General features: G+C 37.3%; 1 pseudogene; it reads right to left on the reverse strand.

Annotated features, from left to right (window-relative positions):
• Positions 1–69,611: 69,611 nt before the first annotated feature.
• On the reverse strand, positions 69,612–70,089 carry LOC123391950 (annotated as a pseudogene).
• Positions 70,090–144,179: the final 74,090 nt, after the last annotated feature.

Below are 144,179 nucleotides of genomic sequence, written 5' to 3' on the forward strand. Positions count from 1 at the left end.
AGGCATCCTTCAGGTTTTTGCCATTTGGGCCTCTCCATTAGAGTAGCCTATAACATGGCAACTTGCCAGAGAGAACCTACAGAGAGAGTCTGCTAACAAAACTATTGATCAAAAGCCAAGTCATTATGTCCAGTCCATAAACAGGGAGAGGGGACTACACAAAGGCATGAATAGAAGGAGGTATGAATCATTGGGAACCATGTTAGGATCTGCCCACCAAAAGATTATAGACACATCTGGAGAGAACTACTGAATTGGAAAGTCAGAATAAAATACTCGTACTAAATGTTGTCATCATAAGCTTTGTTACTCTGCCATTGCCTGTAAGGTGGGGGTTGGTATTTACCCATGCCCAGAAACAATGGCAGCAGTTGTGTGGAGAGATGATAAATAAGTTCATTAAATGTAGGAGTTCAAAGGTAAGGAGACTAGGGACACTTGGCTGGCTCAGTTGGTAGAGCATGAGGCCCTTGGATCTCAGGCTCATGAGTTTAAGATCCCTGTTGGGCGTGGCGCCTACCTTAAAAAATATATATATACAAAAAAAAAAAAAAAGTAGTAGAGAGACTATTGGGAAAATAAATGAGGGATCAATTTAGGCATTTAGGAATCCCATTTGTTCTTGTTCTGGATACCAGTGGATATCCAATCTATAGTACTCTTTATAATGAGTTTTACATAATTTGCAATTTAGCTGATTTTTTTTTTAAAGATTTTATTTATTTGACAGAAATCACAAGTAGGCAGAGAGGCAGGCAGAGAGAGAGGGGGAAGCAGGCTCCCTGCTGAACAGAGAACCCGATGCAGGGCTCGATCCCAAGACCCTGGGATTATGACCTGGACCAAAGGCAGAGGCTTTAACCCACTGAGCCACCCAGGCACCCTTAGCTGATGTTTTTGATATTGATTAATAATATGCAAGTACATAATCAGTGGAAATATGTGTCTATAAACTACTAGCTATTGCACATGATTTTTTCTCTTCCTTAGTTTTTTTTTTGCACATGATTTTCAAGGTGCACACGTATTTATTTCTGAGAGGTATATGGTCCTCACGGGAAGATAATATTTGCAAATATATTTTAAATTAGCATACATTTCAGTGAATTGTTTAAATGTCAGGAAAAAAAAAAAACCCCACCTTGAAACAACTGCCAGTCAAGAGCTAGTTTCAGTTTATCTCATATGTGTTCTTTCTTTGTTTAGTTTCATTATAATGGAAAATCTCTTTAATGTTGATAGGATTTCTTTAGAATAAACCATTACTATGTCTGAAAGGCCAATTACAACTGACAAAATTGGATGAGAAACAGTGCTATGGAAAACCAAATTACCTATAACCATTGATAAACAAAGACCTCTAAGTCATTATGATTATTTTTAAAGAATTTATAAATTCAATGTTCCTATCAGTTGCATATTAATTTGAAAATGATCTCCAGCTGGATTCGTGCTGAATAAGATCCAGAAACTTTCTTCATCATCCGAATAGATGCACAGGAAGCTAAGGAGGAAAAGGAAAGCATGTGGTGAGCGAATTTGTTAATGCCAGGTACTGCATTAACATGAAAGCTTTCTGCATTCAGCATTCCTATTCATTTGAAACTTGATGAGATTGTTCAGTTACTTATCATGAACTACTCAAGACTCCATATAGACAAATACTTATTTACAACAACCCTCTGTAGAAGTATTCTAAGATTTAAAAGCGTATTTGAAGGGGCACCTGGGTAGCTCAGGCAGTGAAGCCTCTGCCTTCAGCTCAGTTCCTGATCCCAGGGTCCTGGGATCCAGGCTTGCATCTGGCTCCTTGCTCGGCGGGGGGTCTGCTTCTCCCTCTGCTCCCAGCCCATGCTCTCTCTCGCCATTGTCACGGTCTCTGTCTCTCTCAAGTAAATAAACAAAATCATTTTTAAAAACTTAAAAATAAAAAATGTATGTGTATATAGCAAATCATATCTTATGTATTAATGAATTTTATCCCTTTAGGTGGAGTATAGGTGCGCTTTATGATTTAGTTTAGAAATCAGATTTTCATACTGTCTTGTTTTTTAGGTTCATTTTAATCTGTAGCATATGTTATTTTTATTATTGCTGTGAAGTATGTGATCATTATAGAAAATTTGAAAAACACAGAGGAGGGGATAACCTCATGCTGTTAGTGTTTTGATTTACTGCCGTATATCCATGCATTTTTTTATGTTTTGAGATCATGCATGTTGTCACATATTTACTTCATAATCACTTTCCCAAATTACTATAAGTTTCTACATTATATAAATAGTCTTTTGGGGTATTTTGGAGGTGGTTGAATAATAGCAGTATTATGTACTAAAAGAGAAATAAACATGACATTTCCATAATATTCACTTCACACTCATTTACAAGGGGAAAAAGTATCGCACTTTTTTTTATTATAAAAACTTCAACATGATAATTATATAAGATTAGCTAATGTGGGTGTAAATATGTTTAATGTTGGAATAGTTCACAAGCACGCAGATGATTAAATTCTGACTTTCAACATATTTGCAAGATTTCTGTATCTCACCACCTGGGTGTGATTCATAATTGGAAAATAAAGGTTCTGTGTATTTGGAAAGCCGTAAAAGAAGTGAAAATATCTATACAGTTATCATCTGGTAGAGTGTAATTTGTTACAACCTTTGGAACCTAAAGTTTTAAATGTCAGTTGAAAGAACAATTCTTTCAGGCTAATTCTGTCACCTGCAAATGTAAAGAAGTTTTAAAATCAGTTTGGCAGTGGATCTGAAAGTCTAGATTAAAGTCTTGCTTCTGTCCTTAGCTAAGTGATTTAGGACCAATCACTTCTCTCCTCTCCTGTTCTCTTCTGTTCTGTTCTGTTCTCTTCTTTGAGATTTATTTATTCATTTGAAAGAGAGAGTGTGGGCAAGCTCCCGAGTGAGGGAGAGAGGAAAGGATGGAGGGAGAGAGAGAGGCAGAGAGGCAGACTCCTTGCAGAGAGGACAGACCCCTTGCCCCCTCCATCCCACGATCCTGAGATCATGACCTGAGCCAAAATCAAGAATCTGATATTTAACTAACTGAGCCACCTAGGCACCCCACCCCCCAATCACTTTTTCTTGAGTTGAGTTTCTGCATCTCATACATTGAGGGTATTGGATGAGACGGTCTGCAAAATCCCCCCCTAGATTGATGCATGATGAATCAGTCTTTCTAAGCCTGTCATGGCAGATTAATTTGTCATTAACATTATTTTTTTAAATTTCTTTTTTAAACCTCCTGTTTCTAAATGACAGAGTGGTCATGTTCTTACGTGCTAGAGAGGTGTGTGGGGTTTGCCTTGTTCTTTCAATGGATTTTCTCCATTGTAATATTACTCTTTCCTGTTGTTGTTTTTTTTTTTCCCCCACACAGCACTGCTCCTGAAGCTAGACTCATAAACTTTCGGAATAAAAGGAAATTTAATGGTCATCAAGTTCAACTCACTATTTAGAGGCCTTCATAGCCTCTAAAACTCACACCAAAATAGTCACTCCTCTGCCTAAAAGATGAAGATATATCCTCTCTTCCAAGGCTGCCATTTTCCAGTTTGAATGGTACTGATTACTAAACAATGTTTATTTTGAGTTGAAATTTGTTCTTGTAGCTTCTTCCCATCCATCTCAGTTCCAGCTCATGGTTATCTGGGTATCTCCTCCATTCTTTTCAGCAGGTTCAAGTACATTTTTTAGCTTCTTGCTAAAAATGTTCTTATTTTTTCCCCATTGAAGGGTTGATGCCAATATTTTCTCTGAAATTTTGGATATTTAATTCTCAAAGTCTAAAATGTTAGACTCAGTTTTCCCCAGCTTGGCTAACTTCCCAATCAACTTTGAGATCATGTGGTCATTGTTTTACCAAGGAATTTGTCAGTTTTATTATGATGGTTATTTCCTTCTTACCAATTACAATCAGGCCTTTTTTAGCTGTGCCTTATTTCCTCTATCTTGTTAAAAAGAAGAGAGCCACTACCATTCACTGAGTAACTACCATATGCAAAGTACTTAATCCCATGCAGTAATGTCATTTATTCTTCCAAAGAGCTCTTCTTCTTCAAAGGAAATGTCACTGTCCCTGTTTTTTGCTTCTCAAATGCAGAGTTCTTTGTAATAATAAATACTATCAAATCGCAAACAATACTAAGTAAATACTTTTCAAGAAGTAAGGTGAATGTTTTTATTGACTTATTTTATAAGTTATTAAAGAAAATCATGCTGTTTATTCTTCTTTTTTGCTGTATCTTCATGAATTAGTTATTTGTATGAATGCATCTGTTTTAGTCTACATATGAAAATTCATGTTATTTAAATTTATAAGTTTAATTTGTTTAAATTTATTTGTTATTCAAATTATTAAAATTCCCAGGAATTTTAAGCAGTTTATGAAATAGGTTTTTCCCCCCTGTGGAGGAAATACCCTACCATATATGGACGTGAGCCCATGCCCTGCCTTGGTCCGATAAAAGACCCCCGCCGACTCCCTCCCGGTGCGACTTCCCCTACTCCTCTTTCCAGAGTCGTGGAACCTCGCCCAAGGGTGCCCACCTCCTCCCGGCATGACTTTCCTGGCTCCCCTTCTCCTGAGCCCTGAAACTTCGCTGGAGAGTGCCTTTAATAAATCTTGCCTTGTGCCTACCTCGCCTGGTGTCGTGTTTATCTTGTGTATAAAACCTTACAGTATGAACCCAAACAAACACACATTCCCTGTGTGAGACAAGGAAACTGAAGGACTCCTTAAAAATCTGTTTTTTGTTTTTTTGGGTTTTTTTTAGAAGATTTTATTTATTTATTTGAGAGACGGGGAGAGCAGGAGCTGGGGGAAGGGGCGGGTCTCCATTGATCTCAGGACTCTGAGCCAGAGGCAGGGTGCTTAGCCCACTGAGCCACCCAGGTGCCCCTTAAAAATCTGCTTTTTAAACCTTTTCCTGCTTCTATTCTTTGCTAGGACCTGCACCCCTATCCCAGTTCTTTACACATGGCTTGTAATGCAAATAGCGTATGTCTTCCTTGTAAGGGACAAGGAGTTGATTTCTCTAGGCCATATCTAAGGACGTGATGAAGGAGCAGAAGACAAGCTGAGGACGTAGTACAAGCTGACACCCGATAACTCCCCCCACCTCATGGAATATGTGTGACATTTCTCCGGCACTTCCAGCTGTCCAAAATCAGGGAATGGAAAAACAAGTGGTTAACTGATCGAGATCACAGTCCTGCAGGACAGGAGTATCCATCACTTTACCAATGTCCTAGACATTTACTAGGAAAAACCATTCTTATCAAAAGCCTAACTTTCAGAGACCCCTAATCAATTTCCTGAAGCCCTAATGTCACCCTTACCTCCACAGAGATATGGGAAACAAAGTCAGAAGGAAATGTAAATAAAATTTCTTAATAACTTGCAGCCCAGCCCGTTGACAAATAAAGGCAGAGTACAACCTTCCTCCAGGAAACTCCCAACTGCCTTAATGTTGATGATTTTCCAGAGGGAAAACAACATTAGCTTGACAATAGCAAGGCCTCAGTTACCCTGGGAGCCTCCTTTAGCGTATCAAAGCCCTTTTGGACACCTCCCTTTTTCCTTACGGCCCCAGCTCCCAGGTGTATCATCAGGCACCATTTACAACCCTGGGGCAGCAGCTCTTTCTAACCATGGGTACTGCCCCCATGCTTTAATAAAATCGCCTTTTTGCAGCAAAGACCTCTCAAGAATTCTTTCCTGGCCATTGGCTCTGGACCTCATCAATAGGCCAAAACCACCTCAGAAGGACTGAGTGAGAATGACTGGATGAAGCCATCATATGTACATTCCAGACCAATGGCGCTAGACATCTCCAAGCTAAGACCCCCACCCCCTCCACCCCGCCCCAACTCCAAGAACTAACACCTGGGCCCTCATCTTTGTTTAGTTCCTGGATACCCAAGAGATGTCATACACCAGACCACTGTCCTCAACTCAAACAGATTCTCATTCACTGGGTCAAGGCCCTGAACAAAGGAGGGACTCCCTCCTTTCCTTCCTGAGTCTGCCGGACAACATCTGTGTTGTATGCTCTCTCTATATCTTCAATAGACTCTGCTTTCAACACCCCCCCCCCCCTCTGCAACTGGCTTGTGTTTGATTTTCCATCTTTCACACCAGCAGGGACTCTCTTGGCTGGTCCTGCGGGGGGACCCCTTCTGGGTGCCTGGAGCCCTCCTGCCTGCACTGGGTCCACATGGAACATGAATTTTGTCACTCTTGTTGAGAATGAAATATCACAATTTCCACAATGGTTTTCCTTCTGACTTAACCCCTTGCCCCTTCAAGTCATGAAAGGCTTAGATTATTAATCCCAGCACTCTTCACCTCTTTAAACCCTTTGGTCCCTATACTGCGTTTTCCACTTCTGGGTCTCCTTGGTCCTGAAGGTCTGTGCTCTCTTTCTTCTTCTCCTGTATCTTCTTCTCATTACCTTTCTACCTTTTTGATTATTCCTCACACACTCCCTCCTTGGTTCTTTTTCCTGGACTATGTTAAGTGTTGTTAGCTCTTAGCTCTTTGGTGTTTTGTTCGGGTCTATAGCTTCGCTTCCCTATAAAAGTGTATCTCACAAAGAACCACAACCCTCTATCAGTACCTCTGGGATCACCTGAGGAAGACGAAGACTCCTAGCCCTCACCCCTGGCCCAGTGAATGAAAATCTCTGTGTGTGGAGCCTGTATTTTTTTTTCTTTTAAATCTAGATCTCCAAATGATTATTGATGTGCAATTAAGTTTGAGAACTCTTGCTTGATATCTTTTCCTTGGGAAATTATGTCCACTGTTGTGATTTTAATAATCACATTCTTAATCAAGATCCTTGAGGTCTGATTGCCAGCCCTGAACTTAACCCTGCAAGTCACAATCATACACTTTGATGCTTAACGAGTATTTTTGCTTATAGGCACGTCAAGATAATTACATTCAGAATGAAATCTTATCTTTCTTCCCCAAAACTCATTTTAATAGGTAATAACATTACCATTTATTCAACTGCTTATGTAAAAAAAGCAAAACAAAGTGAAAAACTTCATGTTCATCCTAGATGTTTCTCTTTCTTTATTCGCCTTGCCTCCCACACATCCAATTAAGCAAGACGCCTTGCTGATTTTACTCCATAAATATTTCTAAAATCTATCCTTTCTTTCTGTCCTATGACTACTTCCCTAATTTAGGCCTTCATCATATGAACCATTGCAAAATACTCCCAACTGTTCCTCTTGTCTCCTCTATTTCTCCCCTTTGATCTATTCTCCCAACATAATATAAAACTACAAGTTAAAAAAAGACATTTGAGTGACATGAGAATAGATATTCTATAGAATATAATAGAAAGTCCATTAATCGATCTGATTACATATATGATAATAGTATATAAGAAAGGATCTTTTCAAGTTAATGGGAAAAGGATTACAGCAAATAATATTGTCACATTGGCCATCTAATAGAAAAAAAAGTAAAATTTGATATATAACATACAAGTTATAGCAGAGTAAAATACCTTGATTAAAATGTAAAAATAAAATTATAATAACATAAGAATGAGGTAATAGAATTTATAAAAGCTTGAGATAGGTAAAGAACTCTGATCCCATAAGCAGAAATTAAAACTATCCAGGGGGTTTAGAAGATACTCCTAAGCAACATCTAAAGGTAATCAATAAATTGGAAAATAATTTTTATAATATATATGACTTTAGTGAATAGAATAATGACTTAAATGTATAAATAGGCAATTCACCTGGGGAGGACTGAAAATGGTGAAGGAATGTATAAAAAATAATCAATATTTTTGAAGATAAAGAATATACTAGTTAAAACTATGATTAAAAAATTTTCCACCCCCTGCAAAGATGAAAAATAGTAATATCGAGTATCATGGGAATGACAAAAGAGATACTTTTGGATATTCTAGAAATATGCATTGCTGTAGCCTTTTGTGGAGAGTACCTTTGCTAAACATAAAAGTCTGAAAATCCTTTGAACAACAATTCCGTGGATAGAAATTTATCCTCAGTGAAACTTCTAGATACACAAAGATAAGATAAGATAAACTTCAAGATGCACAAAAAAGTATGTACTGTATTCACGTCGTTGTTGTTTATCACAGCGAAAAGAAAAAACCCACACGAAAATCAGAAAAACTAATTGTTCTTTTCTAATTGGAAACAACCTGATTGTTCACCAGTAAGGGGTTGGTGAGCTAAACTTTTCTCAATCTATATAGAAAGAATACTGCATTCGTTTCCTAGAGGTGCCATAACAAATTACTACATACTTGGTGGCTTCAAATGACAGAAATTTATTCTTGCACACTTCTGGAGGCCAGAAGTCTGAAATCAAAGTTCCAGCAGAGTTGTGAACCTTCTGAAGGTCCTAGGAGAGAATCTTTCCTTGTCTCTTTGATCTCCTGGTGGCTCCTGGCATTCCTTGTTCTTTTGCCGGCGTAGCTCCAATTTTTGCTTTGTCTTCCCTGGCCTCCTTTCTTGTATCTGTGTGTGTTCTCTGTTTCTTTTACGATATGCTAGTGATTGGATTTAAGGTCAGCCCTTAATCCAGAATGATTTCATCTCAAAATCCTTAACTAATTACATCTGCAAGGACCCTATTTCCAAATAAGGTCATATTCTGATGTTCCAGGTGGACCTGAATTTTGGAGTGATACTATTCCACCCATAACAAATATTTATATAAAACTACTTAAAATGATGAAATGCATAAATACCCATTTGTCATATAATGTCTTGTAGGAGCAGACACTAGTTCTCACTGATAGTTTGGGAAAATTCTATTTTAACAAGGCTATCACCATTATCACCATTTCTTGCAAATTATCAAGATTGTGTTGTATTATATTTGGAATTGAGTCCCCAAAAGATATGTCCTAATTCCCAGTACCTCAGTATCTGACTTTATTTGGAAACAGAGTCACTATAGATATAATCAGTTAAGATCACGTCATATTGGAGTAGGGTAGCCTCTGAATCTACTATGACTGGTGTCCTTATAAGAAAAAGAGACTTGGAAACAGGAGGGAGAACACCATGTGACAGCAAGGCAGATATCAAGGAGTTGTAGCTAAGGCCAAAGAATGCCAAAGATTGCTCATAAACCACCAAGAGACCAGAAAGAAGCAAGGAAGGATTCTCCTTTATAGGTTTCAGAGATCATGGCTTTGCCTATACCTCAAATTTGAACTTCCAGCTTCTAGACCATGAAATAATAAACTGTTATTTTAAGCATCTAGTCTGTGGTATTTTGTTAATATAGGTAGTTTAAAAAAAAAAAAAGTCAAAAAGCTCTAAGTTAGGAAACAGAATATCTGAACTCTGAAAGCATCCAGCATTAACAAGTTTTTTTGAACCATGATGACTGCTTTTATCGATGTTCACTTTTTCCTTGATCCCTGAGGTAATTTTCAGCCCAGAAGTACTGTGGTTTTAAACTGAAGTTTGCTGGGGCACCTGGGTAGCTCAGTGGATTAAAGTCTCTGCCTTCAGCTTGGGTCACGATCCCAGGGTCCTGGGATTGAACACCCCACCCTACCCCCACCCCACCCCCGCTGCCTCCCTCAGCCATTACTGGGCTCTCTGCTCAGCAGGGAGCCTGCTTTGCACACCAGCCCCCTCCCTATCTGCCTCTCTGCCTATTTGTGATCTCTGTCTGTCAAATAAGTAAATAAAATTTTTAAAAAATAATAAAATAAAAAGAAATAAAACTGAAGTTTGCCTAAGGATACAGTAGAATGTCTTGGGATTCCATTACCAAAATAGGGATTTGGGGGAGGACTAAGATTTTCCTAGGTTGTGCCTAGTGCCAACTGGAATCTTTCCTGATCTGAAATTTCGGTAACTTGATCAAGAAGACTAAACATTACACTAAGAGCAATCCACAGCTTGTGGCCAAATAGAATTAGTCTTACTCTATGTCTAGAAAGGGCTCAATTATCAATACAGGTAAGATTTAAAGATCCATCTTTCTCTGTCCCACTGTATCTCTCATAATCTCTTCCACCATTTTTTCCCATTTCATTAAAATTAGTGCCTTTACATAGTTGTTAGTTGATCAACTAGTAGTTTTCTATAATGTCCAGAAAACCAGGATACAGATGTTTTGAAATGTAGGGATTTTCCATGGCTATCTTGGAGAGAAAAAGGAAATCAGGCAAAACAATAGGTAGAGATACTGGCTTGAAATGAAATAAAAGTGTCAGGGATTTCTAGTTCAAGCAACATGGTGGGCTAAGGTATCAACCATTTTCTTCCTCTATTACAGATTCATTATGCAAATATGTGGCACAAAAGAAGTTAAAAGTGTGACTAAGCTGGAAGGAGGGAAGGAAGGAGGGGAAGAGGAATCATCTATAAGTGGGAACCAGTCAAAGCTAGCAAGCACTGGGTGGTGCTTCAGCAGCCTGGGCGATAGCATAACTGGAAATGGACTGTGGAGGTTAAGTACTTAAACACTCAGTTGGGGAAAGGAAGCATGGACATGGTTAAAGACTTGAGCTCAGAGACTGGAAAACAGACCTCCCCCCCAGTACTATTTTATCATCTGACTCCTCCAAGGGGCTCCTGTCCCTGAAAGGGACTAGTAAAAAGGCAATTCACAGAAAGTGAAGACATGTGGCCCAGAAATATAAGAAAAACAATAAAAATTCTTAGCCTCTGTATCAGTGTGGGAAATGCAAATGGAAACAATGAATTACTGTATCATTCTCATTGGAATGGGAAAAAGTTGTGTCTTAACTACCAACTATCACTTTGGATGTGGGGAAATGGGAGTTCTCGCACACTCCAGGCAGGCATTTCAATTGATGCAGTCACTTTGGATTGCTGCTGTGTAGTATCCAGTGCAGCTGAAGATGAACATGCCCTGTGACACAGCCATTGCTCTCCTGGATCAATACTTTAAAGGTCCCTCGCTCAGGGGCACAAGAAGATAGGTAAGAGGGTATTCCTTGGGACACCGCTTGTAATGGGCAAAATGGAAAACCTCTAAATCTCTAACAATAAAAGAATAGATACATATGTTGTAATATATTCATTTAAATGTACTAACCAGTGTTTAAGTGGATGAATGTATAAATGTATTAACATGAATGAATCCAGAAAAAGGCAAGTTGTTGGAAAACATGGTCCAATCATCCCATTTACATAATTTTTAAAAATCCAGAGAACATTATATTGGTTTTGGAATTCAGCATCTGTGGTAAAGTGTTAAAATCTGAATTGAAAGCTCTGTATACCCTTCAGGATATTATAGTATGATAAGACAGGAAGTAGAATAGCATTAGAGTGGGGTGATGTATATGTTCTATGGTTATGTTTGCTTAGTTGTATTTGCCACATTTTATTTATTTTTAAAAAGACGGAGGATCAAATACATATACTAAAACAATAATATTTAACATTGGATGATGGTATGTTGGTTCTCATTCAATATTTTCCAACTTTTTCTGACTGTTTGAAATGTACATAGAAGCTTTCCATAAATATATTTTCTACTATTTTCAGACTATCGATAACCAGTGTTGGGGCTGGACTAGCCCCTGGAGTTTGTATAATTGCAAGATGCCCTCAGCAGTAACCATCGGGAAACTTTGGGAAAAAGAAGGTTTATTACCAACAAGTCGTGGAAATCACTTGGCACGCCAGGGGCCACACAGAGAGTTTGAGGGGGAGGGGAATGCGGGCCTGGGGTTCTGCTTTTATTGGGGTAGAGTCTGGGGTTTCACAGTGTCTCCTTTTTTTTTAAGTAGCCCCCATGCCCAACATGGGACTTAAACTCAACCCCGAGATCAAGAGTCACAAGCTCTACTGAGTGAGCCAAACAGGTGTCCCATTATTGGCAAATTTAAAATATAAGGGCAGGAATCTAAAATGTGAAGAGAAAATAATAAATGGCCAAATGGTCAGTTAAGGAAATCAAAAAAGATCTCTAAAATAAAGGAGCCTCAGGTGCGAGGAGGCAGCCTAGCTCTTTATCTAGTTGTGCTGTGGACAAGGTGTTTATTAGAGACAGCTGTCTTTGAAGTGGATGCCTCTTTGAAGTGGATTCCCAGGCAATCAAAACACAAAGCACTCATAGTACAGAAAAGAAAAAAAAAATAGAGCTTATTAATACTAGGATGCCCAGAGTAACTATCAGATGATAACATTTACTTCCCTATAGGAATTTTCCAGTTAGTACCAAGCTTGAGGCTCAAGTGATAATTAGCTTTTGGTAATTTGCACAATGTAAAATCAATTAGTCATTGCCCTATTTCTGTTTTTCAGGCCAGCATAGAGTAGTACTTGTGAGCCATATTACACCAAAAGGTAAGTTGTCTAAGAGTTTGGCTGGTCTGTGTATTAACTACCCAAACTTTTGTATTGAAAGACTCTCTTATCTTTCTTTGACACCCTAGATAAATGGACCTATGACTAGCAACATGGAATGTCTTCAGTGTTGTCAAATACTGCATAGAACCACATAGATTCTGTGGAGAAGGGGTTGTATTTTTAGTAAAAGAATTATTTGCTCTGGGAAGAGTACTGAACATGGAAGCATTAAGTAAGCAACAAGAGATGGAGGCCATTTATTGTACTCATCCTCTTTGTCCTATCTTTGTAGTCACAAAGCATTTCCTAGGCATGGAACATAGAGCTGGGGATTAGGAAGCAGATTCTTGTTATTCTGATAATTCCACTTGTATCAGTTATTTGCCATGTCTCTTTTCTTTTTTTAATAAACATATAATGTACTATTAGCCCCAGGGGACATATCTCATTTCTTTTCCAGAAAAGTGGATTTTAATGCTAAATAATCCTGGGATACAACATGAGAAGTTACTAATAAATACTTATTAAATGTAGTTACTATGTCTTCAGTGTTAATTGGTTGACCATTTAAAAATGGTCAAAGATCTGCAGCAGAGGGGCATTAGACGTGGAGAAGTAACAAGACATTTAAATTGGGGCTGGCTTCAGCAAGATTTGGAATCCTATTGACCTTACACAGGTGAGTGGTTTGATAGTTACATATGCATTGAAGGTTAGACAGGCTTAAGGCAGGAATGGCTTGGGAGTCTGGTTTTCACCCGGTCAGACTCAGCCCCTGGGAGTAACTTAACACCTGATGTTGCGATCTCCTGGAACCATCTTCCCTTACATGCCTGGCAATTGATCCCAGCTGTTGGCTGGGATCTCAGCTGAGGCTGGTTGACCAGAGTACATATACTTGGCCTCTCCATGTAGCTTGGCCTCCTCACAGCACAGAGATTTTAGGGGAGTTGGACTTTTTACATGATGGCTCAGGGTTTCCTAAGCAAGTTCCTTAAAAGAACGAGTGGGGGCTGCATGGCCTTTTCCGACTGAGTCTCAGGTCCCATAGCATCATTTTGCTGTCACCAACTGATGTTCCAAGTCCACCAACATTCAAGAGAAGGGGGCATTGAATGGCATTTGGATTCCTGTTTTGAGACTCACATAGGCTTTGTGAATTAAAGGCCACTGAATGCAGAAAAGAGGACCAGGAAAGGAAAATTATGATCAGGCTACTGTGGAAAGTATGGTTCTAAGTAAGCTATGGCTGCTGCTGCTTATCCATGTGTTGCTTTGGAGATTTGTCTGAGGTGAGGGTCTCATTCTTGTTTCAGGAAGCCCTTCTCAGTAACATTGCATTAGCAAGGACAATAAGAAACCCTCACATCAGCCACATCAAGTGGTCTGTTACCTGCTGGAAGGGAGAAGACAAAATGGGAACCCCCCACAAGCTTACTTGCTGGTCCTCATATCATCGTACTTATTGTATGTTAGATGACTCCATTACAGATGTGTGTGAAAAGATTATTCACATGTCAAGGCTGCTGTTCACTGTGATTTCAAGAAATCTCCTTCCTTACTGTAGGTCTTCTCAATATAATATTGTCCTCCAGGAGAACTACGTGTCTTTATACCTACCACAGAACCTCAAAGGTACTTGGCTTCAGGATCCCTGTCTGACACAGATCCTATGTCCTCTCAGATTCATGAAACAAGGCATTTTTGCGAAGACACCTACCTACCATCCTAGTTGAGAACTTTCCCGCTAGGTCTCACGAAGCCTCCTAAGTCTTGCCAAGACTTCACAGTGCTTCCAAACATTTTTTCTTTACATCACAGAACACAAGTAAATTTATATTTACATAGCATACTGTTGGCAATAGAACAGGGCTATTTTTGGTAGTAGCAACTGGCTTATGGAGTCCTCCGGTCCCAGTCTCCATCTGGCTGTGCAAAAGGATTTCTTTTGTAATCAATATTTCCTGTACTTATATCTCACTCTTGACATGCTGACTAGGGAAACTCTGGGTAGAGGAAATAACTCTGAACTAGGGGTCTGGAGATTGGGATTCCAACTCTGTCTTTATGACCGCTGGTCATGTGGTCTTGGACAAATCAGTTGTCCCATTATTTAGGACTTCTTCTGGTCTTACTTCCCTTTCTCCATTTACTCATTTATTCCTCTGCCATTTTTCTCCCTATGAAGTAGTTTTTCATATTTTTCATTCATGATATTGACCTTAGTGTCCTTTTTGTATCAACAAAGCTGATCATCTTTAAGAGATGGTCTCTTATGGTTTCTGTATATTCTGAGTGAGGATTTAGGTGATTTCTATTTCGTCCATCTTGCAATTTCTACAGAAAAATGCTGTTTGGGAGACATTGTAGAAAGTTATTTAGAGCAGTTTCATGGGTTGAAATTCAAACGTAAATAGAAAGATTGCAGCTGCTCAACTGGAACCCCAAATCCTACAGTCAATTCACAAATACTTACAGTGCAGTGGTGCTCTGGGAAGGAAGCCTTGAGAGAAATTTCCCTTCTGAGCGAACATCTGTGACCCGAACATGGCATGATTCCACTTTGGTGATCTCTCTCCAAGCCCCATAGTTGAATAAATACTTTTCTTCTGGGTGAATAGAGACGAGAAATCAAAAAACCAAGTCTGAAGATGAAGTTCTTAGAGTAAAGGAATAAAAGATAAGCTCTGAGAAAGAATGCTGTGGCTGAGTGTGGAGGTCAGTGTGGAGGTCCTGGTAAGTGTGGGGGTCATGGTTGGTGGGTGGAATGGTGGCAGAAATCAGAGGAATTCTCTTAATACAGCATTCAAAGGCGAGCAAAAGCTTTCATTTTAGGGGAAAAAGAAAGTGAAGAAAATTTCCCTGACAAAGGTGCTCAGTGTGGTTTGCTTACTTATAGAAGAAAAGACTTTCTCCCATTTTTAGAAAAGGATGTCTCAGAAAGAAACCAGGACACAGATGAAGGCAGAACATGGGCCTTGATGGTCTGTCTTGGCTAAGAGCGGTGTCTCTCTGCAGAGCCTTTTGTGGTCTAGCCTGGAAGGATTGCCACACGCTGGGTCTCCACTCAAGAGATATGTTGCTGGAGGCGACAGCATTGGGAATAGAGCCGGTTGCTGGCTGCTGTGGTTGGAGGAGTGAGCAAGACACAGAAAGAAGCAAAAGCCAGATGACACTATACTGGGAAAAAGAACAAGATAAGCCCTAAGGATCAGAGGTGTAAAGCCCCAGGACTAACGAGCCCATTGGTTACCTTCACTGTAACCGAGACCTCCGTTGTTGATCTCGTCAATGTCGACGGAAGCACAGATGAGATGATACGTGACCATCATTCACACATTTGCTTGTTTGTCACACAGACACTTATTTCATAATACTGAGCTGATCATGGAAGATCCCAAGATAACCAGACAGACTCCATTTTCAAGGAGCTCTCAGACCAGAGTGAAAAGGAAAGACTATATTTCTAGCTATGGCTCCTTTACCAAAAATAATTAATAAAGATTTGTCTCATCGTTTCAGGCTCGGCCTTTTTCTCAGAATGATCTAGTGCTTTGTGTCCAAAAGCCATTTCCAGGTCTTAACAGCTGGTAACAGTGGAAGAAGAGTGGTTTTAATAGTGTGTTAGTGGGTGTGGTAGCCCCCCAAAGAGACCCACACCCCCTGGAAGCGGTGAATGTTACGTTATTTGGAAAAAAGAGCCTTTGCTGATACCTTGATTTGGGCCCAGGAAAACAGTTTTGGGACTTTTCACCTCCAACACTGTCAGAATAAATTTCCATGTTGTAAGCCACAGAGTTTGTGATCATTTGTTGCAGTAACCACACGAAATTAATATAGTGGGGAATAACCTGTAAAGATGTGAATACAGTCTTGTTGCTCGTAATTTTTTTTTTTTTAAGATTTTACTTATTTATTTGAGAGAGAGACAGTGAGAGAGAGCATGAGCGAGGAGAAGGTCAGAGGGAGAAGCAGACTCTCCATGGAGCTGGGAGCCCCATGTGGGATTCGATCCCGGAACTTCGGGATCATGACCTGAGCCGAAGGCAGTCGTCCAACCAACTGAGCCACCCAGGCAACCCCTGCTGGTAATTTTTTTGACGACTACCATATTCTCAGTTCCATTTAGAGTATCTATTTATACTGGATCTCTCCCGAAACATTGTCCTTTTCCTCTCCTCTCTTTTCCTCCCTTCCCCAACCCTTTATTTTTCTCCCCGAATCTCATTACCCCTTTCTCACTGACCACAGTTCATGTGTTTGAGCATGCATTAAAAAAAATGAGGCTATGTTGGTACAGTGAAACAAAAGGCCTTGTTGATTCATCTAAACCAAGACAAGTATTTATTTATATTATAATGAGCTTCCAAGTACTCAGGGTTGGGAACAAAATGTTGAAAACTATAGCAAAATGGTGACTTGATTTTATTTACAGTATCTTTGTCATATCTTCCACTTTTGAATTTGGGCATTTGTCGGAATTGGAGGCCAATCCTAACAAATAACAAAGAGTGATATGTGATGCAAATAAAGGAAGGCTGATGTGTTAGCGACAGCCCTTGCTTAGAGGGTTGCTTGGAAAACAGCCATATGGAACAACTGTGTTGATATCACTGGCCAGTCTCTTTAAACTCAATAATGCTCCCAACAAGACACAATTTAAATTGTTATCCACGAACCCAAAGGTAAAAATTGTAGTGTTATCTGTTGGTCGTCGTGGCAACAGCATTGGATGGAGTTGGTTGCACCATCACTAAGCACTTCCAGAGAAGTTCAGCAACAATTATACACAGATTATTGGAACAGATGTTGGCTTCTGCGTTACAAGCTAATGATGCCAACAGTTGGAATCTCTTAAGGTTCTTCATGGTCACTCAAATCATCCTTTGTCCACCAAGCTGCTTAGTGCCAGAAACAATGCTAGTCTGATTCTGGCAGGCTATGCTGAGTGGTTAATCAAGGATAGCACACTCACTTAGCCTCGAGGGAAAGGGAGGAAGACAAATATCTTACTCTCTCGTCCCTGGGCCAACCAAAACAGAGCAAGGATTTGGGTTCTGAAGAGAACATTCTATCCTTGTCAGTGTGGCTTCGGAGTGAATGTTGCAGTGAAGGTTGTGGATTTATCCAGCACCAGGGAAATGAGGGCTGTAACTGAAATCACTAGAGTCAGATAATAGGAGAAAAGGTACTGATTCCCTTCATGCCACCTTAATCACGGATGAAGCTCTCCGCCAGGAATCCTGCCATTCTTTGTCTGAGAGTATAGCACACCCTTACTTGTGTTTTCTCCACATAAAGCCCACATCTTTTACAAGAGTCCCTTTATGGAATTATCCTCAATTGCCCAATTCAGAATCTGTTTCCTCCTTGACCCTGCTCAGTTCATGCTGAAAATGTTTGCCAGACAGTATGACCTTCTTGTTGTTTTTTCACATTTCTGTGAGGCTTTTCCTTGGCATGTAGTTTATATTTATATTTATATTTATATTTAAATTCCAGGATGTATTGCCTTAAGGCATAAAAACTCTCCTACATCATCACCATACAACCTTTCAAATTAGCAAATCAACAGTGACATGGCCCTATCATACAATCCATAAATCCCATTCAAATTTTACCAAACATCATACCAACATACTTTTCCTTCCTGGGTCAGGATCCAATTCAGAAACACACATGGCATTTAGTTGCTAGGTGTCCTCAGTTTGCAGCAGTGGGAAATAGTTCCTCACTTCTCCTGTCTCCCCTTCCCTTGACAGTCTCAAAGAGTTCGGGGCTGTCATTATGGAGGATGGCTCTTAACCTGACTCTTACTGATGTTTTCTCATGACTAGACTCTCAACCCAAGAATGTATTTCTGCATTCTTTGCAAGAATATTTAAAAAAAAAAGAAAGAAAAAAAAAACACACACACAAGGAAAAACAAATGTTCTCATTTTCCTTGTATCACATCAGGGTGCCCACAGTTTCAGCCAATGTCCACCACTGGTTACTTGGTCAGTTTGGTGTTTGCCAAATTTCGTCAATGTGAAGTCATCATTTTCCCTTTGAATTTGATTTGTATTTTGTGTCAAGTTATTCTGACAATACCCAACATGCTGTCTTCATCAAATCTCATCAATTTTAGGATTTATGGATAGTTTCCATCTTTATCAACTAATACTCTAACGGTTGCCCCAAAGTGATTATTTGTTTGTATTATTTTTTATTTATTAGAAGTAAGAAAATATATGTATGTATGTATGTATTTCAGTATGGAATAACAGGTTCCTATTTAATGCTATAAGTTGTAATTCTATATATTCAATATTTATTTTGATGTTCAAATTATATAAGTTTTGACCAGCAAGAGATCCTTCAAGCTGACTCCTTTCAAAATTTTTATTTTATTGCATAAAAAATGCCCTAAATTCATTTTTCCTTCTTTCTCTGTTTGTCTCTTGAGTCAGCCATGTCTCCAGGAAGCCCAGGTTCCATTCAGTGGAGAACAGGAAAGAGAAAGAGACATTAAGTATAGGCTGCCATAACTATTTTTAAATCTATGTGAATATTTTAAAAACCCAACTTTCAATTCAAGCAGATACTTTCAATTCTAATTCAAACCCTCAGGATGCTTTAATAGTGTTAAAAGATTTTAACAGTAAAATTAGAAGTCTCATACAGATATAAGATGAACACTTCCCAAATATTTTATTTCACTCAAATTAATGAGTGAATAGTATGATATTGCAATTGGCTAAAAAGAGAAGTCAAAGAACCACACATGTATATAGGCAGATAAGGAATGCTTAAATAACTTTAATGGGAGATACAAAACTGGCTTATTCCATGGGTGGTCATTGGGGGAGGGGTGAAAGGGAAAGATCAGTTGTTTCCATTTGACAAAATTCCTTAACATGTTTACAAACAAGAAAATCTGCCCTATACCTGTTATCTATAGCTTATAGAGCTGTAAAGTAGCTCAAAGACAATGAAAGGCACAAAGACCCCTTAGAAACTGAATACTGCAGAAGGGTGTACTTAGTACTTAGTTTTCCTCCAGAGATATTCATTGTATTTTTCATCCATTTCAATATATTTCACAGTTTTTTTCTACACTAGTCTTCCTTCTTCTTTGTATACCCTTTCTGTATGGTGAGAAAACTGGCTCTTCTTGTATGTACTTCTATATTCTATAAATTACCTTATTTACTCAAGGAAAACAACTCTTTCTCCAACCACTACTGTTGCCTCCTCCACCTTTTCCTTCATCCATACTGGCCCCCACTACCATCTACTGATTCATAAACCACCTGCCATGTCCATGCTAATTGCTCTCTTGGGTATCCCACCTCATTCAACAGTCCATTTCTTCAGACACTGAGAACTCTGTGTACCACACTCTCTCCCTCTCTTCCTTATACTCCAGGGTCTCCAGGCTTGCATGTGGGGGGCAAGAAAGGAGAAGGGAAGGTGGGAAGGAAACGGATGATGGAAGGGAAGACTTAGAGTTGTTTGGATTACTCAAATTAAATCTACAAAGATAAAATTTGGTGAAAGTGGTGGGCCTGTTTGGAAACAACTCAGATATAATGGGCTTTCAGAGGATACGTTGTCATATTCTTGATATTCAGGTTTACTTTTCCTAGATGGTTATAGATTTTGAGAATTTCACTCCAATCCCTCCTTGTTTATTTCTGAGATCTACCTTCTTCTCATTTATATGAACCAATATAATTAAAATTTAAAAATAAAATAGTGTTATTATTTTTGCCATAACACATTAAGTAAGTACAAATGTCTTAATAACAAAAACATCGAAATAATCATCCTTCCAGCAAAGTAATTTAAAACACATTATAGCCAGTGAACTATAATTGATACTTCTAGCATTTAATACAAAATATGAATTAGAATGTAAAAAGAAAGAGAGAAATGTTTTGTTAATGCAAACTCTGTGTGTGCATGTAAATGAGAATTCCTGTAAAAGAAATAAGGCCACAAAATTCTTCCAGTCTTAGAAATAATATTCTTAAAATAGTTCTAATAAACTACATGAAATTTTTGATCAAGAAAGACTAAATTTTTTTAAAGTTTTTAATTTAAATTCCAATATACTCAGCACACACTGTTATAATAGTTTCATATTATATAATATGAAATATAATATATTTATAATATAAAATATAATCCTATAATATAACTTTTATTGATAGTTATAATAGTGTATGATATAGTCATTCAATAATTCTATATATTACTCAGTGCTCATCATTAGAAGTGTAGACTTTAATGTCCACCACCTATTTCACTCATCACTTCCCACCTCTTCTCTGGTACCATCGGTCTGTTCTATATAGCTAAGAATCTGTTTCTTGGTTTCTCTCTCTCTCTTTTTTCCCCTTTGTTTCATTTCTTAAATACCAAAGATGAGCGAAATCATATGATATTTGTCTTTCTCTGACTAGAGTAATTTGACTATTATAAGCAATGCTGCAATAAACATAGAGGGCATATAACCTCTCAAATTAGTGTTTTTGTATTCTTTGGGTAAATACCCAATAGTGCGATTATTGGGCCATATGGTAGATGTATTTTTAAGTTTTTGAGGAAACTCCATATTGTCTTGCACAGTGACTACACTGGTTTGCATTCCCACCAATAGTGCAGGAGTGTTCCTTTCTCTCCACATACTTGCCCACACCTGTTGTTCCTTGTGTGTTAATTTTAGCCATTCTGACAGGTGTGACATAATATCATTGTAGTTTTTTCATTTCCCTGAGGATGAGTGATATTGAGCATCTTCTCATGTGTTTGTTGGCCATCTTTGGAGAAATATCTGTTCAAGTCTTCTGCCTATTTTTAATTGGATCATTTGGGGGGTTTTGGCATTAAATTTTGTAAGTTCTTTATATATTTTGGATACTAACCTTTTATCAGATATCTCATTTGCAAATGTCTTCTCCCATTCAGCAGGTCATCTTTTAGTTTTGTTGATTGCTTCCTTTACTGTGCAGAAGCTTTTTATTTTGATGTAGTCCCCATAGTTTTATTTTTTATTTTAGCTTTTATTTCCCTTGCCTCAGGAGGCATATCTAGAAAAATATTGCTATGGTTGATGTCAAAGAAGTTGCTGCTTGTGTTCTCTTCCAGGATTTTATGGGTTCAGGTCTCACATTTAGGTCTTCAATCCATTTTGAGTTTATTTTTGTGTATGGTATAAGAAAATGTTCCAGTTTCATTCTTTTGGATGTAGCTCTCCAGTTTTCCCAACATTATTTATTGAAGAGATTTTTTTCCCATTATATATTCTTGCCTCTTTTGTCAAAGATTAATTGGCCATATAATCATGGGTTTGTTTCTGGACATTCTGTCCCAGTCTATTGATTCATGTGTCTGTTTTTGTGCCAGTACCGTACTGTTTTGATTACTATAGCTTTGTAATATAACTTGAAATCTGGAATTGTAATGCCTCCAGTTTTGTTTTTCCTTTTCAAGATTGCTTTGGCTATTTGGGGATTTTGTGGTTTTATCTAAATTTTAGGATTATTTGTTTTAGTTCTATGAAAAATGCTGTCAGTATTTTGATAAGATAATGTGGATATTTAAAAATTGTTCTTCCAATCCATGAGTATGGAATATCTTTCCATTTGTTTGTGTCATCTTCAATTTCTTTCATCACTGTGTTCTAGTTTACAGAGTACAGGTCTTTTACCTCCTTGGTTAAGTTTACTCTTAGGTATTTTATTATTTTTGGTTAAATTATAAATGAATTTGTTTTCATAATTTCTCTTTCTCTTGCTTCCTTATTAGTGTATAGAAATACAACAGATTTCTATACATATATTTTGTATCCTGTGACCTTACAGAATTCATTTATCAGTTCTAGTAGTTTTTTGGTGGGGTCTTTAGGGTTTTCTATATCATCAATTTGGGGAGGTTATATGTTTCTAATAACTTACCCATTTTTTTCTAGGTTGTCCAATTTGTTGGCATTTTAAAAATAATATTCTTTTATAATCCTTTGTATTTCTGTGGTGCTGTGGTATCAGTTGTTATTTTTCCTCTTTCATTTCCGAGTTTATTTGAGTCCCTTTTTTTTTTTTTTTTTTGGGTGAATCTGGCTCAAGGTTTATCAATTTTGTTGACCTTTTCAAAGAACCAGCTCCTGATTTCATTGATCTGTTCTACTGCTTTAGTTTCTATCTTATTTCTGCTCTAATCTTTATTGTTTCCTTCCTTCTAGTGCTTTTGTGTTTTTTTCTTTTTCTAGCTCCTTTCAGTCTAAGATTAGGTTAAATTTTTTGAAGTTTTTCTTGCTTCTTGGGATAGGCCTGTATTGCTATGAACTTGCTTCTCTGAATTGCTTTTGCTGCAATATGTGACCTACTCTTGAAAATGTTCCATGTACACTTGAAATGAATGTGTAGTCTGCTGTTTCATGATGAAGTTTTCTGAACATATCTGTTAAATCCATCTGACCCAATGTGTCATTCAAAGCCACTGTTTCTTTGTTGATTTTCTGTTTGGAAGATCTGTCCCTTGACATAAGTGGGTGTTAAAGTCCCCTACTATTATTGTATTACTGACATTTATTTCCTTTACATTTGGTATTAACTGTTTTAAGTATTTGTGTGCTCCCCGATTTGGTGAATAAATATTTACAATTGTTAAATCTTGTTGGATTATTCCCTGAATGATTACAGAGTGTCCTTTTTCTCTTGTTACAGTCTTTGTTTCACATCCATTTCATGATCAATGCTTCTCCATCCCTTTACTTTTAATCTACATGTGTCTTTAGGTCTGAAATGTGTCTCTTGTAGGCAATCTGTACAGATGGATTTTGTTTTTTAATCCATACCGTCATGTCTTTTGATTGGAATGTTTAGTCCATTTACATCAAAGTCATTATTAATAGGTATGTGCTTATTGCCATTTGTTTATTGTTTTGTGTTTTTTTTGTTTTTTTTTTTAAAGATAGATTTATTTGTTTATTTACTTATTTGAGAGAGAGAGAGAGAGATAGAGACAGAGAGTGCATGAACAGGGGGAAGGAGCAGAGAAGCAGACTTCCGGCTGAGCAGGGAGGCTGTTGTGGGGCTCCATCCAGGATCCTGAGATGACCTGAGTCAAAGGCAGATGCCCAACTGACTGTGTCACTCAGGTGCCTCTATAGTTCTAGTATATTCCTTCTTTTCCTTGCTCTCTTCTCTCATGATAATTTGGTTTTCTTTAGCGATATACTTGGATTCCCTTCTCTTTCTCTCTCCCTTTTTTTTTTTTTTTTGCATATTTATTACTGGTTTTTGGATTTGTGGTTACCCTTCAGTTTTTATATAACATCTTCATTATATAGCAGTCTATATTAAGTTGATAGCCACTTAAGTTTGAACTCATTCTTTCCTCCTGTCCTCCCCATGTTTTGGGTATATGGTGTCATACTTTGTATTCTTTTATTTTGTAGGTTCCTTGACAATTTTTACAGATATGCTTTTTTTTCTGCTTTCCTACTTCCTATTTTTCCTTACTTTTCTTTATAGTCTTTCATTTCTGCTCAAAGAGTCTACTTCAGCATTTCTTGTAGGGCTGAGTTAGTGGTCATGATTTTTTTTAACCTTTGTTTGGGAAAATCCTGCTGTACCAGTGCCTGTTAAGAGTTTTGCAGGAGGGAACAAAAGTTTGTGAACCACCGTTTCAACAAACCTTCATATGTGAAAATCTAGTTTTAGACTGTAGACTACAGATTTAGACTGTAGACAAATTGGAGGTATTTTGTGTTTTCTTAAGTCTTCCATGGCCATGTGGACCCAAAAAACCTCTCAAATCTCTTTGTTCATCCAGGAGTTTGCTCCTAAGTGTGTTTCTAGACATCACCACCTGGATGTGTCAAATATGCTCAGATTCATCATGGACTCTTCGGTTTCCTGTCCTTTTTAGTATTTTCAGGTGCAGGGCTTAGCATTGTTGTTTACACAGCCTCACATCTGGAAAGCTGGGAGTCATTTTTTACATTTGTTCCTCTCCCCATACCGTCAGATACTAAGTGTTGCAAATTTCTCAAGGTGTTTCCTACTCACCACTCTTTCCTGCCCCTACCAATTCTTCCCTGTATCACATCCTCATCACTCCTCTCCTGGACAGTCTCTCAGGTCTTCTAAAGTCCCCCTGCCACGAGTCTCACACTCTCTAATCCATGTCCTTGCTTACCTTTCTAGACTCAAGTCCCATCATTATTCACTTTCTAAGGGTTAATAATACTGAAAAGTTATCTTTCACTAAATATACCAAGTTGGCCCTGAGCTCTCTGTCTTTATATTTGTTTGTTTTCACCTTCATGGAGAATTAGTTTGTGGCATAGTTTTGGATTTCCCTTTACCTGTGAATCCTTACCGCAGACTTCCACAGACTGAAGCTCTCCTTTCATTTACTCCATGTGCACTTCCATTATATTGTCATTGTGTTGTATTTTCTTCTTCCTAGGTTCTTCAGAGTATGAATTGTGTCTGTTCCTTGTTCAGTCTCTACTACATTGCACAGTTCCTGGTACATAAATATCTGGCTAATGAATGATTGAATCTCCTTAATTAAAACTCTTGACAAAGGCAATTAAAATATAATTCACCTTACAATAAAATTTAACTTACAAACTTCAGAGTTACAAATATATTGAATCTCCTCCTGGCTTCACTTATAATCAGTCAGTATATTTTGAGAATGTAACTATCTGATTTCAATATATTGACCTCTTGGGAAATATATAGTTAAAAACTGTAGTAGGTTATTACATAGGTGCAGGAAATTATAGACATCAACACATGTATTATCTTTACTGTCTACTTTGTGTCTTCTCTCCCTTACAATCAGTAAAATACTTCTTATATCATATTTATTCTCTTTTGTAAGATGCATCGTGTAGCTGATTTGATGTGTAATTTGCTCATGCAAAAAGGAAAATCACTGCTGCAGAAAAATGTAGCCTGGTCTTATCTTCAGGGGAAAATATTGTTATATAACTGATCCCAAACTTTGAAGAAATTTTCTTTTCTTCTTTTTTAGATGTTTTTTCAATTATATGAAAGAGAGAGAGAGAGATCATGAGCAGGGAGAGGGGCAGAGGGAGAAGCAGACTCCCTGCTGATCAGAAAGCCCAACGAGATCATTACCTGAACTGAAGGCAAACACTTGACAGAACCATCCAGGCACCCCCTGAAGGACGTTTCTATCTTAAGACTTATTTTCTCTATGCTATTGTGACTAAAGTAGTATAGGACTTCCAGCCTTTTATTAATGTTCAATGAACACATAGTACTTACCTGATAGTGCTCTAGATGATAGGATTGCAAAAATGATTAAAACAGAATTCCTGTCCTCTTGGGGATAATAGTTAATAAAAAGCTCAGGCCACTAAAGACATAATTGCAATAATGCTAAGGATCATAGAAGGTAAATAAAGCTGAATAAAGCTGAACTACCATATGGCCCATTTCAACAGGGTGATGTACCACAGGGGATGGCACACATGAGGAGCTCAATCTAAAAACTGAAAATCAATTTGTTACTTTTGTATGTTTTCTTGAAAAATGCCAAGAGTGATTATCACATGAAGCACTGCAAAATATCCTAAAAATCTGCTACATGAAAATACTTCCCAGAGTCAGTCATCGCAGTAATGTTGCTGCCCTCGACCTTCACTTTACCTCACACCCAGCTCTTGGTTTGTTTGCTTCACCCCCACCCTCCTCTTTCACTGTCTCTCTCTCCCCCAAAACTGTCTCTGAATATTCAAACCACTCTTTGTCTTCTCTATTTCTTTCTCTTTTTCATCCGTCTTTTCCAAATTCATTATTTTCTCCCAAGAATGGACTTTAGCTGTCATAATGTAAGTAATCTGTTTTCCTGCTTTTGTTTTTTACTATGTCACTTAACGCCTGACTATAGTCCTGACGGACATAAGGACCGATATAATAAAGAGCTCAGACACCAAGCAAAGGTAGGGAAGGGAAGGAGGCTGTGACCATTCACACACTAACATTTTTTCTTTCTGCCACAAACAGAAATGATGACAGCCCATTATACCTTCCTTATGGATGTAGGATTCTAGGAATAAATTAACACATTCCAGCTTACACAAAATAAAATGGAACCATGACTTATAAGCTCCCTATACCTAGACACTTAAAATTATCAAACACATTTTGCTGCTAAATGGATATTAAAGAACAAAAATAGGGAACTTCCAATAATTTTTTTGAACGATTTACCTTGGGAAGTTCTGAAATGAGAACTTTTGGACTGAAAAATGGATATCAGCTTTAGAAATGTATTAAATAGGGTCTATCCAAACAGCAAAAGAATCATGTGCACACTATACAAATATATTAATTCTCTTTTACATTTATATTGATAAATCAGTCAAATGCATGAATGAGCCAAAACAGTCCGCAATGTTAAATACAGCCAATGTGAGCAGAGATTAACTAATAATGCTGGGGAAATTATTATTTTACCAGGAAATGTATTCTTTCCCTCTATTTGTCTTTGGAGATGTAGCATAAGAAATTTGGCTGAAGATCAATTTTGAGAAACAAACGATCTCAGACAAATTTTAAGGAGGTTAGAAGAGTGCTAGGAGGAAAAATGCCTGCAGGAATCATAATTGAAAAAAAATGTATTTATTCTGGGGATGGTTATTTAAATGGAAGTTTTCATTTACTTTGAAACTTTAACTATTACTAAATATTTAAAAATCTGTCTTGATTATTCATACCGATGGGATATGTATTTTTAATTTCCCCCACAAGACTTTTTGCTCAGTCTCTCCACATCCTTAACAATATTATTTCTCGGGGAGCCTGGGTGGCTCAGTGGGTTAAAGCCTCTGCCTTCAGCTCAGGTCATGATCCCAGGATCCTGGGATCGAGCCCCACATAGGGCTCTCTGCTCAGCGGGGAGCCTGCTTCCCCTCCTCTCTCTCTGCCTACTTCTCTGCTTGCTTGTACTCTCTCTCTCTGTCAAATAAATAAATAAAATCTTTAAAAACAAACAAACAAAAGAAAACAATATTATTTCTTGGTTCAGTTCTCCCCTCCCCTCCTAAACAGGGAACTTCACAGAGCCATGTACGTATGAGCTACTCACTAAATATGTGCCATTGATCTAAAGTCTGACTTAGTTTTATTTTCCTGGTAATAACTACATATGCCAGGAAATGGATGGAGAGGAGAAAAAGCAATACAATTCTCAGGTAATAAATAGACTTCATGTTAGGCACTGAATATTGAGAACTGTTTGTGATTAAGTAGAGTTGCTTCTAAATATCTAGCTAATTAGTTGACTTTTATTTATAACATCCAGAATTGCTAAACACAGGCTAACACATCTTCTCTGTGTTACCATCTTTCCATTCTAAGAAACTTAATCTTTTGGGACACCTGGGTGGCTCAACCGGTTGAGCATCTGACTCTTGATTTCGGCTCAGGTCGTAATCTCAGGGTCATGGAATTGAGCCTCACATCAGGACTCTGCATCAACAGTCTGTCCCACTCCCTCTTCTTCTCTCTCCCCATCCTCTCTCTAAAATAAAATAATTTTTTTTTTTAAAAAAGCTTCATCTTCATCTCTCTTTCCCTCTTTCTTTCTTTTACATAGAACTGGCTACATGGAGGATAGGGTAATAACAGAATCTACCTTTATGTGTTTTTGAGAAATTAAATGAGATAACACTATACCAGGGCCTCAGCATGAGGCCAGATATGTCAGTTTATCTTGCCATGGGTTGTGTATTTCTGCTGAGCACTTGATTTTGCCAGAGACTAGCCAAGATGTCTTAACAAGAATCATCTCTTTTTATTTACCATTTTCATTTTGAAGGTGGGCCTAGTGGTCACAGAACTAGTAAAGGGTAATGACAGTATTTGATCTTCAGTAGTCTTGTTCTAGTTTCCCAATTCTCAGCCATAATATTTCCCATCTTACACATAATGCTTCTCAGTGACTTGCTCTTTTTTTTCCTTCCATGGATAGCAAACTTATTTCTGTCATGTTTTTCAGCAGAATTTCCAGATAGAACAAAAGCTTTCTTATTTAACAAGTAAAGAAATCAATTACTATTTTTTCCCTTCATTGTTGCAATAAAAAATCTTGATCTGATGGAAAACTTCACAAAATTATGAATGCTTTAAAGGGAAACCAGAATCCCTTTGATTTTATTAATATACAGGTTTCATACTTTAGTACCTATTCCCAGTGATTGAGAAAAAAGAATTGCATTTAAAATTTCACTCAAGCTTTTACACAAATGGTGGATAATCAAAGACAAAATATTATACTAATAATAAATTAAGGGATATTAGATTTGCATATTTTTCCCTTTGAAGTTTGCAGATTTATGGTTAACTAATTCTTTTAACAACATCTCTGGCAATAGTATTTGTTTTTAGAAGTAGTTGCTGTTAACAATTTTTAATTATATATTCCTAACATTTACTGTTTTGGAGTGTGTATGGAAATCAGTAACTGTAAAATACCCACAGGAAATAAGAGAAATGTGAAGTCCCTTACATTTTAAGTAGCACATCTGTGTCCAAGTAAGGTTGTGCCTTAGGAGGCAATTGTCTCAATCACAGAACTTCCTTAACTTAGAGAGGGTGTGTAGTGAAACATATATGGGTTGTACACATCCTGAATCCTGTACAGACCACTGGACTCAAACAGTGTCTAGCACATAAGGGAATCTCAATATTTATTAGATGGGTAAGCTCTGATTAGTGGAAATATTATAAATGTGATTTTGTGTGTGGATGGTGGTGGCATGGTTTTCAGATGGGAGAGAATCATTTATGCAGTATCAAACGGAAAGATGTTTATTAAACAAAGGTTTAAGTGGCAAAGGCTTTGAAGTAAAAGGCTTTGAAGAGGTTCAGAACTCAGACTTGGGTGTGAATGGTCAGTAAGTCCATGCAGTGTAAGTATCTTTTAATGCCTTCTTTTGGATACTTTATTTGTAGATATCTATTGATACCACAAGCCATGTCTTGGATAAATATGAATTAATGGAAAAGAAAAAGTAAGCAAGTAATATAGCAAACAATGCTCAATAAGTAAACAATGCTCAATTACATTTTCCAAATGTTAGAATTAGAAACTGTATTCAATGAGATCACATGTTCTCCCTTAAGACTTCACATATCTAACAATTTTGCTAGTCCTGTAGGAAACATCATCTTGCATGAGGAGAGAGGGTGTTTTAAACTACACAGACAATTACATCTTGTTATAAATAGGTTGTGTTCTAGAAGTTCATTTGAAAGTTAATTTTTTGGAGTTATAACCTATTTTCCTCTGGAAGCAATGTGAGAAATAGGACTTAGATTCCCAAGGTGTTAGTAGATGTCATGGCTTGTCCAAGAAATTTAATGTAAAAACAAGTGCTCTGGGGTAAGAAAGAGCTAGATTCGAATTCCAGTTCTCTAAGTTTAGTTTCTTCCTCTATAAAATGGTACTAATTACAGGACTCATTTCATTGGGTATGTGTGGATTAAATGAGAGTTATGGATTATTAAGTATAGTGCATACTTCTAAGCAAATAGTGCACAATAAAAAAGAAGATATTGTTATCTACCACTGTAATAAAGTCTAGTAAAATATAGATTCTCACTGTATTTATGTCTTTGTTGTTTCCCATTTCTATTGGGACCCCAGACATTGGTAAAATTCAAAAATTATCCATGTAATTCTGGGACTTCTATGCCTTTCCTCAGACTCTTTTCCATATACTTTTTTTCAAAGTCCCAGCTCAAATGTTACCTCCTCTGAAAAAAACATTTTTTCTGCTCTGGAGACAAAAGTAATGAGGAAAAACACAAATGTTAAGGATGAGCTAAATGCTAAGCAGAACTAGTTAAAGAACAAGAACAGGCCAGTGGATTTGTGGGTTTGCCTGCTCACAAGGGCTGGGTGGGTTAGGTGGTATGGTGTCCTCCACCAGCAGAGGGCTCTTTTGTTAGAAGGTAGAATAGATGAGGTGCGCCTGGATGGCTCAGTCAGTTAAGCATCTGTCTTTGGCTCAGATCATGATCCCAGAGTCCCTGGATCCAGCCCAGCATTGGGCATCCTGCTCAGTGGGGAGTCTGCTTCTCCCTCTGCCCCTTCTCCTGCTTATGTGCTCTCTCTGTCTCTTGCTTGCTCTCTCTCTCAAAATAAATTAATAAGATAAAAAAAAAAAAAAAAGAAAGAAGAAAGGAGGTAGAAGAGGTGAGAGCCCTAACCAAGAATTTGCCAAAATAAATCATAATGGATGAAGCAGCAGGAAATCCAGCAGGAGCTGGACTATATAAACTTGACGGTGAGCTGTACGTGGTCAGGCACACAGTCTAGTTCATTGCTATCATCTCACCATCTAATACCGGGAAACTGAGGTATTCACTGACTTGGATATTTGATTAGAACAGAGATGAAGGAATAAAGGGAGAGTATGCAAAACTAAGTTGTTGTGTGTGTGTGTTTTAAGATATTATTTATTTATTTGACAGAGAGAGACAGAACACAAGCAGTGGGAATGGGAGAGGGAGAAGCAGGCTTCCTGCTGAGCAGGGAGCCAGATGCAGGACTTGATCCCAGGACCCTTCCATCGTGATCTGAGCCAAAGGCAGATGCTTAACAACTGAACAACGCAGGTGCCCCTGTCTTTTTTTTTTTTTTTCTTTTACAGAGAATGTGAGGGGATATGGGGAGGGACAGAAAGAGAGAGGGAGAGAGAATCCTAAGCAGGAACCACACCCACTGCAGAACGTGATTCGGGGCTCAATCTCAGGACCCTGGGATTAAGACCTGAGCCGAAGGCAGACACTTAAGCCACCCAGGTGCCCCAGCAGAGCTAAGCTGTACAGAAGTTCAAAAGTCTATTAAATTATATTCACTGAAATAAAATGTCCTTAAATAAGTAGTTCTATATAAAATAAAACAGTCTGCTGCTTTTACATTTTAATTAAATCAAATAAATTTGCTCTCATTGACAATTCTGGTTTTAAGAAATAATTCCTGGTATCCGGGCACATCTGAGTGGCTCAGTTGGTTATGGTGCCTATGGTGCCGGTCATGATCTCAGGGTCCTGGGGTCAAGACTGCATCAGGTTCCTTGCTTAGTGGGGAGTCTGCTTCTTCCCTCTCCTTCTGCCATACCCCTGCTTGTGTACTCACTCAAATAAATAAATAAAATCTTTAAAACAAAAAAGAAATAATTCCATGTATCATTTCAAACCATCATTATGAATATACACGTCTCTTAGGTGGTGATTTAGATCACAGCAAGGTGATGGGGATGAAACCAAGCGTTTACTGGATATTAAAAAAAATAATGATTTAATCATGGGGCTTTTAAATAGGCACATACATGGTAAGCATGTTATTCTTATAATTTCGTAGTTCAATTGTATGGGGTTACAGAGAGGGAAGACTCCTTTGGGAGGAGAAGGATTGCATACACATTAGTGTAACAAATGGAAACTTGTGTCATCTTATTTTCTATTTTTCTAGTCCACCCAACGATATTGACAATTCTGTCTTTTCTAAGGAAAATATTTTACATTTGGGGTAAATGTCAAGTTTGTTTTGTTTTGTTTTCTAAAAGGCCAATGGTTACCAAAGGCTATGATATATTGGTACCACTCTACTCAGAAGAGAGTTTCTGGCTTTATTCCAACTCTCCATTCAGTGCGTGGCTTTCCCAAGAGGACTGTTCTACTTTATAATTATGCTGTTAAGTGCAACTGCTTTACCAGGTGCTGAGGGATTTTTTTTTTTTTTTTACTCCTTTCATGAATGCTAAGACAGCTACCCCCCAACATAGGTTGTGTGTGTTTCTGTGAGTGCCAGTTTACACATACACCTTTAGATTTTGTCCTTGATCTTTCTGTCTTCTATTTCTACTGATTTCCTTCCTCTGATCTGTAGTACTATTTCTGTATGTACCGAAGATACCTAATTTAAATTTCTAACCCACATCTCTGTCCTGAATACTCAGATGCATATATCTAAATGTCCCCTGAATGTCTCAAATTCTATACTCAACAGACGGCTGTGGTATTGAGGTTTACAAAAAGAAACAAATATTCCCTCTCTGTCACCATTCCTGGCACTGATCTCCTCTACCCTTGGGATTTCCTAAATTGTGAGAGCAATGCAGGTGCCTTTTGTTATGTTAATGAGGTGACTTTTGGAAAACAGGCTGGCTAAGATGGGAGCTGGTTGCCAGGGGAACCAACCACCATCTGATTAGAGGGTTGGAGCTTTCAGTCTCCACCCCATACTCTGACTTCCAGGGAGGGGAAAAGGGCTGGAAATGAACTTCAATTACCAACGGTCAGTGATTTAATCAACCATGTCTGAGAAATAAAGCCTCCATAAAAACCCAAAAGGACTGGCTTCAGAGAGGTTCCAGGTTGGTGAACACATGGAGATTTGGAGAAAATGGTGCACTCTAAGAGCATGGAAGGTCCACACCACTTTCCGTGTCCTTGACCTATCTCTTCCATCTGACTCTTCATCTTTACCAAGTGTCTTTTATAATAAACTGGTGGTCTAGTAAGTAAATGTTTCTCCACCTTCTGCGAGCTGCTCCAACAAATTAATTGAAGCCCAGGAGAGGGTGGCTAGAATAGGCAGTTAGTTAGGTTGTAAAACAGGATGTCTGGAGGCCAGCAAAGAGGAAGTCATGGCCAACATGGAGAAGTCAGAGGCCTGACCTTGTAGCACTCTGAAAAAAAAAAAAAAAACACAAGAAAATGGATCAAATCTGGTGGGCCCAAGATGGCTGACAAAATAGACCAAATTTCACATTATTCCTTAGTTACACTACATTACCAGACCAAAATCTCCTCCCTAAGGGTGCCATGATAGGAAACCCCTGACCAAATAAGGGAAAAAGTATATAACCCCCATTCCTGAAGAGACCATCCTGCTTCCAAAATATCCCCTCCTCTAGTAAAGAATATTCTATCCACTTGTTAACAACTGTCTGTGAAAAATAGAAACTGCAACCCCAGGGGGTGTAGCTCTTCTTTGAGCTCACCAGCTCTCACATCTTGGGAGTGTACTTCCCGTTTAATAAACCTTCCTGCTTGCACTGCTCCCCACACTGTGTTGTGTCTGTCCTTGTATTCTTTTTTGTTGTTGTTGGTGGTGGGGGAACCAAAACCTTCAATGACATCTTTTGGATGGGCTGTGTTGAGGCTGCAGGTCCCAAGTTCTCCCCAGTCCATCTGGCAACAGTCAGAACCTCCAATCTACAGTCTGTCTGTCAGAGAACCAGCTAACAACCTGTACATGGAAATCTGTGTCTAAAGTGAGTGAGGAGGGCAGTCTTGGGGGTGTGAGTCCTTAACCGGTGGGATTTGATGGCTTACTCCAGATGCAGAGTGTCAGAAGGTGTTAAATCTGTGGGACCCTCTGTCATTGTGCATGGAGTATTGAATTAATTGCTTGGTCGTGTGGAAAATAACACATAAATTGGACAGCTCAAACACAATATATTAGAATCTTAACACATAATATCCTCCCTCTTTCTATGCTTTTACAACATGTCCCTCTTACTATATTCTTATTTCAGTGCATATCACCTTTATTTAGGTAGTTACCTAAGACTATAAACAGAATCAAAACTCTGAAATCTTCTTCATATCTTACAGACAATTAATTCACCCCTTTGACATCTTTGGGATATTTCCATATATGACTGCCTTACTTCAGGGCATCATAGTATTTTGCTTACTTTACTGCAATAGCTCCAAAATATTCCCCCTACCTCCAGTCCAGTTCTTTTCCAATCCATTTTTGTACTTGCCCCATTGACAGTGATCTTTCTAAGACATGAACTCTGGATTTTAAATTTTTGGGATTCTTTTGGTCCATGAGTTTACCATATCCGATCCAACTTACCATGTAAATTCCATGAGTTTACCATGTCTGATCCAGCTTTGCATCTCTGCATCTAATGTCTAGGTGAATGCTGGGTATAGGATAGACTTGCTAAATCATTCTTTTACTCATTCATTTGCTTTCTATTAACACCTTCAGTAAACCAGGGGCTGTTACATGTTCTGGGTATACAGATGTAAACAAGATGGAAAATTCCTCTGTCTTATGGAAGAAAAACATGTGCGATGATGGAAAATAAACAGAAGTGGCTTTTATAGTTATCAGAGAAAGCCTTTCTATGGATGTAGCACTGGGGTTGGAATCTTGAAGGTAAAAAGGATTCAGCCTTGAGAAGCAAAGTCTCCTGTTCCAGGAGCACGCCTGGAACAGGGTAGGCTAAAAGGAAATTGCAGTTAGGTAAGACTGCCCAGCTGATATAAAGCCAGACGATGGAAGTGGTCCATATACTTTCCTTCCCTGCCTGAGTGAGTACAAAAAAAGTAAGCGGGGAGCTTCTTTTTGCTTTGAATTGGCCACGTAACGGACACCAAAAGAGTTGCTTCCTGATCCTTTTAAGCTATGTCTTTAAATTTCCGTTGAGTACCGAAGAAATCTGCAATCTGTTTTTAAAATTGTCATAGGGGATTAGTGAACTCCATTGGCCTTTAGACTGTTGATTAGGAACCTGTGAGTACCAATAGGGAATAACCCAGAAAGCCCGATGGTATTTAAAATGGATCCATATAATGACATATTTTTTGTCTTTTAAAAGACTCAGAAGCATGGCTTTGGAGCAACTTAGCTTCAAGAAAAAAAGGAAATGATTTCTTTGTTGTGATTCATGCTGAAGGGCACAATTTCACATGAGAGCAAAAAGATCTGTTTCTTGCTTTTTAAGAGCAGTATCAAATTTAAATACGTTCTCTATTGCCTGCATACTTTTTCAAAGGCATTCTGAGATTCAAATAGTATAGCTTATTAACTGCATTTTCAACTTCTTTTATGCTGAGGGGAGACAGTTTCCATTTAATCTAAGAAAAGTCACTATAATGAAAATGGGGATAGAATTGCAAATTGTAATTCTACAGACAAGAGCATCATTTCATTATAATGTAAATAACCATTCCCATGCTGTGTGGTATACTTAACTGAATTTGGTTAGATGATTATGGTGCTGGAAGGCGTCTGGAGGTGGGCAGTAATGGGGTTCTGTTTGGTGTAATAAAATATTAGGGCCTCTGGAGTCAAACGAGTCTCTCATTCTTGCATTTGACCTTTAGGAAGAAGACCTCCTCTGAGCTTTAAACTTGGGAATCCAGTTTTCTTTAACGTATCACTTGCCAAATTTGCCTGGTAATAAAAATTACCTTGGGTAATCTTTCAGTTGGCTATCAACTCTCTTAGGGAGTGGGAGAAACTCCATTTTACTACATAGCCAACCATGACGTTGGATTTATTGTAACTTCACTACTTCTAAGTTTTCTTTATTCAGTATCTTAATTTCTTCAAGATTTTTATTTATTTATTTGTTTGACAGACAGAGACCACAAATAGGCAGAGAGGCAGGCAGAGAGAGAGAGAGGAAAGCAGGCTCCCTGCTGAGCAGAGAGCCCGATGCAGGGCTTGATCCCAGGACCCTGGGATCATGACCTGAGTTGAAGGCAGAGGCTTTAACCCACTGAGCCATCCAGGCGCCCCAATTCAGTATCTTAATTTCTCATTCAAAAGGCATCTGATTTGTCCTGAAGGACAGAAAATTCGTATTTTGGAATTCCTAATATAAGCTAGTTAGTATTAGATATTTAGGTCTAGCTCCGTATGTGTTATCACATGAGTTCACTAGAACTATTTCAAAAGCTGATTTTATTTTCTGCATTCCTCTTTAAGGGTAAGAGATAAATCATCTGAAAATGAGTGTATGTAGAGACTGTGTACATGTGGTGAATAACTTCTGGAAGACATCTTGTAGTTAGAAGTCCAAATGCTCAATCTCCTTCAGTTTCTACACCCAAAAGGAACAATGATTATTCATGTTCAAAATAAAAATGGAGGGCGCCTGGGTGGCTCAGTGGGTTGAGCCGCTGCCTTCGGCTCAGGTCATGATCTCAGGGTCCTGGGATGGGAACCTGCTTCCCTTCTTCTCTCTGCCTGCCTCTCTGCTTACTTGTGATATCCCTCTGTCAAATAAATTAAAAAAAAATCTTTAATTAAAAAAAAAGAAAAAGAAAATGGAGAGACTGTGAACTCTTAACCATCAAAGCAAGCCTGACCATATAGAATTTAATTGATTACTTCAACCCCAGACATCGCTAAGAGATTTTCAAGCATTTTTGAAATATTTCCTTGCAGTCCTTAATTTTTGTACATATATTTTTCATGTAGTTTAGCTCTACTTAGGTATCTAATTTTCTCTCCTACTTTTCTTTCTGTTGTCCCGACCCCCACCTCCACCCCAACACACACTAAACTTTTTCCCTTGGAGTGCATCCGTGTTTTTCTGGTGAAGTAGCTATGTATTTCTGAGACTGCCTTTGACTTCAGAAGTGGTAGAATATGGAGGAGGATAATTGAAACTTTGACTAGAAAATAAGACTTCAGGCCATTATAGGAAATTAAATTATGTACTAAGTAGTCTTTCCAAACATGGTTATGATAATGATAGGGAAAAAACAGTACTCGAAGACGGTTGACCAAACCAGCAAGGGAATTCCAGTCCCTGTCTCAAAGCCCTTCCTGGTTCTTTTTTCCTACCCTGTTTCCTGCATGCACCAAAAGTACCAAGTTTGCAGAAGTAGAAGAGTATAAATTCCCCTCCCTGCTTGTGCTCAGGGCTCAGATCTTTGGAGAACAACCTCCTCTCAGCCCACTGGTGTTAAATAAACTTTTGATCTTCCAAAGTCTCCGAGTGCCACTTGGTTCTTCCGCCAGGATCCAGTCCAAGTTCTGTAACAATAAAGCATATTTTGCTTTCAGTTGTTATCCAGGATTTCTAAGATGAATTGTCTTAGACCGCATAGTATGTATTTTACAGTTCACCTCTTATCTTAGGTCTATTACTTTAAAAAAAAATGCTACTCTATTTTTTTAATATCGAATAACAATGATTTGCATTTAATTTGTCTAGTACTGTGGAATGGGCCAACAACTTTCCCACCAACTGGAAAAACCACTCTATTCTTTGTCATCTCAGAAAATCTTTATATTCTATTAAGAACTAATATATGGTTTCGTCAGTCCTTTTATTATTGTTGTTGTTTTTTAAATTGTAAGTTGTGGTCATAAATATCTGGAAATGGCTAAGACAGATTGAAAATGGCAAGTAAATTACACTGTACTATTTCTCATCTGATCAAACCAAGAGCTCACATGATGTTAGGGGTCATATATTTTACATGAAAGGAGACTCAGACATATTTTGAAGGCTAGTTTCTCAGTGATTATTAAAGGAATAATACATTTAAAAAGTGGAAGTGATAGCTATGTTATGATAATTTTCTATTACAAATTAAATTTAGGCTATTCAGCTAAATTACAATTCTATAAATGCCTCATTTCCTATGTAAATTCATTAAATATATAAATCACTAGTCTTTGCATAGCTAAATCTGCTGTGTTCCCACATAGCAATATTAGTAACGGCTTTTTTCCTGGGAAATTTTGTTGTTTTCATTTGGTAGTTTGACACTTTAAAAACAACACCAATGATTTCAAAGCAACACTTTCATGCCACCCAATGAGCACTCTACGTTGGATTTAAATAAAAAGTTACATGACTTCCAAGTTTTACCTTTTTTTGTGTGTTAGCTTTAGATTATGTACACTAATCATGAAGAATCCATAATCATCGGTAATTTAAAACAAATGAACATTTGAGTTTTGAATTTGCTCCCTGCTTTTGAGGTTATATCCCAGATCAGAAAATGCTATTGTTACAAAACAAGAAGTCCTACTGGGAGATCTGACTAAAAGGAAGGAGAAGAGCTGTATAGTTTCTCATTTTTAAAATTTATTTTACTGCGGCGCCTGGGTGGCTCAGTCTGTTAAGCAGCTGCCTTCAGCTCAGGTCATGTTCCCAGGTCCTGGGATTGAACCCCGCATAAGGCAGATGAGTCTGCTGAGAGTCTGCTTCTCCCTCTCCCTCTGCCTGTTGCTCTGCCTGCTTGTGCTCTCTCCCTCTCCCTCCCTCTCTCTCTCTGTTAAATTGATAAATAAAATGTCATATATATATATATATATACATATATATATATATACATATATATGTTTTTTTTTAAACTTTTTTATCACAGAAACTTTGGGAACTACCAAAAGAAGAAATAAGAGAAAAAAAAAACCACTCTAAATTTTACAATTCCTAGGCAATGTTTTTTAACTTTCAATATATTTCCTTCTGGTATCTTACTATGCCTACCCTAGAAATTTTCATAATTGTGAATAAGCAATATCAAACTGTGTTTTTTAAAACCAGTACATATCACATTTTTCTTCTGTTATTATAAATTTTTCACAGATACAGTTGTAAATATCTGCAAACTATTTCATTGGGTTGATGTTCCATGATTCATCCTGTCCTTCCTCTGTGGTTGGACAGTTGAACAACACCTGATCTTTCATTGATTTTTGCACAGCTTCCCATTTCTGATACAGACATGTTGCATTTCTTTATGACTTCAAGACAGTTCAAATCCTTAGGAAAATAGAGCCTATAAATAAACTTGAGAACAAAATTTTTCTCAAATGAAGCTAGATGGAGTTATCTAGATGTGGTAATGGAAACTGATGATATTCTTATTACAGACTAAGTGCTATATGATTTAGAGAAATAATATTAGACATAATTGACTTGGTGCTTTAAAAATAGGTATTTATCAATGACCAGTTTCAAAAATATTATCTGAAAAGTTTTTTTTTTTTTAATATTTTATTTATTTATTTGACAGAGATCACAAGTGGGCAGAGAGGCAGGCAGAGAGAGAGAGGAAGGGAAACAGGCTCCCTGCTGAGCAGAGAGCCCAACTCGGGGCTCGATCCCAGGACCCTGAGATCATGACCTGAGCCAAACGCAGAGGCTTAACCCACTGAGCCACCCAGGTGCCCCTTATCTGAAAAGTTTTATATGAAACAATATAACCTTAACTTAATGGTAAACATTGAAGATAGTCGTTTTCCCTATTTAAATTATGTGATTCTATTTTTGCTAACTGTCTAAGACTGAATATTTTCATGTGAGATATAAAGTAAATTCCAGCAAAAAGAATAGTGGGAACCAATTCTGTATCTCACCTACTCTGCAATCTGTCCACAAAAGGACCAGTCTGGGACACAATGTCAATGAAAAGTAGACTGATGAATTGCATTTTCTCTTGTGTCTGGGGCACTGAATCCAAGCAAGGTTACACTGTTATTTGTTGAAATAATAGCTGGAAACAGAGGAAGTGCTATTGATCTTTTTGTCAATAAATCATGAGTAAACAATGCAAGCTCCTTGAACTGCTAGGGAAAAATTATGATATCTCATTTCCCGTTTGCCTTCTCAAGTAGGGCAGGATCATTCACTACATATGCAAACTGGAAGCTTTAGATCGGAGTTGACTTCTAACATCTTTTTCTGAGAAAATTCTATAAGTTCACCTCTAATGACAAACAATCTTTAATATAACTTTCTTTTACTATCTCCACCAATTCCTTATTTTCCTCTTCCACTCTTTCCTCTTCCTCCTCGCTCTTCTTTTTTTATTTTTATTTTTGAAAGATTTTATTTATTTGTTTGAGAGTGAGAGAGAGCATGAGAGGGGAGGAGGTCAGAGGGAGAAGCAGACTCCCTGCAGAGCTGAGAGCCAGATGTGGGATTCCACTCTAGACTCTCTTCTGGGATTATGACCTGAGCCTGAAGACAGTCGCTTCAACTGAGCCACCCAGGTGCCTCCCTCTCTTCTTTATTGAGCACAACTTTCTTGCGGAGACTAGGAGAGGATCCTGTTCTTAGAAGACCAACAAAACAAAACAAATCCTCCTGTGCTGTTTTCCCTGACAAACAGATTAAATAGACTGCTGCCAGTCCTGGGATTCATGTGGCATTGTGGGTTGGTAGGCCTGGCGAGTACACAGAACTATTTGAACAGGTCAGGAAGTCAGGGTTTTAGGGGCAGCCAATAAGAGGAGGGGTGGACCTTGCAGGTTGCTGAGGAGAACTGGCTTCTTTAGTAGGTGCGCCAGGTGATGCAGGCAACAGTAACTGGTAACTGAGTGCTTCCATGGTCTAATGATTATCCACATGATACACCAGACAGTCTGACATGTTAGCAAGGCAGGGAGTAGGGAATTTAAGAATAAGTAAAGAGAGCCAATCCGCAGGGTCTGAGGTACAGCCACAAGTTTCCTACACACAGAAAAATGGAGTGAAGAACAAGGCAAGTCCTGATCTAGAAGAAAATCCTTCAGTTACAAATATATTTATGGATATATTTATTGCCCAATGTTGTTATGCTAATTGTGGTATAATTGCACAATGTTCTCATGCTTATTCAGCTTTTTCAGCAGATTTCGAATTGATTGGGTCCTCAATATGATTAAAATGAAAATATAATTAGAAAAAAATATGTACATACTGACTTTGCAAATATTTTCGTATAAATGTAATGAGCCGGGCATAATTAGTTTACAACAAATGTGGGTCCCTCTGTACCAAAGAAATAAGAAAAAAGTAAGTGAAGAGAGTAGCAAGCTTCAGATAGATTTTTTTATATCACTGCATCATCAATTAATTTCAGAATGTGATGACGTCTGCTACTGGGGAAAAAAAAAACATCAGACAGCAACTAGACTAAATGTAGTTACTCGTCTTTTGGTTATACAAGAATGAATTGTGAGAGTTCAATACTGAAGTGGTGTACTGAAAATGTACACAGTCTAAAGTATAATTATAAACAAATTATGTCCTCAATGTAAGTTGCTGCCTTTATAAAAAGACATCTTTATAAAAAGATAAAAATAACCAACCAACCAACTAACTAACCCACTAGCAAAGTACCAATTCGTCATAGTCAAGACTTTGCACCTCTCATCCCAATGAGTCATTTCGTAAAGAAGATGGATATTGGTAATTGTTCATACAGCTTTAGGTAGCATTGAAAACTCTTGGTTACTTCGGCTACCTACTTTCTCTTCATCAATAATATGCTGATGATAGGGAAGAATCTAAGTATCCTTAGGGAAACTAGGGTTAAGTGTGCGCAAGAAGGGGCTGGATATTCCTTACCATCAGAATTTAACTATGTCTTTTATTTTTCAGAATAGAAATGAGAATAGAAATGAAATGTTACTGATATTTCAGGCTAGGGATTTTGTCAGAATAGCTCCTAGTTTGTAATGAGAATTTTCTCCCTGCAAGATATTTTTTCCACTCCATATCTTCCAAATAGAAGCAGATTTCTGTTAATATTCAAAAGTATTTTCTGGTAGAGGATGGGTCTTGTTTTATTACCAGCTGAGAAGAGAAAAGACTAGGGTCTTTCTTTTGATAATTTATAAGTGAATATAAATCGTCTTTCGATAGTTCAACTGAATGTTGAAAATACTTCATGCAAGCTTGAAAAGATTATTTTTGGGGTGTAAGATTCTCTGTTGTATGTCTGTGTGATTGAGTTTATTACCTGTGTTGTTTAAATTCTATTTGTTAGTAATTGACTCCAAATTCATCCACTAATTAAAGAAATGCATTTAAATCTTCAATTAGATTTGTGAGTTTTATCAATTTCTTGTAATTTATTCTTATAATTTATGAACTTTCATGTAAATTATTTTTTCCTAGTGTCCTTTTATTTCATTTTATGAATTCTTTCATTATTAATAATCTTCCCTTGTATTTCCATTTTTATTAAGTTGTTGATTATTATAATCTTGAAAAATATTTTTCAATCTTCCCTGTCAAACTGCCCAGATCATTTCTAAGCTGTATCTACTGGAGCAAACACCATTATTTGTTGTTATTTACCAATTAAAAAAGCCAGACTTATATGTGTCATTTTTTGTTTTACTTAATTCCTCCTTTCTTAGAATAATTGTTATGTGCATGCTGGAGGCTCCCAAGCTCTTGACCTGATTTTTAAAGTTTCTATTTTGTTATCTCTTCAGCCTACATTGTTCTGTATCATCTTTGAACTTACTAATTTACTAATTTTCTCTCCATGGTACTTTGGATTGGAGTTGGCGTCATTTCTAAGTTTTGAAGTTCAATTAAATAATTTGATAATTTGATAATGTGATAATTTCTTAGGATCTCTAATTTGTTATCTAAATTCTCCCATTTTTGCACCACTTCTTCAAGTTTTTTTCTTTTTCCATAAATTATTGTTCTGCTTTGATGAATGCCATCTCTTCCTTGTGCTCTTTAAGGAATGCTAAACATATTTGTTTTCATTTTATCAGTGGTGAATTAATCAGTTGTTTTCTTTTAATATTGTAAGCTATCTGCCTATTCATTATTTATTGGCTTATATTAAGTGGATTTTTGTTTTTCTATCTCATCGGCTTTTATCCCTTTTTATTTGGCAGTTTTACAAACTCTCCAGAATTTCCAGATCAGAATGAGGTCTTGTATTTGTAACCCAAGGCTCCTGTTCCTCAGAGGTATTGGCAGTGTAGAAAGTCCAGTTACTAACCCCATTGATAATATGGTTTATGTCCCAATCTCTAGGTTATGTTTACTTGCTTCTGTTTTTCTTATTTAATTTAAACTTTAGCTCAAGCAGCATTTGGTCATAGACTGGGACAACTGACTAAAGCCTGAGTATGATAAAAATTATTTTATCGCCCAAGTGGGCATGGATCTAGATCACTTTACTTTCTCTTACTTCCTGAGTTGGGAATTTCCAGCTGACCTGCCTTCTTACAGACGCCAAGTTTGGCTGGCCCATGGTTGTAGTTCTGCTACAGTGTTGTGTTTTGATTCTATTCTTGCATTATGGAGATGGTTGTCTTATTTTAGATTTCAACTATATCTTGTAATTAAAAATAATTTTTTACATTTGTATTTCCCATTGTTTTACCTTAGAAGAAATGGGTCTCACAACAGAGCTATAATACTACGTTGTCTGTAACTGCCTTGTCCAAAATGGTGGCCATTAACTCCATTTGACAATAAAATTAAGTAAAATTGAAAATTCAGCTCCTCGGTCATGTTAGTGACATTTCAAGTTCTCAATAGTTCCATGAGGCTTTAGCTACCATATATGGATAGTGCAGATATAGAATATTTCAATCACTTCAGACAGTTCTCTTGGGTAGCTCTGGTCCATACTCTAAAACTAAATATTGAAAAGGGAGAGAGAAAAAAGGGCTGCAGATGTTTAAATCGATTGTGAGGTTGTCAGAAACCCTGAAGTTCACTAAATTATTAAAAGACACATGTAGAATATGCAATAATGGAATTCTATGTGCTTTCTTTTCAACAACATGTCTATGGTAGCCTACTATGAATTTTTCTCTGAAGTTTAATCTTACGATTTTGGATCCAGGAGACCAGGGGAACCAATGCCAGCCCCGTCCCTTACTAAGAATGTGATTTATAACTAGATACCTGACTTCTCTGAACTCTCATTTTCTCATTTGAAAATTGGGATGGTAGTTATCTCACCAATTTTGTGTGATCTTTGAAAATGTAGTATGTTTTATTAAGGTGTATTTCAGGATTAATTAATTACCCTAATATATCACTCAGTATAAAGATGACCCTTTCATACTTAAATTTTTACATTTCTCTAAATTATGCTTTTGTGTTTTCTCAAGTAACGTGATGTTCATTCTAATTCCATTTGGATATCAGAAATATCCATGTCAGATGCTCTACTGATTGAGTCATCCAGGCGCCCCCATGTCTATCCCGTGTCCAATTATCTCAAGAGAGATGCAAGTTTGAGTAAGTGGGAAAAGTATGCTTCCCAAACAGGTATACTCTTGGGTAAGCTGGTCATTTGGATTAAGGGGAACTAACGAAGGTAATCATAGTGGCATTCTACTGCACAATCTCACAATTGCAGGCCGAGTGGTGGAAGCACACATATTTCTAAACCTTAGTCTAATATATTTGAATCTATAGAGTTTTAGCAGTGTTAGGACGCATTATACAACAAGACATTATACAAACATGACGTTTGCTTACAGGAAAGACAATCTCTAATTGTATAACAAATGCCAATTTTGAGGGGGTATAAGTAATTAGATGATGACAATTTTTGAATACTGCTATATATTCCACTTAAGTTTATCTATTTTATGATCATTAAGCAATGTTTATTTCTCATAGATTAAATTGAGATGTGCATTATTCTAAGATTTATCATTTGTAGTCTAATTTTTTTATGGCATTTACCCAAATCCTAATACTTAGGATTTATAGCAACTGGTTCTTGTAAATGTTACGCATTGTAGTGACAACAGTTTTTTTTTTGTTGTCAGCATTTTTTGTTATTTATGATTCTGAGTGCAACTTTATTTTGAAAAATGAAGAGTAAAATGAAATTTTACTTATAAAATATATCCTACAATTGCAAAAAAAAAATAGATGGCATCTAACAATGATGTCAGTATAGAGGAAGAAAAAAAACCATATTTTACAAGTTTAAACCCAAGTCAAATATTTTGTATATTTTTAAGAAGGTAGAAAAATCTGTTTCCTTATTACCATTTTTACTGCTATCTTACCATTGCCATGCTGGTCACCATTATCTCTGGACTTTTACCTAGATGTTCTCCTTCCTTCTACTATTGTGAAGGGGACTCTTCCTGGAACTGAGAATATCATCTTGGCAAGATTAGCGGGATTTCTACCATTATAAGCATGGAATCAATTCCATACATTTAGATTTTTAACATGCTCCCTGGCTGATATTTCTGTATTTGTTCCACAGACCCTACTCCGACAGAGAACTATAATTCTTAAACTTGGTAGCCTTGAGTCTCACTGGTGATGGCCAAATCAGATCCCTGAAGTTACCTCTGACCTAGTGCAGACAAGTATTTAGGAGTTGAAGCTGGCAATCTTCACTTTTAGTTGGATCCCCAGACATCCTAGCAATCCATAAATGATGTTTGGGAAACATTGCCCCAGAGGCTTTGTGCAAACCGTTGATCACATACATAGACTAGGGCCGAGAAGCTCAGCTGAAACCTTTCCAAGACCAAGAGGCTCATTTACAACTCTCAGAGGAGTTGCACCTGGAAGCTCTAGAGTCAACGCTAGCCCAGCTGCCTCAAAGGAGGAACAGCTGACAAGCCAGATGGTGGAACCCCTGCAAGTACATCAAAGTCCCTCCTGGATGCCCAGCCCTCCGGAAGAATAACCACAGGATGGGCAGTGTCAGAGCCATCTGTCAAAGAAGCAACGGAAGGCCCTGGGAGGCAGCACACCTCACCCAGCTTCACCTGGGAAGCCAGAAGGAGCACAGCTATTCTCTCTCAGGATGGGGAAAGCCAAATTTATCTGGTGGTTACTGGTCCAAATTTTGAAAAAACCCAAAGGGAAAAGATAAAGAAGTCCATGGGATGTTTTCTATCTGGGGGAGGTGGTGTAAGGCACGAAGGATGATGACTACTACGTTATAGGAATCTTACGTTGTCTCTTTTAACCCTCACAGAACATCATCAAGGTAAGTTTTTTAAATTTTTTTTTGTAAATGTGGCAGCTAAATTGTAGAAAGCTTACTTTTCCCAATCTGAGTCTTCACGTCAAGTTATACTCTCTATCTCTTGTCTTTCTTATAGTATGTGCTCAAGACAGTCCTCACCATAATGTTGGGCAGCTGGGTTTTACCCCAGGATAAAGGTTTTTCAGGTTTCCATTGATTGAGTTTTTAAATTAGCCCTTTTAGAGACCTATTTTATATGGTTTGTGAATGTGGTACCAAATGACTACTTCAGGGAAACACTAGATGGAGAGTGAATTTTGCCCAGAGGGCCTAAATATTCCTTGTTAAAGGAACCAAATGGCCTTTTCTTGACCATGTCGCATTTTCTCTAGAATCTCATTTTATAATCCAGTTTCAGCTTGTGTTCTGTAATTGTCCATTGACTAATAATGTTACTGTGTAAACTTAGAAATATGAAATTAACATCTAATTTTTAGCCTGATAGAGATTTTAATGGGGAAATCGTCATGGACTGAAAAATTCCGAACTAAATATACATTATCTCTAGTAAAATATTGTAATACAAGAGAGACACTCGGTATGCAGAGGGATAAGAAATGTGGTTGCTTTTATTTCATTTACTGGAAACTCCCAAATCAGTAAAACCTTGGGAAATTGAGTTTTCTCTAAAAATGATTTCACAAGAAGTTTCCCAGGCCTCTGACCATGTGTGAGGTGAATCTGCACATTTATTTTGCATTTATGAAGCAAATTGCTTCTTATAACTCAGATCATAGTCGTGGGGCCTCTGTGGAAGATTTATGCCATTGTAATGTGAGGCCAAAATAAATTTTAAAAAGGTTACCTATTCCTTTTCTTCTCATTTTGGCCGGGCCATTCGAGGTGGATGAAGTTTTAAGGCTATTAGAGAAGAAAGTTCACAGCCTTTTACTAATTCTATCAATCTTTCACCTCGCTGTTAGCTCTGTTTTGAATTTATATCAGCCCAGCTGGGAGCGGCTCATAGGTGAGTAAGAGCGGCAAGAAAACTTGAAAAAATATCCCATGAGGAGAGTAGAAGGAATTTTAGCTAACGGGGAGAAGCATAAGTGATTTCCTAAGGATTTGAAGATGTGAAACACAGGAGTAGATGCCTGTCATTTTAGATTTACCTACACTGATGGATAAAAATGGCAAGAAGATGAATTTCAGGGATATATTGAGAATAATTTTATAGCAGTGATTTAGAGTGTTTAGCTAGGTGTTAATGTAGAAGGAACTGAAGTATGAATATGTATTTGGGTAGGTTTTGTCTCCTACACCATAGACCAGGTATTTGAACCTCAGGGAATTTATATGACTTTCTGTAGGCCATACAAATTGAATCAGAGCCAGTACTCAGAACCAATGAGTCTGGCATTGTACCCAACTTCTGATGCTCAGAATTTTATTTATTTATTTTTTGTTAAATATTTTATTTATTTATTTGACAGAGAGAGAGAGATCACAAGTAGGCAGAGAGGCAGGCAGAGAGAGGGAGGAGGAAGAAGCAGGCTCTCTGCGGAGCGGAGAGCCTGATGCGGGACTAGATCCCAGGATCCTGAGATCATGACCTGAGCCAAAGGCAGAGGCTTAACCCACTGAGCCACCCAGGCACCCCTGATGCTCAGAATTTTAATCAAACATTACCCTTATGTCTTTGCATAGGAGGCAACAGAATCTCAGATTTGAGAAGGGAACTTGCCTAAATTAACATGTAGAACAGTTTCTAATAGTACATGGCTCCTATAAATGGAAAGTTATTAATATGAGTTTGCTTGCCAAGACGGGCTGAATCATAGGCAGAAAATTCAGAGGTCATTTTATCACATGTAAACTCCCTGCTATAGCTTGCTTGACAAATGGTTATTCAGCTAAAGCTGAAAAATTCAACCTAGGGAATATTCCTTTCTGTGTTTGGTGGTGAGCATTTTTATGTTGAACTAGAAAACTCTCTCTTTTCCTAATCCAACTCCAACTTGGGAGAAATATTGAATAAATTAGCCTTTTTGAAAATGTTAATCTCCAAACTTTGAAGATGTTTCAGTCGGGAAAGTGATCTCCGCATGCTTTAATTGTTTGGGTTTTTGTTGGTCTTGCTGATGTTGTGTTGTTGTTTGTTCAGTTTATAGCCGGAAAGGTTAAGATTCAAATAATTTTCAGAATAGGAATACATATTTTGGGAAGCTTTCTCAGTTTGTGAACTTTTTTTTAAAAAGATTTTTAAAATTTATTTATTTGAAAGAGATAGAAAGCACACAAGCAGGAGGAGTGGCAGGCAGAGAGAGGGAGAAGGAGAAGCGGACTTCCCAGTGAGTAGGGAGTCTGATGTGGGTCTCTATCCCAGGACCCTGGGATTGTGACCTGAACTGAAGGCAGACGCTTAACGACTGAGCCACCCAGGCGCCCCAGTTTGTGAACTATTTCTATGCAAAATGGAAACGAAAGATTAGAAAGAAAGTGCTCCCAGAGAAATTTAGCTTCATGAATTGTGATGTGGGTGGCGAACAGTGCTTCCTTTTTACCACCAGAGGTCTTCAAAGGACCTATAATAGCTGCATCTCCTCTAGCTGAGCAGGAAAAACCTCTGAGGACTAAGCTGACGGAAACTCTCAGCAAGTAATTTATTCAAGAACTTAAGGAATTATTAGTATTCTGTAGCCTCAAGGCTAACCATTTCTGCTAGATAGAATTCAGGCCAGGAAAAAACTAATGAAAAAAGGAATAACCAAACCCTCAAATGCAGAATAGTTAAAATAGATCATTTTATATTTAATTTTGATTTGTTGATAATCATTTTAGCTTATGTTAGGGAGCTTCTGATGCTCACTGCAAGGATTAGAAACTTCTTATCAATATTACATAAAAGAGGAAATCTATTATCATTTACATTATTGACATATATTTATGAATGTGTTATGTGTACAATAAAAATATGTAAAAATCCTGATTTTTTTTTTTTGCCTCTAAATTTAAAGGTTAAGAGAGAATGTTGGCTAATTCCCTTGACTTAGCCTAAATCACTGGAAAGCAAAACCAGGCAAAGATTTTGCATCCATTTAGAAAAACAGCTCTCTATATAATTTGAGTACCAGTTGTCTCCTTTCATAGGTCCTTTGTATTTTTTTTAAAGGTTTTTATTTATTTATTCATTTGACAGATCACAAGTAGGCAGAGAGGCAGGCAGAGAGGGAAGAGGAAGCAGGCTCCCTGCTGAGCAGAGAGCCTGATGTGGGGTTCGATCTGAGGACCCTGGGATCATGACCTGAGCCAAAGGCAGAGGCTTTAACCCACTGAGCCACCCAGGCACCCCTGTCCTTTGTATTTTCTATGTGGCTTATTTAATTCACTATTTATTGAAAGCCCATTATATACCTACTGTTTTACCAAAAGAAGGTGTACATAAAAATTGCAATCACATATGATCGCCGTTCTCCAGAAATTCATGATTTACTGCAAGAAAAAGAAGCAAGGAATTCTAATTCGACCTTGTAAATGCCGCATTAGAAGATGAGAATAGTAAGGGTTAGGGAGTCCCCAGAAGCGCTAACTCAAGGAGAATCAGAAGATTCACCAACCAACAGACACATGAACGAGGTATTGGAAGACCAAAAGGCAGTCGTGTCATGGAAGGTCTCAGAACAAGGGCAATGTTGAATGAAGGAGCAGGACCGAGGAAAGCAAAGCCCTAAGCCAGGAGAGGTTACAACCTATCAGGATTGATGGCAAGCGGATGGAGAAATTTGCCTGGACTGGTAACACAAGCTGAGAGTTTTGCTTGCTATACGTGAAATGCAATCAGTAAATGTAGCCTTGATTATTTTATATCGAAGGCAAGGACAGAGCTAAGGTTGAAATATTCTTGTTATTTTAATACTTACCTGTATGAGAACAGTTTCCCTAATCAGAATCCAAACCAAATTAAAAAAGAAGCTCCCACAATGATCTGAAAAACAATTTAAGATTTGTATGTTTATAATCTACTCCCATTTTTTAAATTTTCTCACAAACTTTTTATTTCCCCTTTCCTCTGTTTTTTGTTTGTGTGCTTCTTTGTTTCCCCTTTACTCTTGCTGTAGGTTGGCACGTTGCATTTTTTTTTTTTCTAGTCTAGTGAGAAGAGACAATGGAGAATGAGGCATGTCTTAGTTGGAGGAGGAGAAACTCCAAATAATATGGGTGTGTTCAGTGAAATGTTTGTGTGTTTACTGCTTTCGTAAGGCAGGAAACAAGGACGTATTACAAAACCATTAAAAATAAAAAAAATACAATAATACATCTTAATTGTATTTTATGGTCCTAGCAGTACTGCCCAAAGGGATGTAACACAATTCGACCATTATGCTCATAGACCTTTGCTAGTCTTCCAGTAACACAGCGGCTCTTGTCTTCAGTCTTGAGAGCGTACATGTGTTAAAGAAAAAAAGAAAAAAACGTAAGATTCTAGAGTTTGGGCTTTAGTTTCCTGAGCTCTGCAGAATTTGTACAGGGAATAAAACAGACTGGAAACTTCTAATCAGTCTCCCTCCTTCTCATCGAATTTTCTTTCTCCTAATTGGACCACTCTCGGATTCCATTGTCTCCCTCTTGTGCAGGGTCTGTGATACTGCTTGTGGCAATGCTCCATCCAACCGCCTCCCCAGGCCTTTTCTTTCCTGGCTCAGTCACAGCAAACTTCTTCCATTTTCCGAGACTTGACATTTTAGGGGAACCTAAATATTTGCACACGTTGTTCCCTCCATCTGAGGTCCCCTCACCTCTTTCCCAGCTCTTCCCTTGTCTCTCTGTCCTAGAAGACAATTAGCACACTTGAAATTACAGTGTCATAAAAATGTTCCTTCTTTGACAGCCATTGTCTCTTTGGACCTCTGATTCTAGACTAAACTGTGAATGCAAGACCCTTCTGTTTTTACGCAGGACCGGGGCAGTGCCCATGCATTGTAGGTATTGAGTAGATTTGTGTTGGTCAATGGATAGAGGAAGAGCTGTAGGGAGATAAATATGAATTGATAAGTGATAGGACCATTTAGTTCTTTTCTTTTTTTGGATTAAGAAGGATAGGTTAGCTTCAGATTAACGTGTTTTAATATAAATAACGTGTGCAACTTTAATTTACTGTTATCCTGAATGTTTTATATTTTAGGGCACCAAAAAAATAGATTTCTCTTTTCTTTGAGTTTGTCAATGAAGTGGTGTTTGGAACAAATCTTGATTAGGATTTACTTAAGACAATTGCTGTTATTTTTGTATTTTCACTTTGAGCTCCTTTCTTCAAAGGGAAATACTTTTCCTTATGTATTACTAAATTGAGCACCTGTTGAAAGAAGAGTAATGGGTATCTCCAGCAGCATCTTGAGTTTTTTTTTTAATATTTTATTTTTTTATTTGACAGAGATCACAAGGAGGCAGAGAGAGAGGAGGAAGCAGACTCCCCACAGAGCAGAGAGCCCGATGTGGGGCTCGATCCCAGGACCCTGGGATCATGACCTGAGCCAAAGGCGGAGGCTTTAAACTACTGAGCCACCCAGGCGCCCCAGAGTCTTGAGTTTTAATGCTTGAGATGAGAAGCAGAAGAATGGATCTTTTTTTTCCGATTTGCTTCACACCATGAAAATAGATTCCCATTGAACATGTTAGATCTCTCTCAGCACCTCTTTCAAGAAAGCCAGTTCTGGGGGAGGAGTCAAGATGGCGGAGAAGTAGCAGGCTGAGACTACTTCAGCTAGCCGGAGATCAGCTAGATAGCTTATCTAAAGATTGCAAACACCTGAAAATCCATTGGCAGATCGAAGAGAAGAAGAACAGCAATTCTGGAAACAGAAAAACAACCACTTTCTGAAAGGTAGGACCGGCGGAGAAGTGAATCCAAAGCGACGGGAAGATAGACCCGGGGGGGGGGGGAGGGGCCGGCTCCCAGCAAGCGGCAGAGCAACCGTGCACAAAATCAGGACTTTTAAAAGTCTGTTCCGCTGAGGGACATCGCTCCAGAGGCTAAACCGGGGCGAAGCCCACGCGGGGTCAGCGTGGCCTCAGGTCCCGCAGGGTCACAGAAGGATCGGGGGTGTCTGAGTGTCGCAGAGCTTGCAGGTATTGGAACAGGAAAGCCGGCTACAGAGACAGAGCTGACAGTAAGCTCGCAGCTCGGGGTGACCTTGAACCGGTCGCAGGCTCGGTGAGCTCGGAGCGCGGCCGGAGGTCAGGCAGACGGGAGTAACTGGCGCTGTTCTCTGAGGGCGCACTGAAGAGTGCGGCCCTGGGCTCTCGGCTCCTCCAGGCCGAAGACCAGGAGGCCGCCATTTGTATTCCCGTCCTCCGGAACTCTACGGAAAGAGCTCAGGGAACAAAAGCTCCTGAAAGCAAACCCGAGCGGATTACTCACCCCGGCCCCTGATAAGGGCGGTGCAATTCCGCCTGGGGCAAAGACACTTGAGAATCACTACACCAGGCCCCTCCCCCAGAAGATCAACAAGAAATCCAGCCAAGACCAAGTTCACCTACCAAGGAGTGCAGTTTCAATACCAAGGAGAGCAGCAGAATTTCAGAGGAGGAGAAAGCAAAGCACTAAACTCATGGCTTTTTCCTTGTGATGTTTTTTAGTCTTGCAGTTAATTTAATTTTTTTCTTTTTCACTTTTTGTTTTTTTTCTCACCTTCTGGTAAATTTTTTTTTAACTTTTACCTTTTTCTTTTTTAACTAGTTTATCCAATATATATATTTTTTCTTTTTTATATTTTTCTTATTTGTTTTCTTTTTTTAAATTCTTTTCTTTTCTTTTCTTTTTTCTTATTTATTTTTTTTTTCTTTCTTCCTTTTTGAACCTCTTTCTATCCCCTTTCTCCCCCCTCACGATTTGAGATCTCTTCTAATTTGGTTAAAGCATATTTTCCTGGGGTTGTTGCCACCCTTTTAGTATTTTCCTTGCTCCTTCATATACTCTTATCTGGACAAAATGACAAGATGGAAAAGTTCAACACAAAAAAAAGAACAAGAGGCAGTACCAAAGGCTAGGGACCTAATCAATACAGACATTGGTAATATGTCAGATCTAGAGTTCAGAATGACAATTCTCAAGGTTCTAGCCGGGCTCGAAAAAGGCATGGAAGATATTAGAGAAACCCTCTTGAGAGATATAAAAGCCCTTTCTGGAGAAATAAAAGAACTAAAATCGAACCAAGTGGAAATCAAAAAAGCTATTAATGAGGTGCAATCAAAAATGGAGGCTCTCACTGCTAGGATAAATGAGGCAGAAGAAAGAATTAGTGATATAGAAGACCAAATGACAGAGAATAAAGAAGCTGAGCAAAAGAGGGACAAACAGCTACTGGACCATGAGGGGAGAATTCGAGAGATAAGTGACACCATAAGATGAAACAACATTAGAATAATTGGCATTCCAGAAGAAGAAGAGAGAGAGAGGGGAGCAGAAGGTATACTGGAGAGAATTATTGGGGAGAATTTCCCCAATATGGCAAAGGGAACGAGCATCAAAATTCAGGAGGTTCAGAGAATGCCCCTCAAAATCAATAAGAATAGGCCCACACCCCGTCACCTAATAGTAAAATTTACAAGTCTCAGTGACAAAGAGAAAATCCTGAAAGCAGCCCGGGAAAAGAAGTCTGTAACATACAATGGTAAAAATATTAGATTGGCAGCTGACTTATCCACAGAGACCTGGCAGGCCAGAAAGAGCTGACATGATATTTTCAAAGCACTAAACGAGAAAAACATGCATCCAAGAATACTATATCCAGCTAGGCTATCATTGAAAATAGAAGGAGAGATTAAAACCTTCCAGGACAAACAAAAACTGAAAGAATTTGTAAACACCAAACCAGCTCTACAGGAAATTTTGAAAGGGGTCCTCTAAGCAAAGAGAGAGCCTACAAGTGGTAGATCAGAAAGGAACAGAGACCATATACAATAACAGTCACCTTACAGGCAATACAATGGCACTAAATACATATCTCTCAATAGTTACCCTGAATGTTAATGGGCTAAATGCCCCTGTCAAAGGACACAGGGTATCAGAATGGATAAAAAAACAAAACCCATCTATATGTTGCCTCCAAGAAACTCATTTTAAGCCCGAAGACACCTCCAGATTTAAAGTGTGGGGGTGGAAAAGAATTTACCATGCTAATGGACATCAGAAGAAAGCAGGAGTGGCAATCCTTATATCAGATCAATTAGACTTTAAGCCAAAGAGTATAATAAGAAATGAGGAAGGACACTATATCATACTCAAAGGGTCTGTCCAACAAGAAGATTTAACAATCTTAAATATCTATGCCCCCAACGTGGGAGCAGCCAACTATATAAACCAATTAATAACAAAATCAAAGAAACACATCAATAATAATACAATAATAGTAGGGGACTTTAACACTTCCCTCACTGAAATGGACAGATCATCCAAGCAAAAGATCAGCAAGGTAATAAAGGCCTTAAACGACACACTGGACCAGATGGACATCACAGATATATTCAGAACATTTTATCCCAAAGCAACAGAATACACATTCTTCTCTAGTGCACATGGAACATTCTCCAGAATAGATCACATCCTTGGTCCTAAATCAGGACTCAACCGGTATCAAAAGATTGGGATCATTCCCTGCATATTTTCAGACCACAATGCTCTAAAGCTAGAACTCAACCACAAAAGGAAGTTTGAAAAGAACCCAAATACATAGAGACTAAACAGCATCCTTCTAAAGAATGAATGGGTCAACCAGGAAATTAAAGAAGAATTGAAAAAAATCATGGAAACAAATGATAATGAAAATACAACGGTTCTAAATCTGTGGGACACAACAAAGGCAGTCCTGAGAGGAAAATATATAGCAGTACAAGCCTTTCTCAAGAAACAAGAAAGGTCTCTGGTACACAACCTAACCCTACACCTAAAGGAGCTGGAGAGAGAACAAGAAAGAAACCCTAAGCCCAGCAGGAGAAGAGAAATCATAAAGATCAGAGCAGAAATCAATGAAATAGAAACCAAAAATAATAGAACAAATCAACGAAACTAGAAGCTGGTTCTTTGAAAGAATTAATAAAATTGGTAAACCCCTGGCCCGACTTATCAAAAAGAAAAGAGAAAGGATCCAAATAAATAACATCATGAATGAAAGAGGAGAGATCACAACTAACACCAAAGAAATACAAACTATTATAAGAACATACTAAGAGCAACTCTACACCAATAAATTTGAAAATCTGGAAGAAATGGATGCATTCCTAGAAACATATAAACTACCACAACTGAACCAGGAAGAAATAGAAAGCCTGAACAGACCCATAACCAGTAAGGAGATTGAAAGAGTCATTAAAAATCTCCAAACAAACAAAAGCCCAGGGCCAGACGGCTTCCCGGGGGAATTCTACCAAACATTTAAAGAAGAACTAATTCCTATTCTCCTGAAACTGTTCCAAAAAATAGAAATGGAAGGAAAACTTCCAAACTCATTTTATGAGGCCAGCATCACCTTGATCCCAAAACCAGACAAGGATCCCATCAAAAAAGAGAGCTATAGACCAATATCCTTGATGAACACAGATGCGAAAATACTCAACAAAATACTAGCCAATAGGATTCAACAGTACATTAAAAGGATTATTCACCACGACCAAGTGGGATTTATTCCAGGGCTGCAAGGTTGGTTCAACATCCGCAAATCAGTCAATGTGATACAACACATCAATAAAAGAAAGAACAAGAACCATATGATACTCTCAATAGATGCTGAAAAGCATTTGACAAAGTACAGCATCCCTTCCTGATCAAAACTCTTCAAAGTGTAGGGATAGAGGGCACATACCTCAATATCATCAAAGCCATCTATGAAAAACCCACTGCAAATAGCATTCTCAATGGAGAAAAACTGAAAGCTTTTCCGCTAAGGTCAGGAACACAGCAGGGATGTCCGTTATCACCACTGCTATTCAACATAGTACTAGAGGTCCTAGCCTCAGCAATCAGACAACAAAAGGAAATTAAAGGCATCCAAATCGGCAAAGAAGAAGTCAAATTATCACTCTTCACAGATGATATGATACTCTATGTGGAAAACCCAAAAGACTCCACTCCAAAACTGCTAGAACTTCTACAGGAATTCAGTAAAGTGTCAGGATATAAAATCAATGCACAGAAATCAGTTGCATTTCTCTACACCAAGAGCAAGACAGAAGAAAGAGAAATTAAGGAGTCAATCCCATTTACAATTGCACCCAAAACCATAAGATACCTAGGAATAAACCTAACCAAAGAGGCACAGAATCTATACTCAGAAAACTATAAAGTACTCATGAAAGAAATTGAGGAAGACACAAAGAAATGGAAAAATGTTCCATGCTCCTGGATTGGAAGAATAAATATTGTGAAAATGTCTATGCTACCTAAAGCAATCTACACATTTAATGCAATTCCTATCAAAGTACCATCCATCTTTTTCAAAGAAATGGAACAAATCATTCTAAAATTTATATGGAACCAGAAAAGACCTCGAATAGCCAAAGGGATATTGAAAAAGAAAGCCAAAGTGGGTGGCATCACAATTCCGGACTTCAAGCTCTATTACAAAGCTGTCATCATCAAGACAGCATGGCACTGGCACAAAAACAGACACATAGATCAATGGAACAGAATAGAGAGCCCAGAAATAGACCCTCAACTCTACAGTCAACTAATCTTCGACAAAGCAGGAAAGAATGTCCAATCGAAAAAAGACAGCCTCTTCAATAAATGGTGCTGGGAAAATTGGACATCCACATGCAGAAAAATGAAATTGGACCATTTCCTTACACCACACACGAAAATAGAGTCAAAATGGATAAAGGACCTCAATGTGCGAAAGGAATCCATCAAAATCCTTGAGGAGAACACAGGCAGCAACCTCTTCGACCTCAGCCGCAGCAACATCTTCCTAGGAACAGCGCCAAAGGCAAGGGAAGCAAGGGCAAAAATGAACTATTGGGATTTCATCAAGATCAAAAGCTTTTGCACAGCAAAGGAAACAGTTCACAAAATCAAAAGACAACTGACAGAATGGGAGAAGATATTTGCAAACGACATATCAGATAAAGGACTAGTGTCCAGAATCTATAAAGAACTTAGCAAACTCAACACCCAAAGAACAAATAATCCAATCAAGAAATGGGCAGAGGACACGAACAGACATTTCTGCAAAGAAGACATCCAGATGGCCAACAGACACATGAAAAAGTGCTCCATATCACTCGGCATCAGGGAAATACAAATCAAAACCACAATGAGATATCACCTCACACCAGTCAGAATGGCTAAAATCAACAAGTCAGGAAATGACAGATACTGGCGAGGATGCGGAGAAAGGGGAACCCTCCTACACTGTTGGTGGGAATGCAAGCTGGTGCAGCCACTCTAGAAAACAGCATGGAGGTTCCTCAAAATGTTGAAAAATAGAACTGCCCTATGACCCAGCAATTGCACTATTGGGTATTTACCCTAAAGATACAAACGTAGTGATCCAAAGGGGCACGCGCACCCGAATGTTTATAGCAGCAATGTCCACAATAGCCAAACTATGGAAAGAACCTAGATGTCCATCAACAGATGAATGGATCAAGAAGATGTGGTATACATACACAATGGAATACTATGCAGCCATCAAAAGAAATTAAATCTTGCCATTTGTGACAACATGGATGGAACTAGAGCGTATCATGCTTCGTGAAATAAGTCAAGCAGAGAAAGACAACTATCATATGATCTCCCTGATATGAGGAAGTGGTGATGCAACATGGGGGCTTAAGTGGGTAGGAGAAGAATCAGTGAAACAAGATGGGATTGGGAGGGAGACAAACCATAAGTGACTCTTAATCTCACAAAACAAACTGAGGGTTGCCGGGGGGAGGGGGTTTGGGAGAAGGGGGTGGGATTATGGATATTGGAGAGGGTATGTGCTTTGGTGAGTGCTGTGAAGTGTGTAAACCTGGTGATTCACAGACCTGTACCCCTGGGGATAAAAATATATGTTTATAAAAAATTAAAAAATTAAAAAAAAAAAAAAAAGGAAGAAAGCCAGTTCTGTTCACTTTGTTCCTTGGGGTACAGCAGTGAGTGATTAGGTGGACTAAACATGCAACAAAGGGGTTAAATCATATGTGATGATTGCTTTCATGTCTAAGACCTTGAAATAGACTTACATTCTTTTGAGCATTACTTTACCTACAACCCGTCTCTTTTGAAGAATCTCTTTTGTTGACTCTACATTTGGGACATTTGTGTTGAATGTTGATGTTGCAACTTTTTTCTAGGCTGAACAGGAAGTTGGTGTTGTTATCAGCCTCTTCTAGTTCTTCCTTCACACCTAACCTGACACTTGAAAATACATTTTATTTTTATTTTTTAATTTTTAATAAATATTTTATTTCTTTACCTGACAGAGATCACAAGCAGGCAGAGAGGTGGGGGAGGGAGGAAGCAGGGAACCCTTTGCGGAACTCTATCCTAGGACCTTATCCTGAGCCAAAGGCAGAGGCTTAACCTTCTGAGCTACCCAGGTGCCCTTGAGAATACATTTTAAAATGTTGACTTATTTACGTTTGGTTAGGTTTTTCTGTGCACAGGAAAAAGTTATATAAAGAGCAGTATAAGAAAAAATGAATCAGTATTGCATTGAGTTTCATTGTTAGGGAAGAAAACCTTTACATTTGAATTTCTTTCTTACTGCTTATAGCAGAAGTTAATTCCTAAGGGATCTTTACATCTACAAGATGGTTTTTCATTATCTGTTCTGGGATCAGTAAGCTACTACTGGCACCACCAACTCAAACCTGTCATGTGATTTTGTCAATATATTTTATTAGAATAGAGCTGCTCCCATTTATCTGTGTGGCTTTTGCACTGCAACAGAATTGAAGAGTAGCAGCAGAGACTCTGTAATCACAAAATCTAATATATTTATTATCTTGCTGGGTCCAGAAAAATTTCACCAACCCCTAATTGTAAGTGATGCTACTTAGTACAATTTTATTGGCTTATATAATGCTATTATTTATCATTTGTTCTTGGATAATGCTGTAACCGGTCATATGTTACAAATTCAATCTTTACAACATACATTTAAAAAGGAAACAAATTTTAATTGTGCATTGAATAAAAAAAAGGTAAAATATAAAGGAATATCTTTTAGGATTAAGGGAAAATTGACAAAAGATAGGTGAAATAATATAATGAGCAGAATGAATAAACATATGGTTATAAATATCAATCTGTTGAATAACTTGTTTTTCAAATTTTCTTATTATGCCACTGTTTACTATCTAGTTCTCAGGAAAAACATTCTAAGGAGAGCAGTAATACTACCTCCAAAAATTCATGTACTTCATCTATTTTAAGACCGAGAAATTCTACCAAGGTCAATTAAGATAATGTCTCCTCTTCTTAAGTTATAACATTGTTATTTGTGTCATTTGTACTGCAGTTCCCAGTAATTAAAACAGCAGGTTACAGATGGATTATTTCGGCATGGGCACACTCATCGTCTTGCCCTCCAGTTAGATGGACACTGTCTTATGTAGACACTGCCCATTGTCCCCAGGCAAGGCTCTCCTAGATTGTCCTTGGAGGAGGAAATTAGCCTAAATAAATCTCTTTTATTTGTCTCACAAGTCTTTGAAAAGAACTATATTAGTGAATGCCAGCTGAGTTGCTCCAAACAGGAAAAACAATTCAATAATCTTATGCTTTTGATGTCAACCTGACATAAAGTTAAAAAGAAAGAGATTCTGTTATTTAAGAGAAGGTTTTAAAAGAGTTTCTTTGAAGTGCATACTTACTTGTAAATTTTTATTTATTTATTTTTTTTAGGTTGACTGAAAGAACTCCTATTCTCCTAAAAATTTTCTAGTTAATGTACTCCATAGCAAGACCTGCCTAAAATGTGGCAGTTAGGAAACATTCAGAGGAAAGAGAAAAGATGCGAAAGTTTCAAAATTATATGCTCATTTGTTTTTGGAATGGAAGGGCATGTTTTTGGCAGAGTACCAAATGACTGTTTATCCACTTACTTAGAGCTGTGCAGAATTTGTAGAAAGATCTTAACATGTGTGGATTGCCTGTATCCCTTAGATTAGCCAATATATCTGCTCCATTCCATAATCAGAAAACCATTTTCCTCCCAAGTGAATGCTCTGTTAAGATGTTTCAGTGTGTGATGGAATATTATTAAGTCTTATGATTCTTATATTTAAAATGTGTAGTATAAATAGTACATCAGCACGTTTGAGTCCTCTTACGTACCTCGCACTATCCCACCTTTCTTTAGAAGGGCCCTATGTTGAGAATTCCAGAGGATTTATTTAATTGGCTGCTTTGGTTTCAGATGTAAATTTCTTTTGTAATTTATGAATCTCCCCATCGTCATGAAACCTCTTCTACTGTCCTACTTCGCTGTATTGCTTGCCACTTGTCCTCCTCACCATCAGTCGATATCCTACCCATCATTTCAGACCAAGTCCAAGCCCTGTCACATTCAGAAAGACTGTTTTGATCACGCAGCCTGACAGGATATCTTCTTCCTCTGCTCTCTCCTAGCACTTACTACCAATTCCACTCCTAGGCTTTATCCTACTGTCTTGTATTGCCCTTTCCTTTAGTCAATGTCTTCTGTGTCCTATTACATGATAAGCTCTTAGGCCAAGTGACGGCTCTTACACTATTGTGCTCCTCTTAGAGTACCTTGAATATCCTGGTTACTAAAAAAATGACTGAAAAGACATTTTCATACAAGCTATAGTATTTTGGGATAGTTACTTTTTTAAGATTAATATTACACATATATGTTTCCCTTTAATGATAGTTCAGGTAATTAAGAGTTGACTTAAATTGTTACCACTTATGGAACTAGAAAAGAAATCTCTTCCAAGTCATGATTGACTGCTCATGAATTAAGTACTCTACAGAAGACAGTTTTGTACAGTCAAACCCATGAGTAATTCTGTCTTTGTCTATCATTTTATGGTGTTGTGCTGGGGCCTTATTAGTCTAAAGCTCTGAAATTTTTTTTTAAGAGATATGTTAGAATATATTTCTCCTTTGAAATAAACTCCTAATTCTGATAAAAATCCTGTTTGCATCTAGAAAAGATAGGGAAGTATCCAGATCAATATATATTGATCTTGCACAAGCAGAAGTTTATTTTTTTTTAAGGTTTTATTTATTTGAGAGAGAGAGAGAGAGAGAAGGGTGGAAGGAGAGGGAAAAACAGACTCCCCACTGAATGTGGAGCTTGATGTGGGGCATGATTCCAAGACCCTGAGATCATGACCTGAGCCAAAGTCAGATGCTTACCTGACTGAGCCACCCAAGCACTCCACAAAAAGAAATTTAAAATCCATGTAGTAACCAATATCTGCAAGTTATATATTGTTTTCAGTAAAAAAATGAGAGGGCAGTGGAAAAATATTTTTAGTCTGTCTCTACACTTACGAGCATTTTGAAATATCAAATTTTACAATTATTTTTGAGGAACCTAAATTAGGCCTCATCTAAAGAAGATAGTAAACACTGATTTAAGATGAAGCCTAGTACAGCATGATAGAAAGCACATTATTCTTTATGCTTTCTCACATGAAATGTATGAATCATTTTGAATTAGAATTTATTCATCACTAGGAATCATTATGAATTAGTGTTTACCTAGTACCCACCCGTTGTTGGAGGTGTTAACGGATTACATAGACAGTTCCTTGTATTCCTCACTATAACTCCATGGGTTCGGCCTTTGTCTCCCATTGTTGCATATCAAGGGACTGAGGCCTCGAAAGCAGGTAGCGTTTGTCCAAGATCATACAACTGAGAAGTCATGAAGTCAGGAGAGAAAGCAGTGTATCTGCTTTCCCATCCCATGTTGCTTTTTGTAAGAATGTGTTACCAACTTTTAGCAATCTTGTTTATCAAAATCCCCCAGAGAATTTGGACGATCCCTAGCCCTTCTTTCTCTATTTTGTATATATGAAAGGGAAATGTAAGAATACACTTCAAATTACCTTCAAAGGACTTTCTCCATGCAGCCTTTGGAAAAAAGCAGGGTTTGCCATTTAACAGAAATCGTCACTTTTTAAGATGTGTGGCATTTCTAGCTCCTAGTCAGTGTGTTCTCTATTTGACCTCTGCATCCTTGCCTGCTGTATTTTCACTTAACTTGCCTTTTTTTGTTTTGTTTTGTTTTTTTGAAAAACAATTTCCCCTTAATGGATTTTCTTTTAGGGTTGATACTCAGTTCAATAGTAATCAGTCTCTTGGAGCTGCAAGAGACCTTTAGGCAAGGTTGTACCTCAAACCAGCATTTTACTGATGAGTAAAAAAATTGGCATTCAATGAAGTGACATGATTTATCTCGACTATGGGAGGGACCCCTGTCTCTTAATTCTCAATTCAGTGGAATTCATGATACAATGCATCTTAATGAGATACTCAGAGATCAAGCACTTATGAAGCTGACTGAGAATTTTTTGGAGGAAAGGATTTAGTGACCATGTTGATTTTGATCTGTCATTATTAATTAATAGTTTTAAATGGTATTTTTAATATAAAGGTCATGAAAAATTAAAATGTGGGATGGAATGTATGAGAGTAGATATTACTATACTTTTACACAGGTTTTTCCAGTCTCCCCTTTTTTCCTCACTTTTCTCTGGTTCATTCTAGAATTTGACATCTATTTCAGGTCTCTGTGATTTAGCCCCTTGTGCTTCTTTATCTGGAATTGTCTTTTATGTCTTAACTGGAAAAATTCTGTTTATTCTCCCTTTCAAATATCCTAACCATAGCCACACTTTCCCTTGACTTTGACAGAATTAATTCCCCACTTTCTGTGCTATTGTAGTAATCTGTATCTTTATTAGGACTCATCATTTTGTTGCCATTATTTCTTGTCTTTCTTCTCTCAGAATGGAAGCCCCTAGAAGGCAAGATTTTGTCTTAATCACTTTAGTGTCCCACATAACAATGTAATGCTTGGCACACGATGGGTGGAGGGGGGGCTGCAAATCCATTCCTCTTGAATGAGTTATTTGAAAATCATGATCTTTCAAAGGCCAAGCCCATGGTTTGTCTCCCTCTCTGATTACTTCCCATTCAGTTTATAGGAAATAAACTGAGAGTTTCTGGAGAGGATGGTGGTATGGGGATGGATAATTGGGTGAGGGGCGTTAAGACGGGCATGTGATGTGATGAACACTGAGTGTTACATGCAACTGATGAATTCTTGAATTCTACAATCTGAAACTAATGATGTGCTCTATGTTGGCTAATTGAATTTATATACAAGTTTTTAAAAAAAGAAGAAAGAAAGAACCCCCTCTTTCCCAAAACAGAGCCAATGTTGAAAAAGAAAACAACTCTAAAAATTAGAGCTATAACTGAGATCATAGGATTTGATAGTGATTACAAAATTTGCTGTTATGCTTACCATTACATTCTATCTGGTCACACAGTTTAAAGTCAATACTTTATTTTCAGTGGTCTGGGTTTTGTGGTCCCTTTTTAATAATTGAGGACATAGAAATCTCTATCATAATTTCCTGCCTGATCATCATTGTAGCTAGTGACATTAATTTAACTATGTGTTGACTCAAGAATAAGTCTCTGATTGCTCCTTCTAATTTGACTTGGGAATTAAGTCAATGTCAAGTATAAGTTATAGGCTGTTATATCATTTCAGTTTTGGTACATCCAAAGTTTAATGTAGCACTGCACACATACACAAAATAGATCTATTAAAAAATATGACTGCTTATCTTTATAGAGTGAATTCATAGAAAAATGCTGTTTATAAAGCTATGTTTTTGTCTTCACTACCACTAACAATGAAAGAAAGATAAGCTTCAGGTGCAGAATATAAATTCAATAGATTATATTTGTTCATCAACACAAAGGTGTTCCTCGATATACCCCTAAACCTTAAGCATGATTAATGGGACATTGGGCTGCTAGAGCTGGTGTCTTTTGGTCCATATGTAGAATTATATAATTCACAGCTGTTGGTGATTAATCACAGGTACTGGCTCATGCGTTTATTCTCTACTCCTTAGAAGAGCAAAAATATAATGGTGTGTGTGTATGTAATTTGAGTAAACAAATTTTGAACACGTGTAAGGCTGATTTATCAGTTTCCAATTCATTAATGGGGAGCTTTTGCTTTCCCAGTGAATATAATCAGTGAAACATCTGGAAGTATGTTTCTATTGGGCTTGTTTATATAAACTTTGTTTATATAACAAATTACAGTTGTATAATTTGTGACTGAAACCGTGCTTAGGTGGTATAAATGAGCTACTTCCTTAGAGATTCTCAAGTTGTGCAAGAGGCAGGTGTTGAAGTGACCCAGAATCTAGGAGTCTTTAAATGGAATTTCTAATAGATCTGCTATTTTTCTTTGCCACATCAGCAAGTACAAAAATGATCTACTATTTCAACAGCCCTAGTGGAGATCAGACTGTCATGGAGTAGATTTAGATTTAATTTAACTTTCTTTATCTTCATCCTACCTCACAAATTATTACGTATTTGTGCATTTTCTTATAACTAAGTTAAAGTTCTCCTCCCCTAAACGTTTTGATTAATATACTACATCTGATATTTCTCTCTTCTTCTTTTTTTAAATAATAGTAAGTATTTAATATAATAAGTATTTCACTGACAAATTATTACTTGTGTTCAGAGGAAATGCAAACACTATAACTAATTAAATGCTACTACAATACACACCATCTTCATTTCCAGTTCACCTGGTGCGTTGCTACATTTCTTTAGTAGAAATTCCTCCTGCTGTTTTGAGAAAACCAGTTTCATGAATGGTTCTAAAACGAATTCCAGCTGATAACTCAAAGTGTGTTTCACAACGTCCCCAACTTACTCGGGTCTTTCAGTTCTTTCTTTCTAGCTTCTAGCTTCTTCTTTTGACTGTGAAGGTTGGTGTTTTTTTTTTGTTTGTTTGTTTTGTTGTTTTTTTTTTTTTCATCTAGAACACGAGATGTTTCATTGCTCTCACTGAAACATCACATACTTCAAGGAAACAAAGTGCTGTAGGACAGGTTCTCCAAGGAAGAGCCTCTGAGAGTCTGAGACTGACATGCATGAGGTTCATTGGAGATTGCTCTTGTGAACAGCTAAGAAACATGATTGCAGCCATGAAGCAATTGCAACTGTGGTCTCAGACAACCCTACAGGAAGCCTTCCATCTGGGATGGCTCTTCAGAATTTTTATGTTTGGAGGCAAGAAGTCAGGATTTTATCTCCTGTGTCTACCAGTCATTGAATGCAGGCCACCCTTGGGGTGGGGCTGACCTTGGCTGAGGCTAATTCCTGTAGAGAGAGAGAGAATCAGAGAGCTGTAGACCAACATTCCCAGCAACGGAAGAAGTGAGTGTTTCCGTCCTGAGGAGGATTTCAGAGCAGCACAACACAGTATCCACTCTAACAAGCTGCAGAACTTTTGGTACAACGTTTGCAATGGCAGTTGTGAATGATGATTTACTTGTGTGTTATACACACAAGAGCATTACAACCATTCAAGTAAACTATGGCCTGTAGGTAGTGGATAGTCATGCTATAGAATAATTGGGATGTTATCTTTATCTTTAGATAACTTTAGAAATGCCAGCCTCTGATTTCCCACGGAGACCCTAGGGAAGTTACAATCAAGATTATAATTAGCTTAATGAGAATAATTTGTAAAGAATCCCGTGAGTTAGACCAAGAAAGAAACATCTCCACATGTGAAGCTTTGAACGTCTATTTATTTCATCCTTTAAATGAATCCTAAGATGTTTTGTTTTTAGAGATTTTATCAAAATGACATTGAAGATTTCTCATATTTTTATTTTACTCCTAATAGATTTTCAACAATGTTAGGGCCATGTATTAGTATTATTTAAAAAATATTTCTATCAATCTGGGTTTAAAAGTTATAAATAATTACATGGACTACTAAATGAAATAATAGAGCTAGAATCTAAGGGTCAAATGAATCTATTTTAAAGCTAGGTTTAAATTGAAGAGGACTCTAGTAGTTGAATAATACACATTTTGATGCTTATTGACACAATTATTGCCATGGCAAAAATAAATCCAGATGGGTGGTGAGCATTAAAGTGGCAAAGTGGCATAATTGAATCAAACACATAAAAATTGCTAGTTGAATGAACAGGTCAATTTGCATTTAACACTGAGGGATCAACTGGTATTTGGAAGGAGTGTTCGTGACAGATGCATAGTTATATAGTCCTAGTTCAGTCAATTAACAAACAATTGACAGATGTGCTCAGGGTGCTGAGCAATTATTTGAATAAAAATGTTTAGAATTGTTTCTTAAACTTCAAAGTTTATCAGATGTGATTGTAATAAATTATTTTTATAAACGGAACTAAACAAATGAACATATTCATTAAAGGTTCAACAGTATAATGAACTCATCCTCATGGTTTGCTTAATGGAACAATCCATCTGATCTTGGTCTGTCGTAAATGACGACAATAGCAAAAAGAAGTCTTCTATAGAGTAAACATCAATTTGGTATAGTAGGAGAACCCCGCACATCAGACATTGGATAAAGAGAAATAACAAAAGAACCATACTCACTGTAAAGTTTTGATTATCAGTGGACATTGCCCTCATAGAATTTTGTACTAACTTGGTTAGCTTAATTTTTTCTTTAAGCTCAGGATATAAAACTTCATTTTCTTTATGTTGTGCTAGAGAAAAATGGTTCCTAGGTCACATGTTCTACCTTTACCCTCAGATTAGGAGTCATGTAGCAGACATCCCTCTAAAGTTTTAATAATTCAATTTTCTTCTTGCTAAAGTATATCCTTCAGCAAGACTTTCAGTGAGGACCTACAGACAACATTTTGTTTGTGCTTTTGTGTTTATGAATATCTAGGCAAGGAGTCTGTTTCTCCCTTTCCCTCTGCCCCTCCCCCTGCTCCTTCTCTCTCTCTCTCTCAAATAAATAAATAAAATCCTTTAAAAAGTTTGGAAAGTGAGGGAAAAAAATAGGGGAACAAAGTAACTGACCTATCAAACTTAAAAATACTAAAATTGTGACCATCACTACTAACTGTTTGAAGAGGGCTTAAAAACAAGGTCAAGTACCTAAAGAAAATATAATTTGTTACATAACTTTGAATCTTTTGAAAAATGATAGTAATTATTGATTAACTTTAGACTTTAGTAGGAAGAAATAAAATTAAGTGTGTATGTTAAAATTTCAAAGGAAACAAAACCATTGGTGTAATAGAAATAGAATATTTAATTTCATTTTTTTTTTTTTAAGATTTTAAAAAATTTATTCATGAGAGACATTGAGAAGAGAGGCAGAGACAGAGGGAGAAGCAGGCTCCTGAACAGGCAGAGAGAGAGCAGGGAGCACGATGTGGGTCTTGATTCCAGGACCCTAGAATCATGACTTGAATGAAAGGCAGATGCTTAGTCACCCAAGCCACCCAGACGCCCCTAGAATGTTTAATTTCTTTTTTTTTAATTTTTTATTTTTTATAAACATATATTTTTATCCCCAGAGGTACAGGTCTGTGAATCGCCAGGTTTACACACTTCACAGTACTCACCAAAGCACATATCCTCCCCAATGTCCATAATAGATTGTTTAATTTCTTTTTTTTTCTTTTTTTTAAAGATTCCATTTATTTATTTGACAGGCAAAAACCACAAGCAGGCAGAGAGGCAGGCAGAGAGAGAGAAGGAGGAAGCAGGCTCCCTGCCGAGCAGAGAGCCCAATGCGGGGCTCGATCCCAGGACCCTGGGATCATGACCCGAGCCGAAGGCAGAGGCCCCAACCCACTGAGCCACCCAGGCGCCCCTAGAATGTTTAATTTCTAACCAGGAAAAAAATTCTATCAAGTCAACAGGAGGCAGGAAAGAAAAGAAAAGAAAATGAAACACACAAGATACAAGAAAAGAATAGTAAACTAATAACCTTAGTTTAAAATGTAACAAATATAAATATATTAGTAATTAGAAGAAATGTAATAAATTAATTATCCTATTAGAAGACTAAGACTATCAGATTTGATTTAAAATTAAATAGCTATGTATTGTTGGCAAACAATAATGCCTTATAAAAGAAAGGTTGGAAACCGAGAAATGATTAAAAATTATTCTATATAAACATTAACCAAAGAGACAAAGAATAGTTTTATCAGAAATAGAATTAGTTCTATTTCTACCTTCCCAGTGTGGATAACTTTTATTTCTTTTTTTGCCTAATTACTCTGGTTAGGACTTCCAATATTATGTTGATGGGAGTGGTAAAAGTATATATTCTTGTCTTGTTCCTTATCTTAAAGGAAATGCTTTCAACTTTTTACAACTGAGTATAATTATTAACTGTGGGCTTGTCATATATGGACTTTACTAGGTTGAGTTACATTCCTTCTATACTTGCAGAGAACTTTTATTATGAAAGAATATTGAATTTTGTAAAATGCTTTTTCCCATCTACTGAGATGATCATGACTTTTACCCTTTATTCTGTTAATGTGGTGTCTTATATTTATTGACTTATAAATGTTGAGTCACCCTTCCATTTCATGGATAAGCCCCACTTGATCATTGTAGATGGTCCTTTTAATGTGTAGTTGACTTGAGTTTGCTAGTATTTTGCTGGGATTTTTACATTTATGTTCATCCCGGATACTGGCCTGTCTTTTTTAATTTATTTGTTTACTACACTTGATCTTAGCCAAAAGGTCAAGAAGTGATATTTATTTCTTTATTTAATGTCATCAAGTTCAGAAGGCAGCGTCCTATAAGTCATTTTGGTATTTATTGAACATTGATTACATGCCGGGCATTATGATAATTTCTTTCTTTTCTTTCATAGTTGAGTTTTTATTGGTTATTCTGAAGATCAGTACAGACATCTCAATTTATACCCAATTCTTAACATATGTACAGAAAAATCTAAAAAAAAATCATGTAGTTGTGATTATTTTCTAAAAGTTATTCCAGTGACCTCCCAGCTTAAAATCTGGAGGCAAATTTTCCTTAGCAGTCTATCAAGTACCAATGTCTCCAAATGTTGATACACTGTTACATTGTTATGCCCCATTAATTCACAGTTTAATATCATATACACTACATACTCAAATTTTCAATCTTACACACCACATTAACAGAGTTTCTAGAAAACTGGACTACCACAATGAAGATGTGACACAGTGCACAAAATTCTGACGGGCAGAGCCAAGATCAAGGATTGGGTTTCTTTAGGAGACAATTCTACCAAAAACAACACGGCAATAGAAGTAATTGAAAATGTTCAAGACGTATTAAATGCATGATTGACTCCAAATTGCCATTTAATGTGGTATGCTTCATATTATAGAATAGAAAAACTATCCCATCCATGGAATGTTAAGCTGACACCCTAAGAAATCAAAGCCTTCCACACTCAACATCCCACTCCTTTCTGACCGCATCAGAAAATACACCACTAGCACAGGATTTTGCCTCTAAAAAAAAAAAAGCATTTACACTTAGAAATTGGGTTGAGGTGGGATTCCCTCCTTCTTAAAAACGTTTTTAGAGTTAGTAAAACACTTGCATTTACACAGCAGTGGATAAAAATATTCCTCAGAAGAGTCCAAGAAGGGGGTCAGGAGCAACTGCTAAGACAGGGTCATGATTTTAATTAGACTTGGCTTCTTTCTCTCCTGTTTCATCAGAAGCCCGACTCGCCTCATTTTCAGTTTCTCTGTTCTCTGCTGGGAAGTCTGTCTTCGGGTCTTCGGTGGTCACTTGTAGTCACTTGAGCCTGCTTTGCCCTCGCTCGCCTCTTCCCCTTTGTTTGCGCTTCCGTGTCTGAAGACTTATCCTGTCCTGTCCCCTTTCTGCCTTCCTTTCCACTTTTTTTTCCCCAAGATTTTATTTATTTATTTGAGAGAGAGAGAGAGAGAATAAGAGACAAAGAGAACATGAGAGGGAAGAGGTCAGAGGGAGAAGCAGGCTCCCCGCCAAGCAGGGAGCGCGATGTGGGACTCGATCCCTGGACTCCAGGATCATGACCTGAGACTTTTGCAGGAGCAGGTTTGGCCGACAGCCTCGCAGATCTCCTCTTGGGCCCCTTTGCCACAGTCTTAACAGAGCTGACCTTCATCTAGGCCATGGCGGTGGCAGGGCCCAGAGCACCCAGAGCCTTCGCAGAGGTGGGGAGCCTGGCCTCTGCTGCACCGTCCACCGTCTGAGGTGCTATGAGCCACCTGATAATCTCTGAAGATAGCCTGAGATGTAGCAGTTTTTGTTTCAAAGAACTCAATCTACCCAGTGACACAGACTCATCATTAAACAACAAGAACAACAAAAACCCAAACAAGCAAGAAAACCCAAAAAACAAAAAACAAAAACAAAAACAAAACCCTAAAAACCAAACCAAAGCAACAAACCAAATACCTATAGGCTGAAAGAGAAAGAGGACTAAGAAAGGAATTTGAAAATAGAATTTCAGAGATCTTTGTAAGGAGCAAATTAGATATGTTGGAAGATTAGTGAATAGTTTTGAGCAAGGGGGCAAGTGGTTGTAGACTATTATTATTTTTTTTAAGATTTTATTTATTTATTTGACAAATCACAAGTAGGCAGAGAGGCAGGCAGAGAGAGAGGAGGAAGCAGGCTCCCTGCTGAGCAGAGAGCCCGATGCGGGGCTCTATCCCAGGACCCTGAGACCATGACCTGAGCCGAAGGCAGAGGCTTTAACCCATTGAGCCACCCAGGCGCCCCAGTTGTAGACTATTATTAAGGGAAGTTTCCACATTCCAGTTTTATAAAGATCAACGTTAGAAAACTTAATTTATTTCATGGAAATAAAAGGAGATAAAACGTGATTAGTGCCTGTGCAAGTCTTAAAGACCCTTAAGAGTACATTTCAGCAACCAAAGGTAAATATGTATAGTGAAATGTTAAAGACAGTTCCCTTAAAATTAAAAACAAGGCAAGAATTGTAATGGGCACTGTGATAATTCAATATGGTAATGGAGCAAGGCACAATGTGGAATAAATGCAGTAAAGAAGTTTTGCAGATGATATACTTGAATACCGAAGAAAACCAAGAAACCGAACTAAAAATGTATTCGAACTAAAAAGAAAATGTATTAAGATGGCTGGCTACAAAATATCAGGTTTTCCTTTCCTACTAGTGTCACAGGATATTACGTTGGAAGCTTTGTCTGAACTCCAAGTTACAATGTGCTGTGAGTCAGATTATAAACCGAAATTTCAAAGAACGTGTCTGTGAAACTGCCGAATGAGTCATACACAGGATCTAAAATGGTACGTTCGCTAGAGATGCAGCAGGATTTGGTGAGAACGAGTATGGAACATTCTGTGTTGCAGTCCCATCTTCCATCCAAGGGCAGGGAGGGATAACAGACCCTCTTCCTCAAATGTAATGAGGCATATTGGATTGGTTTCTGATGCATGCTGGTGGAACTTGAGACCAAAGATTACGGCTGGCAGTTTCGTGTGACGAGGTGATTACGTTTCCTCAGATACGCTACAGGGAAAGCTGGTGTCTGGTTGTTCTTTCCCCTTCCTCTTTCCTGCTGCCAGCTGGCATCGGAGCACTTATCTTTGAGCTTGAGATGACCTTGGCACTGAAGACGCTAAAAGGAGACTGATAATTATGGAGCCACCATTCTTGTCCCAAGCAGCCTCCTTTACATGAATTCCTTTACATGAGAAAGGAATACGCTACCTTATTTAAAAAACTGTTCCTTGGGGCTTTCTGTTCATCGCAGCTGAAACGAAACCTCTCACTCGAACTTTTTTCTTATTTAATCATCCCAACTTGAGAGGTTTAGCAATGAGGAATAATAAGTTTACAGCTAATAAGTGGAGGCTTTTGAAAAAACATTGAGGTAGTGGTGAAGAAGTATTAATGAAATAAGTTTCAGGAGGACTCCTGGATGGCTCAGTCCGTTAAGCCTCAGACTCTTGATTTGGGCTCAGCTCAGGATGAGATTGAGATTTTAGATCCTATAAACTTTACCATTACAATAAAGAAGAAAAACTCTGTATGTAGTTAGAGAAGTGGCTAGTTTGGGGAGGTTGATTTTTTTTTTCTTTTGAGTTTCCCAATATCCTTGCAAGTGACACACCAGGTAGGTGGTATTTGGGACCATGTGAAGAGGAGTGAAAATTAAGTCTTGCAAAACTGTATTTCATTTCAAGTATAATAATATTTAATAAGCATACGGTACACCCGAGAACAAACAGTAGTCATTTCACTTCCTGCTTAAATTTCAATAACTTGAATTTGATGTTTTTTTCTGTTTCTAGGAGTCCGTGTAATCCAATTGTTTTAATTTTCCTCAGGACATCCCAAATACAAATTCTTTTTCTTTTCCATTGCTTAGAGGTTAGTTGCTTCCTTTTGTCTGTCTCGAGGCATTTGTTCAGATGTCATCTAAGAAAAAGAAACCGTGGCATGATCTTTTTATCAAGAATAGAATTAATCGGGATGGGGGCACCTGGGTGGCTCAGTGGGTTTAAGCCTCTGCCTTCGGCTCAGGTCATGATCTCAGGGTCCTGGGATCAAGCTCCGCATGTGGCTCTCTGCTCAGCAGGGAGCCTGCTTCCTCCTCTCTCTCTGTCTGCCTCTCTGCCTACTTGGGATCTCTCTCTCTGTCAAATAAATAAATAAAATCTTAAAAAAAAAAAAAGAATTAATCGGGACACCTAGGTGGCTTAGTTGGTTAAGCGGCTGCCTTCTGCTAAGGTCATGATCCCAGCATCCTGGGATCGAGTCCCGCATGGGGTCAGGTTCCTTGCATCTCCCTTTGCCTCTGTCTGCCACTCTGCCTGCCTGTACTCTGTCTCTGTGACAAATAAATAAATAAAATCTTTAAAAAAAAAGTAGAATTAATCAACTAAATACAGTGTTTGCTAAGTAAATTATTTTTCCATATAGTATATTTACTTATAGGAAAAATTTTCCTCAATCTATCCTCCAGTTTTGAGCTGAATGGAAATTTTTGAAGTTAAAAAAATGATATATTACATAGCCATTTTATATTAACTTTTGTAAAACTAGATTGAGATCCCAAATTAAGTTTAAAGATTCAGGCATGTTTGAGTGATTGCTGGGATGGGTTGTAGAAGTTTAGACTTAATAGCAACCCAAGAAGGCTGTAAATCCTTGTCTAACACTGAGACCCCACTGCATTGTTCCTGGCTTCCAGAATTTTCTTCCTAGATATTTATTGAACCAATAGGTTAATGGAAGGATGGATGAGTGGACGGATATAAGAGAGAGGGAGCCCTTCTTGTGAATGATAAAGCGGAGTAGAGATGACTATGGAATCCGTTTCTGGAATATCAGGAGGTAAAGCACTGTAGTGAGCAGAAGATCTGCCCCTGATATTGTTTCCTCTCCCACTTGGCTGCACTGAATTCATGTCCAAGTCCAGAGGATATCAGGGAACTGTGAATGATGACTATAAGAGAGGTTTCATTAAACTTCAGTAAGACTTGAAATACAAGTAGCAGTGCTGAAATGCTATGAATCAAACCCTTCTTCCCCACATTGCAGCAAAGCACGGTGACATTTTGAGAGACTGTCCGTACAGCAGTGAGTTTATTCATGACCAGTTGTAATGCATCTTCTGAGAGTCACAGTCGTTACTGAGGGACATTTGACATGTGGCCACGGCCACCATTGACAGGTGTTGGAGGAAACAGCCAGTAACATTTGAGTTCTGTGAATGTGGCTTAATTACGGAGCCAGGACCAGAGCCCTGCCCTAAAAGTGAGTGCTTCTTTGACTTTCTATACCCAAGATATTTTTCTTGCTCTACCCTATCCTGGTTTTATTTAATTAATACCCCTTAGTTCATCATAACAAGAGAATGCTAGGTTAAAAAAAATATTTCACTATCTTCACTATCCACTGATGAAGTCTCTTAACAAGCAAATATGTAAAAGGCAAAGCTAACGATCTTGACCCTAGGTAATTGCTTTTGGTGGAAAATGACTGAATACATATAAAGTCCACATTGTCAGACATATATTAGATATTACAATTTCTACCCAACTTCCTCATACTTCGTTTGAGGTCCCTCTTGGGAGTAACTAGATAGATAGAAGATTAGAATATAATCATTGCCCTTGGGAACTTAACATTTATTTATTTTAGTAGAATTTTTCCCTCTTAGCAATTATAATAAATGTAAAATGACTAGTCTGCATTCTTTTCCTTCATTTTGTGGCTAAGCTGGACATTTTTAAAAAGTTTTAAAACCACATGAAAATTATATAGTGATGTGTACCACACTGACAGGCAAACTTGTGTGCTTGGAGCGCTGCTCAGAAAAGCTATTGTTTTCCTTCCACAGAGAATGATGGCAAGTAGGTAGGACCAATTTTGGTGAATGTAGGCTGGTGTGGGACCTAATTGTAAAAATAGAAGTGTCCTGAATAATCTGTTATGTTGGCAGCAGATCTAAGGACTATGGGCAAATACTTATGAAGATTTAAGAAAATGAAGACAAGCAAAGACAGATCTGCCTTCACCATAGTAGTTAAGAAATCCTTCATTTGGTTAGTACTGCAGAGAAATTTCATTTAGATTTTAACTTTTTGATATATAATTCACAAAGGGAATTTGTCTCACTTCAAAAATAACTCTTCAAGTATTAAACAAGAGAATAAATTTTTTTACACTAGGAAAATATTTGAGATTTTTCTGACAAAAAGCTGTTCTAGGAGAGAAAGAGAGAAGCAAAGAGCAAAGCAAAACAAAACAAATACTTTGTTCTCTAGAGTTTTCCTAACAAAAGTCTTGCATTTGTGTCTGTGGAAAGTGTACAGGGCAGTTTTGCCAACCATATGTTGTCAGAATGTAACATTTTTTCCCAAAGGTTATACGCTTCTGTTTATTTCATTTATCTCTAATGTGGGCTAGTTCCATACCAAAATTTCTCAAGTTGTTGAATTGACTCCTCTATCATGAGAAGACAATTGCCTGATGCAGCCTCCATATAGTGTGCTGAGAAAGCACATTTCCATAGCTTGAGCAAGTTCAAGGTGACTTCCAAAGGAGGTGAAGATCCAACTACTTGAGTGAGAAGGACAAGAAAGAGTGAGAGGGTAAGAGAATAGCAAAGGGAAAGGCAGGAAGGGGTGAGGGGGAGGAAGACAGATCAGAGTGAATCTGAGCTCAGATTTGAATTAACATCGTTGTATACTAAAGCTGACTGATACCAGAGCAGATTGGGTGGCTCTCTTCCCAACCCTGTCCAGTGATTTCTTATGGATAGCTTCAACAGACCATAGGGGACGTGTTTACATGCAAAAATAAGCAAACGTTATGAATCAGGGTATCTTCTCCTCTGGAGAGCTAGTTGTTAAACATTTACTGGCTCACTCCAGTTGATGTGGAAACTCTCAATGTCCAGTGTGGTAAAAGAAAAGCAATGTAACCAGATAGAAGCAACTCCTGAGCCAGGATGAAGGCATCAAGGGGGAAGGAAGGAATGCGACTCTGGATGATCAAGGTAATAATTTAATCACCTGGGTAAATTATGCCTACTGGAAAAACACACTACCGAGTTAAGCCCAGTTACTTAGATGATTGGGAAGAGCACTGGTCGTTTTCTCTGGTGTAACATTACTAATGTATGACCCAGGCAGACGCCAGAAAGAGAGGAGGTCGATTTCCCTGGGGTTTCCTGGATTAGCAGAAGTTGTCCATTTTTAGTGTGTTGAATATGATTTGGAGGGAAAACCTAATAAAAATATGATATACGCTGGGAACAAAATGAGATTGCTACAGCACTTTTTATGAAGAGTTGAAGAAGATCACAAGCTTTTTAAATAACTTGATTAAAATCTATTAAAATCTATTAAAATCTAGCTTTATGTAAGTTTATGTATTTTAATGGTCTGCCCAGAATAGCGATCTTTCTGAGGTTCCTAGAACATGCCAGGTACTGGCTTAATAACTTTATTATATTCTCTGATCTGATATTCATGGCAATCACATTAAGTAAATATTACTGCTATTCTCATTTGACAAATAAACTAAATAAAATCTAGAGGTGTGAAATCACTTGCTTAGGTCCTGGTCCAGACTTTGAGTTCTTATCTCCTTTAGTGTGGTTTGTTGTGCTATTCTAAGAGTTGCTCAATCTTTTTGAAATGCAAAATTCTGGATTAAATTTAATAACCAAGGAGTAATTTTCAAGTAAAAGAAGGGGATCCAGTGTACTTGATATTTTTGTATTTATAATTGTGGTTTTTATTGGTATCTCTTTTATAGTATCCTTTACAGAGAACATATACTTCTTATAAATGTCTTATATACAAATTATTATTTTATTGATATAAAAACATGAAAAGACCCAATTAACCATATAGTACTTATATCTGGAAACTTCAACAAGCTAAAAAAGTACTTTTTTTTTTTAGTAAAATTTTGTTTAAGATTTTATTTATTTGAGAGAGAAAGATAGTGAAAAAGAGCACAAGCAGGGAGGAGAAGGAGAAGAGACTCCTGGTTGAGCAGGAGGTCCTATGTGGGGCTTCGTCCCAGGACCCTGAGATCATGACCTGAACCCAAGGCAGCCACTTAACTGACTGAGCCACACAGGCTCCTCTTTAAAGTAAATTCTTTTTTTACTTTTTTTTTCTTTTTTTAAAATTTATTTTTTATTTTCAGCATAACAGTATTCATTATTTTTGCACCACACCCAGTGCTCCATGCAATCTGTGCCCTCCATAATACCCACCACCTGGTACCCCGACCTCCCACCCCCTCACCCTTTCAAAACCCTCAGATTGTTTTTCAGAGTCCATAGTCTCTCATGCTTCACCTCCCCTTTCAATTTCCCCCAACTCCCTTCTCCTCTCCATCTCCCCATGTCCTCCATGTTGTTGGTTATGCTCCACAAATCAGTGAAACCATATGATAAATGACTCTCTCTGCTTGACTTATTTCACTCAGCATAATCTCTTCCAGTCCCATCCATGTTGCTACAAAAGTTGGTAAATTTTTAAAAAATGGAATGAGCATATCTTATAAATGAAGACTCAGTGAGTTTTCACATGGCACACATCTAGTGTACAAACTGCCTAGATGGAGAGACCATGTCCAAAAACCTAGGAGCCCCTTTCATGTCCCTTTTGGCCATTGTCTGCCACCCAGCCCCACACAAAATGCAACTATTATCCCGACTTCTATCACCGGGGGTTGGTTGTACCTATTTTTGAAATTATGGAAATGGAGTTATAAAGCATGAAAACTGTATTTGCCTTTTTGCTGGTTGACCATTTTATTTGTGAGGTCCACTCATGTTATTGTGTGTGGTTGTAGATCATTTTCATTGTTGCAAGATCATTTGCTTATTTATTTGACTACTAATGGAAATTTGAATTGAGAAACAGTATTAAAGCGCATTTCCTGCCTTTGTATTTCCAGCTTATGTTAAGCCTTTTCAGCTCAGGCAAAAGTCTTGGGAATTGGGAGGATTTCTTAAAAGAATTTGCCGGCAAACACACTAATATGAGTTAATCTCTGTCTTTGTTCAACTTTAGCTTTATGTAAGTTTATGTATTTTAATGGTCTGACTTATTTACTCCATTCCTAAAATTTTAAACATTCCTGAAGCACTTTGGAGTTGTAAGACTTTTTTGCTAGCTATTCCACTCAGACCTCAACGGCCTTGGTAAATTCGTATCCGGGATCCAGCGTCTCCCACACAGAACCAAATGACTCTATGGGTCTCTAGTAATCCTACCAGCAACTTTGAGGCTAAAACTTGGGTTACCAGTGCAAACCATCTAACAAAAACTCTTGTTTTAAGAAAGCTCAGGACAGTGTTCCACTTTGTTTACACATGTAGCTATTTTCACAAAGTCAGTGTTTTATAGAAGCTTGGTGATTTAACTTGAATTTGGGTATTTTAACAAAGGACAATGGAAACTATAATATCAAATGCATTAATTCAGTTAATGGCTTTGCTTTTTCATTTTTGTTTATTTTTAAAATATTTCATTTATTTGAGAGAAATAAATATTTCATTTATTTATTTATATGGATACTTCCCAAAGTAAGCAATATAATATTTTACTGTTACATACTGGCTCCAAAAATATGAGCAATGAAGGTCATTTGTTCTTCAAAGCTCAATTTTATTAATTTTTTCATGTATTTAAAAAGATATCTGAAAATAAATTTACGTATTTTAATGGTCTGACTTACTATAGATATAATTGCTTCTAATTTCCTTAATGATATGTCTTGGAAACTTATAAGTTTTATGTAATCTTAGGTTTTATACTTAGCAATGATATGGTTTGGGAAGAAATGATTGTACTTTGAAATAAATATCATCATTTAGCATAATTTTGAGTAAATTTATGCTTTCGAAGTTTTTATGAAGGTTCATTCAAAGTTGCCATCTTGGAACTCATTTTTAAAATAATCAGTCAATTATCTTATAGAAAAAATGAACTAATTGCTCTGTTCCTACAGACCATTCTTGGTGGATTGATTCTTTTCTAGGTAAAATGAGTGTGTCATTTACTACTCAGTGGCATATTTCCTTGGGTGTTTTGTTCTTCACCTTTCCCTTCAATACAATTAGGATGAGTTTCATTATCTACTAAGAGGTAAAATCAAATACCCAAGAGGGCACAATGACTTACCTTGGCATTTAAAAAGTGAATTTTAAGGGTGCCTGGGTGGCTTAGTGGGTTAAATAAAACCTCTGCCTCTGGCTCAGGTCATGATCCCCGGGTCCTGGGATCGAGCCCCACATTTGAGCTCTCTGCTCAGTGGGGAGCCTGCTTCCCTCCACCCCCTGCCTGCCTCTCTGCCTGCTTGTGATCTCTGTCTGTCAAATAAATAAATAAAATCTTTAAACAAAAAAGTGAATTTTAGATGTCATTAAGAAAATAAATATATGTCAATACATATATTGACTTTCTTCTTTTTAAATTTTTTAAAAATTTTTATTTATTTGACAGAGAGAGATCACGAGTAGGCAGAGAGAGAGGCAGAGAAGGAGGGGGAAAAGGCTCTGCTGAGCAGAGAGCAGCGAGCCCATCTCGGTGTTTGATCCCAGGATCCTAGAATCATGACCTGAGCTGAAGGCAGAGGCTTAACCCACTGAGCCCCCAGGAGCCCCAATTTTTTTTTAATATTTGAAAATATTTATTTGAGAGTGAGAGAGAGAACACAAGCACAGGGAGGGCAGAGGAAGAAGCAGGCTCCCTGTTGAGCTGGGATCCTGAGCCATCTAGGACGGGCTCTTCTCTTTTTTAATATGATGCAGGAAAAGATTCTATCAAACAGTAACTTTGGAAAACAAGAAAAAAAGAAAGCAAAAGCAAAACCAGCAAAACCCAACAAAGCAAAAATAAAAACAAAAAAATGAAACCAACTCCTTGTGTGTGTTACTATCAATAGCTGAACAAAGTGTGGGTCTACTTTGTCAAAGAGTTGTTTAATTTTGTTACAGACAAGAGGACTTGCCCCTAAGCATATGAAACAAAATCTTATTAACCTTGGTAGACTGGCTTTTGACAAGTTGATTAAATATATTTGCCCCATTGTTTTTTAGCTGGAAAGCTGGAGGTAACTTAAAATTGTAGTAATTCCTACTTCAAATTTCTTAGGCGTATTGTGTTTTGCTGGGTATTATGGGCTGAATTGTGTCCCTGCCCTCAACCCAAGCTACCTGTTGAAATCCTAACCCCCAGCACTTTAGAATGTGACTGCTTTTGGAGACAGGCTCTTCAAAGTGGCGATTAAGTAAAGGGAGGTCCTTAGGATTGTCCCTAATCCAATATGACTGAGGGTCTTTATTAGAAGAGAGGATTTGGACACAGACACATACAGAGGGAAAGTGATACGGAGATACAGAGAGAAGATGGCCATCTATAATTCAAGGAGAGAGGCCTCAGAAGAAACCAACTATGCCAATAGCTGATCTTGGACTTCTAATCTTTGGAACTATGAGAAAATAGATTTCTGATTAAGCTACCCAGTCTGTGGTACTTTGCTATGGCAGTCCTAGCAAACTCATATATTAGGTTAATATCTATTAAAACAGTTCTTCATGAATTTTTGATATTTTATTTTTCATGCTTTCTGTTATTTTCTACCCCTTTCCATCTCTATACGATGTAGTTTTCTTGGAGCTAGCATGATTTGGTAGAAATAGGTAGTCTTCTACTATGGGATAAAGGAGGTTTCTTTTAAGAAGAGAGAAATAGCAAGTCAAGCTAAAGAGTGAAGGGTCCGGCTCCTTCCTGTCTGCATTTAACAGATTTTTTTCAACATCTTTGCAATACCCATGTATTTGAGCCATTTATTAGTCTTTTTTTTCCCCACTTTGAAATGGTTAATCATGCTTCTTTCTGCTCCATAATAATACTCGCTGCCACACGAGGGCCTTCCGTAAAACTGAGATGATACATTTGAAGCATCTAACAAAGTGCCTGGGTAGGATTTTGGGAATAAAGGTTGGTCCTCTTCTCATTTTTGTTCTCTGCTTTTTTAGGAAAATGACCTGCTGGATAGGAGGTAACCAATGACTCGGATTTGGATAGCTCTATCACTAGAATTAATTAGGAAACTAATGGTGATAAATCATTTACTTAAAATTAATTTTGTCCAATAAATAGAGTCTGCTGATATTTTTCCTTATGTGCCTGAGGGCAAGCATTCGAATATAGTTAAGTTATAGTGAAATTAGAATGGTGATGGTCATAGTTTAATTTTATGTTTTATGAAGTTAAGATCAAGAATGGTTAGTTATAATGTAAGTTACTGTGTACTGAAAACTTATTTTCTGATTTTTCCAACTCTGCCTACCATTCTTTACTGTAACAGTCACGTAAGATATACTTATTTTAGGTATCTATACACAGTAACACTGGAGGCAATTTTTTACATGGGTTTTGCAAAGATGTTGAAAAAATCTGTTAAATGATTGAACTTAAATATGATACTGTTTTTATCAAAAAGTGTGTAAAAGTGATAAATTTATACATTTACTGCACATATTTATGTATGCTAACTATGTAGACTATGTAATGGATTCTGAAAACAATTATAAAATATTCTATCTGTCCTGGTCATTGCCCTAACCTCAAAGTCTAGTACAATGCCTGCTGTGTATTAGGTATACACTTACTGCTAGATGGATGGATGGATAATGAATCAGTGAATAAATGGCTTTTCTAAAGGAACTTCAGATATACTCTCAGTAGTATAGACCACATAAGACCTGGTCTAGTATATATAGAAGACAGAAGTTTTGTTTTATTGCTAAGTTGTACTAATTACTAGGAAGAGTTATATTTACCTCTTGGGGAAAAAAGAGTCTTTTTCTTCTGGAAATGTTATGTTGAAAACCATTCCTGCCTGGCATATTACCATTATATGTCCCAGGTAACCCAGTTAAACATCTTTCTAGCAGTAGCTCTTCATAGGCATTTCTGTATTAATCACTTTATGTCTATTGTTGTGTAGGCCACATCTTTTCTTCTACCTTTACAGTAATTGATTGATTTGAGGAGACCTATTTGGATTTATATTTATTCTCTTTCCACAGACCTGTCTTTAATTTGGAGTTGACTTGGAATAAACTTGACCTGGAGTTAATTTCCAAAGTAAATTTTCTTACTTGAAAAATGTAGAATTTTTAAACTTCCCATGCAGTGACTACTAAACTGCAAAAGAGAATTCCAAAGAAACCTGGCAAGACTTTCAAGGTGTTTTATTTCTTGATGTTAAAAATGTAGTTACTAGTTCTAGAATATTATTTTTATATGATTGCATTCATACATTTTTTTCTGATTGACTTATAACAATGTATCATTACCAGTGCAAATACTTTACATTCTGGTGGTTTATTTTTTATTACATTTTGTATGTGTAGCTTTAGTCCCTGGGAATCTTGAACCAAGTGATAGAAGCAGTTGGAAATTTGAACTTTTTTGTAGTAATTTAATGATAGTAATATTGAACTTTCTCTCATAGCTATTAAGGCCACCTATTTGATCCATTGTCTTAAATTATCCACAGCTTGCTTGTATCGTGCTTATCACTTTCACTTCTTCTTCCCTCTTTTTTCTTTCTTTCAATATACCCTATCTTATTTAAGAATAATTCGAAATAGCATAGAATATTCCACAAAAATCAAATGTATGAAGAATAAATGCATTCAAATTTCTGTGAAAATAGAAAATAAAATGGAAAATCAGGAATGCAGATAGACCATAGAATTCTGGAAATTTACTCAACTTGAGTAATACATTTAACTCGGGAATCTGTAGTGGTTAAAGTTAAAAGGACATATGATCATTCTTAAGAAAACATACCATATTCTCAAGAAAAGTCATTTTTTCCAGGCATTTATTTTTCATCAAGCTATCAAATGATATTGTAATTAGTAAAGGAGCAAACACCATGGCAGATTTTATTAGATCTCATAATTAACTTCAGAAAAAGTACTTATGATGAGTGATTTTTTTTTTTTTTTTTTTTTTTTAGAGAAGTAAGTTTTTGTCCAGACACATCTTCAGATTTCTTAGTCTAAATACATAGGAATTAGCCCCAGGAAGTTTTAATCACAACTTCCTTTGATCTTTGTACAATTTCATTTTCTGTAGCAAGGAAAATATCACCTAAAGGTTTCATTACCAAGGCCAGAAAAAATTATTTTGAGGGCCACTTTGAATCGTTTACCTTCATTTTGGCAAAACCAAAGTCTAAAATTGTCATATGTCTGGGGTGCCTCGCTGGTTCAGTCGGTTAAGCATCTGACTTCAGCTCAGGTCATGATCTTGGGGTCCTGGGATGGAACAGGGAGTCTGCTTCTCCCTCTCTTTCTGCCTTTCCTCCCACTTATGTGCTCTCTTGCTTGCTCTCTCTCCAATAAATAAATGAAAGCTTAAAAAGAAACTTAAAGATTTTCAAATGTTTTAGAAGTGTTAAAAGTTGTTACAGAAGATTTCTTCATTATTAACCCACAGATACCCTTTGTTATTGCCACTCATGGTGATATATTCACCAAATGGAGTCTGAATTCTCCTCTAAAATGAAAGAAACTATCCATTGTTGGAACATTTGAGAACGCTTTACTTAACAGAGGTATTAATTTCATTCATAATCTACAATTTTAATATTTTGGTCAGATGTTCTTCTAATACCTGAAATGCAATATGGTTAAAAAAATTAATTCCTAGTCTTTTCATTCTATGTCAGTCCACTTCATCAACCTTATACATCTGGCAGGACTATCATCCCATCTGCCTTGTAGTGAAACACACAGAAAGGTGAAGGACCATCACTCTTATAACCCTTATTCAAGCCATTGCCATATGCTGTTACTGTTTCTCTATGTCATCTATTGCGTGTGTTCTTTCTGCTCTAACTACTTCAAAAGCTTTGTGCAAATAGGGAGTTTGAGCCTAGAGAATAGCAACATCTTTTACTAGGACTTTCAATCATCAGTCATTCCATGTCTTACATTAATGTAATCTTCACAAATAGTTACAGAAGCACATCAGTGCTGACTGATAACATAAAACACAGTGGTAAACTGCAAAAGGGCAGATGTGAGAGAATTCCTAATGATGAAAACATTCATTCTCATAGCGTGATATTCCTTTTTTTTTTTTTTAAAGATTTTATTTATTTATTTGAGTGAGAGACAGTGAGAGAGAGCATGAGCGAGGAGGTCAGAGGGAGAAGCAGACTCCCCATGGAGCTGGGAGCCCGATGCGGGACTCGATCGCGGGACTCTGGGATCATGACCTGAGCCTAAGGCAGTCGTCCAACCAACTGAGCCACCCAGGCGTCCCTAGCGTGATATTCCTTTAACAGATATTTAATGAGCACCTGCCATGTACTAAGTACTATTCTAGGTTATATGCATTTAACTAAATGCCCCAAACTTAAAAATTATGGAATTAGAAGTGACGGTACACGTCATTTTATACTATGAACTTGTACACAGTGCAGAGAAGTCTATAAATCTTCATATGAATGGAGGTTGGACGGTGTATTTGAGATAAAGAGAAAGAATGCAGAAGATAATTCAGACGTGGCGAAAACTTATGGCTATCTGTCCAGTTAGAGGAAACCAGCTGGTGATGTTCACAATCACAAAACTGTTGTGATGGCAGCTATAGAAGTGACCCTGAAACGTCTACAATCTGTTCGTCTTCTGAAAGTCTATTCCAACGAAGCAAAATGTTGACAAATTCTTGCCGGGTCTTAATGACATTTTCATGGCCTGGAGGGTCAAGAAAGTGATTACAAGAGCTAATATTTTTGCCCTAATTTTGAATCAAATTCATAAAGGGCCAAATGGCAGGTGATTTTGGAAAAACTGACCATGGCGTTTTAGAATTTGGAATACACTGGGAGAGCTACTCATTGGATAGGTACTCTAGACTTTCAGAACGAAGACTTCAAGAAAGACATGAAGATCTCAGAAGAAAGCTCAGAAAGATAGCAAAAAATGCTGACAATAGAACTCTGACAATGCAGATCTCAAAGTATTTTAATGAGAAAGAAAAGGCTCATAATGGAGGAAAGTGTCATAACTCCGCAGAGAACTTTATTATGTGTTCAGATTGTAAAAAATACATGCAAAGGAGATAAAAAGGAAGACAGATAACCCAAAGGAAGACAAATAACTCTAAATATAGAAATGTAGTATGGATTGGTAAGAATTGTGCAGGAAGGTCAACATCCATAATGAGCTGAGGTTTACAAAATTTCCTACTGACTGCTGAGTTTGGCTTCAGTTGGAAATGAGTAGGGCTATTTTGAGTGTAAGTCAAAACTGCTCTGGTTGATATATGTCCTCCATTGCTTGTTTGTACTCTGCTCTTTCTCTATTAAATAGAGGCATTACCTAATGTTAAAACAAAATTCCTTTAGCTTCCAGTATTTTCGCTAAGCCTTTTTTTGGAGTCCATATGTAGAACTCATAGATTAAAAAAGTAATTTCCAATCTCCCAATGCTAGAGATGGAAGGGCCCAAATCAAAGATGTCAAACTGAGTTTGTTAAGAGGGTACGAACAAGGTCAGAGGGAAAAGAGAGAAGGAGGCTTTCAGACACACATCTTTAAATGAAGGGAGGTTGTACTCCCAAGAATTTTTCTGCCTTTTCAAAGTTCTTCTCTTATGAGCTGCTATAGGGTTATTACTGAGATATTCAATGAGAGTAAAAATGGGACAGAAACAGGAGATGAACTTTGTTCAGCTTGACTTTTTAAAAATGTTCTGAAAATCTCAAACTTACCTCTCTTGATATGCCAGAAGTCAGAGCTAGTCTTGACTTGGTTCCCAAGGGATTCCACCAACACCAAAGATTAATGGAAGATAATATGGTGTCAGAAATTTTTTAAAAAATGGGAATTTGAAATTTATATTTCAGTTGGGAAAGTAAAGAGAATAGGGAATGATTTAGGAAAAGTTACAAAATTTTTAAAAAAGATTTTATTTATTTATTTGACACAGAGAGAGATCATAAGTAGGCAGAGATGCAGGCAGAGAGAGGGTAGAAGCAGGCTCCCTGCTGAGCAGAGAGCCAGAACCCTGAGATCATGACCTGAGCCAAAGGCAAAGGCTTAACCCACTGAGCCACCCAGGTGCCCCAAAAGTTAAAATTGTTGATTGTTATGTAGCTATTAGATTTTTGTCAAGGAAAATAACCCTTAGGATTATTACTGGAGAAAGTAATAGTGGAGAGGAGATCAAACCTAAAATCTTTCAACAAACAAGTGTCAGAATAGGTCATTCTACTGCTAAAAAAAACTTTATGGTTTCTTATTGCACATACGATAGTAACGATAATATTCCCTCTGACAAACTTCTTCATCAAGTTCTCATTTATTCTCCCCCTTTTGCACTGAAAACATTTATCATTTTGAAAACTTTGAGAAAACTGTAGATTCACAGGTAAGAAGTAATACGAGAAGTTGCATAGACACATCACACAGTTCCCACAATGGCAACATACCGCGTAATTCTGGTACAAAATCATAACCTGGCACTTGCCATTCATATTCTCATAGACCTTTTTCTAAAATATCCACAGTCAAGGTAGAGAACAGTTTGATCACAATGATCTTACTCTGACTTACAAGTCTAGCATGAGGCAGCTGCTGCTCCCACCTACCATATCCTTTCCTAGAATCTCCTTTTCTCCTGTATTAGTTTTCCATTTTTGCATAACACATGACTGAAAACTTAATAGCTGAAAACTGCACATGTAATATCTCAATTTTTGTGGTCAGAAGTCTGAGCACAGCTTAACTGGGTCCTTTGTTCAGGCTCCTACGAAACTGCAGTTGGGGTATCAGCCAGCCTACATTCTCTTCTGGAGCCTTCTCTGGGGGAAAAAAAATCAGTTTCCATGTTCCCCTGCATTAGTGGTGGAATTCACCTCCTTGTTGTTCTAGGACTGAGTCCTCTCTCTTCTTACTGGCTGTTGGCTGGGAGCTCTTCTCACCTCCCAGAGGCTGTCCATGTGTCTCTTCATGTGCTCCTTTCACAATCAGATAGCTTATTTATTCAAAGCCAGAGAAAGGGGTCTCTCACTCAGGTCTGCTATGATGGATTCACATATAATACCACCTACTCTTGGGAGAGACATCCCATTGCCTTTGCTGTATAATGTAACTAAGTCAAGAAAGCAGCCTGTTGTTGCCTTTGCTATATTCTTTTGCTAGAAGCAAATCACATGTCCTGCCCATGCTAAGGGGAAAGGACCATACTACGTTTGACATCTGTGGGACTGGAATTCTGGGCCATGTTAGAATTCTGCACACCATATCTCCTAATGTCCCCATTACCCTGTTCCCGTCACTCGGAACTTCTCTCTTTTCTCCCAAGTATGACTCCATACCTACCACTTCCCTTCATTGGAATATTATTCCCCCTATATTTACAAAACTCTATTTTTTTTGTTACTTTTCAAAGATAACTGTAGTGAAGAGGTCCTTCTTCCTGACCTTCGTATTTAAAATAGCATTTTTGCCTTTATCTTCTATATTCCTGTCTTCATTATCTTGCTTTATCTAGTTCCATACCACTTAACCCTACCTGCCATACTAGGTATATATTGTCTGCTTGTCTTCACTAAAATAAAAATTTCATGAGGCAGAGATTTGTTCCCTTTTGCTTCCTATCTCTGGTATTTGGTCCCTTGTGCAAAAGTGGTCCAAAAATATTTGTTGAATGAATGAATGAATACTGTATTTGGCGAATATAAAACTAAATAATTTTATTTGAAAGAACGTAGTGGTTAAGCTCACCAGCTTGAGTTATAGTGCTTGTGATTGAATCTCTGTTCTCTGACTTAATGTGTTTATGCAAATAATTTCACCTCTTTATACCTTGCTTTTCTTAGCTGTATAATGACTAACATAATAGTATCTTTTCTTCAGGTTGTTTAGGAATTCTGAAATAACACATGTACAATATTTATTAAAGTATCTTATAATCGGGGGCACCTGGGTGGCTCAGTCAGTTGAGTGGCTGACTCTTTGTTTCAGTTCAGTTATGATCTCAGGGTCGTGAGATTGAGCCTCACAAGGGGCTTTGTATCAGCGTGGAGTCTCTCTCTCCCTCGTCTTCTGCCTCTACTCCTGTTCACGTGCACAAACATGCTCTTTCTCTCAAATAAATAAAATCTTTAAGAAAAAGGTATCTTAAAAACAGGAAATTCTCCATAATACCAACAAATGTTATTGCTGGTAGTAGCTTATTCAGATAAATAACAGCTAATGTGAGTCTGTGGGCCAGGAACTCAGGCAGGCGTCAGTGGGGATGGCTTCTCTGCTTCACATGGTATTCGCTATGGCAACTCTACTGGAGTTAAGAGATTGAAAAGTGGCCTTCAATGCATACCTAGAACCTCATCTTGGGAAGCTCAAATGGGTGTGTGTTATAAAAGGTGACTGGACCTCTCTCTTCCATGGCATTTCCTAGGTTCAGTTCTATGGGGTGTTGGTTTCCTTGTGTGACCTCTCTTTCTACATGATCTCTCATCCACAAGGTCTTCTCTCTTTAGTTTTAGGCTATCAAACTCAACAGAGCAGCTGGCTTCCCAGGGAGTAGAAAGGAGATGTTGACAGTTCTCTTGATACGTAAGGTACGTAAGGTGAGAACTAGCCCAGATTCACTTCTGCTGTATTCTGTTGGTCAGAGCAAGTTATAACACCAGGCCAGATTCAAAAAGAAGAAAATAAAACCCTGCTCTTTTTTTTTTTTTAAGATTGTATTTATTTATTTGACAGAAAAAGATACACTGAGAGAAGGAACACAAGCAGGGGAGTGGGAGAAGGAGAAGCAGGCTTCCTGCGGAGCAGGGAGCCAAATGCAGGATTTGATCCCAGGACCCTGGCATCATGACCTGAGCCGAAGGCAGACACTTAATGACCCAGGCACCCCTAGACCTCCACTCTTAATGGGACAAGTGGCAGGAGTGTACAGAGACAGAAGGAATTACTGGCAGTTCTTGGGCACTCCGTTTAACAAAAAATATTAAGAAAATGTTTAAGAAAGCTTATAACAGAGGTTAGGATGTGGATAAAATAGTGAAAATTACATTTTCTAAACCATATCTTGATACAAAACCTAAAATGGAAAAGAGATCAACAAACTTAAATACACACACACACACACACACACGAACACTAACAAGAAATATTGAGAATTTGACCTAATAGATTGAAGAAAAATAAGGTAAGTCTAGACCATTCAATCAAACAAAAATCTAAAAGAAACAGCCATTGCAAAATGCTAAAGTGTGCTGTGGAGACAAACAAATTAAATAAGAACAAAAACTGGTGATTGAGAGCAATTTGATAATACTTTGTAAAATGAATCTGAGTGTTTAGACTGTAAGAAAAATATCTCCTTCTTGGAAATAGGAATATGATTTCAAAAGCACATTAGCTGCCCCATATTTAATTTACATAAAAATTAGATTCTTCAGTACTTGTTTTTCTAGCTCTGATGCAGAAATAGAAATATATATCCACTTTTTAGAGAATTTTTTTCCAGTTACAAAAATAAAAAAAAAAATAAAACTGTAAGTTATCTGTAAAAATACATATTTTAAAAGGGCTAAATGGCTACAAATATCACAGTAATTCAGCTCAACCTGGAATTGCAACACCATTCTTTACAGTTGGTAAAGGCAGATACAAATTAAAAATAAGAGATTTAATTTTCCCTGTTGAAAATAGACACTCTTCCCTTTTCTTAGAGCACTTACTTCAGATAACTTGTAAGTGCTTCTGAAAAGTATGTATTTTTTTTTTTTAGACTAAATAAGCCTCTTACCAGGTTTTTGACCTAAGAATGTCTTCCTCAAGGACTCAGGAACCAGATTCTTGAAATGCAATCATTTTCCAGTTTCTGTGGGAGGGTGGGAGCCTTACTTCAGTGGGAGCCTCACTCTTGAGAAGCAAAACTATCTCTTGTTATAAACATAGGACAACTTTATTTTTCCTTTGGGTAAAGCCAATGAGTGAGCACAGATGGTCACCCCAATTACCAGATGAGTTTAGGATGAATATGTGACAAACGATGATACCAAGTCCTCTTACTTGAGGACTAGTTGTTGGTTAACTTGAGAACAACTACATGGCTTGTATCTGCTAGGTTAGATAAAAGGATAAGATTTCTTTTTGGCATTGCAATCTCTGAGCAGATGCTTGTGATATGTATTTGCTTTCTAGTTTAATGTTTATTCAATAATAAATCTCTGTTTTCTTTTTCTTCTACCTTTGTGGATAACTATCCTGGGTTGGGAGAAGATTTTGGCTTAATTACATTTCCCTAACAAAATATAGTTCATGAAAAACACAGATTAATTATGAAGAGAAAACAATGTACTAAAATAGTTTTAAGTTTTGATTAATGAGAGATGTGTTAGACTCACTCCTGTGGCAACTAAAACAATGGAGTAGAGAGACAGAGATTTAGAGAACCGAGCAGCCTGAAAATGGGGAATTCAGGATTCTGCTCTTGGTTTCACCACTTCAGTGTCTGTGTTTAACGTTATGAAGACTCATTTCTCTTCTTGGTAAAATAAGGGTAAATTGGACCTGTGGCCCATTGGCAATATCCATTTTTATACATATTATATATATTGCACGTTTTATGTAGGTTATTTAAAAATGAAGAGATGAGATAAAAATTGAACTTCTGAAAAATAAGAAGAAAGAAGAGAAAAGAAAAGGGGAGGAAGGACCATCTTTCTATACTGGGCTCTTGTCAACAATTAATGCAGCTAAGGAGTGACTCATTCCTTTATAGGGATACATGCCCTTGAATCGCCTGTAACCTTCATCATACCTCTTGTGTATCATTTGGTTTGTTCATTCACTTCTATTTTTTGTATACATGTATGCAAGATACAGGTCACTGAACAAACCACTTGAAATAGGTGTGGATGATGAGAGCAAGAAAAGAAGGACTACGTCAACAGTACTGGTCTACTGCTCTTTAGGCAGAAAGTAACCCTCGTATCCGCACATGGGCAAAGCAAACAATGAAAGGTTTCTAAGCTGTGTTCATTACTTTCTATCCTGACAGGCAGTCGCTGGTGATGTAATCAAAGCATATCTTTACCACCGGTGCCTTCACTGGCCAGAATAGTTTCAACATAGAACAAATGGAGAAAGCTAATTAATGACTGATTTAAGATCTTACTGGAGGTAGATTAATTTATTAATTAATAAGGATTTTATTTATTTATTTTAGAGAGAGAGAGCACAAAGGGAAGAGCAGAGGGAGAGGGACAAGTAGACTCTGTGCTGAGCACAGAGCCTGATGAGGGGCTCGATCTCAACACCTTGAGATCATGACCTGAGCTGAAATCAAGTCAGTCGCTCAACTGAATGAGCCACTCAGGCACCCCTAGAGGTGAATTTAAAAATGCCACCAAACCTGTTTGGTTGAGTGCATCTTTATTGATTAGATATGTCCGTTTTAATCTTGATTATAATTTCTTTTTAAATACAGACTTAGCACTCCTTCTATCCCTCTAAAGATCTTACTTGCCATTTGTGCATGTGTGTATGTGTGTGTGTGTGTGTGTAAGAGAGAGAGAAACAGAATTGCTCTTTTTCTTTTGGTTCAATTGTATCTAGTTCCTGAGACAGGCAAATGACCATTATATTTTAAGCCTCTAATGGACATTAGCTTTGCATGTAGTATACCAAAGCTCTGTGGGCCTCCACACTGTAGTTTAAATACACATCTGGTATTCTTGTGTAATCTGTGGCACAATATATAAACTATAAATATATCATTTTTTTAAATCAGAAAATTGCCACATTTCAACTGAAAAAACCTTAAAATATCTTCTTGATGTAAAATACTGTTGAACAACATCATAATTAGTTTCCAAATGATTTACAATTAGTATTTCTTCCAAAGAATAATAAATGAAACTCAACAAGTATAAGCTATTCATTTTTTTTTTTTTTTTTTTTTTTTTTTTTATAATTTTTTATTTTTATAAACATATATTTTTATCCCCAGGGGTACAGGTCTGTGAATCACCAGGTTTACACACTTCACAGCACTCACCAAATCACATACCCTCCCCAATGTCCATAATCCCACCCCCTTCTCCCAAACCCCCTCCCCCCGGCAACCCTCAGTTTGTTTTGTGAGATTAAGAGTCACTTATGGTTTGTCTCCCTCCCAATCCCATCTTGTTTCATTTATTCTTCTTCTACCCACTTAAGCCTCCATGTTGCATCACCACTTCCTCATATCAGGGAGATCATATGATAGTTGTCTTTCTCTGCTTGACTTATTTCGCTAAGCATGATACGCTCTAGTTCCATCCATGTTGTTGCAAATGGCAAGATTTCATTTCTTTTGATGGCTGCATAGTATTCCATTGTGTATATATACCACATCTTCTTGATCCATTCATCTGTTGATGGACATCTAGGTTCTTTCCATAGTTTGGCTATTGTGGACATTGCTGCTATAAACATTCGGGTGCATGTGTCCCTTTGGATCACTACATTTGTATCTTTAGGGTAAATACCCAGTAGTGCAATTGCTGGGTCATAGGGCAGTTCTATTTTCAACATTTTGAGGAACCTCCATGCTGTTTTCCAGAGTGGCTGCACCAGCTTGCATTCCCACCAACAGTGTAGGAGGGTTCCCCTTTCTCCGCATCCTCGCCAGCATCTGTCATTTCCTGACTTGTTGATTTTAGCCATTCTGACTGGTGTGAGGTGATATCTCATTGTGGTTTTGATTTGTATTTCCCTGATGCCGAGTGATATGGAGCACTTTTTCATGTGTCTGTTGGCCATCTGGATGTCTTCTTTGCAGAAATGTCTGTTCATGTCTTCTGCCCATTTCTTGATTGGATTATTTGTTCTTTGGGTGTTGAGTTTGCTAATTGGACCATTTCCTTACACCACACACAAAAATAGACTCAAAATGGATGAAGGACCTCAATGTACGAAAGGAATCCATCAAAATCCTTGAGGAGAACACGGGCAGCAACCTCTTCGACCTCTGCCGCAGCAACATCTTCCTAGGAACAACGCAAAAGGCAAGGGAAGCAAGGGAAAAAATGAACTACTGGGATTTCATCAAGATCAAAAGCTTTTGCACAGCAAAGGAAACAGTTAACAAAATCAAAAGACAACTGACAGAATGGGAGAAGATATTTGCAAACGACATATCAGATAAAGGACTAGTGTTAAGCTATTCATTTTTGAAAAGCCTCCTTCTTCAAAGAAATCAGTATTGTTAATAACAGGAAATGTCACAAATGTCCAGATCGGCTAAAAATAAATCTGTCTAAATGGGAAAAAAAGTAAAAGGAAGATAAAATTATCTGTCATTTTTAGATTATGGTATGCATTGGAAAACTAATTGCTTATATACTGAATATCCTGTCCAAACAAATTAAAATGGAAGTGAAATTATCATGCTTGGAAACTGCCTGTATCACACATTCAACCATTCAGATTTCAGAGAGAATGATCTCAGCAATTCTCTTGCTAAGCTCACTGCCCTTGCATTCTTTATACTTATTCCATTTCCAGTCTTTTACCCTAAATGGCTGGCTGAAAAATGCATTTAGCCTTGACTATTGGCAGCCACCCAGCTAATCTCCAGAACCATAACACAAAGTAGAAAGAGGGGAGACCAACATAGAGCATGCAGCTTTAAACCCATACCTTGTCATTGAGCTTCTTCCCATGACTCTTAAATTATGATGTTAAGTGATTTAAGTTTAGATTTTCATAGGCCGAGACAATTTCTGGGATAATGTTAGGATCCTTGAGATTAGCTTGTCCTTTAATTTCAAGAAATGTTAAGCAGTCAAAAAGTTTATGTTACATCAAATTATTGTATTATTTTCCATCTAACAAACAATGGTGTGGAGAACATTGCTGTGTTTTGAAAAGTATTTTCTCCTTTCATTCACATTTAAAAAATTCAGAACTAAGAATCCAACTGATTGTTTATGGAATTAAAGCCAGGCTTCTCCATGTGGCATGGAAATAGGTAAAGTCTTAATTCCAGTACCAGAACTATCCAACATGGGTTGTAAATAAAACCATGTGTATGGCAGTAGTAGCTGGATATTTAAAATGTACTCTAATTACAAGATTGGAGATTTCTCTATGCCTCATTGACTTATGACTACTTTGATTTGAAATATAACCACAACTTAGAGAACTGAAAAATAGCAGGTAAAGACATATTGCTAGTAGACCCTAGTTTAATATAATTTTTTATGACATCTCAGACTCAAAAGATTTTATATCTCACTGAGGTCAAGTTCAAGCCAATGGCATGCATTTTAGCAACGAATGTCTCTATCACCTACTGAGAAAACTGTAGGGTGTAAAGCCTTAGCAGCTAGGAATATAGGAATATAAGTGATTAGATATTTCTATGAACAATAAAGATTGATATTTAGTCATCATTTAATAGCATCCTGATTCATTTTTATTTTCAATATTTAATTTACATTTTTACTTGCAAACCCCAGAGACCTCTGGGCGAAGATTTACTGTGGAGAAATCTGACAAAAGATAAGAGCCTCAGCTTTACTACTTTTGAGGTCTGTGTTAACACCAGGGAAAAAGTATTTGTTTCTTGCCAAGAAATAATGCTTGTACTTAAACCTGTATTTACCTGGAGAATTGAGAAGGCAGGTAGGAAATTAAAGAAACTGACAAAAAAATATTAAATCTAGGGAATATTTGGTATTTCAAACCAATTAGTGTTAATAGGCTTCCTTCAGGCAAACTATTTCCAAATTTCATGGAATTTTGCTAGTACTATCCCTCTTCCCGCACCCCAGGCCATTTTGGAGTGGTGTTCTTAATTGGCCTTCTTCTGTTTGTGCTGTTACTTCACAATGGTGTTATTTTGTGACTCCATATTTTCTTAGAACTATTTTTGCAAGCTTCATGAATTTTAATCCTTTAAAATCCTTTAACAGGATTACAATTTTATGTTTCTAAGTTGTTGGGTAACACCAGATTTCAAAATTTTCCAGGCACGCACAATGGTTTATTTTTTAATAAAGAATAAATCCACGCACAGCCAAGTGTAAGATACTGGAAATAACCATTTCCGAAGTACATCAGAAGAAGTTAAAAGGTCACAGAACTTCTTATGATGTTAATATTTAACATTTGAGTAATATTCCAGTTGAGCAAGCTGGATAGAGAGTACTTTAGATCCTAGACATGAACTAAAGCTACAAATTGTACTCAGTTCAGTGGAGACAAGTTCCTTACAGCGCAGGGATATACAGGGCTAAAGAAAGCGCTGCGTCACTGGAAGAGGAATGCTTGGCAGACATTTTGAATATTTGAACAAAGTCATGGTCCTCTTCTTCAGAAATAACTAAAAAAAAAAAAAAAGTAGTTTAAAAAGGGTTGTTATTTCTTTCTAAGCGAGAGTAAAATATGCTGTTTAAGAACAAGAAATTTGTAGAGTCTGCACTAGTGAATTCATAATCATTTGGCTCTTAAAGAAGTCCCTGTGTGTAGCATTCAAGGCAAGTTACACATCCTCGAGGATTGTCTTCATTATCCATCATCATAGTGAGTGCATGAAGGCATGAATTAGGACAGATGGGGACATTTGAGGAAATGAAAGAAATCCCTCATGGCTGCATCATATAAATGTGTGAAGGGAGGGCCTGAAATGAAATTGGAGAGAAGGAGAGGTTCCATTCATGCAAAGCCTCAGAAGTGGACGCTTGCTCACTTTTGAGCGTTCTCATATCCTGCATTGGAGCTTTATTTCTCCAAGAAATAATTCAAAAGCTACGATTTCTAGGTAAGGTGCAGGCAAGTCATATATGTTCAGCAAATCAAATGCACAACTTTGATAAATGAGTCACCTGAGAGAATTGGCTGGGTACTAGATATTCATTGGACTCACATGAGTGGCTGAAACAACAGCCTGTTTGGGGGGTTGGTGGCACATTCCTGGCTAAATTATATGGAGTCAAGGGAAATTTATAAGCTGAAATCAGGGAGAGTTGATGATTAACTGAATGTTGGAGATGAGAATGAGGATAAGATTAACCCCCACCTATTTTTAAGGTCGTCTATAATCTCTTTTTATGAAACTTTATCTATGTCATACCTATAGAATTTTCTTTATACAATTATGGCATAATATATCAATATTAATCTCTTAGAAGTAAATGCTTTGCTCTTTTATCTTACCTATACTCAAGATATAATCATTGGATTATTTATCTTTCATAATGTCATATATAACACAGTCCTTTATAATTTATTAATAGGAAAAAATCTCACCTATTTTTATGCTTTAAAAAAATAAAATATTTAAGTGATCCACCACATTTAATTTTCAGTTTTAATAGCAATGAAGTTCAAAATCAAATTTTGTGCTTCATTGCAACGATGTATAGTCTGTTTGCTTGGACAAATTTTCCCTTGAATTATGATATACTTCTTCTTTGTTTTTACTTTAATGGTCATCCTTCGGGGCTTTTTAAAAAAATATAGTTCATCTGAGGATCTATAATAAAGGAATCAAGGAAATATAATTTCACGCTATAGATCTTGAAGTGTTGAAGGAATTGGTAAATGAAACCTTTTAAACTACAGTAAAGATAACTGAAAAGAGATAGCTTTGTGTATTTATGAATGGACCTTATTTTCCAAGAACATGGAAAAATAAAAAGGTTGAATTCAGGTTTGTACCTCATCTCGCCACCTGGCCCAGTGTGGTTCGAGCAGACTATCTGCAGAAGGAGTGAGATGAGGGGACATTGATCTCTGTATTCTTCTAAGGTGCATTTTTATAATGGAAGTTCTGGTTTTCACAAGAATCAAGTCTACATTTCATATTTACAGTTTTCTACTTTTTCCTCATGGAATTTCTCTTGACTTTCTTTCCACTTGTTCAGACATTTTAGATTGGGGATTATTTTATCATATAAATTTGCTCAACACAAGATAATCCATATCTTAAAAACTAAAATTATTTCAAGCAAGAGAATTTAGTGTGTTGTCCCTAAATTTCTCAAGGGCCCGCACTATCAACTTTGAATTATTTTAAGAAAGAATATATAAACACTGTTGCTTTATTTTGATGAAGTATTTTAATAAATAGATTTGAAAATACAGATTTTGAGTAATATACATGAGTGATATAATTCTACTATAGTTTAAAGCAACTTCTTCACATCAACTTTTTTTCGTTTTTTAACTGCAGTTTTAAGAAATGATACAGAGAGATGTCTTCCTGTCCGCTTTCCTGTTTCCCCCAATGGTAAAATTTTGCAAAAGTGTAATAAAATATCACAACCTACTACTGACATTGATGCAATCCACAGCTTTTGGTCTGATATCCTCAGTTTTCCTTGTCTTTATTTGTGTGTGAGTGTTGGGTCCTATACATTTTTATCACATGTGGGTTTGGACATCCACGATCAGTTAAGAGACAGAATAGTTCTCATAAAAAGGACTCTGCATCCTTAGAGCCGTACTCACTACCTTTCTCTCCTCTCCCAGCCCTAAACCTAGAAACCACTAATTTCCTTTCCATTTCTCAAATTTTATCATTTGAAAAATATTATATAAATGGAACCATATAGTATGTGACTCTTTGGGGTTGGCTTTTTTTCATTCAGCGTAATTCTCTGACTCTGCACATGTCTTTGTGCCCATCAGTTTGTTTGTGTACATCGGTTTGTTCCTTTCTACTGGTGAGTAGGATTCACGGTATGGATGTACTTTAGTTTGTTTAGTCATTCATCCACCGAATGATGTCTGAGTTAATTCTAGTTTTGGTTATTACAGTAAAGTTACTATAAACAACCATGGATAGATTTCCACGTGAACAGGAGTTTTCATTTCTCTGGGATAAATGCTTGGGAGTACAATTGCTGGAGGTTTGGTAGCTGCATATTTAGATTTTTTTTAGAAGATTTTATTTATTTATTTGACAGTGAGAGAGGGAACAAACACAAGCAGGTGGTGTGGGAGAGGGAGAAGCAGGCTTCTCGCAGAGTAGGTAGCCCAATGCGTGACTCAATCCTAGGACCCTGGGGTCATGACCTGAGCTGAAGGCAGAGGCTTAATGACCAAGCCACCCAGGTGCCCCCCATACTTAGATTTTTAAGAAAATGCCAGTTGTTTTTTTTTTTTTTTTCTCAAAGTCAATGTGTCACTTTACATACCCACTAGTGTGGTATAAATTATCTAATCTTTCTGTATCCATGCTGGCATTTGGTGTTCTTGCTGTTCTTTTTTTACCTTCCAGATAAGAATCTGCTGATAACTCATTGTAGTTTGGATTTACATTATTCTGATGAGTAATAATGTGAAACATTTTTTCACATGCAAATTTGCCATGTATATGTCCTCTGATGAGATGTGTGGTGATATCATTTGCCCATTTCTTACTGGATTTTTAATACTATTGAGCTTTAAACTATTGATATTTATTTATTTATTTAAAATGGTTTATTTAGGGGCAACTGGGTACGCATATTTTCTTCCATTCTGTACTGCCTTTTTATTCATTTAACAGGGTCCTTTGCAGTTAAAAGTTTTTAATTTTGATGAGATCAGATTTTTCTTTTACAGAACATGCTTTTGGTGTCAAGTTTAACAAACCTCTTTGCCCTATTCTATATCCTTAAGGTTTCCTCCAAATTTTGTTTCCTAAAAGTTTTATAGTTTTGTGTTTTACATTTGAGCCTATGATCTATTTTCTATAAGGTATGAAATTTAGGTGGAGCTTCATAATTTTGGTGATCTATGGTCAATTACTCCTGCACCAATTGCCGAAGATCTTTTTCTTCCTCCATTCGATTGATTTTATGCCTTTGTCAACAATCAGATGAGCATATTTATGTGGGTCTCTCTGACTCCTCTGTTCTGTTCCATTGATCTATATGTCTATCCCTTAACCAATACCACAGTCTTGATTACTATAATTAATAGTAACCCTTAATATCAGTTAAGTGATTACTGCCACTTGCACCATCCTTCTTCTATATCAAGATTATATTAGCTAATAGAAATTTGAGAATTAGCTTGTTGATGTCTAAGAAGCCTTGTCAGTCTGGGAAGCCATCTTTATTTTCATGGACCTAAGACTCCCCTTTACCATATTAACTTTAAATAACCTGGAAGTAAATACTCCCCTTTACCGTATTAACTTTAAAAAACCTGTAAGATTTAAAAGAAGTTTAATCAGGTGAAAAAAGACTTCTTGCCCTAATTAGGAACATGATTAATTATGGCTTTATATATCTAGGAATGTCATCATTTCATTTCTCTTTTTGTATTATAAAACAATCCATTTGAAGCAAAACCCTTTCTCTAAAATGAAAAACCTTAGGGAACATAGGAAAGGACAATTTTCACTTTGGAGTACAGACAGTTCTGTAGTTTAGAAGAAGTACTGTGCTTTAAGGTCATCAAAATGAGGGTCAGTTATTTTTGCCCTGAAATGCCAAGGTTCTGGTTAATAGAGAATTTTGAGAACTTTAAGTGTTAGGTTAACTGATTAGGTTGTACATAATTAGCAAAACTATGCCTTAATAAGATATCCTATCTCATTTACATTAAAACATTTAAGAGCGATAGGAACAACTTGGGAAATAAATAAGATAAAGTATTTAATTATTTTTTTTAAAGATTTTATTTATTTATTTGACAGACAGAGATCCCAAGTAGGCAGAGAGAGAGGGGAAAGCAGGCTCCCTGCTGAGCAGAGAGCCTGATGCTGGGCTTGGTCCCATGACCCTGGGATCATCACCTGAGCAGAAGGGAGAGGCTTTAACCCACTCAGCCACCCCAGTACCCCAAGATAAAGTATTTAAAATGAAACCTTGTGTGTTGGATATGATTAATTGGCACCCAGTATTTATTGTTTACCCCTTTCTTGGGGCTCTTCTTGTATTATATGACCCAGAAAGCTAACTACTCCATTTCCTTGTCATTAATGTTCTAGATATAAATAATTTTCTGCCTATTAAATGCCCTGTGTGAGATTTAGAAGACAGAAATGAGACAAACAACATCTTCCTTCTACTGCTGGCTGAATCCTGCTGTCACCAGTAGGGAAAGAAATAATTGCTTTGTTTTTGTGTTCTGTGGCAGAATTCTGTGCCAGCTTTGGTGTTGAGAAGGAGTTACAGTTATGGTGCAGCAGCCTCTCAATCTCGATCTCCGCATGTTATAAGGAAGTATGTTCTTGAACTTAAAACTTCCTTTGGCATCCTTCAGGTTCCTAAACCTTTTGGAATGTGGTAGAGGTAATAGGTATTCTAGCGATCTCTTCTCTGGCCTTCTGTGGTAGAACCCTTCATTAGACGTCCCCCTGTTGCTCCAGCCCTTCAAACAATTCTCCAGGTATCAATTTTCTGTATTAAAGCTCTTTCCATTTTAAGGACTTGGAAGGTTTCTATTTACAGAATAGGAACTAAACTGATACATACTCTGCAGAAATATTGTAAAAGTAAGTACCAATTAGCATGGAGAAAATTGAAGATTAGTACCCTTATAAGAGACCCCAGAGAGCTCCCTTACCCTTTCTGGTATATGGAGACATAGTAAGAATATGGCCATCTTGTGGATCGGGAAATGGGCCTTCATCAGACAGCAAATGTGCTAGAGGCTCAATCCCAGACTTCCAGACTCCAGAATTGTGAAAAGGAAATGTTTTTTGAGCTGTCCAGGCTGTTTTTGTTACAGTAGCCTGAAAGGATTAAGACAAGTAGTTTTTTTTAAAAAAGTAGCTTAAGTTGTATTTCTCTTAGAGTATCTTTCAAATGAATCAGGCAGAAGTTACAGTGGAATGAATTAATGGTGAGTAGAATGACTTTTTATCCTGGGAATACATTACAATGTCTAAAGGTTATTTTCTCCAGGATAAATTTCTAGTGATTTTTTAGCTGTGAAATGTTTAGCAAAGTATTGGTAGTTTTATTATTGTTAAGAATGATTGAAGAAGACAATTTAGGTGATACAAACTTTATTTAACATTTCATGAAATGGCAGTCTGAGTTCCCAAGGGTTTGGAGAACTATAAAATAGGACAGAAGGAGAAAGCATTTATTGAATAAGGAATAAGGGACAGGAAAGAAAAAAAATACAGAAAATGAAAAAGAAACAAAGGAATAAGTGTTGGCTTGGTTTTGGGGATTGGTTGGCTGCATATATTGCATTTCTGGTCAAGCAGAGTATTTGTAGGGACGTGAAAGTTATCTAAGTTTTGGATTGTTGATGCGTGTCTACCCCAGGCAGAGAGTGACTCCATTTTGAGCCCATAGATTTTATTTCAACATCATTATAACCTTCTTTCATTCTACAAATGGTTTTTCCACAGCAGTTTGATGTCTATAGTCTCTCAGTCACATACAAAATTAGGGTTTATCTTTTTGACTCATTCATGCCTATCCTTCCGCAGAGAGTTAATTGCTAAAATTCTTTGACACAATTTACTTTTAATTAGTCTCTCCATTTTTGTTGCTGTACCATGTTCTTGTTTTAGATCGTTATCATCACCTGCCTACATCCGATGACAATATATAATCCAGATGTTTCTCTTTTGTCGGTCATCCTTCCGTCCAATCTACTCATTATTGCCAGAGCAATTTTTCAAATTCTAATCTCAGGATTTCTGCTCAGAGATATTCAATGACTGCTGGTTGGCTACTGAATTGATTTCAAACTCCTTGGCCTGGCATGCAAAAATCTTCCTTAGTGTCAAGCTGTTTGTGCAAATTTCAGTGCAAAAAAAAATGAACAGTTCTCTGATCATGACTTCATAAGTGATTTCCGATGTATTAATGTCTCTTATAGAAAAAAAGTTAAATGGAAAAATGCATTACAAACATGGTCTTAGAGTAAAGTATGCTGAATCTGAATGGACAACCCGGATTATCATGTTATACAATCAGGTTGTGTTTTCTAAATAAAACAAAACATTTGCATTAGCAAATCATGATGTGGGTCTTTCCTAGTCATGGAATAGGAGAAAGGAGTGGTTTTTTTTGGGGGGGGGTAATAAAATTGATTACGAAAACTCTGTGTTAGCGTCCTATTGCTAATGAAACAAATTACTATAAGCTTAGTATTTTAAAACAATGCGAATTTATTATTTTAAAGTTCTAGAGGTCAGAAGTTTAAAGTGTATCTCTTTGGGCTGAAATCAAGGCATCTGTAGGGCTGCATTCCTTCTGGAGGCTCTAAGGGTGGATCTGTTTCCTTGCCTCTTTCAACTTCTTTTTATTTTATTATTTAAATTTTTTATTATTTTATTTTATTTTATATTTTCTTTTCAGTGTTCCAAAATTCATTGTTTAAGCACCACACCCAGTGCTCCATGCAATACGTGACCTTCATAATACCCACCACCAGGCTCACCCATCCCCCCACCCCCCCTTCCCCTCCCAAACCCTCAGTTTATATCTCAAGGGTCCACAGTCTGTCATGGTTTGTCTCCCCCTCCAATTTCCCCCAACTCACTTCTCCTCTTCCAACTTCTGAAGGCTGCCTGTGTTCCTTGACTTGTGGTTCCCTTCTATCTTCAAAGCCAGCAATGGCTGGACAATTCTATCACATCACATCATTCTGACACTGACCCTTCTGCCTCCCCTGGCCATAGTTAATGACCTTGTGATTACACTGGGTCCACCAGGCTGCTTCATCAGGATAATATTCCTCTCTTAACTCTAGCTGATTAGTGACATTAATTTAGTTGCTGCCTTAATTCCCTTTTGTCAGGCAGGCAATACGACACATTCATAGGTCCCAAAGATAAGGACATGAACATCTTTGGGAGGTCATTATTCTACCCACCATAGGCCTATTCAAGATAGAACTGAAAGCAGGGGTGTTCAGAGCTGGGCCCAGGGCTTATTAAAAAATATCCACATCAGCTTGGCTACTCTCAACCAATTCCTGAATCCTTCTCTCTTTCTAATCCTTAAAAAATTGAACATATTTGAGGAATTCAGGGTTTTTCACTCAAGGATGGATATTTTGACTTTCTTTCCTCTCTATCAAGCTAAAATGGGGGGAATCGCTCCAAAAGATTCAATAGAAGAGATTGGAGGTACATGAAAGAAGATAGGGCTGGCAACTCATTTCCAGGATGGACTTTCTTTAATGTGGCAAGCTCAATGTTTTGCACTCTGGGTAGACCTGCTAGGTTTAGAGTAGAATTAGAGGGAGATAATGAGGTAGAGAGATAAGCAGTTTTTGTTCAACACTGAAGCATCCACAATGTATTAAGCGAAGATGGAGGTCAATGTGGTGCTGCAGAAATTTGGAAGTTGTACCACCTGACTATCCCTACCCCCCGGGGGTCTGCCCTGGGAGGGGGTCTCTGGCACTGTTCCTCTCAAAGCACAGTCAGTTGAGGTTAGTCCAAGAAGCCACAGAAAGTAAAAGAGACCTACAACAGCCTGGCTAAGTCAAGCCTTTGCTTCCTTTGCTCTAAACATGGATCCTGGTCTTCATAATTGTGGAGCACATGGACCCAGAAGAGGGAAGGAAGGAGGTTATGGAAGGGCTGACCGTACCCTCTTCCCCCTTCTGACAAGTACTGAGGGGAGGACAGGATCTGAGCAATAAATTGGATAAGAGCTTGACATTTTAAATTGAATTAGAGTAGATTGGAATTGAAAATCTAAAACTGGCAGAGAATTATAGAATTTACTCAAAAAGTTTTTAAAGGCCAATGAAGAAAGATTTAACACTTTCAATTCAGTGCTGATCCGTGTGCTCGTTACAGATTACAGTGACAAGATTTTGTTCTAAAATTCTCTTTATCAAAGATACGTACAAATATTATCTTAGGGATATTACAGTATAGGGTAATAAATACCCTGACTTCCTTGATTAAATATGGAACTTTAAAAAAATTTTTTTTGAGACTCACTTGAGATACTTTATAAACTCATCTATTAATGACCCTTCCAGATGGGTTATGCTGGGGACATCTTGTTTGCATTTAAGAAGGAGACATTTTCTGATTTTGCTTGGTGAAATACAATTGGGCACTCATGCTTCCAGTTTATTTAATCCTATGAAGTAGGGTTTTAATCCCCTGAGGAAACTGAGGAGAGAGAGATTGCGCAATTTATCCCAGTGTTTCGGAGTTAGGAAGCGCTGGCTCCAGATTGTACATGGGAATTCTGTCTCCAGAGCTGACCCTGGACATGATGAGGCTCAAAGCTTCACAGAACAAAGTAGTTATTCATGAGTATTTGCTGAATTGAACTGAGCTGAATTGAATTGAATTGAGTACTATAGATAATCATGATTATCACCAACTTTGCTACCTATATTGGCTCTTAGTTCTTCATGAAATACAGCAGGATAAATTGTTCTCCAGAAGCAGTGGTGATTCATACTATTAAATTGCCTAATTTTCCAACTGTCAATTGTTAAATTGCCTAATACATTCTCTCAATGGTATTTTGTTTTCTTTGAAGAAGTAAACAGACAGTAAAACTCTTTAATATCAGCCATCATGGGATAAAGCTCCTCTCTGAGCAGCGCTTTTGCATGGGTTATGGCTGACATTAAATCATCTTTAAGCATTTAAAAGGCAATAGCTTTGTCCATGGCAATTTTATTGTGCTAGGAAACCTTAATTGCAGAATAATGTCCTTGCTCTCTCAACTTTGATGTCCATAGTAACCTTGAAGTCCATTTTTTGTGTTAGCAAGAATTAAGGAATGGAGTTTATCCTTCAGTAGAAAAGCTTGTAATATAATAAAAATGAGGTCATTAATGGCATTTATGGCTAAATATTTGCTCATTGCAAAGTCTGTATAAGGGGGTAGATTTCAGAGAAAAATTTCTTTGAAGAAAGAGAACTTGCATATACATTCTTGTGCATATAAAATAATATATTTTCCAGTCAGAAAGCAGTTTATGCTTAATATACCAAACTTCAAAAAGTATTTGGAGAAATAAAGCAAATTATAATTATATAATCTAATCACTACTATTACAGTTTTGATGTATTTCTTTACAGAATTTAATTTCATGTTTGAGTGTATATTTCTGTGTTTCTCTTTGTAAAAATATAAACCTAATTAGCATTCAATAAATGTATATTTGGAAGAATTTGGACCTATAAATATTTCATTAAGGTTTTTCTATATTCATAAATATATGTCCATAGTATAGCTTTACTGGGTACACAGTAATCTAATGGCATTATAATTGTATAACAGCCTTGAAGATGAAGATATTTTAACTCATCTAAAAATTTCAAGAATTGAATGCTGTGCAAAGCAAACATTTAGCTCATATTAATAAACTGAAAAAATAATGCATCTTTAATACTAAGTGGAGTATGTGTTTGAAGTCTTGGAAACAAAGAACCAGAACAAATGTATCCATTTATAATTTTTATACATATTTGAGCCTACCAAATAAACAAAAATATCTCTATCTCCACTCTGTCCTATAAGATTTCATCAGTATGCAGAACAGTGTGTGCTTAGTACAAAACAACTTGACTAAGGTCACTTATTGACATTCTGGAATGGAATCGGAACAGATTATCTGCTCATTTAAAACATTCATAAAAATTCCGGGTCCAAATCAGAAGAGATCATGTGCAACAATAACATGTTTTAAAAGAAGAAATTCTCAGGAGCCAGTAAGAAAGCACTAATATTGGATACTTTCATGGCTGTTCCACTTTCAGAATCAAATGCATGTTTCTGGATTTGTAATTGAATTTATAACCTTTTTTTCTTTATGTTGAGGCGATTCAACTTGAAAAAAAAAGTTTAAAAAATATTAATAAAAATTCACAAAAGATCAACTTGAAATGATCTTTACTCTCTTTTAGAATATTTTGAACACAAATAATGTATACATATTTGACTTTGCTTTGTTCATTATAAGTATAAAGCATTAAGACCCCCTTTTTGTTCATATACTTGAACACCAAATCAAACTGATTGTGCTAAACACAGTTTCTAATTTGAAAACTGTAGTAAGATCATATACCTTTGCTGAGTATATTTTCAGAGGTCAAAATTCTCCTTATGATTTTCAAAGGCAGAACTTTTAAGATAGAAGTTATCTGGGGACATGGACATTGTTTTATGCACTATGTTTTAGTTGTTTTATTTGTTTAAATATTATGCTTCAGTTTTTGGATGCTTTTTAGCCACCCAAAGTAGCCATTGATTTTTCTTGCAATTTTATGGATTTTAGAAGTTAATTTTTTAACCTAATCAATAAAAGGCTTTTGTGAGTGGTATTTCTTAGGAGAGGAAAAACAACTCTTTTTTCTTAATTTTTAAAAAAGATTTTAATGGGGCGCCTAGGTGGCTTAATGGGTTAAAGCCTCTGCCTTTGGCTCAGGTCATGATCCCATGGGGCTCTCTGCTTGGCGGGGAGACTGCTTCTCCTTCTCCTCTCTCTCTGCCTGCCTCTCTGCCTACTTGTGATCTCTGTCTGTCAAATAAATAAATAAAATCTTAAAAAAAAAGATTTTATTAATTTGACAGAGAAAGAGAGAATGAGAGAGAGAGAATAAGTAGATAGAGCGGTAGGCAGAGGGAGAGAGAGAAGCAGGCTCCCTGCTGAGCAGAGCCAGATTTGGGGGCTGGGAGGGCTTGATCCCTGGATCCTGGAATCATGACCAGAGTCCAGTCATGACCTAAGCCAAAAGCAGATGTTTAACTGACTAAGCTACCCAGGCACCCCAGAAAAACAATTCTTATAAATTAAAAGGTATCTTTAATCTTGCATAAAACATGGCTGGCTTTCAGAAAGACATGAAAACTATTGATACTTCTACTCTACTCTTTAGGGATATTGTCATGTAAAGGAAGGTGATGATAATGATGAGGAGCCAGAATGGGGAGAGAAGGAGTAGGATGAGGAGGGGGAAGAGGGGGAGGATGGTTGCTGTGAAGCCTCAAAACGCATCTCCAAAGGAGACTGAGATTACAATGGCATATTCTTTGGTAACATCTTGACAATAACAACAACAACAACAAAAATCCCACAAAAACAGAAACAGCTATTTTTCTTCGGCATTTTATTTACTATCTTAACTCAAAATCAATAAGAATAGCATGTGTAAATACTTTGTAAACTGTAATATAATTTGCAAGGGTGGCATATTCTTATTTTCATCCCTGTTACTGGTATCATCATAATTGTACTTATTCGAGCAATGAATATTCATATCACCATTTGCTTTTATGTTTCCATGTTTATGCATGTGAATATTATGATGAGATGCACCTTGCCCAAGGCCAAGATGAGAATGAATGATATTCGGATAAAGCCAGAATTTAGTTGATGACAAATGTCTGGGCTTCAGGTTCACGACCTGTAGCTCTCCTCTCACATGGCCCAGAAATGACTTTGATGTCACCATTATCCTGTTGGAAACAATCATAGCGTAAAAGCCTATCTGAAATTGGAGTCATTTTGGCAAACTAGGATTCTGATTGCACATGACGCCTGTTTCTTTTGTGTATATGCCTTATGCGGTTTTTTCACTCAGTTGAAAGGGAAAGAAAAAACAGGAACACTTTATTTTGCCTTAAAAGATCCTTGGTAATCTGCAACATTTCTTGATGACTCATTTTCTATTTCCTGGTCTTCAGCAGGTGAAATTCTGAACACTCTAAAATAAACTTCCCCAGTGAGTAGCTATCAGGATAGTAAATTTCACCCAAAGAATTCAGTGAAGTGCATTGTCCCACAGCCAGTACCCCTGTGTTCTCACAAAGACTTAGGAAGTATAACGCAGATGGGGTTGCATGTACACAGACCATGAATAAGTGACGGTTTTCTGATGAATTATATTGTGTAGAGTCCTTTGATAGGTCTGTTGAATAGGTTGCTGCCAGTCCTGTGTGATTATATACATTTAAGTATATTTTATAAAATAAAAATTCAGTTCCCTAATCACAGTGGCCACATTTTAGGGGCTCAATAGCTGTTCACAGATATAGATATTCCCCTCGTCATAAAGAGTACTAAAGGATAAGGCTGGGATACACATTTGCTATGCAAGGTATGGTCCAAGACTTGACCAGCGGCATTAACAGATGGTGACAGCAGCAGGTACGAGCACCTTAAAAAGGCAGCATGGTAGCTCACCCAGTACCTACTGGGGAAGAAGCTACATGTTGGTAAGACCAGCTGGTTACCCAGGCATGTAATCATGTGATCACATAACATAACTCAGTATGTTTTAGAACAGGGTCCATTTGGGTCTAAAATAACTCCATTAACTTTGTAATTTTGGTAATCCTGTGGCATATGTACAAAATGTTTTTCTTCTCATGTATCTGGAATTTTGTCTATTTCTTTGCCCCAGATATTTTTATTTAGAAGGGAATCACTCTAATAACCACAGAAGAGTTGATATAAATTATATTTAAGCTATAATATTTAATCCAGCTACTTGACATTTAATACAATTCTTAACCATTTACAGTCTGCATTCCATATAAGATAATAGTAGGAAGATGTAAAATTCCAGTAAGTTTATTGTTCTTTTCTTTGCATATGCGGGATTTTTATTTTAAAAAGTTCTTTTTATCCTTTTCTCATCCTATTATTTCATTTTGATTTCATTTCTATTCTTCAGGGTTTTAATAGTTCTTCTTGTTTGCAGAAGTGTTTGTAACTCAATCTAGTGTTTTCTTATAAAAAGATCTTCTACTTGCAGACAGGTTTCTGATAAATACAGAGAAATATCCTGGATATCTCCACTCTTGATGGACATTGGTCAATTTGTTTATTTATTTAAGTTCCGAAGCTCCGTTCTTAAACCTTGTACTGATAACTATTTACTCATATGTGTGGTGACACATCTACTCAAAACATACACACACACACACACACACACACACACCCCTATATGCAACTCTTTTGCAGTGCTTTAATGTGGCTCAATGGATGTTTCATAATACGTAGGTCATAATAAAAAATATGCCTCAACTGTATAGTTCAAATGGGGACAGTGCAAATAGAATCCTATAAAACTCCAAATTTTGGTCATATGACAGGTAAAAAATAAACTACCAGGAAAGTGTTCATAGTTTTTCTTTTCCCCATCTCTCACACGCTCACATGCACGCGTGCGCACGCACACACACATACACACACACACACAGATATTTGCAATTGAATTTTTTTTCCATTCTAAGGAAAGGAAAGTTGATCTTTATGATTTCTCAGTATTCAGGAAGACAGATGGGTTAAAAAGGCAGATGGCATTGGATTGAGGTTGAGAGTACAACCGGCCAGAATTTCTTGCATATTAAGAGTTTAAAGAATGAAGAGAATTTTGCTGTTTCAGGTGCAAGAGATTTTCCACTGGGTCTTTGGAAAGTTTTTAGTGTGGGATTGAACATTGGGTGTTGAAGGCTGTAGAGCATAACATTTTTTTTCTTTTCTTTTCTTTTTTTTTTTTTTTTACTTAGGGTTCCTGGGTGGCTCAGATGGTTGTACCTGTCTTTGGCTCAAGTCATGATCCCAGGGTCCTGGGATAGAGTCCCACATTGGGCTCCCTGCTCCCTGCTCAGGGAGTCTCTTTTCCCTCTGCTTTTCTCTCTCTCTCTTTCTGTCTCTCATAAATAAATAAATAAAATATTTAAAAATTTTTTTTTACTTATTTATGATACTGAACTGTGCTTCTTAAATTTGACCCTATGAAGAGAATGATCCACACGACACTGCTGAAAGGTAGTATTACAGTCATGTATTTAAATGTGAAATGAATGCATGATCCTCTGATCTTGATATGCATTAGGCTGTGCTTAATTAAATCCAATATTTCGAGCTGATTTTATGAAAATTAACTGTTAAGTTTTCAAAATCCTTAATGTTACAAAATTAATCACATCATCTGATTGAACAGTCAAGACTGACTTGTTACTCCTTGACAGAAGAATCATGAATAACTTTTTTCATTATTTTCTTTAGCTTCAAAGTTATTTTTATATTGAGGTATATATTGTATTTATAATAAGACAATAAATAATCTCTAAGGAACTGGATTTTTATTTTTCTCTTAATGGCTTTCTCTAATTTCCAGATTTATTTTATAATCAATATATATTTCTTTATAATCAAAAAAATAATGAAAATGGCATACCAATTTACTATTGCTACTGTTTCTAGGGTTTTGCTGTTTCATCATTTTTATGCCCAACTGCTATGTATTGTAATTCCCCCATGGAAATGGCTACCATGGGTTGAACCTTAGGAACATTTGCTCTTTGACTCAAGGGTTCATTTGCATTGTCTCCATGTCTGCTCTAATTCTGATGCTGTGCCCTCAGTATTAGTATGTCAGCCCTCAGTGTTCCGCCTCGGGCTTGTTTAGATGCATTGAACAAAGTAACGGAGCATTTGAGGCAAAAAAAAAGCTTCTGGTGGTTTAGTCTCTTGCAACTCGAGGAAAATACGGAGGTTGTGTTTCATTAAGTCACTCCGTAGCCTACTGGGTGCCATCTTTGTTTGTAGGATGACTTGGCAATAGAAGGCAAAGCTGTTTGATAGATTAGGCCACCTGCATATGCTGAAGAAATGCTTTGTAAAAAATACAGAGCTTGCATAAAATTGGGGTTTTAGTTGGTCATGTTCTGAGTCTTCATCCCCTTTCCCCTCCTTCTCATGGATGCCACACAGACGCATCAACAAGCTACTCAGCTACTCCTCCCCCACAAGGGACCAAATATGGGATGCCTGGGTCTGGGAGCCAGTAAGATCAGTGGGGGCTGTGGGTTGAAGGCAAAGGGCAGAATGAAGCCCTTGTGATGCTTTGGCTTTCTCCAGAACCCTCAAATATTCTTGATGTTCAAAGCATTTAGGTACTGCCATAATGCCTAGTTTATTCTACATAACAACAGCTTTATTATTAGCCGCCTTTGAATTAATTGAAATTCCTTTGGCTGGTTCTGTTACTACACCATGTAAATGAGAAGAAGTAAACAAAAGCAGGCAAACTCTTCAACACACCACCTTTTTTGTTTTCTTTTTTTTATACATCAAGCCTAGACAGAAGAAAATGTGGAGGTTTACAAAAGGGCTCACTAAGTGATTTTGTAAGAAGATAATCATTCCTCCCCAAATTGCAGTATACGCAGCTAGGAAGCCCTTTCTGAATTGCTTTTTACATTCACAGAAGCATTCACTTTTAAGAATGTTTGTTTCAATTGTGATTCCAGGGGTGGAGGGGGGATTCACACAAAAGTTTCCCCGTAAATAACATGAACAGAACACATTGATCTTTATGAACAACTTCATGTTTATAGTTATGATCCTTAATTATGTTGCATTCTGTAAAAAGAACTGAATGAAAAACAGATTACTGTTCAAGCTGGGGGTACAGTGACCTAAATAAATCCAAGCTCTTCAGGTGTTTGGTTCTAAAAGCTGTCATGAAAGTGGCCAGCGTCTTGTCATTTTAGTTCAAAGAAAAATAACAGATGGAGATTTTGTTTTTAGCTTTCTTGTTGAGTGCAGACACATTCATAAGTGTTTTACTCCCTGAGTTTAAATAGTTGCTAAGTCCTATAACATCTAATAATATCCAGTATAACTAATAAGTCTGACTTGGCAGCATCTGTCACAGAAATCTTTTCCTCTCCAGTGCTGTTACCAAATTCAAGCCCTTAAAAACCATGCAATCTAAGAAAATTGGTAAGCCTCTCTGAGGCTCAGTTTCTCCATCTGGAATAAGGAAAGCATTTCCAGCCTTGTAAGGTTTTATGCTCTGAGTCTTACTCTAGGACAGGTATTGATTTTGCAAATCCCAATTCAAGGTCCCCATAATAACCCTATACCATTGATAGATACTAGTAGTAACTCAGCATTTGGGAAAACTGAGTCACAGAAAGTTAAGCAACCTGTTCAGTGCCATACACTTCATGATAGGGTGAAAGCAGAATTAATACCTGGTTAGTTTAGCTCCAGAGTCTCTGTTTGGTGGGAATTTAAAAGAGAGGCTGTGTAAAGCATTCAGCATGGTATAAACTGCATATGTAACAGCTACCTTTACTATCTTTTATACTTATCATCAGCCAATGAAAACACAATTATCTCTGCTCTTATACTGTCTAATCAAGAGAAATAGAATTCAACACTTGGCTTTGGCATCCTTGTCATCATTTTATTACCACTTACTGAAGAGGAAATAAATCTTTGATGCTAAAGACTCTTAAACTATTATTTGAGATTTGAGGTACTATTCAGATACAAGATGTGGACAGAATTCTGAATTTCTAAAAACTGAAGAGTTATTTTATATATTTTTGTGAACTAATGATAAGATAGTTGTTCAATAACAATATTAGCTAAAGAAATTTGAGGGGAGGGAACCATCTCATCAAAATTTCTTCTTGCCTGTCTACGTGGTTTTTAGAATTAATTGCCTTGAGAATGTGTGTTTATGCCTGTGTACATCTATTTTATATTTTATGGGTACAACATTTTTTTTTTAAATAAAGGGAAGTAATGAGAAATGCCTGTCCATTTTCCTCACCCTATTTTTCTCCTATCCATGGTCCCCAGGTAGTTTAAGAAACTCCCTTGGGATGCGTGTAGCTGATGAAGGAGGTGATCTTATTCTTTTCTTTTCTTTTTTTCTTCTTTTTTTTCTTTTCTTTTTTAAAGATCTTATTTATTTGACAGAGAGAGATCAGAAATAGGCAGAGCAGCAGGCGGCAGTGGGGTGGCAGGGGGAAGCAGGCTCCCTGCTGAGCAGAGAGCCTGATGCGGGACTCAATCCCAGGACCCTGAGATCATGACCTGAGCGGAAGACACTGAGCCACCCAGGTGCCCCAAAGGAGGTGAACTTAATAGCCTACTCTGGGGCCATGTTTGGCTTTCATTGGCCCCATTTGGTGCTTTTTCCACAGGTAAAGTCAGTAAGATTGAACTCCCATCCCAAAGCTCTAAGTAAATAAGGAAGTTATACATAGTATCTGTTCTAAACCAAACCAGGGTATCAGTTCTTTTTTAGTGTTTCTTCCATCTTGCTTCAATACATAAGAGTGTAATAAGCACCCTGTTGACCTCTCCCCTCCTGGATTGTTACAAGGAAGGTATGCACCTATTTCTTATAAGTTCTTTTTCTCCCAAGACATGGAGATCAATGGAAGTAATCAATATTAGCTCAGTTGCTTTATTTTACAAAGGCAAAAGTTTAATATTCAAGGATTAAAATTATTTTGTGGCTAGATCTAGCACAAATTTATTTCTTATCTGTGTATTTTTTTTAAAAAGATTTTATTTATTTATTTGACAGAGAAATCACAAGTAGACAGAGAGGGAGGCGGAGAGAGAGAGAGGGAAGCAGGCTCCCTGCTGAGCAGAGAGCCCGATGCGGGACTCGATCCCAGCACTCTGAGATCATGACCTGAGCCGAAGGCAGCGGCTTAACCCACTGAGCCACCCAGGCGCCCCTTATCTGTGTATGTTTTAAGTCAAGGTCTACATACTATGACTTGCTTTTTTCTCATCATGGTAACATCAGCATAATAATACCATTTAAAAAGTTTTCCCTACATAGGCTGACATTGGTTTATTTTATTTATCTCTCGTTCTGAAATAATTGCAAACAGAAATTTAAGAAATTTCCATTAAAACTATCAGGTAATTAAATGATCTGCACTGGGTTGTGGAACTTGTTTTATTATTTTATGAGTATCCCTCACAGTACTGCCTTCTTTCATAGGAAATATAACAATCGTACTTGGTAATTAAAATAGGGGAAAGTTGTTTTATAAAGGTAAAATTAAGAGAAATACTCTCATATTTACAGAAAAAAAATCAACACTTCTATTCACGGCTCAGATTTCAGACAATGAGAATCAATATGTACTTTCTTTATTGTAAGCAAAAGTGAAATCCTGAATAGCTGGAAGAATATCTTTGTTAATATGGAAAAGTGACTACAAAGTGTAATCAAAAGCTACACATTTAAGTCTTCCTGTTTTCCATGAATAATTAAATGTGGCAAGACAGAAAAATACAATAAAAAATAACTTATCAAAGTAATATTATGATTTCCATAATTTAGCAGTTATATGGTTCAATTTGTTGATGTCAAATCTATGTCTTTGTGAAGAACAATGACAAATAGATCAAAAGTGTTTTTTATTTACTATTGCATAATCTGAAACAGGATAATTGGAGGGGCTGACTGAAGACAGAGGAATATAATCACACAGGAGAAACAGAAGAGAAGAGAAGAGAAGGGAGGGAGGAAAGAAAGCAATGAATAAAATAATAAATATAGAAACAAATCAGAGCAAAGGTCTTGCAGGAGGTTAGAAAAAGGAACAGGACTTCACTCAGCTCTCTAACAGCTGAGGATAGAGTTGAATATTGAAGAGCTCTGAGGTCTCTACTGAATCAACAAATAACTTTAGGCATTAGTAATCCTAAAAAGGTCACGATCTTATTCTGCACAGTTTTTAGGTCTTGGATTCTGCATTCAACTTGATTGGGTTGGATTTGACCCTACCACATACTAACTGATCATCTTTTGGTAAATTAAACCACTATGTGTCCCTTTCTTCATATCTTCAGAGGAGGAGATGGATAGCACTGACTTCATTAGATTATTGGGAGAATTACTACCCTTTGACCCTGGCAAAGGGCCACTACTCTGTGCCTGGCATGATAGAGTGTCCTGTGTATACCAAAGAAAACAAAGTAGATTTAGGAGCATGCACACATGTGCTTGGGGACTAGCCTGGGGCTCCCTGGTGCTTCCATGACAGCTTTTAGACACAAGGAAATCCTGTTCAAAATCTCTTGCTCTGTGTCCTTCAAAGAAAGGACAGCCGTGTTCAACTCCAGGATTTGAGGATTGTTCTGTGGCTCATTCCTGAGTGCAACATAGCTTCAAAGTGTTGGGAAGATTTACAAAACTCTTGTAAAACCCTTCCCGTCAACAGCAGAGCAAATTTTCTCACACAACAAGGATTACTTTCCCTTAATGCTGAACTTCCATCTTGTTTCTTTTTCTGTATCAATTCCTATTTCCAGAGGTATTCTCAAACCTGCGAATTAGCAAGTACTTGCAATAGTTGCATTTCGTGGCTGAGGAAAACGATCTAATATTAAATAATTTATGTTATTTTTGAATGAGCAGGATGTAAACCTTTCCTCTATCCTGGCAACCGGATGGACACAGGAATTGGTAGTAACTACTTCAATAACATAGTTATAATTTCAGTTTTATTTAAATAATTTTAACTTAAAATTTCGATATTTAATCATTTTATTTTGCACTGTCTTTTATTCTAATTAGATGACTGAATATTTTAGAAAAATAAATTCAAAACAAAATTATTTTATTTTTTGATTCTCAATTGTTACTTTAATGCATATATTCTGATCCATATATATTCACATTTTGTACACTCAAATTAATTATACTTTCTATTTTTTAGTTCTTTGAATTATTAGAATTTGTAGAGCACAAATTATCGAAAAATGATTATTACAACATAACAAAGATTTTGCTGAACTGAAACTAAGAAAACGAATTTTGTAAAATAAATAATAATGGATAGATTATATATTTATTTGTTTTATTTTTCATCCAGATATTCTTAGTTTAGCAACAGAACATCTTTCACCATATTTGACAATTTTGTTGTTTTATAGTCATATCCATTAAGGTAGGAAGATAAAATCTGTTTTATAACATTTTTGTGACTTGATGTCAAACTCAGTTCAAAAGATGTGATGAGATGATATATGAGCTTAAAATAGTAAAATTTAGTTTTAGCCATAGCACTTTTCTAGGCACTGAGAAATGACAGTAAACAAAACAGACAGTAAACTTCATAGGGCTCATTTTCTAGTTCAGAGGCCCATAAATGTTTCCCATAAGAAACCAGATAGTGAATACTTTAGGCTTTGTGGGCTGTATATGATCTTTGGCATATATGATCTTTGGTATATGATCTTTTTGTCTATTTTTTCAAAACTTTTAAAAATGTAAACATTCTTCCTCACTTGTAGGCCATACAGAAGCACGTCTTCGGCCAAACTTGGCCCTCAGGCCTTGGTTCGCAGACTTCTTTTCTAGAAGGTCCAGCTGTGGCTCATCTGGAGGGGAGGCAGTGGAATGCCAAATCAAGTCCTGCACATTTCAGGATCTTCTAGGTTCATCACTGAATCCTAAGTGGCTTCTGAAAATCAACGTGGGTCTATGAGTCAAGCAATTGGGGGATATGGAGTGGATGTGGTGTGAGGCATTTTCATGGCCAACACAACTAGACACATCACGTACTATATGCACACATTAACTCTTCCATACAAGGCACTGTAAGGAACTCAGCTAGGGAAAGAACTGAGCTGTCAAACTGTCAAAATAGCCAACTTCAGGTATCCGTATTGTTTTAAACCTTTAAGACAGAGTACTCTGCTGCAAAAAAAATGTCAAAAAGAAGTTGTTCCAATCAATCTAAGACATACAAGAATTCACTCTTTTCAACCAAGATGTGTCTTAGAATGTTTAAACTTTGAGTTCTATTCAATGTCAAATATGGAGGAAGAATGTGAGGTCAACCACTACTTGATTTCTGCCTGCTCAGTATCATCTTTTGCTTCTGATGATGAATATATTGTAGTTTAAAGAAATAACAAAGAAGATAAAAACTTCAACCAGGAAAGCAAAAAATATACTTGCAGAGAGTCAAGTTACAAACCTCTAGAGAGGACACAGCTGTGTTTCCAGTATTTTAGTTTATGGAAAAGGGGGAAAAGATGGAAAAGTGAAAGGAACTGACATGGCCTCGGGTAATCTTCCATGAAGCTGTTCTACACAGCTTGAATCGACCCATTCATTTCCCCACAAGGTCTAAAACCATTGTTCTATCTGTAACACACTATTAAAATTATTTTACATTCATTGAGGCTACAGAGAACTTAGAAACATTTGTTGCTCAAAGAGATACATTTCAATCATCAGAAAGTCTTTGATCTTGAATAACTTAAGCAATACCACTTAAAAGTAAAGACATTTTCTTATAACTAATTATTCTTAGCGTTGTCTGTTAAATTGTCAGTCACAAGCACTTATCACACGCACACATATATATGTACTACACACATATACCTCTAAAGTGACTCAAAGGAGAAAGTGTTTAAGTATGAGGTAGATTTTGGACTCAGATAGGTATGGATTCAAAGCCTGCTAATGTCACTTTTTAACCATGTCATCCAGGGCCCATTACTTTCCCTTTCTAAATTTAATTTTTCTGAACTATAAAATAAGACTGATAATAATAACTTCTCAAAATAATTCTTCTGAAGACAAATGAGATAATGTATATAAGTGCTTAATTTTGGCACAAGTGCACACACAGTAGGTGTGATGTTTATTTTGCCATTTTCATGTTTATTAATGTCATTAGCAGTTGTTTTTTTAGCAACCATAAGTTACGATCATTGACTGCAATACAACTGACTTAAAATCCCAGAGACAGGGAAGAACCATACTATGAAAAGTACCTGAATATCACCATCTATGTCGGGAAGGCAGTGTGCCCTGGGAATTGCAGAAATGTAGATATCAAGCAACAGAAAATATATAACCCTTTACAGCTTAAAACTTAACACCCGAGACAGCTTCTTCATGTCTTGCCCAGGCAGCCTGGTGGATTCAAATAAATTTGTTGGATCTCATCAGAACTATATATGGTAAGAAGAACTTTCGTTCAACCTCCATCTCAATTTGAGGATCTCAACAGAAATGCCGTTAGATCCCAGAAAGTTTAGTATATTTATGAGCTTCATAATAGTGTGATCAATTTGAAATTGAGTGAGAAGGTCGAGTCACTAAACCCGGGAAATCACCATGGTTGCGTTTACTAATTTAGCTTCTGCAAGTGAAATTGAAGTATCTTGAAATAGTCAGCTGTTGCTATTAATGGAATATTTAGAACTTAGCACAGATAGTGTCATGGTACTGGGCAATGGGAACATTCATTCGCCTCAGTCTAGAATGGGAATCTTTGACTGAAAAAAAATTGCTACAATCTATACTATAATTTTCTTGGGGACAACACATGTAAGTGACGCCAACATTTGTAGAACTTATTGGAAAAAAAAACCAGGAATCAATTTATTAAGACTGATAATTTTCTACAAATAATGAGTTTCAACTGAAGAGGAATCCATCAAAAACAACAAGGGTGAGGCACCAGTGGGCGTGGGATAAAAAGATTAGCAGAATATGGGAAAAGAAGCATGTACATCAAATTAGAAAATAGACTGTTTCCAGGCACTTTTATCAGTTCCTTATCAAGGAAAAGCTACCAACTAATATAAAAAGGTATTTGTGTAATATTGGTGCTTATTGATTATAATTGTGTATAAGTTAACAGTCCCTAAATAACCAATGTTTTCTTTTTTACATTTGTGTGGCTTTAGCTGTTCTTAACAAATAATTTTATCATTTTAATTAATAGTTTATCACTGTACTAATATCTCAAGTTAAAACATGATAATAGATACCCCTATATATAGATCCTTGGCCTAAATAGTACTTACTTGACTATTACAACCTAGGCTGTGTTGCCAAATACTTGAATATTTTTAAAAGATTTGCAAGCATTCTATTTGTGCTAAGATTTTATTTATTTAATTATCTGAGAGAGAGAGAGAGAGAGAGAGAGAGTGAGCTGGGGGAGAGGGACAGGCAGACTGTGCTGAGCTCAGAGCCCAGTGTGAGGCTTGATCTCATGACCCTGAGATCAGGACCTGAACTGAAATCAGGAGTCGGCCACGTAACTGACTCAGCCACCCAAGGGCCCCAAGGATCTGCAAACATTCTTGATCAATCTCCGTTACTTTCCTGATGATGAACTAGGGATGTATTATTATATATTTTGCCCATAGGAAAATTGATTCATATAGCATAAATATCAAGGTTAAAGTCATGAAAATATATGAAAGAAAAATTTCAGCCATCACAAAGTATCTATGTGATTGTTTACTGTAAGAATACGAAGCAAAGAAATTTATATAGGGATGAGAAGTTGTAGCTGTATTTCAGTGCTAAAAATAGCAGTCACCTTTAGCTTGCATTTTGGCCTAAATTTTGCCATAAAATTTTCTAAGCCTCAAAAGCTTTGGATGAGGTTGTCAGATATGCTGAGGTATTTTGGAACACTCCACGAACATTAGGGTGCGAATAATTTCTCCCCCTGGAGAGGCTCTTGTTCACTGATTGCTCATTAGCCAATCTTGGGAGGCATAATTTCACTTTATGCATCTTTGTGAGTATTTTCTAAAGCACAAATTTCAAATTTCCTCCTTGCATTTTTGATATAGCTGCCACAACATTATAGTTCTTTGTTGCGCTTAAATTGACGACCCTGGGTCTGGAGGCAATAAGCAGTTGTTTGTTTTCATTCTGTGCAATTGTGAATAAACAGCAAGTTGGATCATTTCACTTTTCACTGTCAGGCTTCAGTGACTGCTGCCCTTTCTGCAATGCAATAATTAGGTAAGGGATCATTTCATTTCCTTTCATCTTTGTGGAATTTGCCAAGAATCTGAGGTTCATTTCACATGAACATTATGAATTAAGAGTGCCAACTTCAATTTTTTTGATTATCTCCAAATCCAAGTAAGACCAAGAAGGAATGACTAAGAGCTTGTTTTTCAGGTTTGCACTCGTCTTTGCTTTTATTTTTATGTATAACAGTTTTGTTGCACTGTAATTCACGTCCCATACCATGCAGTATACAACTCAATGGATATTAGTGTCTTCCCAGAGTTTGGCCACCATCACCGCCATCAATTTTAGGACATTTGTTATCACTCCAAAAAATATCCCCGTACTTGCTAGGGGTCACTCTTCATTTCCCTCCAAATGACTCCCTTCCAACCCTAGGCAACCATTAATCTATCTTCCCTCTGGTCTCTCTGTTCTGGACACATCATGAGAGTGGATTCACTCAGTATGTGGTCTGTGGGGACTGGCTTCTTTCACGTAGCAGATGTTTTCAAAGTTCATCCATGTCATAGCATGTATCAATACTTCCTTTATTTCCAATTAATATCTCACAGTGTGCATCACATTTTATTTGTCCATTCACCAACCGATGGACGTTGGGTGTTTCCATTTGGTGCTGCTGTGAAAAATGCTGTTATCGACCTAGGTGTACACATTTTTGTGTAAGCAGATCTTTTCATTTCTCTAGGAGTAGAATCAATAGGTGATATGGCAACTCTGTGTTTAATCTTTTGAGGAGCTACCAGGGTGTTTTCTAAAGTTGCTGCACCATTTTACTTTCCCACCTATACTGTGTGAAGGCCCCAATTTCTCCGTAATCTTACCAACTCTTGTTACTCTCTGCCTTTTCGTTATAGACATCCTAGTGAATGTGATGTAGTATGTCACTGTGATTTTGATTTTCATATCTCTGATGGCTGGGGAGAAACTTTTCATGTACTTGTCTTTACACTTTGACCATGTGCTCTCATTCAGAAATAGCTACATCTTTGGGGAGTAGAGACTCGGGGTGGCGAATACCTAGTGCATATCACATGGGTGTGTGTTTGTGTTGTGTGAGGGTGTACCGTCCTAATCTGTGTGAGTTTCTCTCTATCGTGTAGGGCTCTGCATTTTAGAAAGAAAGAGGTTCAAAAGAGGTCAGGGACAACGAAAGGAAAGAGGCCAATTCAAGATCATAGACAAAACCGGGGGTTAAATTTAGGAAAGCAAGAATCCAAAGTCAGAGAGAACATGATAAAAATCCAAAGTGAAGCAAAAGGGATGTTCTCTGTGAATAGAGCTGAAATATCCACCCCACATTAACCATTATAGTCTTAGAGCGTTGGAGATTGGGCTGATTTATAGGTATAATGTCAACAAGAACAGTGAAGTGTTTCTTTTGTCCTCTCCATGTTGACTTTGTATTAGACACCCTAGGGTTGTGGAACATCCCTCCCCTTTTGAAAAAAAAAAAAAAGTGAAAAAAAAAATAGAACTAGAGGAGGCTTACAGATTATACTGTCTCTGGGCCATGTGAGTGGACCATAGCTCGGAGAGAGAGAGAAGCAGGCAGTTGCAAACCTGAATGGAAACTGGAGGAGAGACAAGATGTGGGAGCTCTGATGACTGAATAACAGGTTTTAGCTTGTTGCCAACATCAAGTTTGGGAGAGGAGCGGTCATTGTCTTTCTGGGCTAAGATAAAAATCCACATCGGACTAGGACCATTATGAAGTGCAAGGACAAAACCAAACAAAAGAAGCAAAGTAAGTAACCAGATGTAGGCTGCAGCAAGTCTAAATTACTTACAACGTTGGCAAGTTAAAGATCCTGATCACACATCAATTTTTGTCTCTTTAACTAGGACTTTCCCTAAGCACAGCCACACAACAATTATGCAGTTCAACCCTTCATTTTCTGGATGAGAAACTGAGCATCAAAGAAATTAAGGGCTTTATCCAATTAAAGTAATACTGGTGACATGGATTGACATAAGAACTAGAACAGAGAGCTAACTCCGAATGTAGAGATCTTCCTTTTCTTTTCTTTTCTTTCTTTCTTTTCTTCTTTCCTTCTTTCTTTCTTTGTTAAGATTTTATTTTTTTGTTTGTCTGAGAGAGAGCACAAGCAAGAGGAGCAGCAGGCAGAGGGGGAGGGAGAGGGAGAAGCAGGCTCCCCACTGAGCAGAAAGCCTCATGAGGGACTCGATCCCAGGACCCTGAGATCATGACCTGAGCCGAAGGCAGATGCTCAACCAACTGAGCCACCCAGGCATCCCTTTCTTTACAAATTAAGATTTTATTTAGTGATCTTACTTTTTTGATATTATTTCAACTATGTTTTCAAGTCAATAGCAAGTAGAGTATGGTTCTTCATAATACAACACAGAGGGAATATTTGATAAAAATATGATTAATTTAGGTTTAACAAACTCTGCAATTCAGTCTTTTTCACCACTTACCAGCTTTGCTCTGTAACTACCACTTCAAAAAAAGTTATTCCATTCTGAGACCTAAATGCTTAACTGTTCTCAATCATTAACCAAGCATAGTATTAGGCTTAGGGGTCTGCTTACTTTACAGTGAGTAAAATACTGTGCAAATACTGAAAAATATACAAATACTTATATTTGTACAAGAAGGATTAATTAATATATTTCTAACCATGACTGCCACTTTAAAAATGATTTCTCTGATTTTATTATTAAAATAGATAAAAGTACATGTAAACTTGGCTGATCTAATCCATCTAAATGGAACTTTTTCATGGTAGGATAATAATACGAAATAAAATAAACTAAAACCAAAAAACCAAAATAAATTATTGTGAACAGTTGAAACATATAGGCATTGGCTAATGCTTGTTATGTAAATAACTTTAGGAAACTTACTGCCTTTTAAATTTGTATTCATTTAAAAAAAATACATATCACACTATGTCTATGCCAGAAATAGTTGTGGCCTACTTAGAGTGCTAAATGTTAAATTTCTGAATCAATAATAACCTCTTTCTGTTTCACAGATATTTATAAATCTTTCCTCCTTTTTAGGGTCTTCAGGGATTTTAGACTGCCAAAAAACCCAAAGAATCTTGTACAAAGCACTTGCACATCACAGACAGACTTAGCGAGTATCTGTTGATAATGAGGTTGGTGATAAATTATCACTTATTTGTTATGTCTGAGTGGCTTATTTGCACTGGAATGTTTCTTGTTAAAAATGATGTTTTCTTCCTACGCTTTGGTTTTTAACACCCCTTGATGATTCCCTTCACAGAAATTGATGTAAGGAAGTTGTTGTCTTGCTCTCTGTGTCCCAATGGCAATTATAAAGGATTTTGTAGAGATTGAATGGATTCTCTTTAAGCCTCTGTTTAAACAGATTTTCAGCATTTATCAAATTACAAAAGATATTTGCACAGTCTATAGCTTTGCAGATGTAGTTTTAAAAAAATACCTTTAAAATATTTCCACAAGGGACACCTGGGTGGCGCTGTCGGTCAAGCCTCTGACTCTTAATTTTCTGTCAGGTCATGATCTTAGGGTTGTAGGATCGAGTCCTGTGTCCGGTTTAGCCTTCAGCAAGGAGTCTGTTTGAAATTCTCCTCTCCCTCTGCCCCTCACCCTTGCTCTCTCTCAAAAAAATAAATAAATAAATAAATAAATAAATAAATAAAATAAAATACTTCTACAAACCCCAAATTTTATGCAACTTTAAAATGACTTGTCCTGTTTTTCTCCTATGGAGAGAATTGGCTTTGCTGGGGAACACACCTTGAATGACCATTGTGTGTGAAGAGGTAGGCCCTAGAGGAGGGTCTGAGGGGAGAGGGCAGCATGGCCGACAGACTAGATGCCTCCATACAAGACAACAGTTTAGATGTTCATGTATCCATAGAGCTCACATCCATATTTAAGTTTCGTGCATACCTGCAAGCATAAGCCTTTTGTGTTCTAGTACAGTCTGCCATAAACACACATTTCTGGAATGAATATTTCTTGGTAACACAGGAATCGGTAGAGTCCTATCATTGGAAAAGTGAGATACACATAGAAGATGAAGAGAGAACACAAGATGTTCACTAGTTCAGTAGAAGCATGAGTTCAGAGCCAGAGTTGACTGGAAAGGCTGCCCCTTCGAAGAACTGCCTCTTCAGCTCTATCCCTGAATCCCCGGAGATCTTGGGAGGAACAAGGGTTACTACCACCTGGGGAATGGGGTTGAGGCATGATCACTGAAGGCTACTTCTGCTGACATTGAGATCCTAAATATCTAGGGACATTTGTTGTGAATTTGGGAAATCTCTTCCTAATCTTCTTAAGGAGTCATTACCATTTTATTTACTTAGGCTCCAAATCAATCCAGGGATGCCTCCTAATTGATGGCAGGGCCACACATTCTCACCAAAGCCACCAGCTAGCCAGGACCTTTCCCATTCCCTCTCTGTTCCAGATGTGGGCTGGGATGACCTGGGACCCTAGGCAGCCACATCAGGTCTCTCCTCTAACACATTCCAATAAGTAAGGACAATGAACTTCCTTCCAAATTGTGTTACCTGAGACACAGACTACAAAACAGAGATTTTGCTGAATAAAACGTAAAATTTTAGAGACACTTGGGTGGCTCAGTGGGTTAAAGCCTCTGCCTTCAGCTCAGGTCATATTCCCAGGGTCCTGGGATCGAGTCCCACATCAGGCTCCCTGCTCGGTGGGAGCCTGCTTCCCCCCACCCGCTGCCTGTCTCTCTGCCTGCTTGTGATCTGTCTGTCAAATGAATAAATAAAATCTTAAAAAAAAAATTTTACTGATTCAACCTCAGGCCCCTGTACAGAATTACACATGAGTTTAGGAATCTGTGACAGGGAAAAATCATGCTATATTCCAGTGTTGGTTGAAATGTTTTGTCAAAGTACCTTTAACATTGGAAGGATTGGAACAGAGGAGGTCATTGACCTCAGGTTTAGTCTCTAATTTTATTTTCAACATAAATTCTCTTATATATGCAGTCTACCTTGAAAGAAATATCTCCCGAATAATCAAACTCTATTGGTCACTATGTCATGGCCAGTGGTGATCATCATCATATCTATCACAATCCTTTCTGATGTCAGGTTTCCAAATTTCCATCCTCTGGCATATTGGCTCTGGCTCGTTTTTGCTTCAGTTTCTTTTTGACTTCTAATCTTGATCATTAGTTTAAGGAACTAATCATTATAATACATTAGAAATTAAATAAAAATATTAATTCTATGAAAACACACAACTAAAGTATTTTTTACTTTTGTGATGTAGGGGACATTTCCAAGGGGTGCCTCGCTGGCTCAGTTCTTAGAACATGGACTCTTGCTCTTGCGGTCATGAGTTCGAGCCCCACATTGGGGGTAGAGTTTACTTATAAAAAACAAAGTTGTTTGGGAGGCAAAGTATACAAGAAGGAATGAAAACTTTAGTGTTTCTAAATAAACTTGTGAGAGGATAACTGCAGAAGATTGAAATGATTTATGTGTGTGTGTGTGTATGTATGTGTAAAGCAGAGCAAAAAAAAAAAAAAAAAAGACAAAATTACTTTCAAATAGCTAACCTGAAAGCTGCGAAGAGGAGCTGAGGAATCACATCCACTATCTTCTGGGCTAAATAAGGTTGGGGCAAGCTGCAGGGGCCGTGCTAATGAGTTCAGCATAACAAGGTCTAATGGAACATACCATCCTCTTCGCTGGGACATGACAATAGCACTAATCAGCAACACTCTCGGGTTCTCTGACAAACACACATGCGCACACACACACATGAGCACACACACACACACCCCACATTATAATCACTCTGTGCGTCAACATTTTTACTTTCAGAGAGGGAGAAAGGAAGGGAGAGAGGGAAGAAAGAAAGAAAGAAGGAAGGAAGGAAGGAAGGAAAAAGAGAAGAAGGAAAGAGGAGAAGAAAGAAGGAAAGAAAGAAAAGATACCAAATTAGCCAATATAAAAACTGGATTTTGGGGCACCTGGGTGGCTCAGTGGGTTAAAGCCTCTGCCTTCGGCTCAGGTCATGAACTCAGGGTCCTAGGATGGAGCCCCGCGACGGGCTCTCTGCTCAGTGGGGAGCCTGCTTCCCCCTCTCTCTCTGCCTGCCTCTCTGCCTACTTGTGATTTCTGTCTGTCAAATAAATAAATAAAATCTTTTAAAAAAACAAAACAAAACAAAACTGGGTTTTGCTGTTCATGCATGTGAAAAAAAAATTTCAAGAACACAGAAATTAAAACACAAATACAAAAGGAACAGTGACAAGAAATGTCTCCCAAATTCTCAGGTGGTTTTGTATATTCCTTGCTACATTGCTATATTCCCCTGGCTTTGTGCAAGTCTCAGTTTGAGAAATATGCTACACCAAATGTTTTCTCTTCACAGTGAGGTTGGTTTAGACTCTGGACCACTTTTCCTCATTTATTCATTCATTTCTCAATTAATTCAACATGTCTTACAAGGCCCATCACATTTCAGGTGCTGTATAGAAAAGATGGATAAAACATAGTCCTAGTCTTCAAAGAAGTAAAAATCTAGTGGCAAAAAGGTGTAACTACTTGTAACTCAGACAGTGAAAGCAGTGACATGTGTATGAGGTACATTATGAAATTATATAGAAAAGTCACTTCTTGGAAAGGTGAGGAAAATCTTCCAGGAACAGCTAATTCTAACAAAGAGCTTTCGAGTGTGATTAGGAATTTGGTGGAGAAGGAAATGAGTCCTGTGACAGCATGGACAAAGAAACTGAGTCCATAAACATCACAGAGGTGAGATGAAATCTCGGGCAATGTGTGAGAGCAGAGAAGGAAGAACCAGGGGCTATGGGTTGAATTGTGTTCACTTCCCCAGCTCCTACTGATATGTTGAAACCCTAAACCTCCGTGTGATGAGTGGTGGTACTGGGCCTTTATAAAACAAAACTGGGTTTTGCTGAGGTCATAAGGTTTAGATGAGGTCATAAGGGTGGGGACTTCATGGTAGGATTCATGCAATATATGCAAAGAGCTTGCTTGATCTTTTGCCAAGTGAGGACACAGCAAGAAGGTGGCCTTCTGTAAACCAGGAGGAGAGCTCTCAGCAGCAATGGACCCTACTGGACCTTGACTTTGGAGTTTCCAGCCTCCGGATTGTGAGAAACAACTATCTGTTGTTTAAGCCGCTCAGTCGAAGACCACATTTTATTACAGCAGCCTGAGCTGACTGAAACATCTTGGAATGTGAGGGAGGCAGGAGGAGAAGTGAGGTGGGCTCAGACAGGGGGAGCCCAGTTGCCCTGTAAAGAAATAGACGTGATACTCTAGCCAAAGGAGATGGCTGATTCATTTTGCTTCTCCTTACCTAGGCTGAGTTTTTTCCCAGATATTTACTCAATTCTTAGTATAAATCACTCCTGGTTCACACATCATCCATCCAAATATGCTTTAGTCCCAAACTGAAAATAGCATGTATTCTCAGGTTGAAACGGATACCTTCCTTCCAAAGAAGTCTGAAAAAGCAAGTTGAGAGGATTATTGAATGCACCAGAATTGTCACTTTCTAAAACAAAAGCAAAATAAAAAGCAATGCATAATCAATTCACAATGGCACATTCAACTGACACAATCTCACTATGTTACTGGAGTGTTTGTGTATATTAATGAACAATTCTCTTTGATTTGTAGGCAGTGGAAGTGAACAAGCAACTACAGAGGACATTAAAACAGTGAATTATTGTCTTCTTACAAACCTTGTATCTACTGCTGATTACAGATGGTCCCCAATTTATGATGGTTCAACTGAAGATTTTTTGAGTTTATGATGGTGGGAAAGTGATTCATGTTTCATAAAAACCATACTTTTTTTAATTTTTGAATTAGGATATTTTCCCTGAGCCAGCAATATGGGGCACAGCACTCTCTGACGATACTGGGCAGTAGAAGGGAGCCACAGCTCCCGGCCAGCCCCGCGATCGCGCAGGTACACAACCAACATGCTCGCAGCCATTCTGTCCTGATACAAACATTGTGTTTTTCATTTTCAGTACACTATTCAGTACATTAAATGAGATCATCAACTCTTTATTATAAAATAAGCTTTGGGGGCACCTGGGAAGCTCAGTGGATTAAAGCCTCTGCCTTCAGCTCAGGTCACGGTCCCGGGGTTCTTGGATAGAGCCCTGCATCGGGCTCTTTGCTCGACAGGGAGCCTGCTTCCCTTCCTCTCTCTCTCTGCCTGCCTCTCTGCCTACTTGTGATCTCTGTCAAGTAAATAAATAAAACCTTAAAAAAAAAAAGGCTTTGTGTCAGATGATTATGCCCAAGTTTAGGTTAAAGACGTATTCTGAGCATATTTAAGGTAGCCTAGGCTAAGCTCTGATGTTTGGTAGGTTCGGTATAATAAATGCATTTGTGATTTAGGATATTTTCAATTCACAGTGGGTTTGTGGGGATGTAATCCCATCATCATTTGAGGAAGATTTGTACTAAATGTCTGGAAATAGTAATTTTGACATCATTTTATTCTTCTAATGTTACACAAATGAGAAGAATGGAAATGATAAAATGAGTAGATGGTGTTCTTAGAAATCAGGTTTTAGTAAATGACTTTTGGCTGAGAATTAATTCTTTAATGAAAGCCCATTTTTTGAATGAGTGTGTGTGTATTTAAGTTGTATCTTAATACATCTTAATATATAAAATAACCCTGAAGCAGCAATGTGCCTTTTTATACTACATTGTCATTGTTGGCAATATCATCTGTATTTATAAATATTGCTCATTTCATTTGATTGTTATTGTATACACATTAAAACCAATGCTTCAGTTCATTTCACTACCAAACTCAGAATTTTAAGGTGCCTGTATAATACTACATTGTGTTCATCTTCCTTTTCTGAAAAACCTCAAGACATTTATAACATGTACCAATGGCTAGTACTGTTACAGTTTACAAGGAGTTTAAGTTACCTAGTATTGTCTAGTTTGATCCTCACCAGAGTTCTGTGAAATAGATATTGTCAACAGCACATCTTATAGAATGTGTAAGAAACCATGTTTCTATGTCTATCGACAGAGATCCATTCTCTTTAGGAGATAACCCTTTTCTTCTGACTCATCTCCGAGTAGGAAAGTTGGAGAATCACGGAACTGAGTCTTGTTTAACAGGAGCTGTTAGCTCTGAATCTGCTATATACATTTATTTTAAATACACAAATAAGGCTAAGTAGGGGAAAGGGATATCAGAAAGTAAGAACTTGAGGTGTTTGCTGATAGTTGCTTCCTTTTTCTCTTATTTCTCTAGACCTTTATTTGTGGTTCCTGGTCTTGAATGTTGAGTTCGTTTGACACATGGAAATGTCTAGGAATAATAGAACAGTGGCTGTTTTTAACTACTATAGGTTGTCTGCAAGCCATTTGGCAACAGAATAGGAAGAAAATATTTTCCTAATTCATTTCAAAGAGAGTGATTTAGATGAGCGGGCTAATATCTTGCTGTCCTGGTCACATAAATGTGTAGTTGTCATATATCAAGTGTCTTGGGTTTTGGACTTTGGTGCTTATTACAGCTTCTACTGACCATGATTTAAAACACAAGAAGGACTTGTTGGTTCTTTTAGGGGTATACATTCACGAAAGTACTGAAGGGATATGATTCCCTAATGAGTGGTATAAAACTTGTGAACTGAAAGCAACTGTAAAATTTAAATTGTATTTTCACTCACCAATGGCTTAATAGGGTAGAAATTCTTATTCAGACAAATAATTAGCTTTCACAACAGAAAGGTAAACAAAACTATAAATTATGATTAGATAAGAGATCTTCCCTGCTGAGACAAATTAGTCATCACTTATTTTTCAGCAGTGATACATACATGCTATAATACAGAGAGAGATTTGTGAATAAATTTGGTAAAAATAATTAAAAGGGCCTGATAACTGTACTCTTGCTTATGATATGTATGTGTTGTAATCTTGTGCCTTGATTTATATCTTACTTTGTCATATCTGTTAGAGAAAAAGGAAATCAAAACGAGAATTTAAATGTTTTTAATTTCAAGGGGGAAATAAATACACTGGAGAAAATTTTGTACTTGATGAATTTTGACAAAATTTTGATGAAATTTTTATATTTGATGAAATTTTCCAATTGGAAGTTCCTATGATGATGCCAGATTTTCCTTACTATTTATTTACATAAAAAATTTTCCATTTAAATACATATATTTAAAGGAGTCAAATGTGTACTATCTAAAAGATAGGGTTTCTATGATGTTAGTCTTCCAACATTGGTTTTAAAAATGGTTTTTAAAGAATGGGATTTTGTACTAATCAGCTCAGGCTACCATAAAAAAATTCCACAGATAGGGTGACTTAAAAAAAAGAAATTTAAAAAATGCTGTGGTTCTTTTCATAAATGGTGAGAAGAAAAGAGAAGCACGATGGGCTAACCTATCTTAGTGCCTTCTCGACAGCAGCAATTGTAGAAGATGAACTGAAAACGATGATTCCACTTAATCTTCATAACTCTGGAGTCATTTATTATCTGTATTTACAAGTTAGCTAACTATTTAGGTTCAGGATAATTATTAGCTTATCAAAAAGCATATGATTAGTGAGTAATAGTGCAGGTGTTTAGCCCAGCTTTAAGTGTTCCTAAAACTTTATTTTTTTAACTTTTAACTTTATTAAAAAAAAAATTTTTTAGGATTTTGTTTATTTGCCATGGAGAGAGAGTGTGTGCACAAGCAGGGGGATCAGCAGGCAGAGGGAGAAGCAGGCTCCTTGCTGAGTGAGGAGCCTGATGCAGGATTTGATCCCAGAACTCTGGGATCATGACCTGAGCCAAAGGCAGATGCTTAACCAACTGAGTTACTCAGGCATCCCATTTTTTACCTTTTATTATTATTTTTTTTAAAACATACCAGTCTTGATTCCTTGCTAAGCAGTTGTTAAGTAATGGGGAGAGTCTTCATCTGATTTATGTTTTGTAAGTTTTCAAGTTATATAAAATGATTGAGGAATATTAGAACTAATAGAAACCATTAATATCATGTAGTCAAACTTTTCATTTTGCTAAAAGGAAATAGGCTCAGAGTGATAAAATGCCACCTCATAGCTCTACAACTTGTTATAGAGAGAGGCAACACAAAACTCACACTGTGAACTATCTAATTTTACTTCACACAAGTATGGTACAGTGCCTTACATCCCTGCGGGTTCCTTCTCAGTATTGGGGCATAAGGATCTCTGTATGGTCCTCAGCATTTTATAGACTACCCTATAGGAGAAGGCAGAGATGCATGAGTTTGGTGGGGAGGGCTAGAGGGCTGAGTTTTTGTTATTGGAAATTTCTGTCAAGCAGGTGGTCATCGTCCTGGATATTTTTCCTTGGCTTATAGGTCTTTGGTCCCTGTACTAGGTCTCAAGGGTGAATTTTACACCCTTAAAAAAAAAAAAAAGACGGTTTTGCATAAAATTATTAGTTAGCACCTGAGGGGAGGACCAAAGTGATGCTTAATCTTATGGACATGATCTGCATAGGGACGGTGAAGGCAAGAGATGTATCCTCTGGGTCAATAGATTCTGGGCTTGATTATGAGCACAGGAGTCTCAGAACACCAAACACTTTTGCTGATACCGGGATTCCATGTTAGGGATTGCCAGATAATGTCAGGGGAGAAGCCTAAGTGCTCCATACCTCAATGCAGAATTGTGTTTGAAGCTGAAAGATACATAAAATAAAATAAAATAAAATAAAATAAAATAAAATAAACGTGAGGGACTTGGGAAAGAATGAAAGAAATAGCATGAAAATAATTAAGATTACTGACAAAATTTCCTCTCAGATTCAGTTTGACTCAAGACTGTGAAACCACAAAATATCATGAAGCATTGTTAGATGACTTTGACATAATTGACCTGTGACCATTTCCCCTGCACGGGTGTGTTGTTGTTATATGAGAAAGCTTTGGAAAGTTATTTTTAAGTAAAACATAAAACACTTTTATGAAAGTGTAGAAGTTGACAAGGCTAAGGAACATAATGAAAGAACTCATAGGCATCAAAAAATTATCTAAGAGAAAGGCAACAGACTTGATTCATGGGTTAAAAAAAACCACAGCAACAGATTAATACAGATTGGTAGGTTATTTTAGGTTATTTTCATGGAGCAAAAATCGAGCAATTCAAGTACATAGCAGAGGAAGTGACATAATCAGACTCAACAAGAAAAGAAAATTTAGAAAATTTACATCCCTTATTTAAATTAATAATATCTAAATACAGTTACTCAGAGCAGTACCTTCCTACACAATAATACAATTGACTGGAAAAAGAAACACTCTTAGTTAAGAAATTTGTCTCTTTTTCGAAGACAATTAGAGATAAGATGTGTATCTTAAATTTATAGGACTAACTAATGTACTCTCAATTTTTGCTGGGCATTATTAAGGTAAATACCTTAGATACTTAATGTATAGTTGAGAGGCTGGACTGTGGAGGTATAAAAACACGGTTACATTGTAAAGCATTGGGATTTTGTGACACTATCAATGAAGGAGAGAAGAATAACAAAGAAAGTAACAAAGATAAAAGCTTCAAAGATTGAGAAATTAAGCTTCCATGGCCAAAGGAGAAAATGATGGTTAAGAAGTTGGGAGTAGAGGAAAAAGCTCTTTTTTCTGGGCCGAGATAGAATTTGGATTGAACTTTTGGGAAGGGATACTTTACAGAAGAATCTATTGAATATTTAGGATATTTTAAACTATTTTCCAAATGATAGCAATATGTTTCATACATATAATTGAGAAAAGGGAGAAAAATTAACTATGAAATCAATATTTCTAATACTCAGATGTAACTATTAGAACATTTTGAAGTAATTCCTTTCAGTTTTCTATGCAATTTCCATATGGATAGCTTAAGAAAATTTACAATTTTATAGTTTACAAAAATATACTAATTTTTTTTAGCTATGTCTTCTTCGCTCAAATCAAAGTAGATGATGAAGTTGAAATCACATAAAAATGTACAAACAAGCAAACTGGACAAAGGGTACATGAAAATGGCAACAGATGAGCTGAGTGTGATCAATGACATTGTAAGAAACACCCAGAAGGTTCACCTGCTGTCGTGAGATCTCTTAGTAGTGATGTTATTCAAAATAATGAAGAGAAGGCTACTTCTGTCTTGTCAACCCATCATATCAGAGGCATGCTTGAAGTTGATAGAAATAAGGTGAGTGTGTTTCTTTCAACAAAACATTCATTCATGTTCAGATGTTCTTAGAGAAAGCTTTTTCCCAATTTTTGTCATTAAAATGGGCAAGAAAAAAATAATGCAAGAAACATTTTTAATGATTATGTAGTAAGTGTGAGGAGGCATCTGCCTAATTAATATTCTTGTCCATCCAACCATACTTCCCTTCGCCCCCCACAACATTCTGCCTTGACTTGAAAGCTGGCCTGACTGCAGGAAGCAAAGCCCAGAAACAAAGAGGATGAAAGGAAAGTATGTTGCTTTTGAACCTAAGTAGGATTAGAGAAAAGCTGATATTTACCAAGGCTCTGTTATATACAAGGCTTTCACATCATTTTCCCTGCCAGTCATGTTGAAGCACATCGGGGAATATCTTTCCCAAGCAGAGGAACTGCCTCTAAACAGCTATAAAACCAAGAAAGCATTAAAATATTAATGGATGATCAGATCGAGCTTTATAGTAATCGTCAAAATGCCTAAAAAGCCAATGGGAATATCTGATGATTTCAGTTATCATTTTAATTTTAAGTGTTGGTATAAATTTCAATGAAACATATTTCCATGCACAAGTATTTAATCTGTACTACGATGGGCATTTGAGTCATTTACTTCTCTGGGAACGGTAAAATCATGTATGTGTATGGTGGAAAGGTGCACGGCCAAGAAATGAAGACACTGGTGTCCAGTCTGGGAGATTACAAATGAAGCTTCTATATACTTCTGTTTATGAGTTTTTATGTGAAAAGTTCACTCAGGTAAACACCTAGAAGTAGGATTACCATATTTTTGCTTTATAAGGAACTGCCGAACACTCCCCAAGTAGCTTACCATTCTGCATTCACACTAGCAATGAATAAGAGTTCCTTTATTTCCATTCCCTTGCCAGCGTTTGATATTTTCAGTTTGATTTTTGCAATTCTAATAGATGTACGGTAGTATCTCAGTGTGGTTTTCTTTTGCATTTCCCTACTGGCAAAGGATGTGGAGTATTTTGTTCACATCCTTACTTGCCATTCAAATATTTTCTTTGGTGAAGTGTCTGTTCAGATCTCTTGCCCATTTCCTATGGAATCATTTGTCTCATTATTGTGAATTATAAGAAGTCTTCAGAAACTCTGGGTATAAGTCTCATGGTGGGTATGTGTTTTGCAAGTATCTCTCCCAGGCCTTGTGGCTTATCTTTTCAATCTTTTCACAGCCTCTTTCACAGAGCAAAACTTTTTCATTCTGAAGAGGTCTAATTTATCAGGTTTTTTTCTTACGAAGCACACTCTTGGTGTTGTATCTTACAACTCATGCCAACCAAAAAGCCATGCAGTTTTCTTACATGGAAATCAGATGCATGTATCTTTAGAACTGTGAAAAATGCGTACCAAAGTGTGTATATTTGGGCTATCCTGGGAACCAAGTTTTATATGTCTAGCCTATCCGGGTCAGAGTCACCGACTATTCTAGAATTTTTAATGGAAAAAAAAAGTCCGCATGTTAGATCTGACATTCCAGTTGTTGATTTAAACAGATTTGTCAGGGCATCTGGGTGGCTCAGTTGGCTGAGTGTCTAACTTCAGCTCATATCCTGGGATAGAGCCCTGTGTTGGGCTCCACACTCAGCAGGGAGTCTGCTTATCTCTCTCCTTCTCCTTTTGCCCCTCCCTTGGCTTGTGCACATTCTCTCTCTCAGTGAATAAATACAATCTTTAAAAAAAGTGAAATAGAAAACATGAAATACATTTGTCACTTTTCCATTGATTTTAGAAGTAATCTGCAGCATTTAACTGAGAGCGTTGATCCTTGAGGGGATAACCAAAGGAGCTGTGCAGAACTTGACAGGTTTATTTTTTTTTAAATAATATTGCTAATACTTCTTATTTCCATTACTTAATGAATCTAGCAGTAGCCGCCTGTTAAAGAACAAAAATTCAACTGAGTAAATTTGAAGATCTCATTGGCTTGATTAATCTATTTGTGAATCCGTAGCATCCCATCTAGCAAGTACAGGGAAACTCCAAGGAGATGGGCAAAATAGGAAGTTTGTATAGGAAGGAGGGTGGGGCAAGAAATTATTAACAAAAGAAAGAAAAAAGGATTGTTGCAGACAAGGTCATCCTCCTTTGGAGGATAAGTGAGGCCCTGTGACAGATTGCCTCATTGATGCTTATCACAGACTTCCCTATTTGATGGGTTCTGGAGTAGGCTGAAATTGCAATTTGGCTAAGTATTAAGCCCCAGTTTGGTGACTTCACCTGGCCCAACTGACACCATGTTGGGACTCTGGTTTTCTTATTAGCACAACAAATCATTGCTTAGTAATATACACATGATATCATCTATATTTATTAACCTCTTCAATTTCTTATCATCTGAGACTTTTTTTTTTTTTTTTACCAGTGTGATATTTTTGTTTAGTTCCCTCTATGTAATCCTCAACTTAACCTAGAATGGGTACTTGAGAGACTTTCCGGGATCCAATTGCATTGAGACTGGTTTTTGAAATAAGAGCTGTGTTGGGATTAGTATGGAAGTTTGAGAGAACCTACTACTTTCTAATTATAATCATCTAATCATCTATCTACCTCCTCCATTTGAGCTCTCTGAGGTCATGTCTAGTTGTTTTATAATGTTAAGAGCACTTATTTCATAGTATGAGCTTTACAAATATTTGTTCTATTTAATTTGAACTTCACTGAAGGTAACTTCAAGTGTATAGTATATGCTGTCAGGATTATGTCAGAGATGGCTCTAAAGTGGGTTAGATGCACTCCACAGAGGAAGAAGTATGACTGTTCTTCTATTCCTTTAGCCTCTTGTGTTAAATATGGCTAACAAGCAGATAATTCTGATCGACTAGAGCTTTCTTAGGGAATTATGTTAAAGTGCTTGAGATCTAAAAGTAAATAAGTTCCCCCTTTTTATAAAGACACTAGTTATATTGAATCAGGATTCACCCTATTGACTTAATTTTAACTTGATTACCTCTGTAAAGATCCTGTCTCCAAACAAGGTCACATTCCAAAGTACTGAAGTTTAGTATATCCAATGTAACTTTTTGTGGGGACACAATTCAACTCCTAATAGTCTGTACCCTAACCCCCTCAAAAATCACGTACATCCTGTGTGTAAAATACATTCACTGTATCCCAACATCTTCAAAAGACTTAATCATTCCAGCGTTAACTCTCTGTCCAAAATTTCATCTAAACCTTGGCAACTCAAGTTCCCAAATCTCATAACTGAAATAGATTCGGGTAAGATTCATCTTGGGGCAAAATGTATCTCTATCTGTGAACTTGTGATCCCAGACAAGTTTTCTCCTTCCAAAATGCAATGGTGAAACAGGAATAGTATATACATTCCCATGCCAAAGGAATAAATTAAGAGGAAAAAAGGTCATGTTTCCCAAGCAAATTGGAAACCTAGCAGGTTTCAACCCCATTAGATTTTAGGGCTTGGGAATGTTCCTTATTGGCTTGACGTTGTGTCATAAAGGCCCCCTGGGGTCATGGCCCTACCTGATGGAACTGATGATGTGGCCCTGCTCTTGGGGGTCATTTCCCCTTTTCTTGAAGGATAACACATGTTCTTAGTCAGATCACTATGCTAGCCTTCTTCCTGTTTGGAACATCCCAGGGGTCTAATAAGCTTCCTTCACTTCCTCTGGTTTCTACCCTCTTCAGTCCATACTGCCAGCATTTCTGTTAACATTGCTGACTGGATCCACAAATAACACACCCAAGCTCTTTAGCCAAGGGTTGTCTATTCGTATGTTGGGTTTTTCTCCCCAGAGCACGTTTTCTCTTTTTTTGCAGTACTGATAGGCTGAGAACTTTTCAAATCTTCAAGCTCGGTCTTCCTTTTGCTTAAAAATTCCTTCTTCAATTGTCTACCTTCTCTCCCATTTTACTGTAAACAGCAAGAAGAAACCAGGCCACACCTTCAACACTTTGCTTATAAATCTCTAAATATCAAAGTACATCACTTACAAGTTTACTTTCCATAGAACAGTAGAGCGTGACTCTGTCACTTTGTTACAGGAATCGCCTTTCTTCCGATTTCTAATAACATTGTCTATTTCCATCTGAGATCTCATCAAAGGATCATTCACATTCATATCCCTAACAGCAATGTTTTCAAGACAATGTAGACCTTCCCTGGTACTGAAATCTCTGTTAGGCAAGGTTCTCCATAGAAAGTGAACCAACAAGACACACACACATAAGGGAAAGGAAGAGAGAGACAGAGACTGAGAAACTGATTTTTTTTAATTTATTTTAAAAATGGTAATGGGGCTGGCAAGTCCAAAATCCATATGGTAAGCTGACAGGAAGGAAGTTCAGGTAATGCTGATGTTGATGTTGATGTTGTAGTTTTTAGGCCAAAGTTTGCAGTCCAGGCCAACTGGACACTTGGGCAGGGTTTCTATGTTGAAACCTTAAGGCTAAATTCCTTCTTTGAGAAACCCCAGTCTTTGTTCTTCAGGCTTTTGGCTAAGGCCCACTTATATTATGAGGGTAGTCTGCTTTACTTAAAGTCTACTTTAAGATTTACAATTTTAACCACATCTAAAATATCACGATGGCAACATCAAGACTGGGTGTTTGACTAAACAACTATGCTTTGTGGTCTAGCAAAGTTGAGGCAAACTATTAACCACACAATAGCGAGGAGTTGGAACTGACTTTGTAACAGGCAAAGGCCAAATCCTGCTATAAAATGAGTTGTGGGCCGAGGACAGAGATTTCTTGTGGGGAACAGTCACATCTAAATTACTCACAGATAGATGAAATCTTGTTTCTTCTTTAGTTGAATAGTTTAGAGCATAACAGTAGAAATAACTTTGGCCAAGACTCACAGAAACCTGTGCTCTGATTGCAATTCTACCTTTTGGAAGTTGTGTGACTTCAGAAAAATTAATCTCCATGTTCATGTTTTTAAGTTAGGAAAATGTGAATATTAGCTTATCTGTTATAGGGCAGCTGTTGTGAGGGTGAATGTGAATGCTGTGTATAAAATATAGGGCACATATGAGATTCAAATGGTGTTGATTCTCTTCTTTTTTCCTTTCAGACTCTGAAAATGAAATGAAGTAATGGTACTTACTGTTTCTCATACTATTAATTGTAACAAGATAGTTCTACAGTATCTGCCCTAAAGTTTTAGCAAGAAATTAGAGATCAGTAATTAAATATTTAGTAGAATTCAAGTCTGCCTATATATCCTGTATATGTTCTTGTTGTGAAATAATAGAGAACATATATACTATTCCTCATCTGTAGATCCTGGCATAGAGTTCCTAACACTCTTGTAATTTTCTAAGAGAAAAGAGAAATGAGCGTTTGTTCTACTATTGGTCTTTAAGCCTGATTTCTGACACAGGGCTCCTAAATCCCTTGGAATTTTCTGGGTATTAGTGTCTTTTGGTCTAATGAGGTGATTTTTGGTGGGCTTCTGGAGGGGGGCTTGTCACCAGAAAGACCAAGCCACAATTAGAAGCTTGAAGTTTTCAGCCCCACTCTCCATTCTTTAAAATAAATAAATAAATAAATAAACAAATAAATAAATAAATAATTTCCCCCCCCTTTTTGAGAGAGAGAGTGAGAGAGAGGGAGCATGCATGTCTGCATGAGGCAGTGAGGGCAGAGGGAGAGGGAGACAGAGAGTCTTAACCAGACTCCATGCCCAGCATGCAGCCTGATGCAGGGCTCGATCTCATGATGCTGAGATCATGACCTGAGCTGAAATCAAGAGTCTGATGCTTGGGATGCCTGGGTGGCTCAGTTGGTTAAGCAGCTGCCTTCGGCTCGGGTCATGATCCCAGCGTCCTGGGATCGAGTCCCACATCGGGCTCCTTGCTCAGCAGGGAGCCTGCTTCTCCCTCTGCCTCTGTCTGCCATTCTGTCTGCCTGTGCTCGCCCTCTCCCTCTCTCTCTGATAAATAAATAAAATCTTTAAAAAAAAAAAAAAAAGAGTCTGATGCTTAACTGACTGAGCCACCCTGTTGTCCCCATACTTTAGAGAAGGAAGGGTAGCTGAAAATTGAGTCAATCATTGATCATGCCTACCTAAAGGAACCTCAGTAAAAATCCCAGTAGTATGGAGGTTCAGAGAGCTTCTGGTTGGTGAACACAGCCACACACTGGAATGGTGACACACCTTAGCTCCATGCGGACAGAACTTCCTGTGCTTGGGACCCTCTCAGACGTTGCCCTCCACATTTTGTCATCTGGCTGTTCATCTGCATCCCTTATCATATTCCTTAATAAACTGAAATGTAACTAATCCAAGTCCGTCTGCCCAACATGCAGCAAAGCCAATAATGGAGACATCAGGCTGACTGCAAGGCAAGTTTATTCAAGAGGCAGTCAAAGGAGGAGACAGGAGGACAAGCCTCAAATTTGCCTTCCTGAAGGGAGAGAGATCAAGTTTTTTATAATGATAGGGGTTGAGATTAAATACATATTCATGAAAAGGGTGGGAAGTCTATGACTATTCATGAGGAAGGATGGAGCAGACGCACTGAGCAAGCATGCATGTAACATACATCCCTTGTTCACTTTGGGATAGAGGATCAGAAGGAGGCAAATTCAGCACTGACATCCAGAGGTTATCTTAGGATAGGAAGGGGCTGCAAGCAGGTTCCAGAGCTAGTGTAAACTAGATGGGGTCTTGGGTTCATTATTTTGGGTGAGAAATGCAGGGCCTTGCTTATTCATAGGTCAAAACCTTATCAGTTGACCTCGAGTCTGGGCTTCCCCAAAGACAGCTAGTGAATTTTTTAGTGGGGTCTGAAAAGACACAATACTAATTAGGGGAAAACCGTTCTCTGAAAAAATCTTTAAACTCTGTTATTTTCAACCTCATTACCCCTGTGGGGTATGTTTTTTTTTTCTTTTTTTTTTAAGATTTTACATATTTATTTGAGAGAAAGAGCATGAGAGAGCTCAAGAGAGCACAAGAAAGTACAATGGAGGGGGGTACACAGTCAGAGGAAGAGGGAGAAGCAGACCCCTTGCTGAACAGTGATCCTAGTGTGGGGCTCAATCCCAGGACCTTGGGATCATGACCTGAGCCAAAGGCAGAAGCTTAACTGACTGAGCCACCCAGAGGCCCCAGATGGCACAGTTTCAATAACATGTTTCCCTGAGTTCTGTGAGCTGCTATAGCAAATTAATCAAACCTGAGGAGAAGGTCATAGGAACCTCCAATTTGTAGTCAAGTCAGGCAGAAGTTGTGGGTAACCTGGGAACCTACTACTTAGTTGGCATCTGAAGGGAGGAGGAGTCTCATGGGACTGAGCCTTTAACCTATAGAATCTGCTTCTATATCCTGGTAGATAGTGTCTGAATTGAGTTAAATTATAAGATACTCAGCTGGTGTCATAGAATTGTTTGGTGGGGAAAAGCCTGAAACATGTATCCAGTGTCAGAAGTGTTATAAGTGTGGTAGCTGTGTAAAGGGAAACTAGAAGGAATACTCCTGGTGGTTTTTGTTTGTTTGTTTGTTTTTGTTTTTGTTTTTTTATTTTAATTTAACTTACCTTCTGAATGTTTTTGTTAGTTAAAATTAACCATTGAAAGAGTAGAGTTAAGAATTGATGGATAAAGCAATCGAATACCCCAGAGAGTTGCATTATTTTTATCTTGGTGTAAAATGTGTAGTAGAGATTAACGTTAGGTAATTTTTAAAAAATATTTTATTTATTTATTTGACAGAGAGAGAGACATTACAAGTAGACAGAGAGGCAGGCAGAGAGAGAGGTGGGGGAAGCAGGCTCCCTGTGGAGCAGAGAGCCCGATACAGGGTTCGATCCCATGATCCTGGGATCATGACCTGAGCCAAAGGCAGGGCTTAACCCACTGAACCACCCAGGTTCCCCTAACGTTAGGTAACTTTGATGACCTGCTTTTTAGTAATTGAGTGGACAAATCACTGGCTTTACATATGGGAAGATGATGGTGTTGTAGCTCAGAATGATTGCTCATCAGGGAATATCTGAAATAAAGTTTCTAGAAGTAGAATATTATAAATAAAATCTTAAAGTAATAACCAATATTATACTCAGAGCTTGGTATACATCAGAAATCTTGGCCTTTTCTTACCATTGGGTTTCTAGGGGGGACATTATATAATTGACCTCTCTCATATATAATATTGTTTCTGTCTTCACACTTAAATTTCTTTGCAGATGGAGATTCTAGTTAAAATGCCCAGAGGCTACTACAAAGTGGAATGTTTGTAAATAACCATCCCATTGAGAGCTTTTAAATTAAAAGAACATATTTGTAGAAAAACTAGTGGGAATTTAATCAAAGTGTTGACATGCCGCCAAATACATGAGTGAAAAATAGTCATCACACAATAAAAATTCAAAAATAATCACTATCAATCAAACTAACAATGCTAAACAAATATAAACAATAGGAAAAGAGCAGAACCAGAATTTCTGAAAAGAGTACTTCCAAGGCCTTCCTCCCAGAAATGGCCTTTTCAACAATCTTTGGAATTTATCTGAAATTCCCAAATAGTACCCTTGCCATGATCATTTCAAAAACTGTTTTCTGGAGGATCATATTGATGCCACTTGAAAACTTTGCCCAGGAAATGCACTGAGAGCTATAGGCTAAGCTTAGCTATTCACAATCTGGGTTATTGTTTCTGCTGCTTCTTGCACTCTGTTTCTGAGGCCCGAAGCCTAGGGCTCATCTTCATTCCTCTCTTTCCCTTTCCTCATACCCTGAGTTCAACCCACCCATGAACCCTGTCACTCTCACTTTCCAAATCTATCTTGAATTAAATTCCCTCTCTCCCTTTCTACTCTGTCACTCTGTTCTGAACAACCAGGCCACTAGCACCTGTCACATGGTTTATAGCGATCGCTGACCACCTGGTCTCTCACTCTCTCAGATTCTATTCTTTACCCCTCACAGTCTATTTGCCAGACAGCAATTTGATTTGCAAATCAAATCAGGTTTCTCTCTGGCACAAAATCCCTCCGTGGTTTCTTAGTACACGCGTAATAAAATATGGCATTGTTACTGTGGCTTAGAAAGGTCTGCTTGATTTTGCCCCTTTTCTTGCTCACGTCATGTTCTCCCACTCCAGTTCACTCTGCTTTGGACACTTAGGCATTTGTGCCATCTCTTAAAGAAGCCCAAATTCCAGGGGAATTCTACCAAACATTTAAAGAAGAATTAAAACTTGTTCTCCTAAAACTGTTCCAAAAAATAGAAATGGAAGGAAAACTTCCAAACTCATTTTATGAGTCCAGCATTACCTTGATCCCAAAACCAGACAAGGATCCATTCAAAAAAGAGAATTACAGACCAATATCCTTGATGAACACAGATGCGAAAATACTCTCACCAAATTACTAGCCAATAGGATTCAACAGTACGTTAAAAGGATTATTCACCACGACCAAGTGGGATTTATTCCAGGCCTGCAAGGTTGGTTCAACATCCGCAAATCAATCAATGTGATACAATACATTAATAAAAAAAAGAACAAGAACCATATGATACTCTCAATAGATGCTGAAAAAGCATTTGACAAAGTACAGCATCCCTTCCTGATCAAAACTCTTCAAAGTGTAGGGATAGAGGGCACATACCTCAATATTATCAAAGCCATCTATAAAAAACCCACTGCAAATATCATTCTCAATGGAGAAAAACTGAAATCTTTTATGCTAAGATCAGGAACACGGCATGTCCATTATCACCACTGCTATTCAAAGTAGTACTAGAGGTCCTAGCCTCAGCAGTCAGACAACAAAAAGAAATTAAAGGCATCCAAATCAGCAAAGAAGAAGTCAAACTATCACTCTTTGCAGATGATATGATACTATATGTGGAAAACCCAAAAGACTCCACTCCAAAACTGCTAGCGCTTGTATAGGAATTCAGTAAAGTGTCAGGATATAAAATCAATGCACAGAAATCAGTTGCATTTCTCTACACCAACAGCAAGACAGAAGAAAGAGAAATTAAGGAGTCAATCCCATTTACAATTGCACCCCAAACCATAAGATACCTAGGAATAAACCTAACCAAAGAGGCACAGAATCTATACTCAGAAAACTATAAAGTACTCATGAAAGAAATTGAGGAGGACACAAAGAAATGGAAAAATATTCCATGCCCCTGGATTGGAAGAATAAATATTCTGAAAATGCCGATGCTACATAAAGTAATCTACACATTTAATGCAATCCCTATCAAAATCCCATCCATTTTTTTTTTCAAAGAAATGGAACAAATAATCCTAAAATTTATATGGAACCAGAAAAGACCTTGAATAGCCAAAGGAATATTGAAAAAGAAAGCCAAAGTTGGTGGCATCACAATTCCGGACTTCAAGCTCTATTACAATGCTGTCATCATCAAGACAGCATGGTACTGGCACAAAAACAGACACATAGATCAATGGAACAGCATAGAGAGCCCAGAAATAGACCCTCAACTCTATGGTCAGCTAGTCTTCGACAAAGCAGGAAAGAATGTCCAATGGAAAAAAGACAGCCTCTTCAACATATGGTGTTGGGAAAATTGAACAGCCACATGTATCAAAATGAAATTGAACCATTTCCTTATACCACACACGAACATAGACTCAAAATGGATGAAGGACCTCAATGTGAATCATGTGACCATCAAAATCCTTGAGGAAAACACAGACAGCAACCTCTTCAACCTCAGCCGTAGCAACTTCTTCCTAGGAACATTGCCAAAGGCAAGGGAAGCAAGGGCAAAAATGAACTATTGGGATTTCATCAAGATCAAAAGCTTTTGCAAGTGACAGAAAATCAACTCAAATTAGTATTAAAAAATAAAGAAAATTAATTGGCTCACTGACTGAGGAAGGACAGAGGCAGAGCTGGCCTCAGGCAGATCTAGATACCAGAATTCAGATGATAGCATCTGTTTCACCTCTCCTTCTCCATCTCCAACTTTTCCCATCTCTACTTCCTTATAAATTGGCTTCCATTTCTCCTGATACAAGTAAGATTTCTTCAAGCAGAGGAGAATTTGGCTAAAGACAGCTTGAGGTTTCCATCACCCAAGTTGGGAAGAATGCAAGAGGAAGGTGAGAAATTCAATTTCTTTACACTCACATACAGTAATTCCCAAAGAGAAAAGTCTGAATGGCTAATCCTGGATCATGTGTTTAGGTCACATTTCCACACCTGCAGGTGAGCATTTCTGACCAAATTAAACACAAACACACACAGAGTTTCCATTATATTGAAACATTTTAAGCAAAAATCTCACAACTGATAGTACAAAAAAAGAAGTGATAAAAGCTGCTCTTATTTCCTGTCAGTAGAATTTCTCATGGGCTGGTAGGATAAATTAGATGATTTCTACCTTTTTTTTTTTTATTACAGTCTTGTACTCTATTCTCTAAACCAATGATCCTTTCCTTTCTCCTAGATTTTCCATAGAAATGTATTTAGTCTTCATTCATTTATTCAATAGACATTGCCAAGTACTGTAGAGCTGGGATACAACAATGAACAACCACAAAAGCCTAACACTTTACAGAGCACTTAGTGTCTACTGGTAGAAACACACATGGTGACAAGTGTTATAAGAGAAGAGACATGGGGGAAAGGGTAGAATGGGAGAGAATGAGGACATGGACAGTGGGCCTGAAGAAGAAATCCAGAGAAAGAGCATCTGGGCAGAGGGAAGACGATAATGAACTCTAATCTATGTGTATAGCCTTTAATTCAAAGTAATTTTATATCACTGGACTTCTTAAAGTCACTATACTTCTTAAAATCCCTTAAATTTTTCCACAAAACAGTTAAACTCTTTACCTAGTATATAAGCCTCTTGATAATTCAAACTCTCTCCATCCTACAAACTAATTCCACCACAGGCCTTTATCAAGCTGTAAATATTCCTAAAAATATCATTATCTGGGTTCCATTTAGT

This window comes from Mustela putorius, unplaced genomic scaffold (assembly GCF_011764305.1).
Source record: "Mustela putorius furo isolate JIRA1106 unplaced genomic scaffold, ASM1176430v1.1 tig00000407_pilon_pilon_pilon, whole genome shotgun sequence".
In the NCBI taxonomy this organism is placed as follows: Eukaryota; Metazoa; Chordata; class Mammalia; order Carnivora; family Mustelidae; genus Mustela; species Mustela putorius.